This window comes from Dromiciops gliroides, chromosome 1 (genome assembly GCF_019393635.1).
Source record: "Dromiciops gliroides isolate mDroGli1 chromosome 1, mDroGli1.pri, whole genome shotgun sequence".
Taxonomy (NCBI): Eukaryota; Metazoa; Chordata; class Mammalia; order Microbiotheria; family Microbiotheriidae; genus Dromiciops; species Dromiciops gliroides.
The window spans coordinates 588,567,343-588,711,521 of NC_057861.1; the positions used below are offsets into that span (position 1 = coordinate 588,567,343).

General features: G+C 40.6%; 2 protein-coding genes across 4 annotated transcripts in view; one reads left to right on the forward strand and one right to left on the reverse strand.

The window, feature by feature from the left end:
* The first annotated feature begins 21,244 nt into the window (after window positions 1-21,244).
* Window positions 21,245-75,947, forward strand: EMP2 (epithelial membrane protein 2). 3 transcript variants are annotated; one of them, XM_043968712.1, is made up of 6 exons: window positions 21,245-21,381; window positions 62,256-62,456; window positions 65,694-65,820; window positions 68,820-68,913; window positions 72,606-72,752; window positions 75,601-75,947. In XM_043968712.1, the coding sequence occupies exons 3-6, from the start codon at window positions 65,743-65,745 to the stop codon at window positions 75,783-75,785; spliced, it is 504 nt and encodes a 167-aa protein (XP_043824647.1). In that variant the 5' UTR covers window positions 21,245-21,381; window positions 62,256-62,456; window positions 65,694-65,742; the 3' UTR covers window positions 75,786-75,947. The 3 variants fall into 3 exon arrangements, with proteins under 3 accessions (XP_043824647.1, XP_043824501.1, XP_043824568.1); XM_043968566.1 differs by lacking the exon at window positions 62,256-62,456; XM_043968633.1 differs by lacking the exons at window positions 21,245-21,381; window positions 62,256-62,456 and adding an exon at window positions 48,121-48,353.
* A 36,093-nt stretch (window positions 75,948-112,040) lies between these two features.
* The window catches only part of ATF7IP2 (activating transcription factor 7 interacting protein 2), a 108,106-nt gene continuing 75,967 nt past the window's right edge, over window positions 112,041-144,179 (reverse strand). The window contains exons 7-11 of the mRNA XM_043979560.1: window positions 142,923-142,996; window positions 139,817-139,878; window positions 123,110-123,185; window positions 119,479-119,564; window positions 112,041-113,717 (exon numbers count right to left, since the gene is read on the reverse strand). Coding sequence (XP_043835495.1) covers window positions 113,280-113,717; window positions 119,479-119,564; window positions 123,110-123,185; window positions 139,817-139,878; window positions 142,923-142,996 — 736 coding nt within the window. The 3' untranslated portion in view covers window positions 112,041-113,279. The remainder of the gene's footprint in view (window positions 113,718-119,478; window positions 119,565-123,109; window positions 123,186-139,816; window positions 139,879-142,922; window positions 142,997-144,179) is intronic.

Sequence of the window (144,179 nt, forward strand, 5' to 3'; positions counted from 1 at the left end):
TTCCTAACTGACAAAGAAACAGTTATTAAGCATGCACTATGTGCCAGGGGTAGCTAGTTGGCACAGTGGATAGAGTGTAAGACCTGCAGTCAGAAAGACCTGAGTTCAAATCTGACCTCAGGCTGTGTGAACCTAGGTAAATCACTTAACCCTGTTTTGCCTCAGTTTCCTCGTCTGTAAAAGGAGCTGGAGAAGGAAATGGCAGACCACTCCAATATCTTTGCCAAGAAAACCCCAAAAGGGGTCTTAAAGAGTTGGACATGTCTGAAACTATTGAACAACATGTGGCAGGCTTAACACTGAAGATATAAAGCTCACTTTCTAATTCAGCATCAAGCAGGTGTGTCAAAGTACCCTAAGCAGGTGAAGCTGCAGCCACTTATTACCTCATCTGCCCTATTCTCAGTCCCTCCAGGCACTCATCTCCCTTCCCCCTCTCATTTGTTGTTCGTTGTTCTTTGTCCTTCAAGAAAACAGAGCACCATCAAATCAGGAAGGTGATGTCAGGACTTGCAAGTAAATTGGATTGAAGTGAGGCAGGGCTATGCAAAGTCAATAGCCTCACTCTCTCCACTTGAGTCAAGTTGTTCCAGTGGCAAGATATTGATCTGGATGACTGGAGGTAGCCCCCAGTGCAGTTATAGACCTTTGCCTTTTTAAGCTAAAGTCTTTGCTTGAGGCAACACCCATTCAGTGATTAAGGCTAGGTAAGAAAAGAAGCAAAGAATGGTCTCTTTTACCTAGTCCAAAAAAAAATAAATCAATCTGGAAGTGGGAGATCCTCAGGGTTTCTGGCTAAAACAGAAACAATTGCTACTTATACTCACTCTGAACTAGTAGAGTCCAAACAATGACCAAGTGAGGCTTGGGCTGGTACCTATTGTTGGCAAATCAATGAAAGTCAGAGTGATTTGAGTTTAAGGATTGGTCCTTAAAAAAGAAAGCTAGGGCAGCTAGGTGGTGCAGTGGATAGAGCACCCGTCCTGGACCTGAGTTCAAATCCAGCCTCAGATACTTAACAATTACTAGCTGTGTGACCCTGGGCAAGTCACTTAACCCCAATTGCCTCACTAAAAAAAAAAAAAAGAAGAAGAAGAAGAAAGAAAGAAATCTAGCCTCTAAACTCCAAGATATCTTGTGGGGTTTCAGTGATCAAAATTTATATTCCTTTGGGCAGAGTACCCACAGGTAAGGATATAGTTCCCTATATGGATAGAGGGAGGGAAAGGAAGGGAGGGAGGAAAGAAGGGAGAGAGGGAGGGAAGAAGGAAGGAAGGAAGGAAAGAAGGAAGGAAGGGTCACAGGGGGAAAGGTACTTAGGTATTCATCATTAAAGAATTACACTCTCACCCACAGTCCAGTTAGAATTAAAATGTTTTTTATTTGGCATTAGGGTAGGTTACTGAGAGGGAAGTTGAAGACTTTGCCTCCAGGGGAGGAGAGCTTAGAAACATTCTCTTACCGGAATAGAGAGAAGGCAAAAGCTTTTTTTTTTTTTTTTCAAATGGGGTGCCCATTTGAAAACTGGAAAGTTTCCTTTTGAGGTGGGGTGGGGAAAATTTGGATGCTTTCCATATTCCTGAGTCAAGAAGGATTTTTTTTTTTTTGAAATGATGGTCCTGACCTTTGGGGCTCTCTCTGTCTCCTAGCTCTGGTCAATAGTAGCAATAGTCACAAGTAATTGACTTTCCTGCTATAGATCTTCATCACTGGGGGCAGCTAGGTGGTGCAGCGGATAAAGCACCGACCCTGGATTCAGGAGGGCCTAAGTTCAAATCCAACCTCAGACACTTGACACTTACTAACTGTGTGACCCTTGGCAAGTCACTTAACCCTCATTTCCCCAACAACAAAAAGATTTTTATTTCCCCTTACTTCTTAGGTGTGTCTGTCCTGATATCTAGTTGGTCTTTCTAAACTTTAATAGTTCCTTGATTCCTCCATATGTCTGTCTTGTTATCTGGTCATCTTTGGTTTTACTTGTCACAGGACAAACTTCTGATTTATCCTAAGCCCCAAGTCAGAAGGAAGAAAGGAAGGGAGGGAGGGAGGAAGGAAGGGTGGGAGGAAGGGAAGAAGGAAGGAAGGAAGGAAGGAAGGAAGGAAGGAAGGAAGGAAGGAAGGAAGGAAGGAAGGAAGGAAGGAAGGAAGGAAGGAAGGAAGGAAGGAAGGAAGGAAGGAAGGAAGGAAGGAAGGAAGGAAGGAAGGAAGGAAGGAAGGAAGGAAGGAAGGAAGGAAGGAAGGAGCTCTGTTGCTTAACTGGAATTAGTCAGTTGGGTCCCCATTGGGGCAGCCACTACTACTCACAGATCATTGTTTGTCCTTCATTGTCGAAGTGGACCATGACCCAGACTTCCTACAGACCTCTAGCTACTCAAATTCCCTAGACTTTTCTTATCTTCATCCCTAGTCAAAAGTTACCTGCCCTGTGTCCCACTCCTGCAAGTAATTTAAGGCTTCTGAAGCTAATCTGATAAACTAAAATTCTGAGATACTACACTGCCTAAGCCAGCTTCTAGCTATGCCGTATCTCATTTGATTTGTAGCAATTGGCTTCCTCTTCTGACAGGGCCAGTAGGAGAGTTTTTTGGTGGCTGGGACTCGTTAAGGGGAACGACAGCAGTGACTTCTCTATCCTTTAAAATCTCTGGAGTAAAAAAAAAAAAATCTCTGGAGTAGGGTCTGCCTACCCCACCATCCTTTAGACCTATTTCAAAAGCATAAGGAGCACAGTAGATGAGAAAATGTTTTACAGAAGCAAAGAGTAGTTAAATCCAAAGGAGGCTGATTATTAGTGCACTAAGTAGTGCTACCAGTAGGATAAACACCAGTTCAAGGAGTTGGCTTAGAAAACTCCTAAACCAAGGGCTCTGTGCTTGAACTTCAGAGAAATCAGATTCCTAATATGCCAAGTAACAATTACTGTTTACTCAGGACCACTGTGCTTTTGAAAAGGCAAATGGGGTGCTCCCTTCTTCGAAAAGCTAACCCTTGCCTTCTCAGCCTCCTCACCACAGCAGCATGCCAATTCTTCCCTAATAAATATGGAATCACAGGCCCCAGGTTTGAATCCTCACTTACTCTCTGTATAACCCACTGGAAGTCATTTCATCTCTTTAGGCCTCCATTTTCACATCTGTAAAATGAAGAGATTATACTAGATGGCCCTAAAGGTTTCTTCCTGTTCAGAATTTAAGATCCTGATTAGTCCATCTCTGATCTCAAATTGCTTTGCCTCACTTTCTGTGATCCTCAAAGACAGCAATGAGACCAGACAAGTTCCAGATGCACATTAGAGGAGTCCTAAAAAGCCTCCCTCCCAATGGGGCATAATTGCCCATTTGGTCTCCTGCCTTAATCCTAATACACCATGCTCATGTGGTTTATGAGAGAACACTACTACTACTACTATTACTACTGGTAGTAGTAGTAGTAGTAGTAGTAGTAGTAGGAATACTGCTACTACCACCACCCAACACCTTCTCTGATGCTGCTGCTGCTACTACTGCTACGATTACTATAACCACCACCACCACCACTACTAGTTTACATATACAGCCCCTTGAGGTTTACATCATCTTTATATACATTATCTCATTTGATCATCAAAATAATAATTCAAGGTAAGTATTAAAATTATTATCTCCATAAGGAAACTGAGGCTCAGAAAGGTTAAATGAAGTGTGTAAGATCACTCAGCTAGTAAACAGCAGAACCTTTATTGCATTTGAGCTCAGATGTTCTAGCTCCCAATTTGGTACAGTTATCCCTTCCACATGCAGTGGGTTAGGGACACAGTACCCCCCTCAATTTTGAAAATCTGAGAAAGAATCTTTTGCCTTTCCCTTTATACCAGGGAAGAAGTCTGAATTTTTTCTTTTTCTTTTATGGGGTGTTTACAGCATTAGTTTCTAAATGTTTTCTGTGTTGTCTGCTGGCCTTTGCGTGTCATCTGTGTCTTTCACCAAACTCCCCCCAAATTCCCGTTTAATCTCTTATGCTGACCTGCACCATATTAAAACTATGATGGGGAAAGTGACAATGTAGAAGGGATAACTATAGTCTTTCTTATATGCCACAGAGACTACTACCTACCAGAATATATTTGTTTGAAACTCCCTCCTTTCCCTATGTCTACATTGTCACAAAATCTTGCTATTTCTTCCTTCATATGATCCAATTTATCTTGTATATATATTTTTGGTACATAGTTCTTTACATGTTGTCTCCCCCATTACACTGTAAACTTCTTGAGAGCAGGGATTATTTTGCCTTTCTTGGTATGTCCAGTGCTTAGCAGAGTAACCTAACACCTAGAAGGTATTTAATAAATGCTTGTTTCCTTGTTGACTTTCGGACATCACCCATTGATCCCTTCTTCTTTATTCCCACTGCTAGAAGCCCAACTCCATTTCAAAGATAAGATATTTAAATATTTGGCAAACCATAAAGAGTTAAATGCTTGCAATCACCATTATCATCATCATATTTACTCTCACTGTAGTTTTATAGCTGGTCTCTCCACCTATAGACTCTCCACCAATCCACATAACAGTGACAAACTGACCTTCCTTCTAGACAATTTTCACTGTGTGCTAAGTGCTGTGAATACAAAGAAAAAGTAAAACCCGCCCCCGCCCTCAAGAAGTTTCTATTCTAATGAGGGAATCAGTATGTGTACATAGGTCTATACAAGATACATACAGAATAGATGAAAGCACCTATAGGGGAAAGCACCAGCATTTCACTTTTACAGGTGGAGAAACTAAGGCACAGAGAGATAAAATGACTTATCCAAGGGGCAGCTAGGTGGCACAGTGGATAGAGCACTGGCCCTGGAGTCAGGAGGACCTGAGTTCAAATCTGGCCTCAGACACTTAACACTTACTAGCTGTGTGACCCTGGGCAAGTCACTTAACCCCAATTGTCTGCCCCCCCCCAAAAAAAAGACTTGTCCAAAGTAACACATTTGTAAGTAGTATTTGGGATTAGAACCTGGGTCTTCTGACTCTACACACATTACATTTTCCACTACACCATGCTACCTATGTTTTTTTTTTTCTTCTTTGATACCTTACCTGTGATTTCACTGGTATAGAAAATTCCCAGTGAGGGGACTCCCTTGCGTCTGTGGAGTTCTTAGGGATGTGGTGAATTGTATGTGGTTAAGTGATTAACCTAGTGCCATACAACCAGTGTATGTCAAAGATGGGGCTTGATCAGTCTTTCCTGACGAGACACTAATCTGCTTCTATTCCTCATTCAGATGGGATTGTCATCATCTGGGTCATAGAGAAGTACTGGTCTTCCTATAAACTTTCCCCAAGCATCCTCGGAATTTAAAACCTTTTCTCTAGAGTCTTTTGTCTCTTTGGATCTGTTCTCAGGGACTAAGAACCATTTCAGAAAGTCAGAGAATCTCTGATATAGGTACTATTAATTACCCCATAGCAAATGAGCTCTTTTAATACAGATAAAAGTGACCTCTGCAATCCTGAGGATCACAGATTCAAGCACTGCTGTGAGGAAAACTATATACAATTCACCACATCCCTAAGAAATCCACGGACACAAGGAATCACCACTTCTTCCTCCTTACCTCAGCTACCTCCCTGTTAAGATCAGGAAGAGGGACGGCTAGGTAGTGAAGTGGATAGAGCACCGGCCCTGGATTCAGGAAGACCTGAGTTCAAATTCGGCCTCAGACCTTTGACACTTATTAGCTGTGTGACTCTGGGCAAGTCACTTAACCCCAATTGCCTCTCTCTCTCTCTCTCTCTCTCTCACACACACACACACAAAAGCAAAGGTCAGGAAGAGACCTTGATTTAGAGTCAGAAGATGTAGGTGCAAATCCAACTTTTGAGGCATAGAACCTGGATTGGAACCCTCGCTCTGCCAAACCTTGGGCAAGATATCAAAACTTTTCTGGACTTCAGTTTCTTCATCTGTGAAATGCTGCAGAGATCACACTGCTCTGTATGTATCCCCAAGGACAAAGAAAGAGAGGTCCCATACAACACTAACACTTATAACAGCATTTTTTGCCATAGTGAAAAACCGAAAACAAAGGGATGCCCATCTTTTGAGGAATGGATAAACAAGCTATGGAATGTGAATTAATGAAATATTATTGTACCATAAAAATGATGAGCATGAAGAATACAGAGAAGTTTGGGGAAAACTTATATGAACTGAAGCAAAATGAAATAAACAGAACTAGGAAAATAATATACACATCTATAACAATGTGAAGAACAAAACCCCCATACATCTGAACACTGTATATTGATCACACTTAGCTTTAAAGAAGGGATGAGAAGGGGCAGCTAGGTGGCGCAGTGGATAAAGCACCAGTCCTGTAGTCAGGAGTACCTGAGTTCAAATCTGACCTCAGACACTTAACACGTACTAACTGTGTGACCCTGGGCAAGTCACTTAACCCCAATTGCCTCACTTAAAAAAACAAACAAAGAAGGGATGAAAAAATATATCTCCTTTCATTTGCAGAGATGATGGACTATGGGTTCAGATCTTTGTATATACTGTTAAGCTCTGTTGATATGTGGGTTAGTTTTGGTGAATTGCTTTATTTTTTACTCTTTCTTGTTAATTCTTTGTTACAGGAGATGTCTCTCTGGGGAGGGGAGGTGGGGGAGGTACAGTTAGAAGGTAAATATAAATTAATACAATAAATATAAATTAATAAAAAACAGAAGATATCAATTTTTGAAGAGGTTGAACTATATGATCTCTAAACTCTATATATTGCCTATGTCCCCAACACAGATTATTTGTATCCCTTAGTCCCAGGTTGCTCCTGACTTATGCTCGACCCCTGTTAAAAATTCTCTTCTCCCTTCCCCACCTCAAAATGAAGTAATCCCTTCTCCTTTCCAATGGAATTCTCTTTCTTTCCTTCTTTTTTGTTTTGTTTTGGTTTTGCATGTCAATGAGGGTTAAGTGACTTGCCCAGGGTCACACAGCTTGTAAGGGTCAAGTGTCTGAGGCTGGATTTGAACTCAGGGTCTCCTGAATCCAGGGCCGGTGCTTTATCTACTGTGCCACCTAGCTGCCCCCACTTTCTTTCCTTCTTTAAAAAAAATTAAATTTATTTTATTTTTAATTTATGGGATAAAACAAGCATTTCTATAACACTATAATAAAGAGACTGCCTGAGTTCAAATCTGGCCCCCTGAGTTCAAATCCGGCCTCAGAAACTTGACCCTTACTAGCTGTGTGACCCTGAGCAAGTCACTTAACCCCCATTGCCCCGCAAAAAAAAAATGTTAAAATTTAAAAAGACTGTACATGAAAGTGCAAATCTATTATGTACAACTTGCTATTCCATTTAAATATATGATGTTATCATGTAAATTTTTTTCCTTTTTTTCTTTCCTCCCCCTTCCCCGGAGATGGCTGCCATCAGGCGCAAACACACACACACACATATATGTATATGTACACATGTAGATGTGTGAGCACATGTGTGTATATATGCACACGCATACTTATTATATACATATGTAGGCAGATCCCTTCACATGTCTTACAAATTGGGGCCTGGCATGGACACAGGGAATAAAATAGGGAGATGACTTTCTTGAACAGTTCATTAGGGGGAGAGAATTGGAGCTGTTTCTAAAGACTGACGTGTCTGTCCTCCCTAAGAAAAGTCACAATCCAAGAAAACCAACATGACCTCAAGCAGCCCTCAGTCCAGAGACCCCAGCCTCCTCACTGTCTTCAGGCCTGGACCACACCACGAGTCAGCGAGACAAAAGATGCTTCCTCGGAAGCTTTCTGCTCCATGATGCCATGTCCTTTCTTTTTGTGTCTGATTGGTTGATTGTGTCTGCTTCATACATGTCTTGTACATACCTATATGTATACATGTTTTTCCCTTCCTCCCTCCCTATTAGAATGTAAGCTTCTTGGGGAGGCTAGGTGGCATGGTGGATAGAGCACCGGCCCTGGAGTCAGGAGGACCTGAGTTCAAATCTGGCCTCAGACACTTGACACTTACTAGCTGTGTGACCCTGGGCAAGTCACTTAACCCCATTGCCCCGCAAAAAAAAAAAAAAAAAAAAAAAGAATGTAAGCTTCTTGAGGACAGAGACTGTTTTAATTCATCAGAGCTAACTAAAACACAAAATGAACTTAATAAATGCTTATAAGTTTGATGGATTGATGTACAAGAGAAGGAATAGGAGGGAGGAAGGAAGTATCTTAGTGTTGATTAAGCTAACCACTTTGTTTTATAGATAAGGAAAGTGAATTCCACAAAAGTGAAATGACCTTCGAGAAGTCACCAAAATGATTAGGGTTAGAATCAGAATTCCAATGAAGATCTTCTGACTCCCAGGCTGGAGTTCCTTTGTTTGTTTCTGGAGGAAGTTAGGGTTAAGTGACTTGCCCAGGGTCATACAGCTAGTAAGTGTCTGAGGTGAGATTTTAACTCAGGTCTTCCTGACTCCAGAGCCAGTGCTCTAACCACTTCATCACCTAGCTGCTGTTGGCTATAGTTCTTTTCTAAATACTGTTTTCCTCTTTCAGTTCTGGAAATAGACTCTATATATGTGTGTATATACACGCATATGCATATATATTATATGTAAACACACATACACACATATACATATATACATATACATACACACACACACACACATATATATATATAAATAATTTCTCCTTCAAAGTGAAGTTTATTTCATTTCATTGAGGACACACACAGATTGAGTTTCCTTTCCAGGAATAACAGGCCTAGATGTGTACAGGATTGCATAATTATCTCCCTTTCATTTGCCCTCTTTACCTATCTGATCCAAATCTCCAATTCTCCAGAATCAGCCCCCTCAGGTAGATGAAAACATCTGTGATATTGTCTTCAAAAGTTCCCTGTGAATGTGCCTCAGTCTTCTTATCTGCAAAGAGGGGTTAGTCATATTCGTATTACCTACTTAACAGGGTTATTGTCAAAACATGTTTTCTAAAATTTAAGGTGTTATAAAAATGTTCAATAATCAGTAGTAATAAAATTGAAAATCAACTCATCATAGTAGCTAGAGAATCAAGTGGTCTTGGAGCCAGGAGGACCTGAGTTCAAGTCCAACCCTTGACACCTGCTGGCTCTGTGATCCCAGGCAAGTCACTTAATGTCTCCATGTCAAAACAGTTGCTGATTTATATTGGTAGAAGGAATTTCTTCATCAGAAGGTCACTAAAACAATGAAATCGCAGGTCTAGACCTCAAACCCACATTGTTACTATGTATTTGTTGGAAAGCAGGGATAGCACTAACACAGTGCTTGGCACATAATAAGTGTTGTTTTTTAAAAATTAAAACAACATAATTATATTTTAGTATCATTCTTAACATTATATATATATACATACACATTTCGTTTAATGCATACACAATTCTAAATAATGACTTATGAGCCAGACGTTTATTGTTTTTTTCCAGTTCTTCATGGATGCCCATATAACGGTTCAGTTTCCTATTGTAATAGGTGTTTAATAAATGCTTGTTAGTTGATTGATAAAAAGACCCACAAGGCTTTTCCCATGAGCAGAATATTGACCAATTTATCTTATGCAAAGAGGGGAAGGGAAAGTAATAAATATTTTTATAGTACCCACTGTGTGCCAGGCAGTGCCCTGAGTGCCTCTTACAAATATTGTCTCATTTAACTTCACAACAACTCTTGGAGGAAGGTGTTATCATTAGTCCCATTTTGTAGATGAGTATTAAGTGACCTGTTCAAAGTCAGACATCGACAGCATCATCCCTCTATGAGCAATTGTGAATGACAACTACTATCAGCATTGCAATGATCCAAGACAATCCCAAAGGATGAAGCATACCATCCACCTCCAGAGAAAGAACTAATCTTGATGGAACACAGACTGAAGCATGCTATTTTGCTCTTTCTCTTTTTTTCTTACTTGAGTCTTTTTATGTAAAATGACTAATATGGCAATGTTTTACATAATTGCACATGTATAACCTATACTGATTGCTTGCAACCTTGGGGAGGGGGAGGGGAGGGAGGGAGGGAATGAGAGAGGGATAGAATTTGGAACTCAAAACTTTAAATAAATAAATAAACAAACAAACAAACAAATAAATAAATAGAAGGGGAAGGGACTAGATTCTAAAAAATGTTTTGGAACTGTGGGAATAATTGGAGAGAAAACTATTTATACACAACAAAGTCAGACATCTAGGAAGTTATTTGAATTCAGGCCTTCTTGACTCCAGGCCCAGTGCTCTCTATCCACCACAAGCAAAAAACTAATTTTCATCTTGGAATTTCCAAGGAATCTGTCCCTGAGGTAATGAGTTATGCAGCATATAAACTGAGGGGAAGATGAGATGAAGAACAAGAAAGTTTGTGTGGGAGATGGTGGAAGAAACAGAGAAGGAATACTCTTGGTAGATTAGGAATTGTGATGGTGGTGGTCCTATTGGCTATGGTGGAGGAGGGTAAAAAAGGTGCCCAGTTGAAAGAAGACCTGAGTCAAGGAACCTTGGGCTTTTATTCAGAGGGTATAAGGAAATGATGTCCTGAGGATAGGCTGAAGCCTGTGGGCTGCAAACGGTGGAGGCAGACAAAACCATCAAACATCAGAGGAATAAGAAAAATTCATGTTTTTCCCCAAGGGGCTGTCAAGGTAGCTATAGTGGCTTTGGCTGCTGGCATAGGAACAGAACAGAAGGAACAGAAGGTGAGAAGATAAGAAAGCAAAGAAAAAAAAGGATAAGGAAGGAAAGAGAAAAGAAGGAAGAAGAGAACAAGGAAGGAAAAAAGAAATAAGAAAAGAAAAGAAAAATCAGAATTAAAAAAACTTTAGGTTTGGAAGGGACATTAGAAACAACTCTATGTGTTGCCCTTCCCTTGTTAGAATGCAGTTATTCCTTCCACATCATGACTTTCCCCATCTCATAAGAAATCAAGTGGGAATTTTTGGGGAGTTCTGTGGAAGCCGCAGATGATACGCAAAGGCCAGCAGATAACACAGAAAAAGTTTAGAAGCTCAGAAATGCATAAAATAGATGTATAGTATCATATGATAGCAACATATTTTATCTTTTAATACCTTGATAATTTAGACTTCTCTGGTATGAAGGAAGGGCCAAAAGATTTAATATGGATTTTCCAGATCATGTCGGTTCTGCACCCCCAAACCCTGAGCTGCAGAAGGGATAACTGCTTGCATTTCTATCCCTAACATTTAGTGTAGGACCTAGTACACAGCAAGAACTTAATAAATGCTTTATCTATCAGCCGATCAATTGATGGATTTATCTAGGATATAACTTTTCATCAGACTTCCCCACCTTCCTAGCTATAGTTACTGATTTCCTCCCCTTCCTAAGCCTACAAAAAAGAGAGACCAGAAGAGCCGCCTAATCACCCCAGAGCACAGATACCTTCTTGAGGCATCTCCACCCCTCCATATCCACAGGCCACAGAGTATCTGAGGTCAGAGGCCCTGCCAGTGACCCTCAACTGAACCTTAGCAGGGCTAACACAGGAGAGGCGTCTCTAGAGAAAGGAAAGAAACTTCCATGCTTGACTCCCAAGCCCGCCCCACCTTGGCTCCCCATCTGGAAGACTCATTTACGATTTTTCCACCCAGACCCTTTCCAGAATACAGAAGCCTATTCCAGACAAGCTCTGCTGTGGCTTTCAATGACTGAGGCCTGTCTTGCACGGGGTCCAAGCCACAGGAATAAGGATATCACTGAAGTGAATGTCTGAATTTTATGGATAACTCCTTCCCCATATACTTTACTAGATTGGCTGTCCCTTTGGGCATTTGCACTGTTAATCATATTCATTTTTATGGGCCCCTGCCTGACTACACATCTGGATGTCTACACTGCTTTCAACTTCTATATCCCTCTCCTTCAATGAGAACAGGGAGCTGCTACTTTTATCATTGTATCCTCAGAGCCTTGAGAAGGACCCGGTACATTTCCTTCAGTCGTTATTCAGTCCTGTCTGACTCTTTGTGACCCCGTTTGGGGTTTTCTTGGCAAAGATACAGGAGTGGTTTGCCATTTCCTTCTCCAGCTTATTTTATAGAAAAGACAACTGAGGCAAATAGGATTATGACTTGCCCAGAGTCACACAGCAAGTAAGCGTCTGAGGCTGGATTTAAACTCAGTTCTTACTGTCTCTATGTCTGGCACGCTCTCCACTGTGCCACCTGGCTGGCATATAGTAGGTGTTTAATCAATGCTTGATTGGTAAATGACTTGTTATATGTCCAGCTATATTTTTCTCCCTTGTTCATCTGCAGGAATTCATTTCCATCTCATCTGTGCACTGTTTGAGAAGGAAGAAAGAAGTAGATACATGCTTAAAGCATCTGGATCAGTCCTTGGTCCTTTCACAAGTTTGAACTGAATAATAACATAAAGCTCTAGAAAAGATTTCAGAGGCCATTCAGTGCAGTTCTCCTCATTTTATAGATAAGAGGTTTAGTGGCTTGCCCCAGATCACACAAGTAGTAGGCATCAGAGACAGATTTGAACCTGGGTCTTCTGATTACAGAACAAGTGATCTTTCCACTGTGCATATTCCCCACCTTAGAAAGGCAACTAGGAGGAGACTCTTTTCTAGCCAATCTTAGCCCATGGAAGCTAGTTCATCATTCAATGTTTTCTGAACACTTTCCATTTTGGGGGGTTCTTAACCCTTTTTGTATCGTGACCCCTTTTGCCAGTCTGGTCAAGCCTGTGGATACTTCTCAGTATACTGTGTTAAATGCATAGCATTACAAAGGAAGCCAATTCCCCATTGAAATGCAATTACTAAAACTTTTCTTTTTTTAAGTACATGTATCCCAGGTTCTGTATAGGGAAATCTCTGTACTCTGTGAATAGAGTTCTTTGAATCTAGAATGTTCTCCCATTAAAAAAAAAAATCTGCCATTACTCTCATAAGCATGTTTCTTATAGGGGAGCAGGATGCTGAGTCTGCCACCAAATTACTCAACAGGAACAAAACAGACATCAGCTGAAACAGTGAGGATTTGTGTCAGATATAAGAAAGAACTGGGTGTCAGCATAAAGGTGGGGAGGTCTGATGAAAAGTTACATCCTAGATAACTCCATCAATTGATCGGCTGATAGATAAAGCATTTATTAAGTTCTTGCTGTGTACTAGGTCCTACGCTAAATGTTAGGGATTAGAAATGCAAGCGGTTGGGGCAGCTAGGTGGCACAGTGGATAGAGCACCGGCCCTGGAGTCAGGAGTACCTGAGTTCAAATCCGGCCTCAGACACTTAACATTTACTAGCTGTGTGACCCTGGGCAAGTCACTTAACCCCCATTGCCCCGCAAAAAAAAAAAAAAAAAAAGAAATGCAAGCGGTTATCCCTTCTGCACCTCAGGATCTGTGTCTGATGGAGGAGGTCTTTAAAATCCAGAGTTTCATCTTCCAGATGTTGTCTCCACAGAAGCAAGGACATGGAGAAGATTAACCTTTCTAGCAGCTATTTTCTGTGTAGGTTCACCTGTCTATGCAGCAATGATTGGATGTTTCCCACCAAAAAAGCCTGACTACAGCTCACATGGTATCTGTGGGTCTTTCCTGAAACTCTGCAGCAGGGGATATTTTGGGCAGGATGGAATTCACTTAAGTGTCTCCTCCCTTTCCCATTTCCTCAATGACTCATGCTCAAGGAGAGAGTATCCCGGACTCAGAAGAAGGTGTGTGTCACCCAGGTCACCCAGGTCCTACCCTTGGGGAGATGACTTAAATGGTGTAGACAGGAATGGACAGTTACATGAAGCCCACTATCCTTAACAAAAAATACAAAAATATGTTTAGATGAGTGACTTAAAGTATTATGGGCTTGTTACATGAATGAGATCGAGGAGTGTTAATCAAGGAAGACTCCCTAGAGGAAAGGGTATCTTTTCTTCTCTTTTCTCTTAAATGGAGTTCTGAAGGCAGAATTGGACTACATCTGGAAACTTCTTTCTTTACAACATCTTATACCTCGCCATGAACAAGTCTGGACTTAATAGTAAAACTTCTGAGAAATCATGTTGATGATGAAATAGGACACACTCTTCACTCCTTTTCTGCTAATCTTTGAGGGAAAATCCACATCTGGGACAGCTTTGAGATTGTTTACACAATGCCAAATCTCCTGATGAAAAGTAGAAAATTTAAACACCCAGATGCTTTGGATAAAAATAATAACAACCCCTCCTAGTCATATGGTGATTTGTGGTTCATAAAAGCCTTTCATATCCATTATCTTACCTGAGCCTCACAATAACCTGTAATATACAGGATAGAGATTATTATTTCCCTATTTGACAGATCAGCAAACTGAGCCTTTTAGCAATTAAGTGATTTGCCCAAGGACATGCGGCCTGTTATAAGTGGTGGTCAAGACTTATACCCCAACTTCAAGTCTAGTGTTCTTATTACCATCCCATGATGCATCCATACCTTACAACAGACTGCTGGATATTGGGTATCCCTTAATAATAATAGTTTATATCTATATAGTGCCTTAATACTTAAAAATTTTCTTTTTTCTTTATAAACTTAGCCATCAACACAAACATTTCAATATACCAAGACGAACAAAAAATGATTGTACATGAAACTGAATTTCTGTTATGTACAGTTAATTTTTTTAAATCATAAAAGTATTTTATTTTCTTGTTACATATAGAGATAGTTTTCAGCATTTGTTTTTACAAGATTTCTAGTTCCAAATTTTTCTACCTCCTTTCCCACCCACCCCTCTCCCCAAGACAACAAGCAATCTGATATAGCTTATATATGTACAATCACATTAAACATATTTCTGTATTGGTCATGCTGTGAAAGAAGAATCAGAATAAAAAGGAAAAACCTCAAAAGGGGAAAAAATAGAAATAGTATGGTTCAATCTGCATCTAGATACCATAGTTCTTTTTTTTTCTGGATTTGGAGAGCATTTTCCATCATGAGTCCTTTGGAACTATCTTGGACCATTGTATTTCTGAGAAGAGTCAAGTCTATCACAGCTGATCAATACACAATGTTATTGATACTGTGTACAATGTTCTCCCGGTTCTGCTCATCTCTCACTCAGCATCAGTTCATGTAAGTCCTTCCAGGTTTCTTACAGTTTACTTTAAAATAATATAGTTATCACTTCCATATCGAGAGGAAAATTCGAGTAAAATTTTTTGGTCCTCTCTTTGTACCAGAGAAGAAGTCTGAAGTTTTTCTTTTTCTTTAATGGGGTGTTTACAGTAGCTATTATAAATTTTGGGTTAAGTATTTGATCATAGGCTCTGTCATCTGCTGGCCTTTGAGTGTCCTCTGTAGCTTTTGCAAAAGTCCCCCAAGATTTCTATTTATGCCAACCATCGTTATATCCAAACCTCGATGGGGAAAGGTCGAGATGTGGAAGGAATATTGAATTTAACAAGGTAGTAATATTGCATTATTTGTGTTTCTTCAGGACTTCTTTTTGGTTTGTTTTCTTCTGTATATTTAAACATGTTTACTGATGCTTTTTTTACATCTTTATCATTACCCACTAGCTCATCTCCTTCCACTAGCTCATCTCCTTCCCAAAAAGAAGTCCTCCCTTGTTCTTATTACTTTTCCAAACACCTTCAACTCCATGATTTCAGCTGGCATAAATGAAAAAAACTTAAAGCACATCAAATATTCAAGGTATTATTATTCATAAGAGTAACTCACAGAATGTAGACCATCTGCTACAGGCAGGGACCTTTCTTTGCAGTCACCTTAGCTCATATTACAGTTGAGGAAACAGAGGTTCATAGACTCATTTGCCCAAAGTTGCATAGGTAAATGGTGGGCTTAGAATTCAAGCCCACTTCTTTTTTTGTTTTTGTTTTTGCGGGGCAATGGGGATTAAGTGACTTGCCCAGGGTCACACAGCTAGTAAGTTTCAAGTGTCTGAGGCCAGATTTGAACTCAGGTACTCCTGACTCCAGGGCCAGTGCTCTAGCCACTTCGCCACCTAGCTGCCCTATTGTCAACATTATTATCAGAGGAGTTACCAAGCAACCAGTTATTTACTTGGCTTAAATTTGGGGGGCTTTACATGTAGACAGTGTCCTCAAAGAAGGCCTGAAAGCCCAGGAGGGTGGAGAGTATTCTTCAAAGGGTTGTTGTTAAGCACAGAGTACAGTCACAATGATTTGAATCTCTTTGTAGTAAGATGGTCATTACTGTTAATGATATTATTCTTATTTTTGATATTAACAATGATTATTCTTATTTTTTATAGCAAGCCTGATGTGGCTATGATATACAATCAGAATGGAGAAGGAGGACGGAAAAATCAAGCCCTGGAATCTAGATACAGTACAATGGAAAGAATCCCTCTTTGGTACGGCACAGATTTGGATTCAGAGGGGCCTGCATTTCAAACCCAGATTTTTCACTTACTACCTATATGTTTGGCTAATTACTTGACCTCTCTGGGCCTCAGTTTCCTGATCTATAAAAATGAAGGAGTTGTATCAGATGACTTCTAATATCTCTTCCAGTTCTAACTCTCTGATCCTATAATCCACTGAAATGATCCCTAAGGGGAAATTGGAGAGGCCCAGATTTTAGGAACCATGCAGTTTAACATCAAATTCGAGTTTCCTCCCTTGGAAATAATTCTCACTCCTCCAATGTGTGGAGGTGTGTGTGTGGGGGGTGAGGGGAGTAACAGGGAGAGAACAATGTGGAAACTATCTCAAAGAGACCATTGGGATCTGGGTTTGCAGATTTTTCTTGGCCCCTCCAGACAGGACTAGCTGGGTTTTTTCCAAGTTTACACTTTTACAGCTGTGGTAGCATGCTGAGCAGTAGCTAGAAAGGGTGGGAGGAAGGGAGAATTTCAAACCTACACCCTATTCCTTGAATATTAAAAAAAATTATGAATGACTCGTTCTTTTACATCACCTTCATTTCTCCCCCCCCCACTCCCCAACCCCACTGCCATGACTCATTCTTTGAAACAAAGAATAAAAATGAAAGAGAAAAAAAAACAATTCAGCAAAACTAATATAATAACTACATCTGGTAACATATCCTGCATCTTTATTTAAACACAAGATTTTCCATGTTTCTCTCACCTGCTTAAGACATCCAGACAACTTACAAAAGGGGCCTGTTTTCTTAATTTTTGTGCTTGAGAACAGTTTGTTTTCAGGAGAGGTTAATTAAATGCCTAAACTCTGCCAGTGTCAGGGTGACCCATAAAGTAAAGGGGGAAGGGCAGTTTCATAGGATCACAGATTGAGATCTGGAAGGCATCTTAGAAGTCATCTAGTTCAAATGCATCATTGTAAAGATCAGGAAACTGAAGCTCTGGGAGATCAAGTGACCCTCCTAGAGTCATAGGACTGATAAGTGTCTGAGGCAGGATTTAATCCAATTCTTTATCCACTAGACCACATTGCCTCTTTTTAATATGTCTGGAGTGATGGGGAGCCTTTTTTTCCCCTCACCATGCTCTTCTTTTTAAGATGATCACCTAAAAGGTATGATGTCAGTGAAACCTGGGGAAACTTATATGAACTGATGCAGAGTGAAGTGAGCAGAACCAGAAGAGTGATCTAAACAACCACACTGTAATTGTAATTTTGAAAGACTTAAAGAACTCTGATCAATGCAAGGCTTCCATGATTCTAGAGGACTTATCATGAAACATATTATATAACCCTTGAAAAGAGACAGTGGACTCAGAGTGCAGATTGAGACATATTTTTTTTGGACTCGACCAGCATGAGAATTTGTTTTGCTGGATTATTCATATTTGTTACAAGGGTTTTGTTTTTCTTTTTTCAGTGGGGGAAGAAAAAATGAATTTAAAATTTCTTTTCAAAAAAGAACAATTGGGGGCGGCTAGGTGGCACAGTGGATAAAGCACCAGCCCTGGATTCAGGAGTTCCTGAGTTCAAATCCGGCCTCAGACACTTGACATTTACTAGCTGTGTGACCTTGGGCAAGTCACTTAACCCCCACTGCCCCGCCCCCCCCCAAAAGAACAATCTACCTTTCCTTCAGGAGAAAAAAAAGAAGAGGAGAGACATCTCCTTTATTGTTAGAATCATGCATTTTGGGAAGCTTGAAGTGATCTTAAAGATGAGGAAATGGAAAGGGGGAACTAACGACAGGGCTGGGAATGGAACCCAGTATTCTTAACTCCTATTTGAATTCCATGTTGCTTCTTTTCAACATCTGGATCCTTTGTCGTAGACAGTTTCTGAATGATTTGGAGAAATGTTTGCCTTTTAAGAATCCCTGGTGGGGTTGGTAATGTACATACCCACATACCAACCCCTTTCAGTCTCAGTAGCTGGGCTGGAAAGAGATCTGGGGCAATAGAGCCTATGATATATGTGGGAGAAATGAGATGGGGAACTCCATTGGGAGTATTTTAGTGAGAATATAATAACTGCTGCACTAGTTCAGCCCTGTGGCTTATATAGCCTAATGATCTAAATAGAGATGGTTGTTAGAATGGTTCTCAGGGGAAAAGGGGTCGTGAGTGGAAAAAGTTTAAGAAGCCCTGTCCTAGATGATTCCGTTTCTGGGTCCGTAGAACCTGTTTCAGTTCCCAATTCATCTCCGTAGGCCTTTCTATTTATTCCTTCAGGCTTCCTTCTCTTCTGCATACAGACCAGGGGTTGAACTCAGGCACATGGCAGAGAGCTGTGCTGGCACCTGATGTGCTCCTGATGGTAGACATGGTTGCAATCGATAATACTAATAGACACACATAATATATACCAACATGTATATGTACATGCATACACATACACACATGTATATATATACATACACACACACACTAGTACTATAAGGTAGCATATTGTGAAAAGACTATCAGACATGGAGCTAGAATACCTAGTTTGAAGTACCAGGTTTGCCATTTATTAGATATGTAATCTTGAGCAACTCAGTAAAAACCTGGGATTAGATGAGACAATTTCTGAGGTCCCTTCCTGCTGTAATATGCTATTATTTTGTCTTTTGAATATCTCCTACTTCCTTTTTATAGGCAGCTAGAAGACACAATGGCTAGATTGTTAGACTTAGGAACAGCAAGACATGAATTCAAATCCTGCTTCAGATGCTTTCAGGTGATCTAGTTTGCAAGAGTGCTTTACAAATATCATCTTGTTTCATCCTCCCAACAGCCTTGTGTGGTAGGTGCTATCATTATCCTCATTTTCGGATGAGGAAACTAAGACTGAGAAAAGGTCAATGACTTGTCCACAGCCACATGGTTAATAAATATGAGACTCAGTATTTGAACCCAAGTCTTCCTGACTCTAGGCACAGTTATTTGATATGTAGCTGTAGCTTTCAGGAGGAGCTAGGAATCAGAGAGGTTGATATTTCGTGCTTCCCACTCCATTTCTTTCTTTCCCACTGTCCGTGATCTAAGGGCCTTTTCTTTGGCCACTTTTGACATCGGAAGCAGCCTTTCCTTCATTTCTCCCCTTTCTCCCTCCATTCTCCTACCCCTTTAAATCTCAATTTTATCGTAATCATCTACATTAGGAAATCTTTGAACATCTGAGATACAGAAAGGTGTAACACTGTCCCAGTGGAGGAAAGAGAACATAGACCTCTCCCTACTCCCAAAGAGCTTAACAATAAAAGGTAGCATATATTTTAGGCCCAAAGTGCTTAAGGCTGCTAAGGTATCAAACAAACAATAAGGGCAGCGGGTGTTCAGAGGGGAAAGGTAGACAGTACTGTGGAGGAGGTGGGACCCTCATTCTCATCTCTGGAATAGCACTGGACTAAATATCAAAATACCCGATTTTGAGTGCCAGTTCTGCCACTAACTAGTTTAGACAAGTCACCTAAATATCTCTGGGCCCCAGTTTCCTCGTAGGTAAAATGAGAAGGTTGTACTAGACCAAAGCTTCTTAAACTATGGGTCTTGACCCCAATGTGGGGCTCGGGAAAAATTCAGAGTACAAATGTTTGATTTGTATACCTATTTTATATACCTATTTACCCAGGGTCGCGTAAAAATTTCTCAGGGGAAAAGGGGTCGCGAATGGGAAAAGTTTAAGAAGCCCTGTCCTAGACGATTCCGTTTCTGGGTCTGTAGAACCTGTTTCAGTTTCCAATTCCTCTCCGTAGGACCTTCTATTTATTCCTTCAGGCTTCCTTCTCTTCTGCATACAGACCAGGGGTTGAATGCAGGCACACGGCAGACAGCTGCGCTGGCGCCTGATGTGCCGCACATCTGGCCCTTGCTTGCAGCTGGGTTGCTTTCCCCGTCCTCCTTTCTCACATATTTCCACACTCCCCACCTCCTTGGTTTCCGGAGCTTAGTCTGTGCCCAAAGGCACTACTAGCAGACTCCTTTCTCAGCCCCGCTTTAAAAATATATTTATCAAAACAAAGATTGTCAAAGTTGGAAGGGAAATCTGGGAGATCCCCACTCCACGACCCCTTGATGTTATAAAGGAGAAAACTTAGGTCCAAAGAAATCAAGTGGCTTGAGAAATCTCACACAGCAAGTTAGTGGCAGAACCTGGGGGAGCTGTGCAAATTAAGCCCTGTCTTCCAATCCCATCCAGTCCCTCACCCCTATCAACTCCCAGAAGGGAAACTGAGGGAAGGGACAGGGCTTGGGGGTTGGGAGATGGAGACAGGGTCAGGGATCTGCTCCCGGGGTGACCCGAAGTTAAAAACAACGTTCTCCTTTTTTTTTTTTTTGCAAAGTTTTCCTTTCCTTTCCCTGCCCGCCTTAGACTCTCGCCTTCACACCACGGCGCCACCCCGTCCCCGCCCCCATCCCACCGTTGCCCAAAGAGAGACCCCAAGTTCTGCGAAGAAGCTAGGGGGCTGACGGGGTAAGAAAACCTCTTGGGGAGCTGATGGAGGACTGGGAACGAGCTCAGGGAAGCTCGCTGGCTATCCCCAGGGCACCCCGAACCTAGCCACCCCCACTACCGATCAGGTCCCCACTTTGACAAAGTTTCTGGGAATTCCAGGTGGGCCGGAGAGAAGAGAGGAGGGTCGTCGCGGGGTGGAGTGGGGTACTCCCGGCCCCTTGCCCATCTGCTCTCTTCCACACGTCCAGTTTCCCCGCTCTTGCCATCACGGCCCGGGGAGGCGGGATTGAGGACAGGAGGAGGGGAGGGGAGGGGAGAAGAGGGGTGGGGTTGGGTCGGATGGGGGAGGAGGTTCCTCACCACCCGAGGAGGAGGAGGAGGAGGAGGAGGTGGAGGAGGAGAAGTGAGGGAGAGAAGAGAGTCCCAACCCCAGAGCTTCAAAACAGCCCGGCGGCCTCGCCTCCAGCTCCAGCCCGTCCCGGCCCATCCCGCTGCCAGCCCCGCCGGCCCCTCCGTGAGTAGTGCCCCCGACGAGGGTGGAGAGAGGGGCGGCGCACTGAGGAAGGGGATTCGGGGGGCCGGGGGAGCCCAGAGGGAGAGAAGTGAGGGAGGGGAGAGGGGGTGCCTGGAGCCCCCTAGCCCAGCAGTTAGAGCGGCCACCTAAGCCTGGGGACCGAGTTGTCTAGGACTGGGGTCGGGGTGGGGGGACGGAACGTACGCAGCAGGCTAGGGCTCGACTCTTGCTGCGGATCCGCTTGTCTGCTCGCTGAGCTCCTGGAGCCAGTGCCCCTCGCCCCGTGCCTGTCACGTTTCCCCAGCTACGACTGGGACCTCTTCCATCCACCCCCTAACCCCCTCCTTCCCGGGGCGCCTTAGTCTACAGCGTCGATGTGGGCGGGAAAAGTTGGGGAATGGAAGAGCCGGGACAGCTCCCGTCGCCCTGCCGGCCCCGTTCCTCCGTGGATCACCCACATGTCGCGGACTTGCGGGCTGGAGGATCGGGTCCCCTTAGATGTATGCCCGCAGCGAGGGGTCAACTAGGTGGGCACCACCCCGACGGCCCGGCGCCCCGGTGCCTTTGGGTCTGACAGTGCTGCCCGAGCCCACCCTGGTCAGAATCGCGGCCCGGCAGCGCCCCCCAGCGGGGTGAAACCTAACAGTTGGGTCGGGGTGGGGGTGGGGGTGTTGGCGGGGTGCAGCCCTGACGCCCCCCTCATCCCTCCCCCTCCCCCCCGCTTGGAGTCTAGAAGGAAGGGGACTAGAAGGGAAAATAAAGAAAAATGGATGAATTAGTGTTTGAATTTTTGGGAAAGGACACCCCCTGAAATCGCCTTCTTCCTTCGTCCACCTTGGTACGGTCTAACTTACACTTACTTGTAAGTAGGTTGCACCAAGGTACTACCCAATAGACATTTATTACAGTTCATTAGCCGTCGGTTCTAACATCCTAGGGCAGTGGTACATTTATGTTCAGAGGGCCTGAAAGTTCTAAATTGGGTACAAAAAAGAGGGGGCGAAGAGAGTGGCCAAGCGAAGTTGGGCTTCCGGGACCAACAATCCCTTTCATACAGAAACGCATTCAGAGAAGGTTCTGCTTTGAGGATGACCGAAGTGAACCAAGTCCTGTTAGCAATTGCTTTCTCCCACAAGCAAAGCAGTGGAATCCTTAAAGTTGCAGGCAAATCTATCAAGCTATGCCCTCCCTCTCAGTTGTGTGGCTATGTGGAAGACTGGGGAAGGGAGACTCTACTTAGCACCTTTCCCGCTGGTGCTGAGGCAGAAAGCGCTGCCTGTGCCTTGGCTTTTAGCTCTACAAGGGGAATAACACTACCCTACTGCTGCCTTGACCTGTTAGGTGGGTAATATATTAAATGGGACTGACAGAGAGCAAGGGAAATCAGTTGTTTCTCTAGTCTTCCCACCCAACTTGGTCTGGATATTGAACTTTTGAGAGCCTCTTAGAAGCTCAGGCATGGTTGAGAGGTCTGGGGAGGGAGGGGAGAATATGGAATCCTGAGTGGTTGGGGGAAAGGGTGGGGTCAGGCTAGTCCTTTTCTCCAAGGCATTTGGCCTCTAGTTGAGAAGACAACATAGACCTTGGGAAGGGACAGAGAGCCCTGTTTTCTGGAAGGGTTGGGAGGGCTGAAGGTGTTGACAAGAGTCAGGGTGAGATTAAGGGCTTGCATCTGGGGAGGCTTTCCTGAGAGATATGGAGTATTATTGGATGTTCCTGGGGGACTTGTGGGACCAGGCAACTTTAAAAAAAAATTTTTTTTTAAAGCTATGGATGGTATAGGGCTCAGGAAGGCCAGTGAGTAGGAAGCCCCTGTGCAGTTTAGCTTATTCTCCTCTGCCTGCTGACAGCCCCACCCCACAGGGAAGGGTGGGAGGAGACCAGTCCCTGGTAGAGAAGATACCCAGGTTACAGAAGGAGAGAAGCCTGGGGTTTATTTGAAAACACTGGTAACGGCTTTTGTGTTGTAGTCACTAGAGACATTTTCTGGGGTGGAGTAAGAGAGAGACCAGAGGAAAAAGGACAGGCCAAGGAATGGAAATAGAATGTGAAGAGGTAAGGGCTTCAAGCAAATGCTGGTCCAGCCCAGGGAGGATGGGGCCCCTAACCTGTCCATCTCCTTCAGGTAATTTGCTCCATTTCTTAACCCTTCTCTGACTTGATCCTTTCCTGGAGGAAAGGTCTTACATCAACACAGTGGTTAATTGCTGGCTACAGAAAGCTTTTGCAGCACGTTGTACAAATTCAGGTTGCCTTCCTCTAGTATGTAATAATAACAGTAAATACCAACTAACATTTATATTAGAAGAAAATGTTTTACTTATTTCTCCCTCGTGTACCACAGGGAGAGTAGGCTGGTAAATGTTTAACAGTTGGGTCTATGGGATTAAAAAGTGTGCCTTGGGGCTAGGTGGCACAGTGGATGGATGGAGAACTGGCCCTGGAGTCAGGAGGACCTGAGTTCAAATCCGACTTCAGACACTTGACACTAGCTGTGTGACCCTTGGCAAGTCACTTATCCCCAACTGCCTCACCAAAAAAAAAAAAAAAAAGGTGTGCCTTTAAAAAGTTACATTTTTAACAGTTTTTTCTATCACTTCCTTAAGTAACAGAAAACAATATACAAAATCATAACTTAAATAGTAATTTGTAACCTTTGCTATAATTCTGAAGTGCAAATGCTTACACTGAAATTTAAACTGAATATCCCAAGTAAGTTTGAACTGACTTCAGTACACCTGAGTGTGTATGTGTGTATAGACACACACACATATATATGTATAAATTATATAGATGTACAAAAGAGATATATAGGAGCTATAGTCTAGTATAAAAACATATTCATATATGCATGTGTGCATGTATACACACACATATACAAGGTGGGCAAAAATCAAGAAGGGGGTCTGATGCTTTAATAACTTTTTGAAAATTATTTTTCTTTATTTTTGCCATTTAAAAGATTTGATTTTTCACACATAATGTAAATTCATTTCCTATATATACTGCATATGATGCTATGGTGCTGCAAATTAAAAACAAAAAATGAAGGAGTTATTAAATATTTGTAACTTTTGGCCCATCCTGGAAATCAATACAGATGTACATGAGAGAGATATAGGGGGTGTAGTCTAGTCAGAAAGACCTAGGTTCAGACTTTGCCTCTGATGAGTATTTTCTGTGTGACCCTAGACAAGTTATTTGACCTTTTGCTGGTCTAGGAAATTCTTTAAGATTGTAATTGGCAGGCCAAATTGTTGACCTGCCGTGGTAGAGGGTTCCCTATACTAAGAATTCTCCAAGTGTGGTCCAGGGATGCCTGGGAGTCCCTAAGATCCTTTCAGGTCCCTATAAGGTCAAAATATTTTCATAATAATAATGTCAAATATGGTAAACATCTATAGATATAACCCATGTGAACAAAGATCTTTGGGATATCCTCGATACAATTTAAGAATGTAAAGAGCTGTGGGCAGTTAGGTGGTGCAGTGGATAAAGCACCAGCCCTGGATTCAGGAGGACCTGAGTTCAAATCCAGCCTCAGACACTTGACACTTACTAGCTGTGTGACCCTGGGCAAGTCACTTAACCCTCATTGCCCTGCAAAACAAAACCAAAAAAAGAATGTAAAGAGCTTCTGAGACCAAAAAGTTTGAAAACCCTTGGCCTAGACCAGTGAAATCACAGGTCTGGACAAAAGCAAACCAAAAAACCCATATGTATACATGCTTAGATCCATATATTCACATATATGTACATACCTCTGAATACGAATTCTCAATTATCTTCTGGTGGATTATCTAATTTTTAGATCCCTCAGGGCCAGTTTTTCATCTTAGCCAGGCTCCCCCCACATCCTTAGACCTATCTTGGTCACTTCACTTCCATATACCCCATTGGTGTATAGAGAAGACTTCTCATTTTCATATTAAGTCATGACTAAGGAGAGAAGTTGGCCAGGACAAACTATATTAAATCCCGGTAGAAATGACTCAGATTTCTGGGTCCTTTGGGAATCTTGTTTTGAGAATCAATGGGGCAGTTCTTTACATCATCTTCCCCAACCTCAGCACCTGGATAATCAGATACATACATATATACACACAATACATATATATGTGTGTATAAACATATGTACACACATATGTATGTATGTATAATTTGTCTCTGTGTTTGCCAGCATACAGCTTGTGGGTGTGCCCATTATTTCCTCTCCCCTCCAATAGGCTATAAAGAGTCTAGTAGTAGTTTCAGGTTCAATTTGGGTGTAGGATTTCAGACTGACACTATTAGCCATAGTAGAGAATGACAGGACAGCAGCAGCAGCCTAGAAATACCCACTTAGTGGTGGGAAGTCAGGGATCTGGGGGTCAGAATGCAGGGATCTGAGGGGGTGGAAGTAGGGTTGAAGGCAGGTCTGTTGGCATGGATTTGGGAGTTCAGGATGCACATTTGGGGTTCTTAAACTTTTTTGTGTTGTGGAGTCTGGTGAAACCTATTGACCGCTTTTCAGAAATGTTAATGCATATTTTGTTGTTAACACATAATTTAATGTTGTTAAAAGCATAAAGTAAAATATACAAGGTTAGAAAGAAAACCAATTATATTGAAATAAAGGTGTAATTTTCCCCCGTCCGTGTTCATGGATTCCTGAAACCTAAGCACAGAAGATTTGGGGATCCATTTCTCTCCTACCCCTTATTTAAGAACACCTTTGGTTTAAAGGATAGTTGGGGACATAGGCATTGGCAATAGCCTCTGGAATGGAGCAACATGCATCTGGCAGCATTGAGGGAGCTGGAAGCCCATTTAAGGATGCGGTTCCAGTTCCTGCAAAGCAAGAGGGGAACAGGAGAGGGGAGCCCTGGGGCAGGGGGGCCGGGTGTGTGTGTGGTGGGGGGGGGCAACTGGCTCCCCTCAGGACTTATCTAAACACCATTCTGGAGCTGGGGCTGTGCAATTAGGTTGGATTGTGGAGGGAAATGTTAAATGCAGCTAGAGGAGGAGGAGGAGGAGGAGGAGGAGGAGGAGGAGGAGGAGGAGGAGGAGGAGGAGGAGGAGGCATCTGGCTCTCATTAGGAGCAAGTGAAGTGGGGAGGTGGGGGGGAGTCTAAAAATACGCCAGGCTGAGCTACCACCCAGGGAGTATTATGGTTGGTAATCTGATACCTGTGGGGTGGAGGGCATGAGTGTGGGTAAGCAAGGCATTGTTGTTGTTCCATTTTGGGGGGCCTTTCTGATTCCTCCTGTAGCTGGCTGCCTTTCTCTCTTTCACGGCTGACTCAAGGAGGGTAGAGAGAATCTCTTTGCCATTGGCATAACCACTTCTGATCCTTCTCCTAGCCTTCCAACTCTGCCTTCAACACTAGGGAACTAAGGAATTGGTGAGTGAGTCTCCAATGGGTTCTTCAAACCCCTCGTTTCTTTCAAGATTCAGGTCCAGTACTTTCTTTCTTTCTTTCTTTCTTTCTTTCTTTCTTTCTTTCTTTCTTTCTTTCTTTCTTTCTTTCTTTCTTTCTTTCTTTCTTTCTTTCTTTCTTCCTTTCAAGCAATGAGGGTTAAGTGACTTGCCCAAGGTCACACAGCTAACTACCTTCTCTCTGAAGCTTTTCCTGATTGCCTCATTTAGTTTGTATAGTGTAGTCAGTATACTTCACACACACACACACACACACACACAAATTATAATTATATTTCAATAGAATTGATTTTCTTTGTAATCCTGAATATTTTATTTTATGTGTTAGGTGGCACAGTGAACAGAGTGCTGGGCCTAGGGTAAGAAGGACTCGTCTTCCTGAGTTCAGACATTTACTAGCTTTGTGACCCTGGGCAAGTCACTTAATTCTGCCTCAGTTTTCTCATCTGTAAAATGAGCTGAAGAAGGAAATGGCAAACCCCTCCTCTATTTGTCAAGAACTGCCCCCCACCTCGCCCCTGCAACTCTGACCATAGTCATGAAGAGTTGGATATGACTGAAATGAGCCAACAACAACAAAGGACAATTCTGAGACTGTAGGTTTCACTAGACATAAACAAGGTTAAGGAGCCCTGGTGTATCAGAGTTATGTACTTGGAACCAGGAAAACATGTATATGAATCCTGCTTTTGGCACTAATTGTTACTTGGCAAGTCACTTAAGGCCTTTGAGCCTCAGTATTCTCATCTGTAGAATGAGGGGGTTGGGGGGACAGCCAGGTTGCACAGAGGATAAAGCACTGGCCCTGGATTCAGGAGGACCTGAGTTCAAATCCAGCTTCAGACACTTGACACTTACTAGCTGTGTGACCCTGGGCAAGTCACTTAACCCTCATTGCCCTACAAAAAAAAAATAAATAATGAGGGGGTTGGACGAGATGGCATCTAAGGTCCTTTCTAGCTCTAAACCTCTGATCATATTTTTGGTATTTTTTGTTTATAGCTAGATATGTATAGATTGTATTTCCCTATTAAATGTAAGCCTCTTGAAGGCAGGAACTGTTTCGATTTTGTCCTTGTGTTTCTCCTTACCCTGAATAAAGCTTGAAACATCCTAGATGCTAAGTAAATAGTCACTTGATTGATTGTTTGGGGACCCTCAGAAACCCTTGCTGTCTTTGATGTTTTGGGGTACAGTCTTCTCTTCTCCCCCTCCCTCCACTCCTGACTCAATTATGGAGAAATTGGGAGATGGGAAAGAGAATGACAAGCAGCTCAAGGCTGGGCAAACCAGAAATTTAGGGGCAGCAGGTGGGGGGAGAGGGAACTCCCCAATTAGGCAATGGGGACATGTGCCAGACAGAACCTAGGAGGAATGGAACATTGCCCTTGTTTGCCCTCTTCCAGGAGGGGATCCTGGGGATCAACAGCAATAGTATACACTGGGTGGTGATCATAAATAATTCATATTTCTATAGCACTCTTAAGAAATTCAAAATTCTTGCTCCACAGCAACTCTGTGAAGGAGCCTCCATTTTACAGATGAGAAAACTGAGGTCAACAGGCAGTTGAATGACTCGATTAAGGTTATTCTGGGAGTATCAGAGGCAAGAGTTGAAGCCGGGTCCTCTGAAAAGGCCTGTGCTCTTTCTACTGCACCACCCTGCCTTCCTCCTTCCTTAACTGTCAAGAGGAGGCAATCTTGGCTGGGATATTCTTTCCCCCTTTCCCATGCCAAGTCTTCCCTGGCTGGGGTTCCTGCAACTATCTGAGGAAGCTCTGTTTGGTTGGTCTTTCAGGGAAATGTGGGGGAGGCAGCTAATGGCAGAAAAGTTGAGATGATGTCAACTGTCTAGAAGCCTAGATGGCCCCAGAGTTTCAGTCCAGACTAGAAAGGAGAGGAGGGACCTTTGTCTTCCTTACCTGCTAGAGACATAGAATAGTCCTAGGTATCAAACTTCAGTCACCAAAGGATGGGAGTTTGCTGTGGAAAGAGTCCTGGATATAAATTCAGAGACACTGGGTTTGAATCCCGGCACTGACTCTTACCTTGAGCAGGTCATCTCAAGATGACTCACTGAGTCTCACTTTCCTCATCTGTGAATTGAGAGGGTTGGATAAGATTATCTCTAAGATCCCTTCCAACTCGAAATCTATGATTTTCTGATCATCTGATCTGTCCCCAGGGAGGTGAGTGTTAAGAGAAGACTAATCTGCTTTGTTCCCTGAGCAAAAGGGCAGGTGTCTGTATCACAAGCCCTTTAACTTAATTTCTCTCTCTTTTTTAAAAAAGCAAATGTGATATCTATTGCGCTTTAATAACAATTGATAAGTTGAAATGATCAAATCTTGTGTGCCTGTCCATTTGACATTAATATTCATTCATTCATTCATTCATTCATTCATTCATTCAAGAAACACTAAGAGCCTAAACATGTTAGATGGAGGTCTTTCCTCAAGGAGTCTGCAATCTAGGTTTGGGTAGATTTCTTTAAGAAAGAAACTTTTAAAGACCCATATTAATCAAGTGACCACGAACTTCTTGGTGAACAATCTTTTTGGAAAACAAGGCTGAAGATAAACTACTTGCAAAAATATAACACCAAAATCTTATGGTAGTGAGTGCTGGAGGGGACATATTTCATAGCCTTGAATGAGAGTGTGTATGTGTGTGTGTGTGAATGTATTTGTGAGCTAAATTTCTTGGATGGTTTTCTTGAAGAAAAGAACAATTTTTTTTGTATCCCTAACATGAGGTGAGAGGGGTCGACACTGTTGTTGTTCAGTCATTTTAGTTGTATTTGACTCTTTGTGACCCCATTTAGGGTTTCCTTGGTAAAGATATGGAAGTGGTTTGCCATTTCCTTCTCCAGCTCATTCTACAGATGAGGAAACTGAAGCAAACAGAGTTAAATGACTTGCTCAGGGTCATATAACTAATAGGTGTCTGAAGCAAGATTTGAACTCAGATCTTCCTGACTGCAGGCCTGATGCCACCTAGCTGCCCAGTAGAGGGGTCAATATGGAGCATATAAAATGGGTCTGATTCACAAATGTTTATCTTGAACCCTGTGAGTGGTTAAAAACCGCAACGGTTAGGGGGCAGGTAATCTTGGACGAGTCTGGCAAATAAAGCTGAATAGCATGTGGAAGAGCAGATAGATAAGCAGATCCCCCAGAAAGTGGAAATGGGCCAGTATTTCCTGTGTGAGCGCAAACCACAGTGGGGAGAGCCTGACCTGGTGAGGTTGGCTCTTGAAGACTCTGCTATCTGGTCTGAAGCCTCGGAAAGAAAGATTAGTTGAAGGGTTGGGAATAGCTTTGGATCTGCTTGAAAGTGAATTAGCTTCTCTACTTGGAAAGAAATTAATTGGACAAGAAGAGATGGCCTAAAGCTGTCACTAGAGGGACTTTGATGAGACACAAAGAACTTCCTGGTAGACAATTCTTAGCACTGATAAAATTGCTAAGAGCTATGGAATGTTTGCTGGAAGGTAAGGAGAGAGATTTGGGTAAGCAAATGAATCTGCTGCTGGCATGAATATGTGCATTCCTAATTTAAGTCAAAAGGATGTAGATTGGGGAAGAGCTAGGTAGCACTGTGATTAATTAGGGTGCCAGGTCCGGAATCAGGAAGATTCATTTTACTGAGTTTAAATCTGGCCTCAGACACTTTCTAGCTGCATGACCCTGGACAAGTCACTTAACCCTGTTTGCTTCAGTTTGTCTTCTCCAAAATGAGCTGGAGAAGGAAATGGCAAACCACTTTAGTATCTCTGCCAGGAAAACCCCAAATGGGGCATAAAGATTCTAACATGACTGAAAAACAACTATGTAGGAGATGACTTCTCAAAAGGACACCCAGAATGTAGGACTTTGGGAAGCTAAATCTTATTCTCATGCCTCTTGAGAACATTAAATTCCAATGACTGAGATTTAGAGGAAGTAGCTTTGTCTATGACTGAAACTAGGACAAAGTAAGGGATTTTCCCAGCCAGTGGGCTCCCACGTTGTGCTGATAAAGCCTGGGCTTGGTTTGGCTAGCAAGACCTAACTATTACAGAAGAAGCCTCTTGGACAGACTTTGACACCCTTTCCAATGCACCCCAGTCTGCATATGTCCCTATGGCCTGGAGGAGAAGAAGGGCCCACCCAGGCCAAGAATTCACTTAATGCTGGGGTTCTTAGCCTGGAGTTCATGAATTTGTTTTTCATTCAGTTTGATGACTGTACAGTTATCCCTTCCACATAGCAACTTTCCCCACTGAGGTTTTGATATATTGTGGGTCAGCATAAGAAATTAAACGGGAATTTTGGAAGAATTTTGTTAAAGCCACAGATGACAAATGAAGGTCAGCAGATGACACGGAAAAAGGTTAGAAACTTAGAAATTCATCAAATATATGTATAGTATCATATAATATTGACCCAAATTTTAAAATAAGGTACTGTAAACACCCCATAAAAGAAAAAGAAAAAGAAAAAGAAAAAGAAAAAGAAAAAGAAAAAGAAAAAAAGTCAGACTTCTCTGGTATAAAGGGAGGGCCAAAAAATTTTATACTGATTTTTCAGATGACGGGCACTGTGCCCCTCACCCACTCAATGTGGAAGGGATCTGTATTTCAATATAAGTAGTCTCCATTGTCCTATGCATTTAAAAAACTTTATATGGAGAAATCAGTCCATCAATTTCACTAGACTGCCCAATGGCTTCATTACATAACAAGAGTTAGAAAGCCCTGTCTTAGAAAAGTTAGATTCCTTTCATCCTCAGAGGTCTTGGGACCACCAAGTGGCATTAGAAGAACAGTCAGGTGAGAAGGGTGAAGACCCACAATGGCTACTGGGCAGCTTGTACTCGGCTGAGTGGGAAATACTGATATGAGATATCAGAGTAGTGGAAAGAACACTGGGTTTGTAGTTGGCAAACTTAGGTTAGATTCTGAGTTCTGTTATTTACCTTCATTTTAACTTTGGGAAAAACATTTGCTTCTCTTTATTATGACTATTAATTACCTATTATGGTCAGAAGATCATAGGCCTTAAGGCAAGGAGGTGGTGCAGGGGATAGAATGCAGGGCTTGGGGTCAGGAAGAACCGAGTTCAGGGGGCAGCTAGGTGGTGCAGTGGATAAAGCACTGGTCCTGGATTCAGGATGACCTGAGTTCAAATCCGGCCTCTGACACTTGATACTTACTAGCTGTGTGACCCTGGGCAAGTCACTTAACCCTCATTGCCCCCGCCCCCCCCCCAATTTTTTTAAAAGGAAGAACCGATGGGGCAGCTAGATGGCGCAGTGGATAGAACACTGGCTCTGGAGTCAGGAGTACCTGAGTTCAAATCCGGCCTCAGACACTTAACACTTACTTGCTGTGTGACCCTGGGCAAGTCACTTAACCCCAATTGCCTCACTTAAAAAAAAAAAAGGAAGAACCGAGTTCAAATCCTTCCTCAGAAACTTACTTTGCTATGTGACCCTGGGAAAGTCATTTTACCTCTTCAGCCTCAGTTTCCTCATCTGTAAAATGAGGTAATAATAACATCTATCTCAAAGGACAATTGTAAAGATCAAATGAGATAATCTATGTGAAGCACTTTGCAAACTTTAAAGGCCATTTAGTCCAACCCCATCATTTTAGAGATGAGGAAACAAGCCAGGTAATACGACTTGTCCAGGGTCAGGAAGGTAACAAGTAACAGAGGTGAGATTTGAGCTCAGGCCCTCTCCTTCCTAATCTAATGAGCTTGCCACTACCTCATACTGCTGCCCTTTGTCTGATACAGCACTTGGTTTGAAAAATGCTTTCCTGAAAACAATCCTGTAAATTAAAAGTGGTGTTATTGTTATCATCATTTTACCAGGGAGGAAAAATATTTTCAGGGATGATAGATGGCTTGCTCATGACCATATACCTGGTTAAGTAGTAGAGCTAGAACCTGAACCCAGGTCTTCTGGGCAATTGAGTGACATACTGAATAGAACACTAGGCTAGGAGTTGGGAAGACCTGAGTTCATATCTGGCCTCAAACAACTAACTGTGTGACTCTGTGCAAGTCACTTGATCTTGGCCTGCCTCAGTTTCCCCAACTCTATAATGGAGATAATAATAGTACCTAACTCAGAGTGTTGTTGTGAGGATCTGAGATATTTGTAAAGCACTTAGTATGGCATCTGGCACATAGTAAGTGCTTAATGTTTGTTTCCTGTTCTAAAGCTAAATAAGATGTAGGAAAGATATAGAACTCCAAAGACATCAGGTCCAAACCCCTTGCTTTTACAAATGAAGACACTGAAACAGAAGAAGTTAGGCACCTCTTAGCTGGGCTTTTAATTCAGGGTCTTTGACACAAAATTCACTTATTTTTCTAAGAGGCCTTGTTTGTCAAAAGTTAGTTGGGATAGAACATATATGCATATGAATACAGTGTAAATGAAAATATTAGTGCATTAGAGTACGGAGTACAGTGAGAATACTGCCAACTGGAGGGAACTTCATCCATCCTCAACTCCTGATCACTTAATGTCAGAGAATGTGCAGCTGTCCTGGGTGGCTTCATCTTAAGCTGGAGTGGCACTGCTTCTGTGTGGCCTCTTGTGCCAAGGTGCCAAATAGCAGGGAGATGGTGGGGGGGGGCTCTTGACACCATCTGTGACCTTCTAGACTCATGGTCAAGATTCTGGAAAAATCTGAAGACTAAGAACCTTTGAGGTTTGGCCCAATCTCTATCCCCAGTTCCTTCTTGAATCATTTCCGAATGGTCTGGAACTAAGCAGACAGTGGATATATCACAGACATATGCTGGGCATTTTAGGAAACTTCTAAGTACTTTAGAATGGTGAATAATAATGATAGTGATGATAATTGTAATAATATAATTTATATGCGGTTTTAAGGTTTGCAAAGCATTTTACATAAGTGATTTCAGTTGACCCTTACAACAGCCCTATGAGGTATTATTACCCTCATTTTACAAATGAGGAAACTGAGGGAGAAGAGAGGTTAGTTAAATTGCCTAGGGTCATACAGCTAGTAAGTATATGAGGCAGGATTTTAATTCAGGTCTTGTTTTAAATTCCAAATCTAGTAGCTCTAGCCACTAGGAGCTAAGCATGGTAGAGAAATTGACACCCAATTGATTAGCCTTCCCTAGAGGTAGAATTTCGGTGTGAGATTCTCCTGTCTTAGGTTGCTGCCTAGACTAAAGAGACCGGCCCTGGTATCTTCCTTCCCCATAATTCTCAAATACTAGACTAGAAGTTTTTGGGTCCAATGGATATGTGGTCAGAGCAAAAATTTCTCAAAAGAGGAATTGAAGACTGTTTTGAAATTGCAAACATCCATACAAAAATATATTCTGAATTATTAAGAAGGGCAGTGGGAAACCTATCCTACTCGATGCCCAGAATGGATCATTTTTAACATTCCCCTCTTCTATATGATTAAATTATTTTCAGTAATAATTATGAAATGAAACAAATAATAATATGACTAGAAAAGAAAGGTAAGCAGTGAAATGTCTTTGTTGAATTTTGCATGTATAATTATGCCAGTAGAAAACAAGAAAAGGAAAAAAGTAATGGACAAATTACATTAACATAATGCGGCAGGATGGTCCTCTTATTCCCCTACCCCAAGAAGGAGAAGCATATTTTTCTTACCCTATCTGCCCCAGGCTTGGGAATGCATTTTTTTTGGTAGGGGCAATGAGGGTTAAGTGACTTATCCAAGGTCACACAGCTAGTAAGTGTCAAGTGTCAAGTGTCTGAGGCTGGATTTGAACTCAGGTCCTCCTGAATCCAGGACTGGTGCTTTATCCACTGTGCCACCTAGCTGCCCCCTTGGTTTTTTCACTTGAGAAGGAAAGGTGGGAAGGTGGTTCCTTGTCCCAGCCTTTGACTTTCCTTGGGGGCTGCCCTCCCCAATATAACCCCTTATTCCCTGTACAGTTATGGACTGCTCCCACCACCCTGCCCTTGGTATATACCTGGATGAGAGAAATCCAAATGATTTTCACCTGACAACTGATTTATTGGCAAAGTTGACCAAAAAATGGAAACAATCCACATTGGAGGGGGCTTGTGGAAAGAAGGGCTTATTACTCTTCTGTTGGTGGAACTGTGAACTGGTCCAGTCATTTTGGAAAGCAATTTGGATTGATGCTGAAAGAGTGACAGCAAAGTCCATAACCTTTGACCCAGTGATTTCATAGCCAGACATCTACCCTCCTGTTATCTGAGATAGAAAGTCCTCACATGCACCAAAATACTTGCAGAAGCACATTTGTATTAGCAGGACACTTCATTGACTTTCTGTTGTCCCTAAAATAAAACACACACACACACACACACACACACACACACACACACACACACACTCCTCTCTTTGGCCCTTGAAGTCCTTCACCACCTGCCTACATTGATTCTGCATTACTGTCTTTCTTATTCCTCTCAGTTCTGACCAAATTGGCCACTTGTTTACACCCTCTTGGACCCTCTTCCTTTTGCCTCTGTCTTCAAATAACCCGTGCCCCATGTCTGAAATATGGTCCCTCCTTACATCTGTCTACTGGAACATCTTACTTCCTTTGAAGCTTAGCTCTAGTCCCTCCTCTTAAATGAAGCCTTTTCAGATGCCGTAGTTACAACTGACCTTCCTCCCCAAATTCTTTTGCATTTTATATCAATTCCTCTACCTATTATAGTTCCCCCTTCTCCACCGGTTGACAGCTGATTTAAATTCCTTGAGGATAGGAACCATCTTTTATTTATATTCCAAGCACCTAACACAAAGTAGGTGCCTAATAAATGCTTGTAAAATGAATGAACAAGAGCAGCAGATTGGCATAGGGTAGCATTCCAGTGGCTAAGGCTCTGTTCTTTTCAGTGGAGTCCCTGGGGAACACTTACCAAGTCAGTAGAATCAGTGTGTATAGACGAGAAAGGGCCAGAGGCAGCTGGGAGAAGGGTGGGGATTGAACTGGAAGAGATCAGAGAGAGTCTTGTGCTGGAGCAGCTGCCACCCATCCCTCAAACAGCTGGATCAGTCCCAAAGAGAAGTCAAAACTCTAGAAGAATGGACAGTGTCAGTTTTGCCTGGGGCCTCATTCCCGGAGGGCCAGGGATATTTTTCTTCTGGAACAAGGAGAAGGAATGTGGTATACTCAAGGACTTGTACTTGTCCTCAGCCTTGAGTTTTTTGTCCTCAGTGGAGCTATCATGTTGTTGCTTGGGACACTGGGTAAGAGAGGGGTGTAATGCCTTCCCTTCCTTAACTTTCCTTTAAAGTCAGCAAGAGAGAAGGTTGTGGTTCTATTCCAACAGTGCCAAGGAGCCTGGTAGAAGCCCATTGGGAGCCAATTTCACGTTACTAACAGTATAATTTGACAGCTACTGGAAAGCATCCCTTCTCCAAACACATTCCCCATGTTGGCCTGCCATGACCTGAATTTATTAGCACTGAATTCACTCTTGGGTTAGAGAATGACAGACTGTGAGTCAAGGGATCTAGGTTCTAGTCCTACTCTATTATTCACTAGCTGTGTGACCTTGGACAGTTTTGTCATTTGTAAAATAATAAGATTGGATTGGGTGACCTCCAAGGTCTCTGCCAGTTATAACATTCTATGGTTTTCTCAAGGGCTGATTTTCATTTAGCATTTGTTTTGTTTTTTTTTCCTGGCTCTTCTCACCCATGATGAAAGTGCAGTGACCACTCACAGATCAATCCCAATACTGATCGGCATGGAAACTTTAACCTGCTCCATTTTTCTTACCCAGGTTGGCTTATTGCTTCTTAGGCAGCTTAATACAGACAATCAGCTCATAGTCCTACTGCAGCAAAACCGTTTTTACAAACAGGCTAAAAAAGTTGAGGGTAGGGGGGCAGCTAGGTGGTGCAGTGGATAAAGCACTGGCCCTGGATTCAGGAGGATCTGAATTCAAATCCGGTGTCAGACACTTGACACTTACTAGCTGTGTGACCCTGGGCAAGTCACTTTGCCCCACAGAAAAAAAGGTTGAGGGTAACCATCAGGCCTCAAACCCAACAGTGAGTTAGGGAAATATCTACCCCTAGCATGTGAAAACTTCCCTCAGTGGAATGGGTAAATGAGAACAATTTGTTCCAATGACCATGAAGGTGGAAAAGCAGGTGCTAATGGAGTTTAGAGCTTGGTCAGACACGGAAGACACCAAAGCCAACCACTGCATCCCAGGCCATTGCTAGTCATCTTGACTTTTGTCTCGCCACTGTATTTTGAACTTTGTGCGACTCTGCCTCACTTCAATCCAACTCACCCAGGAATCAAGACATCACTAATCATGTCACTGGTCCTCTTTAAAAACAAAGGACAGACCATGAAGACTGTAGCTAAGAACTCTCTAACTCAAGCAATCCATCAGCTTCAGCCTCCCCAGCAGAAGGGACTGGAAAGGGGGAAGGGATGGGGGTGGGGGGTGTTACCACACCTGGCTCCAAGGCTGAATTTCAGTTGATTCAACACATTCAGTAAAGCAGGAAGGCATTGATGGATTTTCTGAGTTGGATTGGTGTTATGAATTGTGGAGGGACTTTGAATCAGGACTCTACCACTTAGTGTTTTTTTAAGCTTTGGATAAATCCCATAACCTCTTTGGGCCTCTGTTCCCTCATCTCTACATCAGTGGGGGTGGACCAGTTCAAGAATTCTTAACCTGTCTTGTTTCACGGACTACTTAGCAGCTTGGCAAAGTCTTTGGACCCCTCAGAGTAATACTTCTAAATAATTGAAGGAAATGCTAAATTTCAGTTAGAGGTTAGTGAAAATAAAGATGTAATTTTTTTTCCACCCAAGTTCATAGACTCTTTGAAATTTATCCTTGGACTCAAGTTAAGATGTCAGAGATGGTTCTTTAGATTGGTGGTGTAAAATTCAAGTAGAAACAGGAATCACTAGTCTGCACATAAGGATCATTGAGGGTCACATGTTGACTTAATTTTAAAATGGGACTTTATCTCTATCTTATTATACTATTATTGATTTTGTTAACTATTTCCCAATTATATTTCTATCTGCCTCAGCCACATTCAGGAGTGCTGGGGGCCTCATGTGACTTAAGGTCCCTTCCAGCTTTAAGTCCATGATCTGCTGACATCGCTATCATGTACAACTTGCCTCTGGGCACTTCCTAATTCTCAGGCAGCTTCCTGGTGGGCAGCTAGGTAGTTAGAGTGTCGGGCTTGGGGTCAGAAAGACTCATCTAGCTGTGTGACCCTGGACAAGTCACTTAACCATTTTTGTCTCAGTTTTCTCATCTGTAAAATGAGCTGGTGAAGGAGATAACAAACCACTCCAGCATCTTTGCCAAGAAAACCCCAGATGGGGTCATGAAGAGTCATCTGGATCTCTTAGGTCTACTCCTGCTCTTTCCCCACCCTGGGTACCTGTCTTTCCAGATACCCAGATCTTGAGGTTAGGATGGTTGGAGCTGCACATCTTGGGGTCTCTGATGCTCAGACTCCTATCAGGTGGGTGTTGATTTGGGTGACCCTCCTCCACCTGATTCTCATGGAGAAACACAACCCAGAAGACTCATCTCTGACTATTCTAGCCCTCATTCATTTCCTCTGCTGTACTTGTATGATACTCAGTCTGCCACGTAATAATATTCTACCTTATGTTGCTCTTTGGCTCAATTTCAGTCAACAGATTAAATATATATATATATTACCCATATTTTGAGTATCTTTTGTTTTTACATCATTATTTTTCAGTTACACCAACCTTATCCTTCCCCTGCCTCCTACACACAACACTTCTACCCCATCTTCACCATCACCCACTAAATGTAGTGTTGTATAGAAAGAAAATTGTATTTGGAGGCAGAAGACCTGGGTTAAAACTTCAGCTTTGGGGCAGCTAGGTGGCGCAGTGGATAAAGCACTGGCCCTGGATTCAAGAGGACCTGAGTTCAAATCCGGCCTCAGACACTTGACACTTACTAGCTGTGTGACCCTGGGTAAGTCACTTAACCCCCATTGCCCTGCCAAAAAAAAAAACAAAAACAAAACTTCAGCTTTGCACCGTTTATATGATCTTGGCCAAGTCACTTAACCTCTATGAGCCTCAGTTTCCTCATCTGTAAAATGAGGAGGTTGGACTAGATGACCTCTAAGCTCCCTTCTAGCTCTAGATCTTAATCTCTGTGGCCTTCCTTGCAAAGCTCGGGAAATGGTGAAGCAAAAGTAATTGACAGTGATCATGGCTGACAGCGTATGCCATTTTCTGCAGTCTCCATCTGCAATCTTTCTGCTATTAGGATGGGGAAGTCTCCATCTCTTCTCTAGGCCAAGATCGCTCATCACAATTACTCAGCATTTGGCTTCATTTTTCATGTTTCCAAAGACATTTATTGTATCTCCTCTGGGCAAAGTACTATGCTAGGGTCTAAGGGTGTGTGTGTGTGTGTATGTACGTCCACTGTCTTTGTTCTTAAACAGCTAACTGGAGATGGGAGTTGGGGGAAGGGTGAATATGGCATGAGAACAGATATGTATAATACAATGTAGAGAAAGTTCCAAAGTGTTCTAAGAAAATTTCAGGAGGTAGAGATTGATTAATCAAAGAAATACTTAATAAACATCTGTTGTGTACCAGTCAATGTGCTTGGTATGGCTTTCCACTGTGGAGATCATGTTTCCTATGTGTAAAACTTAATTTCCCCAACTCAATTATAAGATAAGATGCTAAAAATCATCAGACTGGGGTTAGCTAGGTGACGCAGTGGATAAAGCACCAGCCCTGGATTCAGGAGGACCTGAGTTTAAATTCAGCCTCAGATGCTTGCCACTTAATAGCTGTGTGACCCTGGCCGAGTCACTTAACCCTCATTGCCCTGCAAAAATAAAAAAAATAAAAAATCATCAGACTACCAAATTTTTTCTAGTATAATACAATGCCAGCACTGAAACTCAAAGTTCTAGAAGTAAAAGGAATCTCAGAGGTCCTCTAATACAACTCTGCCTTTTTACAGATGAGCAAACTGAGGATGTAGGCTTTTGAGCCATTTGCTCAAGCTTACATAGGAAATAAACATTATAGTTGGGAAATGAACCCAGTTTCTCTGATTCCAGAACCACTGATCTTTCCTGTGTACACTATGCCTTCTCTGCTATGCTTTAGAGTAGGGGTTCTTAACTTTGGGTTAAAGGGGGTCATGGCCCCCTTCTCAGAATAATATTTAAATGCATACAATAAAATGCATAGGATTACTAAGAAAATCAAGGCCAATCATATCAAAGTTTGAAAGAAAAAAAGCTAATTCATATACCCTGGGTTAAGAATTCCTACATTAGATTTTGGCTCTGAGTGGCTGCCCCATGGTAAGCCACCAGGATTTCCACTACAATTTTCCAAGCAGATGATACTGACTGTAATTATTCAAGCTCTCCAGCCCTCCCTGAACTCTGAGATACCAGCCCTTTACTGCTTGGAAGCAACTCAGATTCCTGGAATTTTAAATATTCCCCAAGAGGGGTAGGAGAAGGGTAGAGAGAGATGAGAGAGGGAAATGTCAGTGACTGTGTGAGTATGAGTGAGTGTTGTGTGTGTGTGTGTATGTATGTGTGTGTGTGTGTGTGTGTGTGTGTGAGAGAGAGAGAGAGACAGAGACAGAGACAGAGAGACAGAGAGAGAGGAGAGGAGAAAGAGAGAGAGAGAGAGAGAGAGAGAGAGAGAGAGAGAGAGAGAGAGAGAGAGAGAGAGAGAGAGAGAGAAGAGAAGACAGAGAGTGTGCTCTTCTTTCCCAACATATACTTCTACAGGATTTTCCCAGGCTTCTCACAGCTGCAAATATTCTTCATTGCTCCAGATGTGGCAGGCACAATGACTTTTTGGTGAAGTTCCAGAAAGGAAATAAAACATCCCAGAACTGGAAGGGACCAGTTCCTAAGAAGTCAACCAGTTCAGCCCCTCAATCATAAGCTCTTTGAGGGCAGGGTCTGTCTTCTACCTTTTTGTAGCATCTCTACTACGTAGGATACTGCTCTATACATGGGAGGCAATCAGTAAATGGTTGTTTGATCAATTGGCGCAGAATGAGGCCCGTCACCCAAGCATTCCATGCTCCTGAGGCTGGCTATGGAACTGAGGAGTTGGCTTAGCCTCCATCATTGGCCTATATCAGTTGGTATGGAATGGTTTCTTCCATTCTCTGTGAGTATCCAGAGGAGAATATTAGGCCCTGTCCTAATAAGAATGGAAGTGCCAGCCCCAAGTTCTCGGAGTAGCCCAAGCTTCTAGATACAGGACAGCCAAGTCCCTTTAGGGCTTCTTCATTCCCTCCTTCTCTCAGAAAGAAGACCATGGTCCCTGGGCAATGGTATCTAGCAGTACAGAATCAAAGAATGTTAGACATGGTAGGGGTCTTAGAGGTCATCTAATTCCATTATTTTCCTGAGGGGGAAACTGAGATCCAAAGACAGGAAGTAGTTCTATGGCAAGAATGCTGGACTTGGGGACAGCTAGGTGGCGCAGTGGATAGAGCACCTGGAGTCAGGAGGACCTGAGTTCAAATCCGGCCTCAGACACTTGACACTTACTAGCTGTGTGACCCTGGGCAAGTCACTTAACCCCAATTGCCTCACTAAAAAAAAAGAAGAATGCTGGACTTGGAGTTTTAGAACTTATATTTTAATTCTGCCTCTGCTGCTTACTAACTGTATAGGAAATATATTGTTCTCTGTCACACACTCTATGGCTAAACAGGTCTCACTTTTCCTCATTCATAATAACTCCATCTCCTGTCTGTCTTTTCATTCAAGCTACCCCTTGAAGTGCTTTTCATTCAAGCTCCCCACCTTTACATCTTAGAAACCTTAATTTCCTTCATCACCTTTTACTTCAGGATTTGGGGCCGATCCCCTCCATCTGGTAGTGCCTTCCCTACCCTCCAAAATTATGCTGTACATATTATCTATATATCTAGAATACAGTGATATGTGCATGTGTTGTCTCCTTTGATAGAATGTAAGCCCTTTGAGGACAAAATTGTTTCATTTTTGTATCCCCAACACATAGCACTGTTCCTGCCACAGAGTAGGTGACTAATAAATGCTCATTTATGCTCTGAATATTGAACTCAGCCTCCTAAAACATTTTCTCATCTTGGACTCCTTTTGTGTGATGATTATACTCGATGCCCACTACTTAACTCCACTAAAGCTGGTGTTTCCTCACAGCTCAGGCTGGTGCCAATCTTGGCCCCATGATCCTCTTAATCAGTTTCTGTGAGTATTTAGGCCCTCGTTGGCAAGTCACCACCTGCTTTCAAACTTCTCTGTTGCTAGTGACTGTGAAGGAGGGTGAGGAAAGAAGGGAAGGTCTTGTGGTCTTCTGGGGTAAGTTGTGGCCAAGTCCATTAGCAGATTTTCTAGGTGTTGTGCTATTGTCACTTTTGAGGAAAGAGAAGCTGTTAACCGGGGTGTGACTCATGTCTAAGGGATTATTTGAAAGCCACTAAGTGGTGCTCTCAGAATGATGGTGATTCAAAGGTATATGAATGGGGAACACCCCATATTTGACTCTGGCCTCACCCTTGGCAGTCAGAATCTCTCTGAACTCCTTACCTCTGCCCCTGACACAGAGGGTGAAGTACCTGGTTTCTTCTGGGGCTCCAGAGATGGGCTGGGGTGTGGATAGACTTAATTACTGGGAGATCCTCAGATGACAGCTGCTAGAACAATAGTAGAGAATACCCTTAATTGTCACTTTCAGTCTTGAAATCAGCTGGCAGTCATTAGCCAGTCGACAGTGGCTTTATGGGGCTGCCAGATGTCAGCCGGAAGGACTAGACTGAATTTGGAAGTTTTCCCTTTGGCAACTTCTTTCCTGCCCCAGGGTGGAGCTAAGAGGCATAAGAGGAATCTGGATATGGTCTTTCCTGCTTCAGTGTCCAATTGACAAGATACCGGAAAGCACATCTCACCTGATTCTGAGCTCCATTTGACTAGAAGTAACTTTCATTGTAGTAGAGACTTCAACAGATTGGGAAGAAGGTTCCCAGTGCAGAGCCTGGACACCCAAACAGAAGGGGACAATGGGATGACACTTTGTTCACAACAGAATTTAACCCACAGATTACAGAATTGAGTAGGGGAAGGGGCTTGAGGGGACTAGGTGGCAGAGTTGCAAGACCACTCACTGGACTTGGAGTCAGGAAGATCTGAGTTTGAATCAAATGTACTATATAAATGTTAGCTAGTCTTATTTCCCTTCCAGATAGGGGAAGCAATTACATAGGTGGCAAGTTGCAGAGCCAAGATTTGAACTTGTCTTTTGATTCTAAATAGTAATAATAGCTAGCATTTATACAGTATTTTAAGCTTTCAAAGCACTTTACAAATAATAGGGCAGTGGACAGAGTGCCAAGCTTGGAGTTAGGAAGACATCTTCTGAGTTTAAAACTGGGCCTCAGACACTTACTAGCTGTGTGACCCTAGGCAAATCACTTAGCTTCTGTTTGCCTCAGTTACTCATCTGTAAAATGAGCTGGGGGGGTAGCTAGGTGGCACAGTGGATAAAGCACCAGCCCTGGATTCAGGAGGACCTGAGTTCAATTCCAACCTCAGACACTTGACACTTACTAGCTGTGTGACCCTGGGCAAATCACTTAACCCTCATTTCCCTGTCCCCCCCCCAAAAAAAAATGAGCTGGAGAAGGATGTGGGAAATCACTAAGAATCTGAGGCCAGATTTGAACTTGGATCTATCCTGGCTCCTACTTTAGCACTCTTGCAATGGTCTTGGGTCTTTATGCCTTTCCACTACCCCTCACCCATCCCATTCTGTAATGTATTCCCTTTCCTCTAGATCTTTTGAAATTCCTTGCTTCCTTCAAAACATAGAAAGGGAAGTTTGGGAGGGAAGTAAGTTAACTTGGTCCCACCTCCTATGAGACCTTTCCTGACCTCCTCTCCTCCTGTTTATTAATGCTCTCTCCTTCTTGATGACATTGCTTTGTACCGGGACAGGAGTGGTAAAAGAGGGAAAATGTTCCTCCCTGGGAAGAGAGAACTCCCCAGAAAAAGACCAATCCAGAGGTGATGTGGAGCTACCTCTAACTGGCTAGCCTTTACAAATCATGAATTGATTATTGAGACTTTAGAAAGTATTAATAATGCAGAAAGTTGTTTGTTAAACATTTATCAGCACACCCATGAGACTTACCTTTTAGTAGCATATAAGCTTCTTAAGGGTAGAGTCTGTTTAGCATTTTTGTCTTTGTATCCCCAGTTGCAGGCATATTGTTGTTATTGAGTCGTTTCTGTCATGTCTGGCTTTCTGTGACCCCATTTGAAGCTTTCTTGGCAAAGATACTGGAGTGATTTGCCATTTCCTTCTCCAGACCATTTTACAGATGAATAACTGAGGCAAACAGGGTGAAGTGACTTGTCCAGGGTCACACAGCTAGTGTATCTGAGGCCAGATTTGAACTCATGTCCTCCTGACTCTAGACTCGGTGCTCTTTCCACTGTGCCACCTAGTTGCACCATATGTGGAAGGCATATAGTACATACTTAATGAATGTTTGCTTAATTGAATCAATTAGAGCATGGAACAAGGCCAGAAAACTTGTGGGTTTGGGAAGGAAGTATTGGGGGGTGGTGACTTTCTGGTTCTGACCAAGTCTGGAAACAGATACTACTCAGGCAGCATGTCCAAATTGGTTTGGTAAAAGTTGGTGGGTGGTGATTCAGAAGAGATAATGGGTTTCAGTTGGATCTGGAACTTGGCTGAGCACACTTGGGACAGCTTAGTTCTGTTCATTAGAAGCACAGTGCTAATGAGAGCACAAGCATTGATTTAACTCCTATGGAGGATTTCAGAGAAAGAGAAGTTGGCTCAGCAGCCACACTTATTCCACTATTGGTCACAAGGATGGCAAAGCGAGGGAGTGTGGATGCTCGGGTGTGGATCTCCTTCATTACTGGAAACAACTCAAAGGGATGTCCATGAGAATGAGACAGTTGCTTCTTGGAATAATAAAGTACGGCACAGGTTCCCTGTAGCTATCTGCAAATTCCTGCCTCAAGTTTGTCATTGAGGTGTTGGAAATCCATTCTTGGAATATAGTCCACTTGAAAAATTAAATCACATTCAATGCTTACATTGAAAAAAAAAAAACATCCAACTGGCTTTTTTTGTTTTTTTTTTTTTCTCTGTCTTCTCTGTTAGATAAACTGAAATCCTGTGAACATTGCTGGGATGTTGGTTTTGGAGGGTTCTGGGTGGGCCCAGACAGGAGGTAATTAGAAAGTAGAGAGGTTTAGCCAAACATAGGGCTGTTATCCTCTTGTCTGTCCCTGGAACTGTTGTCTCCTTCCTTTGCTGTGGCTAGGCTGTAGTGAGGCAGCCTGAGCCAGGGCCCCTTCCAGATGTCCCAACAAAGCCCTCGTTTGTGCTGTCTGGGGTTTTGAAGGGGAAAGGAGGGAGGCTGGAGCTGGAGAAAGCCGTGAAGCTGCTCAGAGGAGCCAGGTCTCAAGGATGCCTGGTGACGGTGACCGAGAAGGGAGAGGACCCTCAAAAGTTTTCGGGCTCATTAGCTTCGAGCTGAAAACCAGGAAGCAGACAGAGGCATAGTGTACTAGGAACACGGACCAGGAGAGTCTTTGGTTTGTTTGTTTTGCCTTTATAACCTCTCCTCTGAAGCACAGGGTAGGAGGAAGGCAGAGAATGGTGTGGACCCAATCAGGCAGCTGTTTCCCCACTCTCCCTGTAAATCATTTCATCAATTTCTCTTGTTCTGGGATAAGGGTTGATTTTCTTGCCAGATATCTTGTTCATTCACAAGGGACCAAGAATATACTAGAAATAGGTGGATTCCCCTTTCAGAGTCTCTCCCCCCCCCCCCCCGCCTCCACATTTTCCACTGGTTTCTGAGGGCAGGTCAGTGAGTCAGACCCAGAATTGTTTGTGCATTTCCTCACTCCTACAACTAGGAAAAGAAAGAGAGGGAATGGGATTTGGGTTCATTTTTTGGCAGGGGGAAGGGATCCTTCTGTTCTATTTCTGAAATGAAAATGACGCTGACTTGCCTTGTGTAGACTCAAGGACCCTCCCTTCCACCTTGCCTCTTGCCTTTTCTCTCCTTGCTTCTTATGCTCATCTGGTGTGGATGTAGGAAAGACAAGAAGAGATGGATAGGTAGAAAGATAGATAGATAGATAGATTAGATAGATAGATAGATAGATAGATAGATAGATAGATAGATAGATAGATAGATAGATTAGATAGATAGATGATAGATAGATAGATGATAGATAGATAGATAGATAGATAGATAGATAGATAGATAGATAGATAGATAGATAGATAGATAGATAGATTAGATAGATAGAAAGATGATAGACAGATAGATGATTATATTTCACTATCACTCACTTCCTTTGTTATCCTATGCAATATTTTTCCTCTGTGATCTTATGTATTAGGATGACAAATATTATTCTGAAAAGGGGAACCTGGGCTTCACCAGATTGCCAAAGGTGTCCCAAGACACACAAAAAAGATGAAGAACCCCTGCTATAGCAGGAAGGACAAGGAAAATAGACCTTTAAAGCCCTCAAACATTAAATAGACCCAAAGAATGTTGGAGATGTGTTGTGATCATCAAATTAGAGCTGAAAGAGAGTCTATGGGCCATCTAATCCAATTTCACTTTACAGTTGAGGAAACCAAGGTTCAACATGGTGAAGTGACTTTCCAAGAGTCACAGAGCTAGTAAGAGGCCTTGGCAGGGGCAGAAAGAAGCTGAGGCCAGATCTTCCCAGCTCCAATTCACTCCCCCTTGGGCATAAGCAACAATACAATCTCTTTTAAATTATAAGCCCCTTAAGGTTAGTTAGCCTGTCTTTATGCACCATCATGTTTCTGTTTTTTGTCATTTTGGTTTTTTGAGAAGGCAGTTGGGGTTAAGTGACTTGCTTAGGGTCACACAGCTTAGTAAGTATCTGAGGACTGATTTGAAATTCCAGGGCCGATGCTCTATCCACTTCGCTACCTCGATGCTCCCACCATCATGTTTTGCAAGGTATATCCAAGCATGGGGTTCTAGGACTATATGATGCAAAGTCTGGAGTCCGGGGGCCTAAATTTGAATCCCAACTCTGCTATTGTCTACCCACTGCACCTTGGGCAAATCATTTTCTCTCCCCGAGCTCTCCTTTTGTCAGCTTTAACATGAAAGGTTATACTAAATGATCTCTAAAGTCCCTTCCGTTTCAAAATCCTACAGTAGTGATGGGAATAGTGATGCAGTTAATGGAGAAGGAAGTAGTAGGCTAGGAAGTAGATGGTCTGGGCATCTGAAGAAAGCCATTCCAAGAAGGGTAAATCTCTTCATGTAGTAGTCACTATAGGGTCATGTGCTTGGAGATGTGGAGGGAAATCTCTTACCCAGCCTCCTAGCTTCTCCCTCTCCTCCCCATCATTCAGCCCAGGAAGCCCTCTTGAGGTGAGGATGCTTGGTTACAACTAGCAGAAGATGAAACCCAAGGCCTCTGGTCATACAATAAATGGTACAATGGGAGCTTCTTGAGGGGTAGGGGTGGTTTTTATTTGTTCTATCTATCATCTATCTGTCTGTCTATCATCTATCATCTATCTATCTATCCATCTGTATATCATCTATCTATCTATCTATCTATCTATCTATCTATCTATCTATCTATCTATCTATCTATCATCTATCTATCATCTATCCATCTGTCTATCATCTATCTATATATCTATCCATCTGTCGGTCTATCATCTATCTATCCATCCATCTGTCTGTCTATCATCTATCTATCTTCTTTTATTTGTTATTGCTTCCTTTGTGCCCTCAACATGTAGCACAGTGTAGAAGTGTAGTAGTCAGAATCACCATCTATTCTTTATGGTCCTGCCTTTCTGGTCCCGGTCCTTCCCCCCCCCCCCCGCCCCGCCTTGCCAGTTACAATGCCCTTTTATTATGTCCAGATGGGAGGGGGTGACTGAGGAGCAGAAAGTTTTGGCTTTTGTGTTCGTGGCTTTTAAGGGACCCCATTCTCCAAAGTGGCAGAAACGAGGACTTCCTGGAGTAACGGAGCTTCCCCTCTTCAACAGGAAACTCCAGGGGCATTGCTGACGCCTGGAGATCTGGGCAGAAGTCCAGATTCCAGACCAGGAGGCTGAGCTGACCTTCCCCCTTCCTGAATAAAAATATAGAAGCCACTGTGGTCCTTGGAGTGCTTGAGACTGTGGGAGTGGTCTGGAGCAGGGGTGGTGGGGAGGAGCAGATTCCATGAGACTCAGCCTGCACCGAAGTGGAATTACCAACAGCCGGCACCAGCTTTGCCCTCTCTCTCTCTGTTTCTCTCTCTCTGTCTCTCTGTCTCTGTCTCTCTCTCTGTGTCTCTCTTTCTCTCCTCCTCTGGATGAATTTCTATTGGCTTGTCCTCCCCCTTGGTTTGGGATCCAGGACCTTCTCACTTGTTGGAACAAATCTGCTGTTGTGGATTGACTGTGCCTGGCTTCTAGACAACTAAACACTCAAGGTCTGTATCGAAAGGTTCTGGGTCCATTGTTCTCCACTGTAATCAGCTCCGATATTAACTCCGAGCTTAAATTGTAGGAAGAGCTCCAGAGGGTGGGGATGGAAATTGGCTGGACAAAATGACCACACTAACAGCATGTGCTTCTTAGGCTGGGAAGCTGTTGTGGCTCTATAGCTCTTGTTTAATTGCAAGCAACATTGAGGGAAGGAGGGAGAGCATAATTGTCTGACTTCCTTTGGAGAATTTCAGAAGAGATCTGAGAAACCGGGAAGTGGTGATGAAATGGGTAGTGAGACCAATGGAGAAGAATCCATGAAAAAAAAAAAGTCATTAGGCCACATGCCTTATTCATTCACAAGGGAACAGCACCTTGACCTAGGTACCAGGGACCAAGAACAAACTAGAAATAGGTAGCCCCCCCCCCCCTCCTTCCGCAGATTCCCTGCCCCTCTTCCACTGGTTTCCAGGGGTGGGTCAGTGAGTCAGACTCAGAATTGTTTGTGCATTTTGCTACTCTTACACCTGAAAATGGAGTACAGTAGAAAAAACACACCTTATTTTGATAGAGACAGAGATATTATAGATATAGATATAAATGATATAGATATAGATATAGAATACCAAAACCCCAAACAAAACCAAAAAAAGTTGTTCCGAGCACATAATTAGACAAAGTCCTATCAGGGCATTTAAGGGAACATCTGGGCTATATCAGGTCTCTGTTTACTCACATTACCAGAAGACCCGCCTGGCTGGACTTTTCCAGGCAGGCCATTCCTCAGACTGGTAAGTTGATAGAGTTCCAAATGTCACTCAGCCACAGACATTCTGTTGAGTTCTCAGGCTTTCCACAGGCCTGCCTACACTTCCCAACAGCCACTCCCCCCACCCCCAGTCTTCCCTTGTCATTGTCACCTCCTTAGATTCTGATACTAAGAGAATGCTAGCAACTGCCTGCAGCAAGTCCATTCACTTCCTCTCCCTAGCTCCGGTCAGCCTCTCTCTCCCTGGGGACTTTAGTTTCCTCATCTATAAAATGAATGGGTCGTATTGGATGAGTTCTAAGCTCCAACTTTCTGTGTGGTTCTATAAATGTTATGTGAAATTTAGGGCTGGGAGCAAGGGGGATTGGGATGGGATTGCAATCTGATGAAGCTTCATCCCATTTCTTATAATATAATCAAAACAAAGAACTTTTTAGTCTTTTAGTTTCTGGATATCATTTTGAAGTGTGATAAATTGGAAATAATTCATATTTGTGGTTTCCAGAGTCAACATCTCATAGTAGATGGAGAGTTTGTCTTGGAGCCAAGGAGACCTTGGTTCTACTTTTTGTGTGACCCCAGGTATTTACTTTCTCAGTACTATGGTTAGCTCTTTAAGACTACAGATAAGATATACCCTCCCCACATTGTTGCCTACCTCTACAATTTTCTTTGTTCTGTCTTTGGGTGCATATTATAAATCCTCAGTAAAATATAAATTCCTTCATGGCAGAAAGTGTTCTGGTTTTGTCCATATTCCAGTGCCTTGTCCTTTGTGTAACATGTGCTCAAGAGATATCTATTATATTAGAGCAACTTGTGGCCCAAGTCACACAACTAATAAATAAGTATTGGAACTGGGACTCACAACTAAGTGTCCGGACTTATGTCTAGTCTACTTTGCCACACAGTTGTCTGCTCCTGGCCCACCACCTCCCTCTCCCTCACTGATGAAGAACACTGTTTCCAAAATTAAAAACCACTTTCAAAAGTTGGACAATAAAGAGCTTTAGGACTCTGGCAACAGATAACAAACAGAAGAAATGGTGAACATTTGTATAACACTTTACAGTTTATATAGTATACATGATCTCATTGGATTCTCACAATATCCCCTTTTTTTGAGGTGAAGCAAAAAGGTGTTATAGGGGCAGCTAGGTGGCACAGTGGATAGAGCACCGGCCCTGGAGTCAGGAGGACCTGAGTTCAAATTCGACCTCAGACCTTAACACTTACCAGCTGTGTGACCCTGGGCAAAGTCACTTAACCCCAATTGCCTCACTAAAAAAAAAAAAAAAAAAAGGTGTTATACCCAGGGGCAGGCAGCTAGGTGGCACAGTGGATAAAGCACTGACCCTGGATTCAGGAGGACTAGAGTTCAAATCCAGCCTCAGACACTTGATACTTACTAGCTGTGTGACTCTGGGGAAGTCACTTAATCCTCATTGCCCTGAAAAAAAAAAAGTTATGCCCATTCTACAGATGAGGATGACTTCCAAAAATAATACAGTTAGTAAGTGGTGAGGTCAGGACTAACTGGAACTCATATCTTCTGACTCCTAGATGAATATTCCATGTGGCTTTGCAGGACATCTCATTTTAGAGTATAAACAAGGAAAAATTTAGATCTTCATCAGGTTCTATTTGAATCAAGTCATATCCCAGCTTCATCACTATGGTGATGTCTATGAGCCAGCATAGGTCCATCATGAAGAAATCATGCCGGTTTAATTTTCTTTTTCAGCAGGTAAATAGACCAAAGGATCAGACTTTAGACACACTTTATGTGGATTTTGGCAGAGTAACAGAAGGGATATAAGCATAAGTCAGTTTATCAGTTGGAGTAGCAGAAAGAATGGACAAAATGTGGAAGATGGGGTTATGTTTCCTTTTCAGTCTCACCACTTGTGTGCACTCATCCCTATCAATTTCACCTCACCATCCTCTCTCATATCTGTCCTCTCCTCTCTGTTGCTGCTGCCACCTTTCTAAATGAGGCCTTTATTGATTCAGCCCTAGACTGTTATAGTAGCCACTCTGATAGATTTTTCTCACTTCTCCAACTGGTAAACTGTTTTATATTTATATCCCTCCTTTGCTGAAAAACCTTCTTGTCTACAGAGCAAAATTCAGATGCCTATTACCTTTTCAGCCTTTTTTTTTTTCATATTACCACCCATGTACTCTACCTTCCAATCATATAAAATAGCTCACTTTTTTTTTGTGGGGCAATGTGTCTGAGGTAGAATTTGAACTCAGGTCCTCCTGAATCCAGGGCCGGTACTTTATCCACTGTGCCACCTAATAGCCCCCAAATAGCTCACTTTTTTCAAGTTGGCTTGACTTTCCCACCTCTGTACTGTTGATCACACTGTCCCCTGGCTTCTTATACCTTACTTCCTTCCCTCTATATATCCAGCAATCCAGTGACACTGGTCTTCTCCCTGTCCCACCCACATAACAGTATTGCCTGACTCTTGAATATTTTCATTGGTTATTCCCATACTCAGAAGTCTCTCTAGCTTCTCTCTCTCTCTCTCTCTCTCTCTCTCTCTCTCTCTCTCTCTCTCTCTCTCTCTCTCTCTCTCTCTCTCTTTCTCTCCTCTCTCTCCCTCCCTCTCTCTCTCTCTCTCTCTCTCTCTCTCTCTCTCTCTTTCTCTCTCTCTCTCCTCTCTCTTTCTCTCTCTCTCCCTATCCCTTCTTCCTGGGTTCTTTCATATCTTACCTAAAGTCCCACCTTCTACAAGAAACCTTTTCTAGTCTTCTTTAATCTTTGTGCTTCCCCCCTGAGATTATCTCCAATTTATCCTGTATATATCTAGTTTATAATACAGCTGTTTGCTGATTTTCTATACCCTTTCTGCCTCTCCATTAGACTTAATTGTTTAAGAACAGGAACTGTCCTTTGCCTTTCTTTGTATCCCCAGGAGTTAATGCAGTGCCCGGCACTTAGTAGGTGCTCAATAATTGCTTTCTATCCCCAAGTTTGTTGAATTCATGCTCATATATTAAAGCTGATTCAAACACCACATCCTTCTTGATGCCTTCCCTGATCCTGCTATTTAAAATGATTATCTTGGGGGCTGCTAGGTGGTGCAGTGAATAAAGCACTGGCCCTGGATTCAGGAGGACCTGAGTTCAAATCTGGCCTCAGACACTTGACACTTACTAGCTGTGTGACCCTAGGCAAGTCACTTAACCCTCACTGCCTCGCAAAACAAAACAAAAAAACAAACAAAAAATATTAAAATGATTATCTTCCTTAGCTCTCCCATAGCACTTTGTTTCACAAGTCTCTAATGCACTCATTGTGTAATATTCAATATTTATATCCACATCACTGACTAAACCAGAAGCTTCATGAGGGCAGAGACTTAAATTTTTGTATCCTTTTCAAATCATAACACAGGGTTCTCTCCACATAGTAGGCATGTAAATGTTTCTTCAATGAATGAATAAAAATTAGGTGATACTAGAGATAGGTAGATTCAGAACTGGTCGAAAACCTAGAACCAAAGATGGATGTCTAATGGATTGCTGTCAAAGTGGAAGAAAGTCTCTAGTAGAATGCCACAGGACTCATCCTTGGCATCCTTCTAGTCTACATTTTTATAATTGACTTGGATAAGTATATGTGGGAAGCAGCATAGTATAATGGATTGAGAGTTGGATTTTTAGTCAGGAAAATTGAGGTTTGAATCTCACCTCAGACGTTTGTGAGCTGTGTGACTCTGGGCAAGTCACTCAGCCTCTCTGGGCCTAGATAAGGAAGTGGAACTTGATGACCTGACCTCAAAGGTCCCTTTCAGCTCTAATTTTATGTTTCTATGATCCATGACTCTATAAATGGCTTGCATGCTGAATGGCATAAAACTGGGAGGAAGAGCTAACATGTTAGTTCTTATCAGTATTTGTGATGACCTTGACAGGCTAAAAGGATGGGCTGAATTTAATAAGATGAAATTTAATAGGGATATATATATATATAGGCCTAAACTTAGGTTTAAAAAAACTGCCCAAGAATAGAATTGAGGAGGTGTGGCCAGACAACATTTCATGTGAAGAAAAAAACAAACAAACAACTTCAGTGTTGTAGTGGATTGCAAACTCATGGTGAGTCAACGGAATGACATGGAAGCCAAAAACGGTTATTAGCGTCTTAGACTGCAATAGCAGAAATAGGGTTGAGAAGGAGCAAGGTCAACTCCTGTACCTTTCCTGGTCAAACTACTTCTTAATGTTGGCTTTAGATGAGGCTGCCATTTTTAGGAAGGGCATTAATAAGGAAGAATATAACCAATCAGAAGAAGGCATTTAGGAAAGGGAATGTTTACAAAACCATGGCATACAAGCCCAGAGAAGAGAAAACTTAGGGGATATACAATAGTTGTCTTAAAGCAGTGGTTTCAATCTCAAATTGAAACAGTTCTTATAGGCAGCATACTGACTTAGACAGCCATATATTAATATTATCCAGATTGTATTGTATTTTTGTTTATTTTGTTAAATATTTCTCAATTATGTTAATTAGGTTTAATTGCCCTGCTGCCACTTTCCAATGTATTCCTCAAAACAAAGAAGTACAATTAAGCAAAAAATTCAACATACTGGCCATATCTAACAACCTATGTGGTGGTCTGCTCCTGTAAGCTACTACCTCTTTTCCAAGAGGCGAAAGGGAGGCTTCACCATTAACTTTGTGATGTCATGATTGATTTGTATGCCAGCCCCTTAAATATTTAACAGAATCATTATTGTTAGAGTTGGAAAGGATCTTGGAGGAAAAGTCCAATGCTCTCCAAAACTTCTAAATTCTCTAAAAACAATTCAGGGTAGAGGATTACATTGATATAGGGTCTTGGAAACTTCCTCTACTGGTTCAGGTTGGAGCCTTCTCTATAACTTATGGTCTTGGAGAGTTTTCTAGAACACTGAGAAATCAAATGACTGGTCTAGGGTCACACAATCAATATGTGTCCAAAGTAGAACTTGAAAACCAGGTCTTCCTTCTCCAAAGTCAGATCTTTATGAAGTACTGACTTTCACCTATGACCAAAATGAGATAATATATGTAAAGTGCTTTGCAAGTTTTAAAGCACTACATAAATATTAATTGTCATCACCGCCACCATTACCACCACCATCATTCCATAGCCTCAGTCTCAGAACAGAAGAGGTTCACAAGGCAAGAAGACAGATATAAGATTGTGAGAGTAGGATGCTGGGAAGATGAAAGATAAAAGAAGGAATAACTTTTCCAAGCCCAAGTTTTAAGAAGAAAAGACTATTAGTGGCAAAAGTTTTTCAGATAAATACAAATTTGGCCAAACATGTGGTTGGGAACACCGATCTAGTCCCATTTCTTCACTATCAATAAATAAACCAAGACCTAGAAAGCTTGAATAACTTTTCTGGTTTCCCAGAGCTGGCTTGAACATTGATTATATTGCCTCTAATTTTTCTCCTCTCTAGGTTTCTCCATTTCTTGAAAGTATCCTTTGACTGTCTCAAATGCTATCACCATCCTGGTTGGTTCCCTTCTTCTGAACAATGTTCCCACTTTGTCAGTATCCTTCTTAGAATGTGGCACCTGGAATTCCGCACAATGCTTCAGATTCAGCCAGACAAGCAGTCTGGCTTCTAAACTTCCAATAAAATAGCCCAAGACTGTATTGATATGGGGGAGTTAGTAGCCACAGTACACTTTTATTGAGGTCCAGACAAAATAATAAATTTAAAGCTGGAAAGGACCTTTGAGGTTATCTAGAACAATCCCCCCCATTTTCAGATTAAGAAACTGAGGTCCAGAAAGTTCCATAGGCAGGAAATGCCAGGACCAGGTTTTGAACTCAGGATCTCTAACTACAAATTTAGTGAGGGCTTTTTATCACAGACCTTGCAAACCTCGATATCAAAAGATTTAAACTTGAACAAAATTGAAAAAGCAATTTAGTCTAATCTTTTACTTTTCCATAATAGGAAACTGAGATGAAATGATTTGCCCAAGGTCACACATGTAGTACATACTTGAAACTCAGATCTTCTGACTCCAAATTATGTTTTCTTTTTAAAGTTTTTTCCCCCTAACCCCTCCAGGACATTTTCAAATGAAATCCCATCTATCCCCAGAAAGAAGGGTCCAAATACATAAAAATATTTATAGTAGTCCTTTTCCTGGCAGCAAAAAACTGGAAACTAATTAGATGTCCATCAATGGGATAATGGCTAAACAAAATGTGGTATATTATGGTGTTAGAAGAAACAATGAATTTAGAAAAGCAGAGGAAGATGTATATGAACTGATACAATCAATATCAATCAATCAACAAGCATTTATTAAGCACCTACTATGTGTCAGGTACTACACTGAGTACTGAGAATAAAAGGAAAATCCCCAAATATTCCCTGACCTTGAGAAGCTCATATTATAATGGGGGAATAATATGAGCATAAATCAATGTATACAAGATACATGCAGAATAGATTGAAGGTAGTCCTATAGTCAGGAAGACCTGAGTTCAAACATGGCCTCAGGCACTGTATGACCCTGGGCAAGTCACTTAACCTTTGTTTGCCTTGGAGGCACCTAAATGGCTCAATGAATAGAGTACTGGCCTAGAGTCAGGAAGACCTGAGTTCAAGTATGACTGCAGATACTTATTAGCTGTGCGACTCTGGACAAGTCATTTAACCTTTTTTTTTTAACCTTAATCTACTGGAGAAGGAAATGGCAAACCACTTCAGTATCTTTGCCAAGAAAACCCCAAGGACAGCATTTGCATGAAATGATCTGCAGGGTTTTAATCTGAATGACTAAACAACTACAAAATCCAGCCAAAGCCTCCTGCAGAAGAAAGCACTCTAACTTAGTCTTATAAGGAAGCCGGGGATTCCTCTAAGAGGTGGATAAGAGAGCATTTCTGATAGAGGAGACAGCTAGAGCAAAGGTATGTAGGGGAGGGTTGAGCATTACGCATAAGGAACAGCAAATAGCAGAAGAGAATAGGCATTTATATAGTGCCTACTATGTGTCAGGAACTGTACTAAGTGCCTTTACAATTATCTCATTTGGTACTCATAACGATCCTCTGAGATCAGTGCTATTAGCCCTAGGTTACAGTTGAGGAAACTATGGCTGTGAGAGTTTAAATTGCCCAGGGTCACACAGTTAGATTCTTAGGCTGGATTTAGAACTCAGGTCTTCCTGACTATGAGGCTCATCACTCTATCTACTGTGCCACCAGCTGTCTTGATATGGCCAGTATGACTAGATTGTAAAGTATATGAATGGGACTCATATGTTTAAGACGACTGGAAAGATGAAAAGTGATGTGAGCATAACCAAGGAAATGGTGTACATAACTACTACTACAATGTCAACAGAAAGACAATTAAAAAAAAAGATGGAACTGAATTCTGTATAATTAAAATGACCGAGTCTGGAAAAGGGTTGAGTAAATGTACTCACTGTTGCAAAAGGTTAAGAATATTTTGTGTACTGTCAGCTATGCTTGATTAGTCATGTTGTTCAGTCGTTTCAGTCATGCCCAACTGTTTGTGACCCTGTTTTGGATTTTCTTGGCAAAGATACTGGAGTGATTTGCCATTTCCTTCTCCAACTCATTTTTTTGTTTTGTTTTGTTTTGTTTTTTGCAGGGCAATGGGGGTTAAGTGACTTGCCCAGGGTCACACAGCTAGTAAGTGTCAAGTGTCTGAGGCCAGATTTGAACTCAGGGACTCCTGAATCCAGGGCTGGTGCTTTATCCACTGCGCCACCTAGCCGCCCCCTTCTCCAACTCATTTTAAAGATGAGGAAACTGAGGCAAACAGGGTTAAATGACCTGTCCAGGATCATATAGGTACTAAGTGTCTGATCTTCTTAACTCTTTCCTTATAATAAAGAAAGTTGAGTGCCACACTTTTGGATTGTGGTGCTGGAGAAGACTTTTGAGAGTCTCTTGGACAAATCAGTCAAATATTTAAAGAGCTTAATTCTGACTATCCATTGGAAAGGAAAGTCAAATACTGGGGGCAGCTAGGTGGCACAGTGGATAAAGCACTGGCCCTGGATTCAGGAGGACCTGAGTTCAAATTCGGTCTCAGACACTTACTAGCTGTGTGACCCTGGGCAAGTCACTTAACACTCATTGCCCTGCAAAAATTAAATTAAAAAAAAAAAAAGGAAATTCAAATACTGAAGCTGAAGCTTAAATACTTTAGCCACATAATGAGAAGATAGGACTTATTGAAAAAGGCCCTGATGTTGGAAAATATTGAAAGGAAAAGGGAATGGCAGAGGATGAAATAGATAGATAGTGTCATGGAAACAATGAACAGACTTTTAGCGAGGGGCAGCTAGGTGGTGCAGTGGATAGAGCACCGGCCCTGGAGTCAGGAGTACCTGAGTTCCAATCTGGCTTCAGTCACTTAACACTTACTAGCTGTGTGACCCTGGGCAAGTCACTTAACCCCAATTGCCTCACTAAAATAAAAATTAAAAAAAAAGAGATAGTGGAGGAAAGAAGGGCCTGGCATACTATGATCCATGTGGTCGTGAAGAGTTGGAAAGGAGTGAACACAACAAAACTTCCTATCAGAAGGCCCAGTGCACTTTCCATTGCACTACCTAGCTGCCCCGATTAGTTATACTTAATTGCACTTTTTTTTTTTGGCATTCATTCTTCATCTCTGTTAAGAGAGACAACTTTCTGGATTGTAGAGGAGGATAGACTAGATTTAGAAATGACCGTGATATAATAACAAGAAAGAAACTAAACTTAAAAAGAAAAAAGAAAAGCTGCCCTCCTGTTGTACTGAGGGCAGGGCTTACATTTATTCCCATTATATCTCATCGTGTTAGATTGTCATAGTGGAGAAAGATTCAGCCTCAAAGCTAGGAAGACTCCAGGTTCAAGTCTTGCCTCTTATACACACACATCTGTGACCCTGAGCAAGTCCCTTAACTTTTCAATGCTCCAGGCAATTCTCTGTGATTTACTCTTTTACCCACTCATTCTTTTTTTGTTTTGTTTTGTTTTGTTTTTTGTTTTTGTTTATGTGGGGCAATGAGGGTTAAGTGACTTGCCCAGGGTCACACAGCTAGTTCAGTGTCAAGTGTCTGAGGCCAGATTTGAACTCGGGTCCTCCTGAATCCATTGCTCCACCTAGCTGCCCCCAGGCAACTCTGTAAAGTTATAAATTGAAGAGAAGATGCCAGCACGTCTTGGTAAAGGGAGTTTCCTCACCTGTGAGTTCCCTATACCGATGAAATTATAGGCCCAGTCCCTCTCCCTTAGATTGGATGCCCCATTCCATCCCATTGAAATCTTTTTGGGGATCCTCATCCTGCCATCTATTGTATTAGCCCTCTCTGCTAGTTTCATGCCTTCCAAAAACCTGACAAGCACACCCTCCCTTGTCATCGTCCAAGTCACTGATAAAAACATGTTAAATAGAACAGAACTAAAGCCAATTCATCGGAATGTTAGCAGAGAGCCCCTTGAGGAACTGACTTTCATTCATTAATTAAAACTAATTAAATCTTAATTCTCTCTGCTAGATGCCATCCTGAACATTGTTCTCCGTTCCCCCTTCCCCCCGCCACCCCCCCTGCCCCATGCCCATGACTAATTCTCTTACTGAGGCTGTGAGTGGAAGGTGGCGGTAATTGAGTGGGATTGGGTATGATTGAAAGCAATACACTCCAGTGATGTAGTTTTTTTTGTTTTTTTGTTTTTTTGCGGGGCAATGGGGGTTAAGTGACTTGCCCAGGGTCACACAGCTAGTAAGTGTCAAGTGTCAGAGGCCGGATTTGAACTCAGGTACTCCTGAATCCAGGGCCAGTGCTTTATCCACTGCGCCACCTAGCCGCCCCCCCAGTGATGTAGTTTTGCTGAGGAAACGATTTGATCTTCACCAAAAGCAAATGGAAACTCATGGCGTCATTTGGGACTTCTGGGGCTGAGATAAACCTAGAAAAGTCATCTGATACAGCCCCCTGTGTTCGGAATGGCAAATATCTGAAGCAGGTGGGACCCACCCATGGGCCTTAGGGCTGTATACAATTCTTTAGAAGTTTAGAAGTTCTTGGAGGGACCTTGAAATAAGTTTGGAGAAGAAAAGCCATGAATTAAGCAGATATATTACATTTGGGGATAAAAGGTAATATATTATTTTTATTCCTAATATATATTCCTAATACTATGTTAACTATACCTAATGTTGAGACCAATTGTACTGGCTCTGGGAGAGGAAAAAAGGATAAGCCTTTAGATAGTTCCTATTGTGTGCTATGCACTGGTAAGTACTTTATAAATATTATCTCATTTGATCCTCACAACCACCTTGAGAGATAGGGGCTATTATTATTTTCCTCTTACAGTTGAGGAAACTAAGGCAAAGAGCAGTTAAGTGACTTGTCACACAGCTAGTAAGTGTTTGAGGCTGGATTTGAACTCTGTTCTTCCTGATTATAGCTACTTCACCATATAGCTTCCTGTTTTCTGGAATCAGAGAACCTGAATTAAAATTCTACAATTAATGCTTATTTAATCTTTGTTGCCTTGGGCAAGTCACCTAACCTCTCTGGTTCTCAGTCCAGGGATCTGGACTGTTATCTCTGAGGTTCCTTCCAGCTCTAGGTCTAAGGCCTTATGATCCTATGGTCTTTGGAGAGGCTATATGGCATGGCAGAAGTGGTGGACTTTCTAATAACTAACTTTGTGATCTTGGGCAAAACTTTCTCCTTCTCCCTCAGTTTCTTCATCTGTAAAATGAGCTGGAGAAGGAAATGGCAAACCACTCCAGTATCTTTGCCAAGAAAACCCCACATGGAGTCACAAAGAGTCAGACTCTTTGTCTGAAATGACTGAACAACAACAACATATGTTATAATATGGTTTACTCATAGTGCATATACAAATAAGTAGATGCAAAATAAATACAAACAAAATATATGAAAGACTGTTTGAAGAAACAACACCAGCAGCCAGGGAAAGGGGCAAAGATAAATCCTGAACAGAATTTTTTTTTCTTTTTGAAGCAATGAGGGTTAAGTGACTTGCCCAGGGTCACACAGCTAGTAAGCTAATCAGGTGTCTGAGGTCAGATTTGAACTCAGGTCCTCCTGAATCCAGGGCTGGTGCTTTATCCACTGCTCCACCTAGCTGCCCCCTTGAGCAGAACTTTTGAAGGAAACTGGGGGTTCTAAGAGGTAGACATAAGGAGGGATCTAGGCATGGGGAATAACCTGCGTGAGGCATGGAGATGAGAGATGTATTTTGTGTGAGGACAAGAAGACCAGTTTGTTAGATTGATGGGTGTGTGAAGAGGACGAGTATTTAATAAGGTTATGGGTTGGAACCAGATTGTGAAGGGCTTCAAATGTCAAATAGATGAGTTGCCGTTGGATCCTAGAGATAACAGGGATCCAATCTAGACTTTGACTCCTCCATTCCTTCTGGTGATGAGCTGGCACACAGTCACTAGGCTGGTGCTCAAAGCTTCTTCAGCTGGATAGAGCCTTGTGAGAATTTGGGATTTGTTAAGGACCCAGGGTCACCTCCATGGCGGAATAAACCACTGAGGTATTGCTACATGGGATCAAGTTCCAAATAAGTGGTGCCAAAGAATCAGTGGCCTAGGAATTCAGAGGTAGGAGAGAACACTAAATTGTAGTGGATCGGGAATCCTTTATGGAGGAGGTGTGGTTTGCTCTTGGCTTTGAAGGATAGGTAGGGTTTGGACCAAGAAAGAGAAGCAGATGGGTGCTCCAGGCAGCGGGAACAGTGGGAAGAATGACAGGGATGTTGGAAATTGTATGCGGTATATTTGAGGGTGTTGAGGAAACCACTGTATAACTCAATTGGGAAGCTTTCCCCCCTTCCTCCCATGTGGTTTTATGTACAAAGGAATTAGCATGCCCTCTGAAGAGTCTTGGAAGCTAATACTATAACTGATTAAAGGAAAGATTTTTAACCATTCTGTGCAAAATAACTGGCCTACGAAGGGTGAGTTTCACAGGAAGGGGAGTAAATAACTAGAAAATTTGGCCATCAAGAAAATGCTCTCCTGACTGGAAAAAGACAGTAATGTGGCATAAAAAATGCAATATGTAATTCCATGATTTTTCTCCCTTTTCTCTGTTGGCCACAAGGAACAGAGAGCATTCAGTGTCTTGGAAGAGAGAGAAACCATAGTGGTATGACATAGTGGAAAGATGACTGGGCTATGAGTCAAAAGACCTGAGTTCTAATCTTGCTTTGCCACTTGAGAATTGTGTACCCTTGAACAAGTTAATTCATCTCTCTGGGCCCTGGTTTCTTAATTTGCAAAAGGAGTGGGTTGCCTTTAGATGAGCTTTAGGAACATTTCCAGCTCTATCATTCTAGAGAGTGAGGTTGATGACTTTTCACTTAGATTCAATTAATACACAAGTGAAGACATCACCCCATGATGTCACAAGTCCTCTTCAAAAATTAAGGAACAGCAACAACAATAATGACAACTCTATAATTCTATGAATCTCCATCAAACCAGAAGGGAATTCTCCCTCTTCTCATTCTTCCTCATTAAAAATGGTGCAAGGAGTTCAGGTCCCTCTGGGAGGGAGATACAAGCACAGATAAGGTTCTCATTAAGGTAATTAAAGAAAATAATTAAAAGGTTTTATGCCTAGCCAGAACAAAACCTAAGGTAGTGCAGGGACTACTAATAAGCACTATAGTCACCTTATAAGGTTTTTTACTTTTAAGGAAAGATTCACGATGAGTTCTACTTGGTTTTAAAGGAATCCATGTTAAATAGTAACCGAAAACATTTGGAGTTTAGTGGAAGAATGTATTTAACTTGTACTTAGGTATTTGTACTAAGAATGCACAAATGACCCTCTGAACTCATTCATTTAAAAGAAAATCGGGCAGCTAGGTGGCGCACTGGATAGAGCACAGGCCCTGGAGTCAGGAGTACCTGGGTTCAAATCCGGCCTCAGACACTTAACACTTACTAGCTGTGTGACCCTGGGCAAGTCACTTGACCCCAATTGCCTCACTAAAAAAAACCAAAACCAAAACCAAAAGAAAATCACCACCCTTTTATAGCTGCCCATCCTAAGTGATTCTTGTCTTTTTTCTTCCATAAGTTTGCTACAGAGAATCCACTTATGCTGGGGGCTTTCAAACATTAGTCAATCAACAAGCTTTTATGAAATACCTACTGAGTTACAAATACAAAAGAAGAAGGAAGGAATGAAGGAAGGAAGAATCTCTACTTTTAAGAAGCTTACATTCTATTTCTGCCAGCTTTGTGTGGATATTAATGGAATCCAGTGGAATGTCCCTTGGTAATACTGTTGCTACATGACCCATCTTTTTTTGATCGTGAATTTCCTGAATGACATCTTTTATGTTGTTTCTCTTTCATATTTCCTTGTCTGTTGCATTTGCAGCCTACCCATATCCAGCCATGCACCTTTTTGTTGCCCTCTTAGTGATACCCCATTTTTAATTATCTGGAGCCATCTAACAACACTGGGAGAATATAGGTATTAAAAAGTTGGGCTTTTGTTTTAGGGAGAAAAATTCAAAGAGCCTTGCATTTTCAAGTCCTTGTTTGCATTAAGATATTTGAATTTATTGGAAAATGATTTCATAATCTATCTTAATGTCATGGTATGTTTTGATAGGGTTATATTTATACATCTTAGAAATGCTATTATTTACTAGATACCTTCTCTTTCTTCATTATCCATATACCTGGAGCAAGTTTAAGTGGTTATTCTATGGTAACATGTCTCAAGACACCACCTGGTGACCACCACCCTGAGTGCAGGCATAGTTCTTAGGAGGAAATAACCTCGATAGGGCTTACAAATTCAAACACAAACTTTAAACCCTGGGTTCCCCACCTGTGGGGCATGTGCTTCCAAGGGTATGAAAAGTTTGTCAAGGGGCTGTAGGGAGTTTTTGATAAATAATAATCTTATCCTACTGCAATAGTATAAAAGTAGTAGTGTCAATGGACAAAAAATAGGATTGGAAAGAGAACAACTTTATGACAGAGCAGAGGCTGTCTATTTTTCTCTTATGTGTATTCCCAGGTATTAACATGGCATTTGGCACATATTAAACATTTAACTTTTTTTTATTCATTCATTGATTCATGATACTAAAAATGTTATGTACCAAATAAAGCTTTCTTTATAAAAACTAAATTCAAAAAATTTTATTTCTTATGGGTGTATGTATGGAAAACCCTAGAATTTATTTCCTTTCATGGTGAATAGAGCCAATCATGGAAGGTCTACTGAAAATCCAGGAAAAAGTTTAGAAAGAGGTTGAGGGCCCTGACCATAAAGTGATGTTAAAGGTTAGAGTACAGTCACAATCAATAGCGGTTGGAATGGAAGGTTTGTTTAGGGGGAAGGAAGGGGAAGGAATAAATGTTTATTAAGCACCTACTATGTGCCAGTCACTGTGCTGAGCAGTGGATCTCATTTGATCATCACAACCTATTGTTATCCCCATTTTATAGTTGAGGAAACTGAGGCAGACAGAGGTTAAGTGACTTGCCCATAGTCACATGGCTAGTAAGTGTCTCAGGTCTTCCTGCCTTCAGGCCCAGCACTCTTATCTACTGTACCTCTAAGGGTACGGTGGGAGGTAAAAAAGTCTGGTGGGGCCAGATTGTGAGGAGCTTTGAATGCTAGGCTAAGAAATTTCACATCAATTTCCTGTAGTCAGTAAAAGAGCCATTGAAGATTTCTGACCAAGGGATGATAGGATGAAGATGGTGCTGACACTGCTGAACCTAGCAGCATTATGTGGGGTGGAGTTAGTCACTTGACAGATTTCTTGCCTTTGGTTTCTCCTCTCCATCGGTATTCACGCCTTGCCAGGCAGACTGCCAGAAATGTAACACAATGACAGACAAATGAAAATTCAATCATATCTTCTGACACTTGGCACTGCGTCAGGTACATTATTGATGGGATTTTATCTAGTTATCTCTAACTGTTTGGGTTTGATACCCACACGCATTCAGTCTCGTGGAGGGATGTTGACATTTCAATATTTCACAGCTTGGGAGAAGGAGAAGAGAGCTCATTCCTTGAAAGATCATTTTCCTCATCACATAGACTAGGGTTTGCCTTCGTGTGGGGTGCTCGAGTTACCCTGGGCTCCTCACGCTGGCAGTGTGCCTTAGCAGATTCCTCATTTAAGAATTTGGCATTCAGCATGATGGCAGCTGACCCAAGAGCTTCTTTCATCAGGGCTAGCCCTACGTCTCGTTGGACGTGTTGCCTAGTAGCTTGTTCTAAAACTTCTTCTCAGGAAAGGACACTTTGTAATTTTGAAAGATGAGTTTGTTTCTATTAGCCAAATCACTGTGTCCTCCAAAGGAGGAATACACAGTAGGTCAGCTCATATGCAATAGAAGATTTTCCTATACTGACTATTGGTAGTTAGCTAACTGATGGTTAGTATACAGAGCATCTATGGAGGGCTGAGGGTGGGTGGGTAGCCTTGTTCTATTTCTTGATTAATGCCAGTATCCTTAACTCTGGAATTCTTTCATATGGAGATGTATCACAGGTCACCAGGGGAATTGAGTGAGAGAGCATGGGTGGATTGATTCAAACTATATGCCTAGGCTTAGAAAAGTAAACCAAGGCATACACCCATTCAGGAGATACAGCAGCAGCAGCCTGATCTCTCTTTGGACGGTGGCCTATTGTTCTTGTGGTGCTTGGAAAGCTAGAGTGAGGAATGACAATTTCTAAGATCATTTTTTTTAATGGACCTTCCTCCATTCCTCCATGATGAATAATTGGGAGATGGGCTTAATTATGAACAACTTTCTTGAGGGGGACCTGACCTGTGGAACTTCTAGCTTAGGGAATACAAAATATTTAAAATATAAAATATTAAGACAGGGGCAGCTAGGTGGCACAGTGGACAGAGCACCAGCCCTGGATTCAGGAGGACCTGAGTTCAAATCTGGCCTCAGACACTTGATACTTACTAGCTGTGTGACCCTGGGCAAGTTAATTAACCCTCATTGCCCTGTCCCACCCCCCCCCATATATATGTAAAGACATAGAAAATACTTTGGGCTGGTTGCCTACAATCCCTAAAATTTAGTATTCTAATTTTTTTGGGGGGGGAGGGTAGGGGAAATGAGGGTTAAGTGACTTGCCCAGGGCCACACAACTAGTAAGTGTCAAATGTTCTGGAGGCTGGATTTGAACTCGGGCCCTCCTGAATCCAGGGCCGGTGTTCTGTCTACTGTGCCACCTATCTGTCCCCTATTCTAAGTTTTAAAAGGTTTTCTTAATGCCTTTGTCTTTATATTAGAATGGTCTCTCGATAAACACATGCTGTATCACATCAAGCCCTCCCTTGTATTATACAAAAAACAGTTACACAAAACTAATAAATAAAGAGAAGGCATCTAATAGCATTTATAGTATTCTAGTCCTTGCTTCTCTGTGGAGAGAAGGGAGGAATGTGAAAGAATCCCATTTTTTTAAAAAGTGTGTTTATTTATGGACTTGGATTTGTTTGCTTTGTTTGAACAGTTTTGCCTAAATTTTGAAGGGGATCTCCTCCCCCACCCTTACTGTGAGAATGTTGGTGCTTCTGGCTTTCATCATTGTGTTTCACATCACCTCTGCAGCACTGCTGTTCATCGCCACCATCGACAATGTAAGTTCCATTCCTCTATTCTCACAGCTCAGAACTACAGTTGTAGAACCCCAGAATCACAGACTCATAGAATTTAGACTCAGAAAGGGTCTTAACAACCTTCCACTGAATAAGAAATCCCTTCTAAGTAGGTGTCCATTTACTTGCCCCAAGTCCCTCCTAGTTACAGGATAAGGATGGCAAGTCTTGGGGAAAGTCCTGCACGGAATGACAGTGACAATAATTTGTTTCCGGAATCTACCTCCTTGCTCCAGAGGCACCCCACTGTTCTGATGTTGTCTCCTTTTGACCAAAGCTTTTCCCTGGGGCATTCTGTCTCAGTCTGCCTTTCCCAGCAATGCTTCATTCATGAACTTTCCTTACTATCTTGGTCCAAATGAAAACCTGCCCAATTTAGCTAGTCACATTCAGGAAACTCAAGAAATAGAGATGCAGGCACAGTGGCCTTAAGTTGACTATCAGTGGTTTATATTGGATTATAGTATTGTTGTTGCTGAGTTGTTTCCAGTTATGTCCCAGTTCTTCATGATCCCATTTGGGGTTTTCTTGGCAAAGATACTAGAGTGGTTTTTCTATTTCCTTCTCTAGATCATTTTACAGATGAGAAAATGAAAGCAAACAGGGTTAAGTGACATGCCTAGGGTCACAGAGCTAGTAAGTGTCTGAAGCCAGATGCAAACTCTGGAAGATAGTCTTTTTGACTCCAGGCTCAGCCCTCTATCCACTGCACCACCTAGTTGGCCAATAATACTATGCCATACACTAATAAACACCCATATAAAAGGGGTGTAAAATGTGTATGCTTTCCATCTCCCTGGCCCTCCCACTTTGGTCTGATGAAAGAAAACCAAGGACACAAAAATAGTAAATGATTCCAGGAAATCAGCTCATCCAAGCAGCTGACTGGTTCTGGATGGCCCACAGAAGTTAGGAGCTTCTAGGATGGCATAGTGAGATAGATAAAGGAAGCTAGAGGTTTTTATGAATGTACCAATCTTTGAGTAAGTAGATAAGACTAAATATAGGGGTTGGTAGAATTTCTTTGGAGTCAACAACTGCCCTTATGGATAGTAATAAGGGGTGTATGGATGTTCAGTAAGGACTGGCATGGCTGGTGTGAGAGTTTGCTGAGACCTTCTCAGGGTTGCTCATCCACCTTTGGTGTTCACCTGGCATCCAACTCTTACCTGTGGCTCCAGGAAGCTGCAGAATGTGCAAGTGGCCACACCCCCATAAACTGTCTCAGTAGATGGGCCAAACCAAGTTGAAGGTAATCAACCCCAACCCTATCGGTGAATTGGGGGGGGGGTGTCTATCCCAAGTATGTGAAGACTTTCCCTGATGGAATGGATGGATGAAAACAATTTGTTCCAACAGTTATGAAGGCAGAGGAAGCAGGAGCTATAGAGTACTTCGAGTTTGGTTAGACATCAAAGTCACCAAGGTTATCTACTGCATCTGGGGCAAGCAGTCCTGACTTTTGTACTGCCACTGGACTTCAGTGACTCAAAGACAGAGTGAGGCTGATGAATTTGTTCAACCCTGCCTCACTTAAATCAAATTCATGAATGAATCAAGATATCACCCTGTGATATCATTGGTTTTCTTCAAAAATTAAAGACAAATAACAATAATAAATCATTCTGTCTTAATCTTCATGTTTCCTCTTCCCTGGGCAAAAGAGTCCTGATCTAGCCAGTCTGCATCCCCATTATGTTTCCCAGCCCTCAGGATAGGACCCCAACTTCCCTATGAGATGAATTTACATTTACATGTATTCCATAGTGGTGAGAAATTTTAGGCACGTTTCAAGTCTGGGGTACAACAACAGCTCACATTCATATATGATTGTATGGCACTTTCCTTAAAACAAACCTGTTAGGGTCAGCTAGGTGGTGCAGTGGATAGAGCACCGGCCCTGGAGTCAGGAGGACCTGAGTTCAAATGCAGCCTCAGACACTTGATATGTACTGGCTGTGTGACCCTGGGCAAGTCACTTAACCCCAATTGCCTCACCATAAAAACCAAAAAAAAACCCCAACAACAACAACAACAAAAAACCCCAACCAAAACAAAACAAAAACCTGTTAGCTGAGATAATGGTTTTGTTGTTCAGTCATGTCTGACTCTTCATGACCCCGTCTGGGGTTTTCTTGGCAAAGAAATTTAGAGTGGTTTGCCATTTCATTCCCCAGCTCATTTTACGTTGAGGAAACTGAAGCAACAAGGTTAAGTAAAACTTTCCCAGGGTCACACAGCTAATAAGAGTCTGAGGCAAGATTTGAACTCACAAAGAAGATGGGTCTTCCTGACACTAGGCCCAGAGCTCTATCCATTGCACCACCTAGCTGCCAATTAGGTGGGATAGGGCAACTAGTATCATTACCCCCATTTTGCAGATGAGGTAACTGAAGCTCTAAGAGATAGAAAGATCTTTCAAAAGCCTCAAACTGTACCAGATAGGCAACTGTCTCCTTGACTTGAAATAAAAAATATGACAAGTTCAGGTCTTGCTTCTATCATTTACTATGTGACCTTGGGCAAGTTATTTAACCTCTCTGAGCCTCTCTATAGTACCAGGAATTTCCATTTCTCAAGCCTCTTTCTCTTGACTCCCATAAAACTGGGGGGAGCTCTGTGTTTCTGTAGGCAAGGATTTTATCTTGATAGAATTAGCTATCCAGAGTGTTAGGGTTGGGGCCCCAAGGCCTCAGGATCCGTGAAAGCTCTGTGTTACTGAGTTCTTATCTGAACTATCCCTTTCTGATCTTAGAACAGTCCACTGGGACTCCTGACTCCTATTTTTGGGAACTGGGATAACAGTTGTTCAGGGAAAGAGAAAATCCATGAACAACATCCATGGAGGAGATGAGGAACAGCAACAGCAAAGGACAAAGGCCCTTGAGTTAAATTAGGGTGGCCCATGACCTCATTACCCAGGATGCCTATTACTGCATGAACCTTCTTCTGTATTTCTATATTTTTGTTGTGTATTACAGGCCTGGTGGGTAGGAGACGATTTTTTCACAGACATCTGGAGAGTATGTCACAACAACAACACCAACTGTACAAGCATTGATAACACCTTTGAAGGTGAGTATGATGCTGTTTCTTGTAATTATAATCACTGACAGTGAATAGCATTTAGAGTTTGGAAAACCCTTTGCATACATTATCTCATGTGGGCTTTACTCTGAGCTAACTTCTGCATTTTGCGTCACCCATTTCAAAGATGAAGAAACTGAGGTTCAATTGAGGTTAATTAATTTAACTCCCATTTCTGTGTCTTGGTGCTGGCCATTCCCTAAACCTGGAATTCTCTCTCTTCTCACCTCTACCACCTCAGAGAATCCCTTTCTTCATTTAAGACACAGCTCCAGTGCCATCATCCAGATATCTACAGCCTTACCTGAATCTCCCCCCAACTACCTTGTATTTAACCACTTTGCATCTATTCTTCTTATACTTTCTCTGTACATGTATAGATGTCTCCAATGTCTCCTCTTTGCAGGTAGGATTGCCTTATACATTGTATTTGTGTGACAAGCACCCAGCACAATGCTTAAAACATGATTGTTAATTGATCTGCTCATGGTTATATACCGACTGTGGCAGGTCAGTGGAGGGTAGGTGCGGCAGATCATTTATCCAATTTTATAGATGAGGAAACTGGGGCTTGGAAACATCAAGTGATTTGCCTGGTGACTAGAACAGCTAGCGTCAGAGGCAGGATTTAAACCCAGGTCTTCCTAATTCCAAGTCCAACACTCTATATGCTCTTCCACGCTGCCTCTGTGAGTTTTTGTCATTTAGTCATTTCAGTTATATCCAGCACTCTGTGACTCCATTTGGGGTTTTCTTGGCAAAGAAACGTGGGTGGTTTACCATTTCCTTCTGCAGCTCATTTTACAGATGAGGAAACAGAGGCAAACAGGGTTAAGTGACTTGCTCAGGGCATGTAGTGTCTGAAGCCAGATTTGAACTCACAAAGATGTTTTCCTGACTTCAGGCCTAGTTCTTTACCCACTTCGCCACCTAGCTTCCAGCTCTGTTAAGTACCTAATTAAAAAAAAAAATGCGGGGACAGCTAGGTGGCACAGTGGATAAAGCACAGGCCCTGGATTCAGGAGGACCTAAGTTAAAATCTGGCCTCAGACACTTGACACTTACTAGCTGTGTGACCCTGGGCAAGTCACTTAACCTTCATTGCCCTGCCCCCCTTCAAAAAAAATTGCGTGGGGGGTGATCAACATTGAAAAAAGCTACTGTGTTTTATTTTCAGTTGCTTGGCCTTCCTCTTCACCTCTGACATATTGGTCATTAGGCTAGCCTACCTCAGGAAACTCACATTGGAGCCGAGTGGAATAGGCCAGAGATGAGACCAAAGGTGGCATGAGGGAGAAGGTCTAGAAGGTACCTGAAGGTACTTCAGCAAAATTCATAGAGCTAGAACTCGAAGAGACCTCACAAGCCATCTCATGCAGCCCTCTCATTTTACATATGAGCAAACTGAGGCCCAGAGAGGTTAGGTGACTTGTCTAAGGTCACACAGGTAGCAAGCATTGGAGGCAAGATTTAAGCCCAAGTCCTTTGAATTTAGAGCCAGTTTTCTTTACTCCGTATCATACTCCTGCCTTTTTTGGAGTCCTTTCTATCCTCTATCACATCCCCCCACCCCAATTCATCCCTTGAGGAGGTCTTTGCCCTTTCTTTCTCTATACAAACTACTAAAAATAGCTGTGAGAAAGGAGGTACATATCAGTCATTTACCCCTTAGTATGAATGTTTCATCTTCCAAGGATATTTACATTTTAAATCTAATTGTAGACAGAAAACATCTGTACAAAGATTTGAGGTGGCAGGAAGCTGGTTGGGGGAAGGGCTTCAGGTGGCAGAAGGAAGGACCTCAAAGTGCTGAAATATCAGCCTCCTTGGCCTTCCATGTAAGGCCAACCCTAGAAGTAGCCACAATTCTCCTTGCTCCAAACTTCCTCAGAAAGACTGAATGGGAACCACTTAACACAGGGCATGGGGTATCTGCATCACTCCAGCACTTTACTTGGCTTTGTCTGGGTTCATTCCTCACCACCATGTCAAATTCCACCCTGTGGAAGGATCCTAAGCCCTTCCCATTTTGCTTTTTACACATTCCAAAGCAATTTTAATGAGTACAACATTAATTAATGAAATTGATTAATGAAAAACAACATTAATTAATTTCGTTAGGTTGAAGTACTTGGTGTAATCCAAATGAGAAACCTTGGTCTTTCTTCAGCCGTCAATTTCAAAACAATGTCTGATGATAGAGCCATGTTAGAAGAATCAGGTCTTCCTTATTTTATGTCCAGAGCGCCATCTATCATGCTACCTCATTGTCCCTGTCTAATTAGTCTGGCCTGATCTAAGTCCTTCATTTTACAGATAAAGAAACTGATGCCCACAAAAATGAAGTAATTGGCCCAAAGTCTGAGAACACAAGTGCTTAATAAATGTCACCTAGAGAGAGTTGAAATTTGAACTCAGGTCTTCTTACTCAAAGTCCCCCTATTTCTGAATTGTCCCTCCCTCCCTCATCAGCCTTTCTTGTGCATTACTTTATCTCTACCTGTTAAAATCCTCCCTTTCTTTCAAGGTGCTAGCTGTTCTATGAAGCCATCTATGTGACTCTGGGTGAGTCACAACCTCTTTCAGCCTGAATTTTCACATTTGAAAAATGGGAATAATAACAGCACCTACTTCACAGGGTTGTTAAGGATCAATGGAAGAGATAATATATGTAAAGTGCTTTATAAAACTTAAAGCACTATATAAACGCTGGCGATTATTGTCCTTGTTATTATATCAGGGGCTTTTACCCTTGGGTCCCTGAACTTTTAAAAAATATATTTTGTTGGGGCAGCTAGGCGGCGCAGCGGATAAAGCACCAGTCCTGGATTCAGGAGGACCTGAGTTTAAATCCAACCTCAGACATTTGACAAGTACTAGCTGTATGACCCTGGGCAAGTCACTTAACCCTCATTGCTCCACAAAAACAAACAAACAAATAAATTCTGAGAAGGGGCCATACACTACTCTAGACTGCCAAAGAGGTCCATGCACTAGTATGCTAGAGCCTGATAGAAACATCTTGTGAGCTGATTGTTAAATTTTCATTTATACCTCAGAAATGGCATTTACTACAAACCATTGTTTTGTTGATTACCTAGACTTAAGAAAGCGAATGGGGGCTGCTAGGTGGCGAAGTGGATAAATCACCGGCCCTGGATTCAGGAGAACCTGAGTTCAGATCCGACTTCAGACACTTGACATGTACTAGCTGTGTGACCCTGGGCAAGTCACTTAACCTCTATTGCCCCGCAAAAAAAAAAAAAAAAAAAAAAAAAAAGGGAAGTGAATGGAGAAAATGTAAATAGTGCACATTAGAATTAAAAGTATATCCTGAGGTACATTTTTCTTCCCAGAGAGCTGGTTGTTAAACACTTAACTAGTGTACCCCTAGATCCATGATGCACAACAAGATTGGACAAGATGATCTTTAAAGTCACCTCCTCCTCTAATGTTATGAACAAAGGCAGGGAGAATGGAGAGGGTGTAGCAAGAACAAATGATTTAGTTGTGAAAAGTCAATCTGAGCAAATGTGTTTCTAGGTAATTGATGAAGGTTTGATGTGTTATCCTTTCCAAGAACATTTACCCTTTAACCTTAAGGACAGCCTTACTTTGCAATTAAGCCACAGCCAGTTGAAGGAGAGCAAGTTGTGAGGTAATCTGTGTCTTCTTCCCAGGTTATCCAACTATCCAAGCTGTTCAAACCACCATGATCCTCTCCACCATCCTTTGCTGTGTAGCTCTCTTTATCTTTGTGCTCCAACTCTTCCGTCTGAAGCAAGGAGAGAGATTTGTCCTTACTTCAATTATCCAGCTACTGTCATGTAAGTAAAATGATGGGTCATGAGGGAAAGGCAGTCAGTATTTCCAGCCAAACAGTTCTATAAGTCATAAAGATGACAGGAAGGATGGGAGGTTGAAATTTATATCTGACTGTGAAATTGATCACCAACAGGGGACCATGGGTTCCAATGAACAATGGTTACTGGGGGCCTCACAGAATAGCTTAAACTTTCTAAACTTTGAACCATTCCAAAAATGCAATGTTTTCTGCCTTGTTTTCATTGAACTTTTTTTTTAATGCAACAATTTTTTATTAACTATCTGTTATGTAAAGGATATTTTGCTAGGTATTAGGGACACAAAGATGAAAAACAACATTCTCTGACCTCAAGGAGATTTATAGTCACAAAAGGGGAATAAGACAGGTCACAGATAAATATGATGCAAGGAGGAATGTGGTGAGAGTAAAGGAGGGGTCTAGAACTGAGGGATAATATTTAGTTGGAAAAGATCAAGGAAGGCTATATGGAGAAGGTGGCACCTGAGTTGGGTCTTGAAGGAAGAGAAAGATTTCAACATAGGGTTATGAAGAGCATATATTTCTAGCCTGACCTGCCCATTCTTGGAGCTAGATTTAATTAGATTTAATTAGAACAACTAGCTAAACCCTATACTAGGGGTAGACCTTATACCCTGGGGTTCATGCATCTTCAAGGGGTCCATAGGTAGATTTCAGGGGATAGATGAACTTGAATAGAAAAAATTATGGGGACAGCTAGGTGGTGTAGTGGGTAAAGCACCGGCCCTGGATTCAGGAGGACATGAGTTCAAATCCAGCCTCATACACTAGGCACTAGCTGTGTGACCCTGAGCAAGTCACTTAACCCTCATTGCCCCACAAAAAAGAAAAAGAAAAGGAAAAAAAAGAAAAAAATTGATCTTTGTTTTCACTAATCTCAAAATGAAATTGAGCAAGGGCAGCTAGATGGTGCAGTGGTAAAGCACCGGACCTGGATTCAGGAGTACCTGAGTTCAAATCCGGCCTCAGACACTTGACACTTACTAGCTGTGTGACCCTGGGCAAGTCACTTAACCCTCAATGCCCTGCAAAAAATAAAATAAAATAAAATGAAATTGAGCATTTCCTTCTTTTATTAATATCTAAATCAGTATTATTCTGAGAAGGAGTAGTCCTCCAAGACTGACAAAAAGGTCCATGATACAGAAAGGATTAAGAAACCCATTCCTATACCATGCAGCAACTTTTAGCTCCAAGGCAGAAAATGATCACATTTCTGTCTGGCATCAGCAGGTTGTCTTTAGCATAGATTCAGGAATCTTCTAAAAATGACCTAAGATGAAGAAGTTTTATGTTCCCTCCTGGTGATGTTTCCCTATCATTCTTTATGGACAATACACACACACAAACACACACATATATATGTATGTATATATGTGTGTGTATGTATGTGTATATATATATATATATATACACACACACATATCTATCTCTCTATATATATTCTAATAGGGAATATGACATGTGCAAAGATATGAATGATACAAAGTGAGAGTGTGGTGGGGCAAGGGAGAGATCACCCGCACCACAGATTTCAATCAGGACGGTCTGAGGAAATATGAGGAGGGAGAGAACAGTTTCATCTGGAAAGATCAGGAAAATCCACAATGGCAGAAATAGCATCTGAACTCAGTTCTGAAAGAAGAGAAGGATTTTGAAAGGCACAGGTGAAGAGGGAGTATATGAAAGGTATTGGGAGTGAGGACCAAGGGATAGTTTTCATGAATATATCAAGGCGAGAGATAATATTTCAGTTATGGGGAACATCTGGTAGCCCAGTTTGGCCAGAATGTAGAATGTATGGAGGAGAGTGAAATAAAATAAGATCAGAAAGACAGGTTGGTTTGAAAGATATCAGAAGTCTGATCAAAGCAGGAACCAATCACAATTGTTTTCAGAAGTTGGAAAGCGAAGCATCCATCCCACCTCTTGGTAGAAAGGTTGTGAACTGCAGAATGAGGTATATATTGTCAGGTATGGCTTGCTTAACTATTTCTTTACATAAGAGAAGGTTCTATTGGATGGGAAGGAGTCATTGGTAAATGATAGAAATGTAAAAAAAAAAAAAAGCACCATTTCTGTTTTTAAAAGAAGAGAAAGGGGCAGCTAGGTGGCACAGTGGATAAAGCACTGGCCCTGGATTCAGGACCTGAGTTCAAATCTGACTGCAGACACTTGACACTTACTAGCTGTGTGACCTTGGACAAGTCACTTAAGCCTCATTGCCCCACCTAAAAAAAAAGAAGAAGAAGAGGAGAGAAGGAAGGAAGGAAGGAAGGAAGGAAGGAAGGAAGGAAGGAAGGAAGGAAGGAAGGAAAGAAGGAAGGAAGGAGGGAAGGAAGGAAGGAAGGAAAGGAGGAAGGAAGGGAGGGAAGAAAGGAGGGAGGGAGGGAGGGAGGAAGGAAGGAAGGAAGGAAGGAAAGAAAGAAAGAAAGAAAGAAAGAAAGAAAGAAAGAAAGAAAGAAAGAAAGAAAGAAAGAAAGAAAGAAAGAAAGGAGGAAAGAAGGAAAGAAGGGAGGGAGGAAGGAAAGGAGGGAGGGAAGGTAGACCCATAGTATGAAGAACCCTGTATTCTGTCCTAGAAGCAATAGGGAGCTATTGAAGATAGGTTTATCTCTGTGCTTAGGACACTCCAATTTCTCTTGACAAAGCAGGAAAGCAAGCATCCTTGAATCTCCAGTGGTCATAGATCACCATGATAAAGCTATTCACAAATAAGGCTGGGGAATGGGATGGGTTCTTCATTTGTTTGTAGAGTATAAATTTCTTTCCTGGCAACTTATTTCCATCCTTGTTTTTCACCCTGGCAGGCCTGTGTGTCATGATTGCTGCGTCCATTTACACAAACCAGCACGAAGTATTACATGTCGACAAAGAGCATTACCAAGGCACTTCTGATGGGAAATATGGCTACTCCTTCATCTTGGCCTGGATTGCATTTGCCTTTACTCTGATCAGCGGCATAATGTACCTAATACTGAGAAAGCGTAAATAAAACTCTGGAGCTAACTTTCCATCACTATAGTAGAGAACCCAAATTCCAATAACCAATTTGTATATAATCTTTTTTTTTTTTTTTGGTTTTGTAGCAAAAGTATTGTTTATTTGAAAAGTGAAAAAAAAAAAGGAAAAAAAAAAAGTTCTGCATCCTTGGTATCTGATAGAAAGACTATGAAAAGGAACAGGCTGTATTCTGGAACACTTGGCCACCCAAAAGGTTGAGCAAGACAAAGCTAACAATCTGATGCCCTCAGCATGATGTTTCTTAACCTCACTGTGCCTGTGATCGGATGCAACCAGATACTAACAAACCCCTTTCCTTTCCTCATCTGGCAGGGCTCATATCATGGTATATATGACAAGTCAATGCTGTTTTCTCCTCTGCTGAGGAAGACTTGATATGGGTCATGGAGGTAGAAAGTAGAATCAGATGGGTAGGGGGGGAGGGGGAAGCAACTACAACAACAATGAAACCAAAGAATGAAGGCCAGATGACATCTTTAGCCCTCATAGTCATAGTAGAAATTTGCAAAAAGGCCAGTGTTGGTTGGTTTGTCTATTTTCTATATGTGTGTATGTGTGTGTGTGACTATGTCTCTTTGTGTGGGTGTCTGCTAACCACAAGGTTCAAGTTGGTCCTGTGGTGGCTTGTGAATTTGTATAGTAAAATGCAATGGCTCTTGCTGGGAAAACCACTTGCTTTGAAAACAGTCAGCCTTGATTTCTGCAGACCCTCAAGGGAGAATTCTCTCATCTTCATGCTAGTTGTGCAGAGCAGTTTCAAGAAGTTATCAACAACATTGTCACCTTAGCAAGTGGGGATGGGGGAGTGGAAAAGCCCTCAGGGTGAGAACCAGTGGACAACTTGGGCAAGTCCCATTGGTCAAAGCTGGATCAACCCTCAACCCTTGGCAGGCCTAACTCCAAATGTCATCTCAATATCTCAGCAGAGGTTTGCTTTCTCTTAACTTACTCAGTTTTTGGCTTGAACGGTTTCCTTTGGAAATTTTCAGGGTTCATTTGTCTCCCCCACCCCCGGTCCTCCAAAGGAACCAAAGTCTAGTTTGTTGTGGTTGTATGGGCCTCTTAAAAGGAGATATGGAGATGGAGCACACGTGGTCTTACCCCCTCTGCTGGTCATATATGAGAAGAGCAAGTGCTTCCCTGCCAGACTCCCTGGAAAGCCTTCCACAATGGCCAGCTGTGTTGTCTGAGCCCAAACCTCCATAGAGCCAAGGGTTTGAAGCTTCCCTCCCCTTCCCATCTCACCCCTTTCCTCTCCCCCAGCCCCAGGCTACTGATGAAGAGAGAAACAAAAATAACAAGATTGGTACATCCTTTTGGATCCCTGCCTGGCCTGCCCTATGGCAAACATCTTAAACAACTAAAATATTATCAGTGGACAATAAGAGGAAAGAAAGCAACAGGTTGCCCAAATCCAGTAGCTGGACCTCATCCCGTAAATAACATAGGGCCAGCTGTCCTTCAGTCTCCTCAGTGGATAGATCTAGAGAGTATGCGTATCTTCAAATGCTACTGCACTTATTTAGCTGAGCCTAAATATAGTTGCCTTTGACTCACTCCAATGGCATTTAGTGAGCCTCGTACTGTATCTGTTACACACACATAATACTTTGCATAATCTTCCATTGAAGATTAATGTTCTTAATAGCAGATGAGTAGGTTAGTAGCAGGGGCAGGGGGTGGGGGGGGAGGGGATTATTTAGTTTTGGGTTTTTTTTAAATGTTTATATATAAATAATGTTAGGTTTGTGGTGTGACTTAAAGACACCAGGAAATCCCCAAATGAGCCTAGGCCTTTACCTGTGTGGCAATTTCCTTTTTTTTTTTTTTTTAAAGAAGGTATGTATGTGTCTTGATTTGTACACATACATGTGTATGGATGTGTGTATGTGTGTCTGTGTGCATTTCTCTCTCAGGACTTGAGGGGAGGTGTTTTTCTAACCTCACCACATTCTGTCATTGGTCTGTTTTGTTACACCATGGATGTTATTTAAATGTAGCTTTTTGTATTTTCCATTTTGCTCAGTGTAATGGTGATCTATACACAGCCAGACCAACACAGAAGGAGGTGGGAAGAGAATAGCGTGGCTGTCCATCCATGTCAGATTTGGGCAGCAGTGGGGCCCTTTCTCACCTAAATTACTCAAATGAAGACCACAACGGAATCACAGGATGACTATCAGGGTGTAAAATCATAGTGGCCTTACCAACTGCCCAATCGTCCAATGGCAGGAGAATCACAGCTTTTGTAGTTTGAAGATTATTGTTTGTGGAGTGGTCTCATGTTAACTTAATGAAGGGATTCATGCAGGAAAATTAGGCCAATGGACTCACTAAGCTTTCTATCTTAGGGTTACAGATGGCATCTCTATAATAGTCAGGGAGTTGGAATCGTCTTTTTAGTGGAGTGTTAAACAGCTCAAATACAATCTGAAAATTATTGGGTGTGTTTAGCAATGTGGCAGTACACTATGGGTGCCCACATCCATCTTAGATGGCAAGTTCCTTGAGACAAGGAAACAAACTTTTCTCCTAAAATGCAATGAATGACATTTGTGAGGGTTAGAGAAAGATAACAGTATCAAAGTGAAGAATTTGACTCACCCGTGAAGTAAAGATAAAGGGAAAGAAAAAAAAAAGAGGAAATAAAATGTCCCACTGGGCAGGATTGGTAGTTGTTACTTGATACTAATTACCAAATTAATCTATCAACTCAAAGTGAAAACTAGTGCCAAACCCAAAGGATCTGTAAGTTTTGTCAGCTGTCCCAGCTTGAGAACTCCCTCCATCAATGCAGATCACAATCTGCCTGTGACTTGTAGAAAACCAGTAAGGAATTGGTTGAGACATACAAAGGTTAAGTGGCTTTTTTAGGGACATACAGTGTCCCAGGCAGAATTTGACTGCAGGTCCAGCATTCTAACCATGACTTCAGACTATCTCTTTAAAGTGAATATTAAGAACACTTCTATTATGATAAAAATCGAGTTTGAGAAAATATCGTTTGTTAATTGTATGACCTTTTTAGGAAGTACTGAAATTCCAATTTCTAGTGGTGACCTGATGGAGATCAACAGCTGATTTTGTTAATTTGCATTAAAGGCTACTGTGGGTTTTTGTTCTCACCCTCCTTTTAAATTAGCTTAATAAATTCCTAAATTATTGGCCAGAGTGGATAGATGTACACAGGTATTCAATAATGGAAAGATCCGAGATGCCTTGTAAACACCAACATACCCCCATGCTATAGGATTACTGCTACCCATAGGTAGACATACCCTGTTGAACAGAGAGAATTCCCATGATGTGAGTTTAAAACTCCCAATATTAGCTGAAGAAAGAGATTTTTGTCACCCAAGTTCCTGTTTGCTTATGTGCTTACACTAAACACACTGTAGTCTAGGTTTAAGCTGTTTAATAATTAAAACTGCCTGGATGGGGATCACTAAACTAATTCACAGTACTTAAAAAAGAACAAGTTGTAAAATTTTGTATATTGGGGGTGATGGTGATGGGCAAATGCTGGGGGGGGAAAGCATAGAGAATGAATTAGATGATTAGTGTCAGAACAAATGTGATTTTAGGATTAGCTAGGTTCTTTCTACTTAACGTGCCTTTAAAATATTCCATTTTCTATGTTTTATATAATCTGAAGCTGTACATGAAATAAAGTTTAAACAAAGTGGTCAAGAGCAAAAGACTAATATCTACCAGTGGTGAGAATGTCTTGGGGGAGGAGGGGCTGTTAAAAAGGTGGTGGTGGGGCAGCTAGGTGGTGCAGTGGATAAAGCATGGGCCATGGATTCAGGAGGACCTGAGTTCAAATCCAGCCTCAAACACTTGACAATTACTAGCTGTGTGACCCTAGGCAAGTCACCTAACCCCAATTGCCTCCCTAAAAATTAAAAAAAAAAGAAAAATCTAAAAAAAAAAGGTGGTGGTTGGGATAGTTGTTGTTCAGTTGTGTCTGACTCTTTGTGATCCCAATTGGAGTTTTCTTGGCAAAGATACTGGTGTGGTTTACCATTTTCTTCTCCAGCTCATTTTACAGATGAGGAAACTGAGGCACACAGGATCAAGTGACTTGTCCAGGGTCACATAGCTAATAAGTGTCTGAGACTGTATTTGAACACAGGAAAATGAGTTTTTCTGACTCCAAGCCCAGCACTCTATCCACTATAGTACCTAGCTGCCCATATTAATATTTAAGCCATAGCTATTTCTAGGGTCCTATTGGAATAAAATTCACATACATAACCTTGTAATAGAACATCATTGCCAGTTAGAAAGAGAAACACGGTAAAAAAAAATGGAGGATGGAAGGGAAATAGAAGAAATATACACAATGCTAAATAAAGTAAAATTGAGTTTATATGGTATTAGATTAACCAGAAATATCTAATAACTGGTACAATATAATCATATATTTTCCTTTAAATTGCCAAATTCAACCATTCAAGTTCAGCAAAAATTTAAACTAACAATTAAATTGCTTTCCATTCCACTCAAAGAGCTAGAGATGAGAGAGAGAAAAATGCAGGATGGGCCAAAAGTCATGAAGGGGTTTCAATATTTAATAACTTTTTTATTTTTTGTTTTCAATGTACAATAACGTAAAATCATATACAATATATGTGGGAAATGAACTTAAATTACGTGTGAAAAATCAAATCTTGTAAATGGAAAAAAAAGAAAAAATATATAAAAGCAATAAAAAATAAAAGAAAGAAAAAGTGATTTTCAAAAAATTATTAAAACATTGTGACTTTTGCCCTACCCTTTATATAATCACACTTGATTATATAAAGTATTTTTCTCCCTAAATACCAATTCTCCTGGCGAAGGATTTACCTGCTTTGTTTTCTTCTGTAACAAAGTTCATGCCTTCCTCCTGGGAGAAAAAAGACAGCTTGGCAGGGTGTTGAGAAAAAATAAAACTTGCATTTATCTGTTTCTGTAGTAACCATCTTAGATTCAACTGCACTCTGGTATGGACTGACTTCTTTAAAGAGACCACTTTAAGGTACTGCAGTGCACCATATGGGTAATTTAAGGAATTTTCAAGGATAATTTGGACTACATATTTGGGGGGGGGCAATGAGGGTTAAATCACTTGCCCAAGGTCACACAGCTAGTAAGTGTCAAGTGTCTGAAGTCAGATTTGAACTCAGGTTCTCCTGAATCCAGGGTTGGTGTTTTATCCACTGCGCCACCTAGCCGTCCCATTTTTTTTCTTTATACTGACTTTTGAACCTAACCCCATGTAACATACATATACATCTCTTCTAAGACTCCACTATGCTTTGACAATTTCATCCTGTTGTATGTGTAAGGATTGTGTGTGTCCATATAAGATATTTATTTATTTATTTTAATTTTTTTGTTTGTTTGTTTTTTAGTGAGGCAATTGGGGTTAAGTGACTTGCCCAGGGTCACACAGCTAGTAAGTGTTAAGTGTCTGAGGCCGGATTTGAACTCTGGTACTCCTGACTCCAGGGCCGGTGCTCTATCCACTATGCCATCTAGCTGCCCCCATATAAGATATTTATGATATGTACATGGGTTGTCTAAATGAGGCTTAAGGGAGACATTGCTAGATAGGATCTGAGGTCTAGACCATTCTTGATTTAGAATGAGAAGCCAGCATGAGAACTTGGGAGGAGGGGCAGGCAAGCCTTCCCAGGACATTGCCATACTGGTTGCTCATTCCCTCCAGTCTTCAAGAGGGGATTAGCAAGGGCAGCTAGGTGGCACAGTGGATAGAGCACCGACCGGCCCTGGAGTCAGGAGGACCTGAGTTCAAATCTGATCTCAGACACTTGATACTTACTAGCTGTGTGACCCTGGGCAAGTCACTTAACCCTCGTTGCCCTGCAAAAAAAAAGTATGGACTTTCAAGTAATTTTCTTTGGATAATTACAAGTTGCTTTCTATAATGGTTGGACCAATTCACAGCTCCACCAATAGTGTATTGATGTTCCCATATCCTTTTAACATTTATCCTTTTTAATTTTTATCATCTTTGCCAGCTTGATGGGTCTAAGTTGGAATCGAATTGTTTTGATTTGCACTTTTATTATTAATGATTTGGAGCAGTCTTTGTTGCCTTTTAATCAGCACTAATCACATGACTCCACTGGCTTATCAGACATGTGAATTAAGATGCTGAATGCTGCATTTTTGCTCTTTTTATAGAAGCATTAAATAAGCAGTACTTAATAACAAGGAGACAAAGTATAATTAAAAAAATAAACATCTACCAACCGCCTCTTAGATCCTGGAAATCTTCCAGATATATATACTATTAACTATAACTATTAAGATTTAGACTAGGAGTCTGTAACCTGGAGAATCTATAGATAGATTTTGTGGAAGGGGGGAGAGTGACATCTTTATTTTATATAATTGGTTTCCTTTGTAATTTTATGTATTTTATTTTATGCATTTTAAATACCTTATTCTGAGAAGGGCACCAAGTTGCCAAAAGGGTCTAAGACACATAAATGATTAAGAACCCCTGGTCTCAACCCAAGAGTTTTAGGATACATACAACTTGAGTCCTCCCTTCAGCAGACAGAGGAGTGTAACAACATAGCTATTATGAGATGTTTTACTCACACTTCCCATAGGGCTGGTATCTGCTATGGATGTAGAAACTCTAGGGTCAAGATCCATTGCTTGGGAGCCTGAAACTCAGGAAGCTTGGTGCTTCCCATCTTGGCTTGGGTAGCAACCCCAGATCTCCCCTGAGCCATCACAAGGAAGGATGCATGAAATTGGCATCCAGCTGGAGCCAGGAGTTTGCCACCATCATACATATCTACATGTTTTCCCCTCTAACTGTGACTACCATCCTTCACTGTTGTGTCATGCTACTTCCTCTTTCCATCCACCAGCCCACCAGAAAATGGTAGCTGCCATGTGAGGGGCAATATATACATATCCACATACATACAATATACATACATACATAAGTCTCAGCTAAGCCTTACCACCACCCATTGATATAAGTAGGTGTTTTGCTTTTTTTCCATTTTACAGAGGAAGAAACTTTGACTCCTATAGGTTAAATGACTTCCCCAAGGTCATATACAACTATTAAGTATGTAAAGTGGGATTCAAATCCCAGAGTTCCTGGTTCTAAATTCAGTTCCCCATCTGATGTACCATATTGCCTTTCTAAAGGAAAAGCACACATCAGCATATACTTATAGTCCTTCCTTGAGTGCATTGAAGCTTTGTGCATACCTGATAAGCTTCCATATTTGATTTGTTTCTTCATCTCCTAGTAAAGTAGCTTGGGGGCTATAAAAGATTTGGAAGTCATTGAGTCCTATCCCTTCATTGGACTGATTAGGAAACAGGCAGAAAGAGATTAAGTCATGGAAATATGTTTTGCATGACTACACATGTATAACCTATATCAAATTGCCTTCTCAATGTGGGGAGGGTGGGAGAGAATTTGGAACTCAAGATTTTAGAAAAATGAATGTCAAAAATTATTTTACACGTATTTGGGGGGAAAATAAAATATTAAAAATAATAACAAAAAGAGAAAAAGATTAAGTGACTTGCCCAGGATTATATAGCTAGTAAGCATCTGAGGAAGGATAAACTTTGGGCTTCTTGATTTTAAGTCTAGCTTGCTAAAGTTGGATACGTTGCCCTCCCCCCCGCAGCTGACCCACAACAGTTGCATTTTTGGTTGCCCCACTAAATACGACAACCTGACTCTTCCCAATGATCCATCCCAAGGTGCCACTTTAGCATTGGGGTTCTTCAACATTTGATTGGGAATAAATCTTTGGTTCCTGGAAATCTGCCTCCCTTCCCTCACCTAACCTCTCTGGGACTCATCTTCCTCCTCTATAAAATGGGGATAATGATACTTACATTACTTTGTGAGAACACTTTTTGAATTTTTTATCACACTATAAAAGTGTGAATCATTCTTCCACAGCAGGTACTAGATACACTGCCAGTACTAATGCCGACAGGTGACCTGCTACAGTAAAATATTACAGTCAATATCCCATTAACCCGTGACTTCCTGCCACCTAGTGGTAGGACACAAAATATCTACCCTTGACTGGTATGCCTGTTCATAGGATCACAGATTGAGAGCTGGAAGAAACTTTAGAAGCCTTTCATTTTACAGAAGAGGAAACTGAGGCTCAGACTTGGCCAAGTTCACATATTAAGGGTCAGAGACAAGATTAGAACACAGGTCATCTGACTCAAAAACTCTTTCCACTGTATGATACTGGTACTAACCCCTTCATCTCCAATTCCTGTCATTTCTACCTTCATAGCATATCTTGTATATGCTCACTTCTCTCCTCTGACACTAACGTCAACCTGGTGTGGGCCCTCATCACTACATGCTTAAACTATTACCGTAACCCTCTGGTTGGTCTCTCTCCTTCAAGTCTTCCCCACTCCATTCTATGGGGGCCATCACCAGTTGTCCTGACCTATGTCTTGCTACTGGACTCTGATGATTCTGGAGGAGAAAGTGAGGCTGATGACTTTGGGCAGTTCTCCCTCGCTTAAATCCAACTCACTTGCAAGTCAAGACTTCACCCTCCTGATATCATTGGTCCTCTTTGAGAGCAAAGGATGAGTAACAGCAACAATAACTGGTACCAATCACTTCAAGAGAATGATACATCTCTTAAAAATTTTTTTTACATAAAAGTATTTTTTTTATTTTCCAGTTACATGTAAGGATTGTTTTCAAAATTTGTTTTCGTAAGATTTTTAGTCCCCAATTTTTCTCTCATCCTTCCTTCCCTCCTCCCCAAGACAGAAAGCAATCTGATATAGGTTATATATATGCAATCACATTAAACATATTTCTGCATTAGTCATATTGTGAAAGAAGAATCAGAGCACAAGGGAAAAACCTCAAAAAGGAAGGGAAAAAAAAAACAGTCCAAAAGTAGAAAAGGTATGGTTCAATTTGCATTCATAATCCACAGTTTTTTTCTGGATGTGGAGAACATTTTCTATCTTGAGTTCTTTGAAATTGTTTTGGATCGTTGCACTGCTGAGAAGAGCCAAGTCTATCCCCATTGTTCATCACACAATGTTGCTGTTACTGTGTACAATGTTCTCCTGGTTCTGTTCCTCTCAGTCAGCATTAGTTCATGTAGGTCCTTCCAAGTTTCTTTTAAATTTTTTTTTTTTTGTGAGGCAATTGGGGTTAAGCGACTTGCCCAGGGTCACACAGCTAGCAAGTGTCAAGTGTCTGGAGGCCAAATTTGAACTCAGGTCTTCCTGAATCCAGGGCCAGTGCTCTATCCACTGCACCACCTAGCTGCCACTTCTTAAGTTTCTTTTAAAAAGGAAATAGCATTTTTTATAAATCTGTAGCATTAGGTATTGTTGAAAAGATTCTACAGGATCAAGTGTTTATTCTTATATTAGAAAATCCAACCTTGCCAATTATTTCTCCTGGGCCACTAAATTGCTGAGAATTTAAATTTTATTTTATTTTTAGGATTGGGTAAAAATCCATCTTGAATTCTAAAGGATATTGAGCCATTTGTAGAATTTGATCACCATTCTTTTAGTGGTATGACTAGGTTATCAGGTTGAGGTTATAACTTACTCACTGACTTACAGAAAAGTCAGCTATGAAGCTGACCCTGAAATTAATCAGATAAACCCTGGATTATGTGATGAATGGAAGTAGCCATTTTGGGTTGGTTGAGGAGGCATGTGTGGCACACAGGGAAGCTCAGTCTGACCCTAGCCTGTCTTTCTACATTTCTTTCCTACTGTTCCACTCCACCTCTCAGCCCACTAAAATTCACACCATCCCCTAAAGACAAATTGCATGGTCTCAATTTCTCAGCCCCTCCACTCTGCCTCAAATGACCTCTTTTATATTTCTGCATGAGCCCCACTTAATTATTCAATACTAAGAACCCAGTTGCTAAGGAGAAAGAGGTTGTGAAGAAAAGGACCAGGTACTTTGGAAAACTGGTAGTGAACTTTTTACTCTGTTTTCTGAGCCCCAGATATGATATGAAGCATCTTCTTTAGATCTTGGAATTGTTATGGGCCTACCACCCCAGAAGTTTTCTGGGGTACATCAAAGAGCCTTCTCCTTAAGAAACTAAACCAAAGGACAGACATACCTAAAGAGATAAGTGGCACTGGATCAGAACTGAGCTAGCTCCAGGACTACCACCCTTCATTCCAGTCTCCCTCACCCCTGGGGAGATAAGATTAGGTGTAGCTGCTGCCTTTGTGTCCTGAGGAGAGAGATGGCTTGAGAGATCCGCAGCCACCCCTCACCCAACTCCTCCAGCCACCACCAGTGGGGGATGGTCCTCCCTGAATAAGGGAACTTTTCACAGTTAGATGATCACCCCCATCAGTACCTGCCTGTCTCCTGCTTGCGGAGGTATCTCAGAGCCAAGCCTCTGTGCTATGCCTTCTCCCCATGAGAAGTCCAAGGATTTCTCTCTTGGTTTCTCTCCCCTATCCCCTAAATAAACTATTTTTTAATTTTAATTGGATTTGTGTGCAAGAGAGTGTAATTCTTTAAAGAGGAATTCCTAAGAACCCCTACCCCTATTCCAAACCCCTATCTCAAACCCCCCACCTATTTTCCCATAACAGGATCTTTTGATGACAAAAACAACCTTTCCCAGAATTTATCTATATCTGGATGCCACTAGCTGGACATTTTATCGCAGCCTCTGGAATCTTCATCATCTTGCAAGATCACTTCAACTCTATAACTCAGCCCTCCCTGCCTCTACAGCCCTTTCTTCCCTCAGGGTGCCCAGGGCAGCCAGCTCATTTTTCCCACCTGGCTGAACTATTTTGCACTTCATCACACCCCAGCTGGGATATGCTACCCTCTTCCCTCATTGAGGGCAGGTAACATCTTTTGCCTTACTTTGTATCCTCATCCCTTAGCATTGTGCCTGGTACATAGACACTTAATTACTGATTGACTTACTGGCTGAATTCAGGAATTTTTACCTATTCGTGAGGTATTCTTTCTTGATCAAGTCACAATATAAGATTATAACATCATCGATTTAGAGCTGTAAGGGACCATAGGGATTGTTACGGGGGAAATTAATTGATGGGGGTTTGGGATAGGGGTTCTTAGGAATTCCTCTTTAAAGAATTACACCAGGGGGCAGCTAGGTGGCACAGTGGATAGAGCCCCGGATTCAGGAGGACCTGAGTTCAAATTTGACCTCAGACACTTGACATGTACTATGTGACCCTGGGCAAGTCACTTAACTCTCATTGCCCTGCCAAAGGGAAAAAAAAAAAGAATTACACCCTTTTGCACACAAATCCAACGAGAATAAAATTGTTACGGGCCCAGAGCACCCCAGAAGTTCTCTGGGGTACATCAAAGAACCTTCTCCTTGAGAAACTAATCCAAAGGACAGACAAACCTAAAGAGATAAGTGGAACCAGATCACTCTGGGACCCCCACTCTTCATTCTAGTTTCCCTCACCCCTGGGGAGATAAGATTAGGTGTGGCTGCTGCCTTTGTGTCCTGAGGAGAGAGATGGCTTGAGAGATCTGCAGCCACCCTTCACCCAACTCCTCCAGCCACCACCAATGGAGAATGGTCCTCCCTCACTAAGGGAACTTTCCATAGTCAGATGATCACCCCCATCAGTACCTGCCTGTCTCCTGCTCAAGGAGATTGGTATCTCAGAGCCATGCTCTGTGCCATGCCTTTCTCCCCATGAGAAGTCCAAGGATTTCTCTCTTGGTTTGCCTTCCCCAGCCCCTAAATAAATTACTATCTTATTCTAATTGCTTTTGTGTGCAAGAGGGTGTAATTCTTTTTTTAATTTTTTTTTTTTTGCGGGGCAATGGGAGTTAAGTGACTTACCCAGGGTCACACAGCTAATGTCAAGTGTCTGAGGCCAGATTTGAACTCAGGTATTCCTGAATCTAGGGCCGGTGCTTTATCCACTGTGCCACCTAGCTGCCCTAAAAGTCTCTCTTTTTTTTTCTTCTTGTGGGGCAATGGATGTTAAGTGACTTGCCCAGGGTCACACAGCTAGTAAGTGTCAAGTGTCTGAGGCCGGATTTGAACTCAGGTACTCCTGAATCTAGGGCAGGTGCTTTATCCACTGCACCACCTAGCTGCTCCGCGTGTAATTCTTTAAAGAGGAATTCCTAAGGTCCCCAAACCCCTAACCCCTATCCTGAAACCCCTACCCCATTTTCCCCACATCATAACAATAGTTTATTTAGGTGCTAGAGAAAGGAAACCAAGAGAGAAGTTCTTGGACTTCTCATGCGGAGAAAGTATGGCATAGAGGCATGGCTCTCTGAGATACCTTTCTCCTCCAGGAGGAGACAGACAGTCCAATGGTCGTCCTATGAGGTGATTGTCTAACTGTGGAAAGTTCCCCTATTGGGAGAGGACCATCCCCTACTGGTGGTAGCTGGGGGAAGTTGGGTGAGGGGGCTCCGGACCTCTCAAGCCATCTCTCTCCCCCTCATGCCACAAAGGCAGCAGTCACACCTAATCTTACCTCCCTAAGGGGTGGGGGAGACTGGAATGAAGGGTGGTGGTCCAGCAGCTAACTCAGTCCCAATCCAGTACCACTTATCTCTCTCTCTCTCTCTCTCTCTCTCTCTCTCTCTCTCTCTCTCTCTCTCTCTCTCTCTCTCTTTTTTTGCAGGGCAATGGGGGTTAAGTGACTTGCCCAGTGTCACACAGCTAGTAAGTGTCAAGTGTCAAGTGTCTGAGGCCGGATTTGAACTCAGGTACTCCTGAATCCAGGGCCAGTGCTTTATCCACTGTGCCACCTAGCTGCTCCCCACTTATCTCTTTAGGTGTGTCTGCCCTTTGGTTTAGTTTCTCAAGGAGAAGGTTCTTTGATTTACTCTAGAAAACTTTTGAGGTACCCAGGGGCCCATAACAGGGATCAACCTATTTAATCTCTTTCCCTTTCTCTTGTCATGGGTAGTTCTTGGATGTCTCAATTAAAGAATTAAACTTGAACACCAAATAATTTAGATAAAAGTAGGATTCAGTTTGTTGGGGGTGGGGTAGAGGGGTGGGAGAGTGGGGGTGGGGGGAAGGTGGGGGTCCTTAGGTACTTCTTTGTACAGAATTACACTCTGGCACACAGTCCAATTAGAATTAAATTTTTTTTTTTAAAAATCTGGAGCTGTGGGGGGAAAGAGGGGGGAGTCCAAGACTTTGCCTCAAGGGGAGGAGAGTTTAGAAACATTCTGCTCTCAGAACAAAAGGCAAAAGCTTTTATAGAGGATAGATGGGGTGTCTACCTGGAAGTGGAAAGTTCTTTTTGGGGGTAGGGTAGGGAAAGCCTGGATGCTTGTCATATTCCTTGGAGTTGAGGGGGATTTTTTTGAAATGGCAGTCCTGACCTTTGGGGTCATCTTTATCTCCTAGTTCTGGTTAGGTAGTAACCACACCTGACTTTCCTGCTATAGTATTTTATTTCCCTTTACTTCTTAGGTGTGTCTCCTGATATCTAGTTGGTCAGTCTAAACTTTAATCATCCCTTGATTCCTAGCTATGTCTGTCCTATTATCTGGTCATATTTGGTTTTGCTTCTCACAGGAGAAACTTCTGATTTATCCTAAGCCCCATGTCAGATTTATTGCAATAGAGCAACTGAGTGGGAGTAGAGATCCTGTCTCAACCTCTCCAAAGTGAAGAAACTGCCAGCTTTTAGAGGGCAAAGTAAACAAAGAAAAGTCATGTAAAAGGTCTTCCCTACTTCTTGGGGCCCTCTTCTTGTGAGGTCTGGTGAATATCACAATGCTCAGAGGCTCTATCCTTGGGCTGGAGCTGATATCAAGATGTTCTGGAGCCTCTAACCACTGGAGGTTTGCACAATTCAGCTCTTTACAAGGGGAGAGGGTCCCTTCCCCTTTAAGTAATTGAGAACTTAAGCAAAACGATCAGGCCAGCCTGGCCAGCACAGTTTTCTCAATACCAGTATGCTATTTCTGATTCTGTCCCCCACCTCATCTCTCTCTCTCTCTCTCTCTCTCTCTCTCTCTCTCTCTCTCTCTCTCTCTCTCTGTCTCTCTCTCTGTCTCTCTCTCTCTGCAGATGAAGAACATGGGGACCAGAGGGGTTCAATGACTTGCCCAAAGTCACCAAGGTAACAAGTGACAGAGCCAAGATTAAACCTAGGTCCTCTAGATCCAAATAGAGCACTCATTCCACTATACCACTCTATCTTCTCATTTTCTTTATCTGTAATATGAGAGGGACAGTGAACTAAATGATCTTTTAGCTCCCTTTCTTAAGTAAATGCTTTTATCTTTATATAGACTTTAAAGCCACAGAGAAGTGTGTATTATGTCTAGTTGCTGTGGACAAACAAGAGCCTTATCCAGTTTACCATCAGTGGCTACCCTTTCCCAACCTCCTCCCCATGGTAAACTGAGGCAAATGCTCTCTTAAATGGGATTTAGATCTCTCCTCAAAGGGGAAGACTGGAGAATGCAAAGGCCAGTTCTCCAGAGAAGGCAAAAGCCAGTTCTCAAAATTTAAATCTCCTTCCTAAAAGGGAAGGAAAACCAGAGAAAGACAATGCCTATAAAATTAAAGAAAGGTTTTATTAAGCAGATAAGAAAATCTAGCAGAATTATGGGTGCTATCCAGTCTGTTGCTGAATAGGGCACCAGATTGCAAAGGTTTTTATAGTTTAAACAAAGGCAGGGCAGCTGGTGGCGCAGTGGATAAAGCACCAGCCCTGGATTCAGGAGGACCTGAGTTCAAATCCGACCTCAGACACTTGACACTTACTAGCTGTATGATCCTGAGCAAGTCACTTAATGCACATTGCCCTGAAAAAAAATGCTACCACTAAACTAAGGCAGTCAAGAAATCTGGAGGAATTATATGCAATGGAGATAAATTAGAGGCCTTCCCAATAAGATCAGGGGTGAAACAGGGATGTCCATTATCACCTCTATTATTTAATATTGTTCTAGAAATGTTAGCTTTAGCAATCAGAGAAGAGAAAGGAATTAAAGGAATTAGAATAGGCAAGGAGGAAACAAAACTATCCCTCTTTGCAGATGATATGATGGTATACTTAAGGAATCCTCGAGAATCAAGTCAAAAATTACTTGAAACAATTAACAACTTTAGCAAAGTAGCAGGATATAAAATAAATCCACATAAATCATCAGCATTTCTATACATGACCAACAAAGTCCAGCAGCAAGAGCTAGAAAGAGAAATTCCATTTAAAGTAACAGTAGATAATATAAAATACTTGGGAGTCTACTTGCCAAGACAAACCCAGGAATTCTATGAACACAACTACCAAACACTCTTCACACAAATCAAATCAGATCTAAATAATTGGAGAGATATCAATTGCTCATGGATAGGCAGAGCTAATATAGTAAAAATGACTACTGCCTAAATTAATTTACTTATTCAGTGCCATACCAATCAGACTACCTAAAAATTATTTTATACAGCTAGAAAAAATAATAACAAAATTCATCTGGAAAAACAAAAAATCAAGAATATCCAGGGAAATAATGAAAAAAAATTCACAGGAAGGTGGGTTAGCGGTACCAAACCTGGAGCTTTACTATAAAGCGGCAGTCATCAAAACTATCTGGTACTGGCTAAAAAATAGAGTGGTAGATCAATGGAATAGGCTAGGCTCAGGAAATGCAGTAGTAAATGACACTAGTAATGTAGTGTTTGATAAACCCAAAGACTCCAGCTTCTGGGATAGGAACTCAGTATTTGACAAAAACTGCTGGGAAAACTGGAAGATAGTATGGCAGAAATTAGGCATAGACCAACATCTTACACCTTATACTAAAATAAGGTCAAAATGGATACATGATTTAGACATAAGAGGTGATACCATAGGTAAATTAGGAGAGAAAGGAATAGTGTACCTATCAGATCTTTGGAAAGGAGAACAGTTTTTGACCAAACAAGAGATAGAGTATAGTATAAAATACAAAATGGATGATTTTGATTATATTAAATTAAAAAATTTTTGTACAAACAGAAGCAATGCATCCAAAATTGGAAGGGAGGCAGAAAGCTGGGAAACAATTTTTGAGGCCAGTGCTTCTGATAAAGGCCTCATCTCTAAAATATATAGGGAATTAAATCAAATTTATAAGAATCCAAGTCATTCCCCAATTGAGAAATGGTCAAAGGATATGAACAGGCAGTTTTCTGATGAAGAAACCAAAGCTATCTATTCCCATATGAAAAAATGCTCTAAATCTCTAATGATTAGAGAGATGCAAATTAAAACAACTCTGAGGTACCACCTGACACCTATCAGATTGGCTAAAATGACAAAAAAGGAAGATAATAAATGTTGGAGAGGCTGTGGGAAAATTGGAACACTAATGCATTGTTGGTGGAGCTGTGAGCTGATCCAACCATTCTGGAGAGCAATTTGGAATTATGCCCAAAGGGTGATAAAGCTGTGCATACCCTTTGACCCAGCAATCCCACTTTTAGGTCTTTTGCCCAAAGAAATCATGGAAGGGGGAAAGGGACCCACATGTACAAAAATATTTATAGCTGCTCTTTACGTGGTAGCAAGGAATTGGAAGTTGAGGGGGTGCCCATCAATTGGGGAATGGCTGGACAAGTTGTGGTATATGAATACAATGGAATACTATTGTGCTGTAAGAAATGATGAGCAGGAAGAGTTCAGAGAAACCTGGAGGGTCTTACGTGAGCTGATGATGAGTGAGATGAGCAGAACCAGAAGAACATTGTACACAGTATCATCAACATTGAGTGTTGACCTACTGTGATGGACTATATTCTTCTCACCAATGCAATGGTACAGAAGAGTTCCAGGGAACTCATTATAGAAGAGGATCTCCAAATCCAAGAAAAAAAAAGAAAGAAAGAACTGTGGAGTATAGATGCTGATTGAACCATATTATTTCTTTTGTTTTGGGTGCTGTTGTTTTTTTTTTTTTTTCTATTTTGAGGTTTTGCATCACTGCTCTGATTCTTTCTCTTGTAACAGGATTAATGCAGAAATAGGATTAATGTTATTATGTGTATATATATATATGTGTGTGTATATATCTGTATCTATATGTATATGTATAGATATAACCTATATCAGATATAGATATAACCTATATCAGATTACCTGCTGTCTAGGGGAGGGGGGAGGGAGGGGAGGGAGGGAGAAAAATCTGAAATTGTAAAGCATGTATAAACAAAAGTTGAGAACTATCTTTACATGTAACGGAAAAAATAAAATACCTCATACATTAAAAAAAACAAAAGAAATCTGGAGGAAAGGTGAGCTCAGAAAGACCCACTCCTAAAGGGAGGGGTGTGTGCAAGGAATTCCAGGAATGGAGTATGTGGTCTTTGATATACAATCAGAAGGTGTACAATTCAAGGCTTTATTATGCAGATTTCTTCAAAAAGAAAAGGATTGTTCCAAAGTGGTTAGAAGAGCTGAAGATAAGGTTCATACCGTGCAGTCAGATAAGTCTTTGATTGGTTTCAGAGTTACTGATTCCCTGCATGTCTAGCTGGGTTTATTCTGGAAATGCAAGTTGGGGAAGACAGTTGTTCTGGTTACCTGGATAATGGTTGGGGAGGGGGGGGGAGGGAGGAGGGGGAGGAGTTTCAAGCAAATCAGGGTACCCATTTTCACAACACTCTCAATCAATAATCTTAAACCAAATTGGTACTAATAAACACAATTTACTGAGAACTGACTGGTCCCCAAATACTCCCCATTCCCAGGCCAATGAATTCCCTGGGGCTAACCAATCTTTGTCAATTCCAGACTCTTGATTGTCTTATGGACCCCATCCTAAATATTCCCAAGCTTACTTCCTGGACTTTAGGTTATTATGTAAAAAGGTTCGTTTACATTAAATAGTTTCTGTCTACTTTTTCCCAGGGCAGTCTCATAGCTCCCTCTGTTCTGTTACCCTATATAAACCCAGTCCTCAGTCCCCATCTTTGGGTATTCCTAGCAATAGCTCCTCTGCCCTGATTAAAGACCTTATTTCTCCTATATTGATTGTTTCATTAATTTCTAGGTTAACACATGGGGGCTCTTTTTGGGATTTGAAGACTCCATGTGAAGCCAGCCACCGTTTTTGACCTCTGGATGCTCGGCGCCTGCAGGAATCTTTTGCATTCCAGTCTGCTCTCAAATTTGGAGGCCTGGTCTGGGTAAGGGTCTCTCAGATTCAGAACTTGTGTCCTTTTTTTTTTTTTTTTTTTTGGCGGGGTAATGGGGGTTAAGTGACTTGCCCAGGGTCATACAGCTAGTAAGTGTCAAGTGTCTGAGGCTGCATTTCAACTCAGGTACTCCTGAATCCAGGGCCGGTGCTTTATCCACTGCACCACCTAGCTGCCCTACTTTTGTCCTTTTTGCTTGAGTTCCTAAAAGCTCTTGATCAGGGGTCTGATTATGTCCAGGGATGACTTGGTAACTTGGGTCTGTTCTAACACATCTCCCAAAAGAGAGATGGCTGCAGTTTGTTTTATAGACCTTATGTGGCCACTCCGACATGTCCCAAAAGAGGACGGCTGCTGGGTTCTGTTTTCAAATCAAGTCCTAGGAAAATTAGCAGAATTCAAGCCTGATCCATAATACTGATGGCCACAGTGGGGTCTCCTTTTTGAGTTTACCTTTGATTCTGCCCACCCCCAAATTAAAAGCCCTGAGAGGGACTTTTTTGTGCCTTTTTTTTCTTTCGATGGCATTTAAAAAAACATTTTGCAGGGCAATGAGCATTAAGTGACTTGCCCAGGGTCACACAGCTAGTTAAGTGTCAAGTGTCTGAGGCTGGATTTGAACTCGGGTACTCCTGAATCCAGGGCCAGTGCTTTATCCACTGCACCACCTAGCTGCCCCCTTGATGGCATTTTTGAAGCAACTAAGCAAGAATCTGAATCTGAACCCTCTCCCTTTCCGGGGCGGGGGGGCCGAGGGGAAAGGAGGAGGAAAATAGGGTTTTTTTAATAGGATTTTTGGCCCTCAGGAAAAAGTCTAATTAAAAAGAGAGAGAGAGAGAGAGAGAGAGAGAGAGAGAGAGAGAGAGAGAGAGAGAGAGAGAGAGAGAGAGAGAAATTGACCAGACTCAAATTAATTGGTCTTTGAGGCTATGGAGGACTTAATTTGTGCATGCTAAATTATCTTAAAATTTTTTACCATTAGTTTACTATTTTTGTGCTTGTCCTTGTACAATGTTCTGCATGTGTTAAAACGTGTGTGTTTATGTCTTGCTATTCAAGCTAAGTCCCTTATTTTGCACTCAGTTAGCAATCCTCTCAGTCACTAAAAGCAGAATTATCAGAAAGGTAATTTACAGAGAGAGGCAGTTAGAGAGTGACTATAGCTTGATTTTATTTACCTCTTTTTAAGAAATTTGTTAAAACTTTAATTGTTAATTGATCTCCAATATTATTTTAAATCCAGGTTTTATGAACCCCCAAATTAAGGTTAATCAGGTTCTATTTAAATTTTGGGAACTATCTGGCTTCTCAGTCATCAGTGTTTATCACCATGTAAAAATGAGTTTATTGATAATAATGGTCTCATATTGAAATACTAGTAGATGGGCCTTTGATAAATGATAGTTTTACCGTTTGGAAATAGTTCCAGTGTAATTGAATTTATTTGTTTTATTTTAAGTGAAATGGCTTTTTTTTTTGGTGGGGCAATGAGGGTTAAGTCACTTGCCCAGAGTCACACAGCTAAGTGTGTGTCTGAGGCTGGATTTGAACTCAGGTCCTCCTGAATCTAGGGCCAGTGCTTTATCCACTGCGCCACCTAGCTGCCCCAAAAATGTTGTTTAATAAGATGTGTGGGTTTTTATTATTTTGAGATTTGCATTAAGACAAAGTGTTAAAATTTGAATCTGGAATCTTTGAATCTTTGAATCTGGGGCAGCTAAGTGCCGCAGTGGATTGAGCACCGGCCTTGGATTCAGGAGTACCTGAGTTCAAGTCTGGCCTCAGACACCTAACACTTACTAGCTGTGTGACCCTGGGCAAGTCACTTAACCCCAATTGCCTCACTAAAAAAAAAAACAACAAAAAAAACCAAAACAAAACAAAAAAAATTTGAATCTGGAAATTTGTTAATTGCATGATCTTAAAACAAGTTACTTTAGTTTAACCAATCCATAATGTGGATATTTAATAATTATTGAGTATTCCTTTGGGTTATAAATTATCATAGATTCTACTGTTAAAATAATATCAATTACTTGAAACTGTTTGTTTAGAAATGCAGTATTACTGTGAATTCACAAAGCAGTGATCACAAAGTCAGGAACATCTGGGTTCAAGTTTCCCCTCTGGTATACTCCCTAGGTATAATGAATATGTGACCCTGGGAAAAATCACTTGGTTTCTAGGTGTTAATAGTAAGAACGAATTTTAAAATTCTTAAAACTGGAGGTTTCCTTAATATGCCAGAGAAACTTGTTCCATTTAGCAGTGGTGCTATTTCATAGCTTTTCTCAATAAATTACTATTGTTACTCAATTGTTTCTTCAGTAAGTTACTATAAGTAACTCTCGGTTACTATTGAAATAATTACACATTAATAATAGTATGGTAGCTAAAAATAACTTAAAAAAAAAACTTTGTTAAACTTACACTATTTTCTTTCTACAAGCTTCACAGGTATTTCAAGTTTTCATCTCCCTAGAGCAATTCAAATATTATGATGGCTTTGTTCAATAACTTTTAATTGATAGATGCTTGAGTAAGTTTTATTTCAAAGTAGGATATTCAACTGGAGTTTGTTTTACTATCTGGTGTTTTTGTTAAAACATTTATGCTTTTTTAACCTTTTTTTCCTTCCGATAATATTCTATTTCATTGCCAGGATTACAAACTTTCATATCATTCATCTACTTTTTAAATGTTGTGCTAACTATAAATGGTATTTTTAGGCACACTGAATTTTCACACCAACTGTGACTTATCAGAGCCTACCATAATGAGGTATCGTTTCTTTTTTCTTCTTTCCTGAAAGGTATGACTCTTGTTACAATTAATTTCTAATGAAAATGTAAAAGATGCACTTCTCCACCTTCTAGGCTGTGATTTTCACCAGATTTACAGAACTATGATTTAGTTCTCTCCCCATAATGATATCCAGCTATCCCTCTTTCTGAAAAGCGCCCTACTTCCCCCCATCCCCTGACAACCCCCATCTTTATCTGCTTTTCAACACATCTGGAAGAAGTCCCATCCTGTTAACTCTTCTGATATTGGAAAGGTTCTTAGTACCTCTCCAATCCAGATTCCATTGGATCCTCTAAACCTCTTTCTTGAGTCTCACAGTATTTCCTTTCCAGAGGCCTCTCATTAAGGACTACCTATACTTTGGTCTTTTAGTTCCCTGTACTAGTCATAATTCTGATCCTTCCTGTTTGTGAGCTCCTGTGACTGCTTGTTCAAGACCTGAGCAGTGAATGTTCCTGAGATTCCTAGAACATCTATGGTCCCTAATTCCTATACTCTCCTGAATCTTATTCCCCATGTTTCCACTATTTTCACCTTTGATTTATGTAGTGCTTTTTTCAGTGGGTCCTTTTGGTATGAATTGCCAGTTTTTAATTTTTACTTTATTTTTACCTGGGAGGGCCTGCAGTACACTTGGGACTGTTCTGCCTCAGAGAACCCCTCCTAACTTTTCTTTTTTTGGGGGGCAGGGCAATGAGGGTTAAGTGACTTGCCCAGGGTCACACAGCTAGTGTCAAGTGTCCACCTGGCTGCCCCCCCCCCCCGTACTTTTCACAAATTATGAAAACAGACCTTGCTGACCTCAAGTTTCCTTCAGGCTCCACTGTCTCCAGTATGTACATGACTTACTCCTTTGCTCCCCGATCTCCAGTCTTTGAAATCTGATTCCGTTTTTCTCACCTCCTTCCTCAAATGCCATAAAGTATCGTTTTTAGGACATCTGATATTAGCCAATATTCTCTGTCTTGCAGTATTAGAGATCTCTCTACTATCCAAACCTAATGTAACTATCTCCAGGTGTAGAGCCCTCAACCCAGACACTTTTCTCCTTGACAAAGCATGAGAACTCTGACCACACTCAGGATCATGACTGTATTAAAATCATTGACTTTATTTTAACCCCCAAGAAGATTGCCAAAGAAACTGAGATAGAAAACCCAGATTATTCCTGGTATACTGATGGTTCCTGTCTCCAAAATGATGCTGAGTATGCAATCACTGACACAGAAGAGGTCATCGACTCCTTCTTTTGGCTTCCTCAGCATGACAGACCTAATTTGAAGTCTGAGCTTGTGAATGAGCAAAAGGAAAACTAGTGGATGTTTTTCCACCGATAGTAGGTATGTCACATGATTTCGGGATGTTATGGAAATATAAAGGGTTCCTGATATCCTCTGGCAGTCCCACACATCTAGAGATTGCTCGCCTCCCTTTTGTTAGTAGCTGTGACTGTTATTAAAATGCCAGGCCACTCCCATGAAGATTCTCCCCATGCCCGGGGTAATGCCCTTGCTGACTTGCATGCCAAGCAGGCTACTCAGAAAACCCCAATCCCTATGTCTTTAACATTTGCTGGACCTGGCCCCAAATTAACATTGACCCCAGCAGAGCTTGCTATAGTCCTAAACTAAGCAGTCTGTCAGGACTCCAGTGACTTAAAGAGTGAAGGTATTCCATAATAGGTCAACAGAAAGTGGTGGGGAGGATTGGGCATCCATTTGGCCCATAACAGAGAACAGAGTATAGTGGCAGTCTGGTAGGTCTGGGTCCAGTTAGGGATACTCTGGCCGTGAGGGGGACACTCTGACCATGGAGAAATATGGTTGATAAATTTTGGTGGGGTTAGTTAGAGAGTACTCTTTCCTTGGAAAAGCAAAGCAGTAAATTAACCAGATAATGGTTAGTCAAACAGAAAACAAAACAGACATGTCACAGACACCTAGAAAGCTGGGTACCTTGAAATTTATAGCATGAGCTTAGTTGGGAGCCAGTCATGTTTGCTATGTGATTAGGACCAGATAGTGACAATAATCTCAAGTTAGAAATGTGGAATTTTTATTATCCATGTAACCCACTCCCCAAAATAGCTAGCATTATCATTCCTCAAACAACTGTAACTTTTTAGCCCTAAGTCTCTCTCTCACCCCTACCCCCTTCTCTCCTCTATAAAACTATCACCTTCTCCTTTGTTCGAGGAGTTGAAGTTTACCAGCCATACCTCTATGTACTGACTGATTGAAGAATGCCATAAATCTGTTCCTCCCTAGGAGTTGAAGTTTAGATTTCTTCTCCCGGCCATACTTCTGTGTGCCAAATGATAGAAACTTTTACTTAAATTTTGATTAGATTGTGTAGGTGAGTAATTCTTTGAAAGAGGAATCTTTTCAGACCTAGTTTTGTGGTGACACAGTTTATCCTTTTTTTGCACCCTTCCAGTCTTAGCCTGTCTTGGAAGGGATAGGACGTGGTCTCTTGGAGGAGATCAAACCACCCTTATTTTACAAGAAGAAACAAGGGCAGAAGAGATTAGGGCTTCTCTAGGGGAGGGGCTCATCTTAAACTGGTTTCTGTTTATAGGAAATAAAAGAGGTCCAGGGTTAAATTGGTTAGCAAGCAAATGTCCTTAGGGAAGAAGGGGAAGAGCTATAAGTAATAACATCATTCCCTCTCAACTATGCCTTTAAGCCAATTTGGACTGGGAGAGACCTGAATTTTTAGCCAAACTGAGAAATGGGGCTTTGACAAAATGGGGAATAGAGTCTGTTACTTAGTAGAATCAATTATTAAATAATACAGCAGAATTCTAACTTCTGCAATGTGTATGTGTATTTTACACATACATGTGTACACACATATATAGATGCATGTATGTATATGGTTGTTTTGTAGGCTAATATGGCCAAAGAATTCATCACCTGGTGGCCATTCTGCTAGCTATGAAGCTTTTTTTTTTTTTTCCCACTTTGCTATGACTGCAGAGTGAAAACAGCATTGACTCTGGAGTGAGAAGACCCGGGTTCAAATTCTGTCTTTAGTGTTTATAACCTGTGTGACCATGTATTATTAAGAGTAATGTTCAGATTGGCTCCTACAAAATGATACTCCAACACCAGGTGAAGAAAATTAGATTTAATTAATATCATAGTACAGGAAAAGAGATATTATTTTTGCAGCAGCAATAAGGTAAGCAGCCTAACAATGTAACTATTAAAGCAAAAACGACCACTATGTAAATATTTAGAGGGAAATACATCACCAAATCGGGGAAGCACCAACTCCTGGGTCCATTTGGCTGGGGGTCCCGGTACAGCCTCCCAGAGTCCCAATCGGGAATATCCCAGGCAGAGCGTCCTCTCCATGGGTGAGACTCCAATGAGGCTGAGGCTTTACGCTAATTTATATAGGATTTTAAACAAAAGTGGCTTGAAGCCACCAACAGTGGCTTGTATGATGGGCTCATTTTATGACTGACACCAAGTGAGTTCGTGCAGGATCACTGCCTAAACATTAGTTTCTCAGGAGTACTCCTGAGGGGGAGCCAACCCTCCAGGACTACTCCTGGAATTGTTTATAGTCCCTAGGAATGGCTAGTTCCTGGGGCCCTTAGGCAGTTAATCAGTAAATTAAGCCTAGGAGGGATTTGGCCAGGATCCCAGCAGGGTATCCTCCTTCACATTCCCACTCTCTTTCAAAACAGGGGCAATTTCCCACGTAAAGCTATAGCTAGAGTTAGCAGAAAACATCTGGGAGTTCACAGAGGGGGCAAACACAGGCTTGTGAGCTAGGCCTATGCCTGGATGATCTTCTAATATTCTAATACTCATTTACTTTCAGACCATAGACAAGTCACTTAAATTCCCTGGGTCTGTTTCCTCATCATTAGAATGAAGGGATTAGTCTAGGTAGTTTATGTGGTCCTTTCCACAAGTTATATCTGGGACAGTCCTTGATGCCCTTGAAGTAGGAGGCAAAAAGGGGTTAATAGAAAAACCTAAGACCCAAGCTCCAATTCAGATATGAGCTCTAAAAGGGAGTCAGACCCAGTCAATGGATAATTTTAGATTAGGGAAACAAGTCAGGGCCTAGGTTCTCTTACCCACATAAATCACCATTCATAACAAGAACATAAAGAAGCATTAAGGTCATTACGGTTAAAAAAGACCTTAACTATAACAATGATACACAATGATACATTGACAGGGTATAGAAATTCTAATGAAAAATAAAGATATTTTGAAACTAGCCATGGGAAACAGAAAGAGACTTGTGCAGAAAAGCCCAAGTTTGTCCCCAGATTCACCTTATTACATGTAACCCCCAAAAACACCTCCATGGAAAAAGGTACCCACCTCAGGGTTTAGCTTAGGACCCCAGGAACTCCAAATTAGGATAGGCTCTCCCCTGTACCTCCCTAAGGTGGAGATTATTATAATGAGATTGATAACCACTATCTTTTCTTTCCCTATTCGAGAGACACCTTTCCACTTTCCTGGTTCTCTCCCTGTGTTCATTCACAGTATTGCAATAAAACTTGGGAAATTGAGTCACTGAGTCTTGTAATTCTTTTGGGATGACTCATGATCAATTTGACCCAAAATCCAGCCCACGTCACCCTTGCAGTATGATAGAACTGGCCAGACTTTGTACACTGCTGGTCTCAGTTTAGAGAATTTAGGTCAATTCTCTACCAGTATGAAGAATAAGGGCAAGATTTGGAAGATGATATACATGCATTTGGAGGGAAAGCAGCAATTTTGTTACAGACTAAAAAGTAGGACAATAGTCAAGACTCACCTCTAGTAACTCTCAGTCTTGCTCCAGAGATGATTTGCATCTAACAGGACTGGCAATTGCTAAAGAGTAGAAAAAGGTCAAATGGGATTTTCGAACCCTAAATTGAGTAACCCACTGGCTTTGGGGAGTGGCAGCTCAGGGAAAATCAAAGGATTTAACTTAAAACCAGATGTAAGCCTGAGGATTTCTTCGGGTAGGATGTTCAGCTATGCTGCTTGAAATCCCAGAATTAGGAATTAATCCCTCAGGCTGCCTACTAAAAGGGTTGAGACAGTCTTCTAGTAACAGAGGCCACATAGTAACTACAGTTTTGCAGAAGACCAGCAAATGGCAGCAGAGAGCCTGACAATGCAGTTTGATGACATCATCTGATGAGCAGTTATCATCACCACATTGCAGCAGCAATGTCTGAGAGGTGTCCTGTCTTGTGGATCAGTAAGTCAATATGCAGTTCTTATGCTTCCTATGTGCCAAGTACTGGAGATAGGAAGAAAAAGCACAAAATAGACCTTTCCCTCCAGGAGTGTCCATTCAAATGGGAGAGACAACATATAAATAATGACATACATACAAGATATATGCAGAGCGGATGAAACGCAATCTGAGAGGAGAAGGCATTTATAGCTGAGAACACCAGGAAAGGCTTCTTCAAGAAAGTGGGATTTGAGCTGAGTCTTGATGAAAGCCAGAGAAGCTAAGAGGTCTTAGAAGTAAGGGGGAAGAGCATTCCAGGCAAAGGGGTATTCAGTGTGAAACTGTAGACATGGGAGTGTCGTATTTGAGGAGCTGCAAGTGGGTCTGCAGCAATAGCTGGATTGTGGCGTTTGTAGAGGATGGGTAGGTAAGGTGCTAGAAGGCTAGAAATGTAGAAAAGGCCAGGTTACAAAGAATTTTAAATGCCAGAGGGCTTTATACTTGGTCTTAGGGGTGATAGAGGCTTGGGACTCAGCCCTAGGAACACAAGTTGGTCTAGCTATATGTGTACACTGTTTCATTCTCTCCCATTGGTTCCCAAGCCATGTTTTCCTTACATGTTATTATTCTCACCAGGAATATAAGAAGTCTGGGAGGCATATTACCTCAGTTCTTTTTTTCATTGTCATTTATTTTGCTATATTGGTTAATTCATTATATTTTGCTTTGAGTTAATGTGACTTCTGGTTGGGTTGGTAAAAAGAACATTAGTCAGTTTGAGTTCATTGACTATAATTCTGGGTGGAGGTTGATATACATTGGACTGAGACAGCTTTTTTGGAATGCGTGAATGGACATATGGGAGAGGCCTATATATACTCACACATATGTAACATGAAGTACTCAAAAAAAGTTATTCTCTAAATATCGCTGTTGTTCAGTTGTGTCCGACCCGTGACCCCATATAGTTTTTCTTGGCAAAGATACTGGAGTGGTTTGCTATTTCCTTCTCCTGCTCATTTTACAGATGAGGAAACTGAGGCAGAGTTAAGTAACTTGCCCAGGGTCACACAGCTAGTGAGTATTTGAGGCCAGATTTGAACTCAGGAAGATGAATCTTCCTGACTCTTGGCCTGACTCCATCTAGCTGCATGGAAGACATGGGAGACACTGGTCCAGTGTGGCATGTCCACATCAGAGAAGGTGATGTGCTCTAGGGGAAAGCAGAATTGCAGTAGCTCAAAAGAAATGAGATGTGTAAATTTAGACATCTCCCCTCCACATGTTCACATGGACTATTTGTGCCTGACCTGGGGTAGAGCCTTTTGAGCTCATACTGATCTGATCAGTCATAGGCAGACACACGGTACCTTGACCCCAACACATTGATGTCATTTTGGTCCTCTTTGAGAATAGACAACCACCAACCAAGGGTACTAATCCCTGAACCAAGCCCTGTGTTTTATCTTGCTCTCAAAAACTTTTTTTTTCCATCTCTTGTTCCCTTCCTGCTATTTTAATACTAGTGGAATGCTGACATTGACGGCTGTAGTATTTCAACTCAACACTTTATTGTGTTTTTGTTTTTTTGTTTTGTTTTGCGGGGCAATGAGGGTTAAGTGACTTGCCCAGGGTCACACAGTTAGTAAGTGTCCAGTGTCTGAGGTGTGGTAAAAAGTTTTTAATAGTCGGTTAGTGAATACAGAAAGACACCAGTTTTTGAAGGACCACCCTTTTTGGGAGGAGACTGCACGCCAGCCCGGCTGCTAAGCACTCCACTTCCGGGGTGCGAGCTTAAAAGGCAAGGAGAGAACAGAAGTGGGAGCTCTTTCCTGCTCTCCTGGTCCGATGACTGGCGCGACACACAGACAGACGCTGACTGGAGTTGGACGCGGCCTGGCTCGCCATTAGCAGCACGTGCCTGATGTGGCTCTCCCCACCAAAGGTGGTCTTGGGTTTTTGGTGAGTTTTATACGGAATATAGACAAAGCTTAGTCTTAAGACTATTTGTTTTGTATTTCTACTTTCCTATCCCTGTAATCAACATCACCTTGTAATTTCCAAACAATAAAAGCTCTAACTAGAGACCAGAGGCTTCTTCCATTTACTAGTCTGGGAGATAAATTAAGGGAAAGGTTAAAGAGGGGAGATTAATGCTCTAGTATCCAATTTTAAATCTCACAGAGGCCAGATGTGAACTGAAGTTCTCCTGATTCCAGGGCCAGTGCTTTATCCATTGCACCACCTAGCTGTCCCCTCAACCCAACACTTTAAATCTTGACAGCATGAAATAGTATCTCAACCATTTATTGTTGGACATCTGAATTATAATAAGGCCTTTCTCTTTGTCACACTGAGTACCACAAACTTTGCTATAGTGGTTAACAAATAGTAGGCTCTCAAAAATAATTTGAATGAACAAATGAATGAATAATATTGGCTATTAGGAGCTTGGGATGGTGCAGAGATAAGAGAACAAAATAATTGTGTGTAAGAGGCTGCAAGAAGATGATGCCTATAATTCTTTTTTTTTCTTTCTTTTGCTGGGCAATGGGGGTTAAGTGACTTGCCCAGGGTCACACAGCTAGTAAGTGTCAAGTGTCTGAGGCCAGATTTGAACTCAGGTACTCCTGAATCCAGGGCCAGTGCTTTATCCGCTGCGCCACCTAGCCACCCCCGACCTGTAATTCTACAGGTGAATTTAGGAACATTAGGAAGTCACTTCAGGACCAATGTTGGTCTTTGGTTTAAGGACATAGCTCTGGGTGTTGAGCACCATAACTTGAAAGGATTGCTGAGTGTACTTTGGGAGTGTTTGGTTTTGCAAGTGATTTCCTGTAGAATTTGTTAGTAATTGAATCAGTGAGGACCAAGGCAAATGCAGATCTTGGAAGCCCAGGTTGCATATTTTGACTAGATATGAGACAGAAGTGGAGGGAGGTGATCTGGTTGTTAGTCCTCTCCATGCCCCATACAGCATGTACCAGCAGGACACAAGGAGTAGTGGGATGTAAGATCAGATTCTGCCTCTTATAGCATAAATGAAGTGTGGAATTCTGTGCAACTCTTAGTTTGTATTTAGGAAGAGATTATTGACGGGCAAGGAGAAACTTACTGCCTGGAATTAGGGGGTTTTGTTGACACTGGTTTTTGTTTCATGCAGTTCAATACTCTGGCCACTCCTCTAACTGCCTGAATTTACCAAACCAAAAACTTCTCAAAAAACCCCCCAAAACCAAAGATATTACTTCCTACCCAAAGTCCATATGCTCATTCCCTTTGAAAATGGAAATATTTTCAGTATAATTTCAAAGAGGTGTTCCCTTGGGAAAATGTTGGTTTCGAGATATAAAACAAAAATCTTAATATTCATTTCAAGAATTGCTGATGGGGCAGCTAGGTGGTGCAGTGGATAGAACACCAGCCCTGCATTCAGGAGGACCTGAGTTCAAATGCGGCCTCAAACACTTGACACTTACTAGTTGTGTGACCCTGGGCAAGCCACTTTACCTTCATTGCCCTGCCCCCCTCTCTCCCTCCAAAAAGAATTGCTAATGGAATCCATCAATAAGCACTTATTAGCTCCTATAATATGACAGGCAACTTAACAAGCATATATACTTGCTAGGGGCGACTGCCCTCAAGGGGAGACAGTCTACTGGAGGAGACAACATGCGCATCCAGCATATATATGGGGGACATAGGAGATAATCTTGGAGGGAAGGCACTATCATTCAGGGAAACTGGGAAAGGCTCTTTGTACAAGGTGGGGTTTAAGGTAAGACTTATTGGCACTGGGAATATGTGCCAGGGCCTGTATGCTAGGAATTGGGTATACAAAGACAAAAATGAAAGTACCCGTGCTCCAGGAGCTTACATTTTATAGATGCTCTGTTCTCCCTCAAAAGAACCCATGTACAATGTTCAACCACCAGTTCCTTTCCTCTTCATTGAGAGTTCTTACTCCATTTAACAGCAGGAGCAGATCAGGTAAGCTAGAAGGAGATGGTGTTACTGCTTCCTACCAACTTTTCTATTCTACCTCCTGGGAATCAGAATGAAGATATGGGAAGGACAACAGAAGTTGCGACAGGAAACCATGGCAGAGAAACTCAAACGGCACTCAGGAATAAGAAAGAGCGGTTTATTAACGTGCAGGCCCAGAGGAGAGTGTCTCTCTCTTTTGTGAGGGCCAAAATTTGATATACGGAATGTTAATTGGGTGACTCGCCAAAATATTGGGGTCCTGGAAATATGAAGGACCTTTAGGTTCACCCTCCCCTCTGAACTGCCCTTTTAGATATTTTTCCCAGGTCAATAAGGAAGGAACCTTACAGCTTTAATTCACAGAAGGATCATTTTTATTACTTGGGAATTAAACAACAAAGGTGAAACTAATAAAAATCAAAGATAAGGAAATAGGAAAAAGAAATACAGATAAATACTCTTAACTCTAAACTTAGCCTATGCAATCCCCAGATAATTTCTAATTAAGCTAATTCAAAGGAGTTTTCTGTGTTCACTTACCAAAACCTGGAAAGTCTACAGTTGCTCACACCACCAAAAGGGCAGAAGTCAGAAGAAGAGCTAGCGTTCCGGAAGTGCCTCAGCCTCCCCTTAGGGAGTGTTCAATCTTCCTCCCCCAAAAGGGGAGGTCCTTCAAAAACTGCCTATGGAGAGTTCCCCTTCTGACCTCAGTAGCATATGTAACTTCAGGGTGGGCCAGGTATGGCCCCTCCCAAATGAGTCAGCTAAAACTCCAATAATTTTTTACCACAAATAATTTTTATCACATCCCCCCTGCTTTGTTTCTTCAGAAAACACATATGGTTTGCTCAATGAAACACTCTCAAAGAGTCTGGGGCCCAAATGAAGGCTCAGGTTGCAGCTATATACTCTTTGGTAAGGATATAGCTTGGTTTGATGGGTACATGTGTGATAAAATAATGGGATTTGGCAGATGCCCAGGGGTCCCACCTGATTGATTTAGTATTGTTTGAATTGGGTGAGAATGGGAAACTGACTAAGTACCTACTTAAGGGTGATTAGACGGCCCCGAGTGAAGCTGTCCTCAGAGGTGGCGCACTGACATCAGCAAGAGAGGAACTAGGAAGAAGCCTTTTTTTTGGTGAGGAATAGGCCAGTGGTGGCAGACGGAGAACAACAGGAGGGCCCCTTTTAGTCCTTGGGACACTGGCTTGGTGGTGAGAGATTTCACGTGGGCTGCTAGGAAAGGAAATTGGTTTTTTTCTCTCTGGCTATACCGAATTAGATCTAAACTAGGATTTCCATGCTTATAAGGAATCTGTTCTCAATAGCTCTCTCTCTCTTCATTAACTTATAATATATATTTAAAATAAATCCTTAAAAGCCTAAACTCTTGCTGAAATTATCAGTGATTTTAGCTAGATTCCCCCCCAAAACTGTAGGGGGGATTAGAATCCACATTTAGATTTTTAAACAACAGACATGAAGATAGGGGTACTGTGGTGAGCTGCTTCCTAACAGGAAGAAATAGACCAGTTTTGGATGGTTACAGAAAGACTAGAGATAAGGGGAAACAGGAAAAGGGGCATACAGAACAAAGCAGAGCTAACCAGGGCAAGAGGAAACAGGCCAACTGACAACAATTCTAAAGAAAAATGATTTTCCCATATTCAAGTCACACACAAATCCAAGTCAACATTATAGCAATGGGAGTCATCTGTGTGTTTAGGACAAATCACTTTGTTAATAGAACACTGAACTTGGGAGTCAGGAGGGACCCTGGTTCAAATCCTGCCTTTCACCTTATTAGTAGTGTGATCATGGGTAAGTCACTTTCTTTCTTTGAGTGTTTGTTCATCTGTTAAAATGGGAATCCTAGTATCTATCAGGAGCTACTTTCCAGATGGGTTGCAAGACAGATGAGATTGTTTAAGACACCTTGCAGAACTTAAAGTGTTATATAAATGTTTTCTATGGAGAAGCTTATAAGCCAAATTCTGCTCAAATGGTTCTTTAGATACTGTCTACTGTCTTCACTGGACAGTGTTATTATGTTGGTTTAATTAGTGGATGGTGTAATCTCATACTCCAAGTTGGGGTAACCGGAGATAGAGTACTGAGAGAAGAGAGACTAGGAAAACTGAGAAGCCCTCAGAGGAGAAAAAAATTGATCTGTTTTAGCTGAAATTACTTAGGATTCTTTTATTGATTTTTTTTTTTTGGGACAAAGAATCACAAGAGTAATTATGACTCTAAAGACCAAATTTAGTATGGGAAGAGTTAATTGGGTGGCTTGCCTTAATATTGGGTAAGAAAAGAAACAGACTCTTTCAAAAATAAAACAGATTTATTAATGGGAAAAAATTTACAACACTATCTGAATCACACAAGTGAGATTAATAGAACTAGAAACAATGTATATATCTCTGGGGTAAAAAGGCCCCAGGCACCCAAACCTGTCTCCAGTCCAGCTAGCTCCAAAGAGTTAGCTTTGCCTCAAAAACAAAACAAACTCACCAGACCCGAAATCTGCAGCTTTAATGAGAATCAGCTGTGCAGTCTCTTCTGTTTTTGTCTGAAGGTCAAATACCAGCAGCTCCTCTAAATGTCTGCTCCTTCCCTGTCTCCCTCAGAACATTCTCTAACTGCTTTTTTTTTTTTTAAGTGAGGCAATTGGGGTTAAGTGACTTGCCCAAGGTCACACAGCTAGTAAGTGTTAAGTGTCTGAGGCCGGATTTGAACTCAGGTACTCCTGAATCCAGGGCCGGTGCTCTATCTACTGCGCCACCTAGCCGCCCCTCTAACTGCCTTTTAAACTTTTTCTCACTCCCCCTAACCGAATCTCAACTGTATCTAACTGTATCTCTAACTGACTCTCTCACCAGAAGGGAAGGGGAGGTTCTTAGCCATGCTGAGTCTCCGATTGGCTCAGCACACCCACATGGGCTGTCTCCACTATAATCTAGCCAGACCCACGTGGGCATGGGAAAGCTATTAGAGGAAGGCATAGTTACATAGTTTCAATAAATGTTCCCTGTGGTCTGAGTTCTTCTTGTTTGTTCAATTATCTCTCAAAGTACACACCCATAGTCACATTTTTTTTAGTTTGACCATAAAAAGGCAACGATAGGGTTATGAAAACCCCAAATCACAATTAATTCCTTACACGACTAAACATGTGCCCTACCAAGGAAAGACAAGATATTCAATGATTTGGTTAATCAAATTGCTTCTATTTATTTCAATTAATAAATGAACTCTTAGTTCCTTGACTCCATTACTTAATAAAGAAGGGGAAACCTTTTTTCCATACTAGACATTGAAAATCACAAGTTTCCTGAGACATACAATAAAGGATATCAAGACCATTTAAACTACCTCAAACAAACTTACACAATGACGGATTAAAGGTCTGAAGGTAAAGAGTACTGAGATGAATTCAGCAGCTGCCAAAGCAGCTGGACACTAACTGTTCTAATTTTTGGTGAGGCTGCAATCAGTTCCCCCTAGGAAGCTGAAGTATGGCCCAAATTACAGCTTTCCTGCCACTATTTTATTTGGGCTTGGACTAGGATCTTCACTGCAGCCCCAGGCTAGACTTTTGTGATCAGGAATGTAGACAGCTTTTAAGGAGAATTCAGCCAATAAACTTTTTTAGTTGATGTAATCAGTGACCAAGTTTGTGTCACTATTGATATCACATTTCAGGGTATCAAGGGATTTAGTAATTCATGATAAACATCCTGACCAGTACAAACAGCATTTGGTCAAAATAAACAGACATGCTGATCACAAACATTTAAGTGATTGGTTCTCTCTCTCTCTCTTTTTTTTTTTAAACACAAACTTAGGTGCCTAGTACACACTGTATATTCAAGATAGTCATCCGTAAAAATACTCATAGAGACAGAACAAAACAGCCGCCAACAAGAGGTGTAGAGCAGTGGTATCACTTAAAACAGAAATGGGGACTACTAAACCGTACATAAGGGTCCCTGTGGACTGCATATTGACTTAGAAAACTATATCAGCATTATCTATGCTCTATTGCATTTTGTTGTTAAATATTTACCAATTATTTTTTGAGGGGGCAATGAGGGTTAAATGACTTGCCCAGGGTCACACAGCTAGTAAGTGTCAAGTGTCTGAGGCTGGATTTGAACTTGGGTCCTCCTGAATCCAGGGCTGGTGCTTTATCCACTTCGTCACCTAGCTGCCCCCTCCCAATTACATTTTAATCTGGTTCTGTTGTAGATAGTGGGCCTTGTTTTAGGCACCTCTGGTGTAGAGGATCATCTTGAATCTGAGAACAACCTTTGGCTTGTCTTTGTCACCTTCTTTGAAGACTTCTTTGGTAATTCCTAAACAAGCATCAAATCCTTGAGCACACAAAGACAGAGTGGCTTGGGCAATATTCACTCATCAACTCTATTTCAAAAGATATGAGAGTGCACCACTAGGTGGTGCAGTAGATAAAGCATAGGCCCTGGATTCAAGAGGATCTGAGTTCAAATCCAGCCTCAGACACTTGACAGTGTGACCCTGGGCAAGTCACTTAACCTTCATTACCCCAGAAAAAAGAATGATATTAAAGATGAGAGGGAGGAATTATGGATCAAGCTCCTATCAGGAGTGGAGAGATGAAGGGAACAAATACAGAAGGTGGACTTAGCAAGAGTGGCCACCTCTTCCTCAGAATGGAACAAAAGAATGATATCGTTGTTCAAGGAGTAACTTTGGATTACCATAGCTAGGAACAGTGCATACTCCAGAGACAAGACCTGTGAGGCTTGAGGAATAACTTGTATATCAGGGTTTGGACTGTTTGGTTTCCTCAGAAGTACTAAGTAGAAATTAGTTGTCTGTTTCAGGAGTATAACAGATCACTTCAGTTGAAAGAGGTTCAGGACAAGTGGCTCCCTCTTATGCTAGGAGTCTTCCCCAGAGAGTCTGCATCAACTGATCAAAGGGGCCTAGGTTGAAGTGGACAAACTTGCTCAAATTTCATCTTGGGATCATAGATTTTTCTACAAGGATCCTTGGAGGTCATTAAGCCCAACCATTTCATTTTACAGACGACTTACAGAGTCAAAAAAATAAAAGGACTGGGAGGAATCTTAGAGATCATCTAACCCAGTACTTGAGAACCAAAGATGTCAAATCATTTGCCTAAGGTCACCTGATACTTCAGTGGCAGAACCAGGATTTAGCCAAAGTCTCCCAACAATGTCTAATGCTCTTTATACAATAATGCCCCACTGTGCCCCCACCATAATAGTCTCCAGAGTTTGGCGACCCCGAAGGGACCTTAAGGACCCTCCCACCCTCCCTAGTTTGGCCATAAGCCGGCTAATTCGGTGGATTTTCCAAATACCCCCCCCCCCCCCCACGAACTTTGCCTCATTTGCCTAATCAGCCATATAAGGCTCTATCTAGAAAACCAGAAGCTTCTTCCATTTACTAGTCTGGGAGATAAATTAAGGGAAAAGTTAAGTAGGGGAGATTTATGATCTAATATCCAATTTTAAATCTCACAGTTTGGATCCGGATTTTTTGAATGCACTTGTGCCAGTCCATTCACCTCCCCAGAGTAATGAACCACTCTATCTAGAAAACCAGAAGCTTCTTCCATTTACTAGTCGGGACTCCTGGCAGCGCGGCACAGACAGTCTCCCTCTCTCCAAAGGTGGCCTTTTCGGTTTGGTGAGTTTTTATAAGGAATATAGACTAAGCCTAGATTTAAGACGATTTGTATTGTATTTCTATTTTCCTATCCTTCTAATCAACAACACCTTATATACAATAAAGGCCTGGGAGATAAATTAAGGGAAAAGTTAAGTAGGGGAGATTTATGATCTAATATCCAATTTTAAATCTCACAGTTTGGCAAACTTTTGCACCAGATGTCTCAACTCTGGAGTTAAAGGATAGAGAAAGTTTGGTTTTACTGTGTTCCCTTTATATTCTCAATTACCAAAGACAGTTCAGTCCAGTGCCAGACCTCTTACTAGGTCAGGTTTGTTTAGGATGCTGTAGGGGAGTTAGAAGCCAGAGATTCCCAGATCTCCTACTGCCTCCACCACCTTGGGCAAGTCACCTCTCATCACTTGGCCCGTTTCTCACCTATAACATGAGAAATTCTGAAATGTTTACCTAACATGTCTGTGAAGATGAATGGAAATATTGTATGTAAACTGCTTTTAACTACTCAGAGGCATAATAACATGAATTGTTTATATTTAAGTCCAGAATAGCCTTTTCCCAAGAGGCCTCATTCCCGGAAAGGCACAATTCACTTAACAAAGGTCTAGAAACAAATAATGGTAGGATATCTTTATTGGTGAACATAACTAAAGCCAGATGGCAAAATTTCCTTTAAGTAATGTTTGTTGAAAGAACTATAATTAATATATTTTATCCAAAATTTTCAGGGCAACCAAAGAACCCAAGATATTTCTTCTCAAATTCACTGATCTAAAGATTTCTGTGGCTCACAACCTTGATCTGTTAGGGTTGTGGTGGACCATTCTTTCAGCTGTATTTGGTTTGCTTATATTAAGCAAACTTGGCAGCAAGAAAATCAGAATAGAGGTGGCTTTAGGGTTACAGGAAAAAATATAGTCTAAGATTGAAAGCCAGGATCCAAACAATCCTAGAATTCTAATTCTGGAACCAAATTTAACAAGAAGCAAGAATTAGATTGGGTGTTCCAAACTTATAAAGGTGCATTATGTTTTGTGTATACAATGCAAAGTTTAATAATTTGTATTGTACCCAAATATAGACATTTACAAAAATCCCTCCTAATAATTTCCTGATATAATTATTAGCACAGCCAAAAAAGAAAAAGTTTAACACATATTCAGCTTATAAGACAAAAGTAGCACTCCATGTAACATAAATGCATTTTAAGAAAACTTTAATGGAAACGAATTGTAAGAAGTTCTATTTTAATTCTATGACTAAACATTTTTTTAACTAGTCAGCTCTCACATATATACATACCACCAAAAGCTATCAACAAGGAAAATGCATTATCTTTAGTATATACCTCACATATGTCATTTTCTCCTCTCAGAAGATGCACTGTTGAACATCAGTCACAGACTGAGCCCTTTACAAAGCACTGGAGAAGATAATTCCTGTATAGAGGTTCACAATTAGGAACTGGACGGTACTTTTAGGCCACCATTAGAATACTGATGTGTAAGGACAAACAATTTAGATGTGAAATGGCCTAGCTTCTTATGAAATATTTTTTAGGTACAAAGAACTTGTGATTCCTTAATATTATCTTCAGAGAATCCATGGACGTATTTTATATCACAAAAAGGTCCATATCTTCCATAAATATCTCTTGCGTGTAGAGTAAAATAATATATGCCAGAAGACAAGAACTGAGACAAAGTACAGGCCATTGGGAGAGGCAAAGCTTTAATTTCTCCTATTTTCTTCCAAGTTGTTTTGCTCTTGGTAATGGTGTTGTTGTGGCATACATAGAGGTGATAGCTTTCCACAGGGGCACACCTGGGATTAATATGAGAAGTGTTCCAAGTCAATGCTATGCCTTTTGGCTTAAGTACCCGCTTCAGTCTTAGCTCAAACTTCTGGGGAGGAAGAGTGTCACTGGAAACTATGAAAACAGGTTGTTGGGGTAGCTCTGGTAGTGAAGGAAGGTCCTCAAATGATTCCAGTACCTAAAAATATATAACAGGGTTAAGTTGTATTTGGTGGAGGAAAAGTAATATAAGAAACTTGTGAATAAATACATGAAATTTTAAAAATTCCATTTTCTTACTGAAATTCTGAAAATACTGAAAAAAAAAGTAAATATAAATATATTCCATGAGGGAGGTCTAAGGGGAAAATGGAAATTATTCATTGAACTCACTTGTAAGCTCATAGGGCACAGAACCCACTCCAACAGAAGCATCTGTCTTCTAGACATAACACTCCTTAATGGGCAGCCTTAGAAAGAATCATTTACCTACCAGAGGCAAGCAATGTTTATCACTGGGCAAGCAGAATTCTCATTTCATTTACAGTTACCAGTGAATAAGCAGCGATGGAGGGTTGGGTTGAATGGTATAAAATGTTTGCAATTCTGTATAAAATTGCTCTAATTATACAATGAACAGTTTGTTTCCTCCTTTACTATAAAGCTTTTCAATATAATACACCAAGCATCTCACTTGGCCATCGATACCCAAGCTATATTCACTCTCTGCCTGTTGGTGCAGACTTGTTCTTCCTCCTTCCTGATTACCACCCTATATATACTAGTCCTAAAATCTGGCTGTTTGAGAATCCAGGTCTCAGTCCTTGGGGAAGTTTTATCTTTTATCATTTATCTTTGGAGTTCCTGCCATAGTGCCCAACTTAGATGACTGAGTACAGACTAGACCATCTCAGTCCACTGTATCTACTGAATGGGACTAAACACAGGACCATGTTGCCATATCATATCCCATCTAGCGATCTACCTGGGACATCTTACCTGCTTATGGCCATGTAACCGACATCCACTTTCCAGCTTCCCAGAACAAAAACACTCCTCCCTTGCCACTACTCTCCTATATTGTCTTTCTTGATAAGGATGTGAGATATTTGAGGCAGGAAGCTATCTCTCTTTTTAAAAAAAATATTTAGTATTTTAATTTTCCCTGATTACAAGTAAAAACAATTTTAAACATAAATTTTGAGTTCCAAATTCTCTTCCTTTCTTTACTCCACCCCATTGAAAAAGGCAAGCAATCTGATATACATTTTACATGTGCAGTTAGGCATATCATATTTCCATATTAGTCATGTTGTGAAAGAAAAGAGACAAACACAAAAACAATCCACCCCAGGAATAATAAAGTTTAAAAAAATGCTTTCATGGACATTCAGCCTCCACCAGTTCCTTCAGAACTGTCTTCAGAAAATACCTAAGTCATTTACAGCTGATAATCATACATTACTACTGTTACTATGTCCAATGGTCTCCTGGTTCTGCTCAATTCACTTTGCTTCAGTTCATTTAAGTCTTTCTAGGTTTTTTCTGAAATTTGTTCATTTTTTATAGCACAATAGTATTCCATCAATCACATACAACTTGTTCAGCTATTTTCCAATTGATGGGTTATCCCCTCAATTCCCATTTTCTTGCCACCATAAAAGAGCTACTATAAATATTTTTTGCACTTATAAGTCCTTTTCCTTTTTCTTTTTTATCTCTTTGGGATATAGACCTAGTAGTGGTACATGGTTTTATAAATCTTTGGACATACTTCCAAATTGCTCTCCAAAATGGCTGAATCAGTTTACAACTCTACCAATCATGCTTTAGTTTTGAAATTTCCCCACATCCTCTCCAATATCTATTATTTTCCTTTTTCTGTTACATTAGCCAATTTGATAGGTGTGAAAACTTATTTTAATTTGCATTTCTCTAATCAATAGTGACTTAGAGCATCTTTTCATATGATATAGAGATCTTTGATTACTTCACCTGAAAACTTCATTTCCTTTGACTGTTTATCAATTGGGGTGTGGCTCTCATTTTATTTGACTCAGTTCTCTACATATTTGAGAAATGCTGTAAAATTTTTTCATAGTTCTGATTACTAACTATATTTCCCTCCCCTGTTTATTCTACTTTCTCTCCTTTTATCCTTGTCTATTCTCAAAAATGTTTTGTTTTTTACTACTGCCTTCCCAAAAATTTGACCTCCCTTCTATCAGCCTCTCCTCCCCTTTCCTACCTACTTTTCTATAGGGTAAGACAGATTTCTATATTCAACTGAGTGTGCATGTTACACCCTCTCTGAGCTGAATCTGATGAAAGTAAAGTTCAAACAATGCTCAATCTCCTCCCCTCCACTTTCCTTTACTGTAACAGGTCTTTTTTGTCTCTTTTATGTGAGATAAAAATTTATCCCATTCTAACCTCCCCTTCTCTCAGTGCATTCCTCTTTCTCCTTTTATTTTTTAGATGTTATTCCACCATCATATTCAACGATCTCTGTTTACACACACTCCTACTAACTGCCCTAATACTGAGAAAATTCTTAGGAGTTACAAGTAGCATCTTCCCATGGAGGAACAGAAATGCGTTAACCTTGTTGAATCCCTTATATTTCCTCTTTTCTGTTTACCTTTATGTACTTCTCTTGTATTTGAAAGTTAAATTTTCTATTCAGCTCTGGTCTTTTCATCAGGAATGATTTGAAAGTCCTCTTTTTCATTGAATGCCCATTCTCCCCCCACCCCAAGATTATACTTAATTTTGCCGGGTAGGTAATTTTTGGTTGTAATCCCTAGCTCTTTTGCCCTCCAGTCCTTCAACGCAGAAACTGCCATATTTGTGTTATCTGGACTGTGGCTTCAAAATATTTGAATTGCTTCTTTTTGGCTGCTTATATTATTTTCTCCTTGACCTGGGAACTGTGGAATTGAGTTATAATATTCCTGGGAGTTTTTGTTTCATTTTATTTTACTCTGATTCTAAAATATCAGGGCAGTTTTCCTTGATAATTTCTCTCTCTCTCTTTTTTTTTGGTGAGGCAATTGGGGTTATGTGACTTGCCCTGGGTCACAAAGCTAGTAAGTGTTGTGTCTGAGGTTGGATTTGAACTCAGGTCCTCCTGAATCCAGGCTGGTGCTCTATCCACTGTGCCACCTAGCTGCCCCCAATAATTTCTTCAAAGATCATGTCCAGGCTTTTTTTTTTCCCCAGGCTTTTTTTAATCATGGCTTTCAAGTAGTCCAATAATTCTTAAATTACCTCTTGTGGATCTATTTTTCAGGTCAGTTGTTTTTCCAATGAGGTATTTCACATTTTCTTCTACTTTTTCATTCTTTTGATTGTTTTATTGCTTCTTTTTTTTGTTTGTTTGTTTTTGTTTTTTGTGGGGCAATGAGGGTTAAGTGACTTGCCCAGGGTCACACAGATAATAACGTGTCAAGTGTCTGAGGCTGGATTTGATCTCAGGTCCTCCTGAATCCAAGGCCAGTGCTTTATCCACTGTGCCACATAGCTGCCTCCTGTTTGATTGCTTCTTGATGTCTCATGGAGTCATTAGCTTACCAATTGCCCAATTCTAATTTTAGGAATTATTGTCTTCAGTGAATTTTTGTATATCTTTTTCCATTTGGCCAAGTCTGCTTTTTAAGGTGTTCTCTTCATTGCTTTATTTTTTGTGCAGCTTTACATTATCTTCAGTATTTTTTGGTGCCTCCTTTACTAAGCTGTTATCTCTTTTTTCATGATTTTCTTGCATCACTCTCATTTCTTTTCCCATTTTTTTCTCTCCCACTCTTATCTGATTTTTAAAATCCATTTGGAGTTCTTCCATGGCTTGAGATCAATTTGCATTTTACTTTGAAGCTTTGGGTGTAGCAGTTTTGATTTTGTTGTATTCTGAATTTGTTTTGATTTTCCCTGTCATCATAGCAACTTTATATAGTTAGGATTATTTTTTGTTTGCTCATTTTCCCTGACTATTTCTTTACTTTTAACTCTATGCTAAAGTAGGGCTCTGTTCCTGAGGCAGATGGGTCATTATCCCAACTTCAGGTTTTTAGTGCAGCTGTTTTCAGAGATAATTCTGAGGACTTGTAACTTTTTGATTCTTCCAAGGTGGTATGATAGAGGAGGTCTATTTACTACTCTCCTGGTCTATGAGAGACCACAAGCACTCTTTTCTGCCGTGGAACTGTGACTAGGGTCAAAGCTTACCTGAGGAAACAAGTTCTGATGTTCTAGTGCTCCTTGTCCTGGGACGGCAATCTAGATCTGCATATGGACAATGCAACAGAGTCCTGTGCCTACTGCCAGCAAAGGGCCCCCTGTAATCTCCTTGTGATCATCATGTGACCCCCTTACCACCTGGGGGGGGTGATACTATTAGTAAATCATGGAATATTAGTAAAATATTATTAGTAAAAATCATGGAATATTAGTAAAGCATGAAATAATTTACCTGCCAGATCTATGGATAATTGAAGAATATTTGACCAAAGAAAAGATAGAGAGCATTACAGGATATAAAATGGATAATTTTGATTACATTACATTAAAAAGTTTTTACACAAAATCAATGCAGCTAATTCACCAATTAGAAGGAAAGCAGAAAACTGTGAATTTTTTTTTTACCAGTTTCTCTAGAGAACTGAGTCAAATTTATAAGAAAACAAGTCATTCCCCAATTAATGAATGGTCAAAGGATATAAACAAGCAGTTTATAGATGAAAAAATCAAAGCTATCTATAATCATATAAAAATGCTCTAATCACTACTAACTAGAGAAATGCAAATTAAAACAATCCTGAGGTGCCACCTAACACCTATCAGAGTGACTAATATGACAGAAAAGTGAAAACGACAATTGTTGGATGGGGTGCAAGAAAATTGGGACAGTAATGCATTTTTGGTGGAATTGTGAACTGATCCAACCATTCTGGAAATTAATTCTCTACTCAATTAGAAACAACGGGAGTCCCTTTGACTTTGTACTTTCTTCTCAGCCCTCATATCCAAGCAGCTACCAAATTATGCTTATCTACCACTGCAATTTTTCTCATGTCTATTCTATCTTCCTCATTCGCAGCATTCCAGTAAAGGTCCTAAGCAATGTTCTAGACTACCACAGTGGCCTTTTAATAAGTAATCTATTTTCTGCCCCCTATGTTCCATGACAGAAGAATCTTCCTTACATATAGAGCTAAAATATCCTTCTTTACTCAAAGATTTAAGATTTGTGGCTTCTTATTCCTTACAGAGATAATATTCAAAATTCTTTAACTGGTATCACAAACCTTCCACATCTGATACCCATCTATCTTCCTGTTTTATTTTATTCTTTTCTACACACTCCATATTCCAACCAAATTCCTGATTCCAAATTCTTGCCTTTGCTTTTGACTCTACTTTTGCTCATTTTCAAGCTTGATGCCTAGAATGTCCTCTCATCCCCTTCATTCCTGTTGCATCTCTATCATCCTTTAAAACCAACTCAAATGTTACTTTCTCTAAAAGCCTTTCCTGATTCCTAAATATGAGTTTTCCTTTCTCTCAATGTTTTGTAAATCTCTGGCATTATAATATGATACTGTAATTATTTATGTTTTATCCTTTTAGATTTTTAAAACTCTATTAGGGCAGGGTCTGTGTCTTATCTAAACTCTGTATCTTGCTCAGTGACTTGCACAGTGTTTAGTATACTAATAAATGACAGATGAACCAAAAAATGGTTCCTGTGACAGTTCTTAAATTTTACAAGATGTTCCCAGTGTTTAGCTATTCTTTCTTAATTTTCTTTGTGGTAACCATTCATACTTAGTCTATATATCAAGATCTTGCACCTTCTGAATTAGATTTTATATTTTAAAATTATTCTTGTTTCTTTAATAGTGAAGCATGAAAAAAGATATATATCAAGTTTCTGTAATGATCAGATAATCTTTAACAGGTACCTGTGTTGAATCTTGTTCCACTAGGTTCTTCTCCTTCAAGTTTTCACTTATTGCCACAGGCAATTCCAGAACTTCCACTGAAGTTGCTGAAAATCATAGTTTCAGTGATATAATCAGATTTGTAGTAATTACCAACATAACAGTCTCTATGAAGGCAAGGCTTCTATTGTAATAAATCTTTCAAGGAAGCTAAGTTGTATGTGAAAATTCAAGAATAAATAAAGCAGAAAAAAAGTAAACATTGTTCAAGATACGTTTCCTTTGGAAGAATTTTCCTTTAGCATGTTTAAATTTTTCCCATTAAAGTAGTCCTAGTATTTTCAGTGAGTTTTTGTTAACTACCCAGGACTGTGCTAGATTCATTACGGATGATGACATCAAAATCTGGGACCTCAAAAACTTCCAATAACATATGGGAAAAAAGGAGCTGGAAGCCCAAAATGAAAAATGGAATAAAATTATTTTACAGCCCTGATTTTCTCAGAAGCAAAGCTTTGTAGAGTAGGATGTGTGAATAGTTATATGGCAGAGAACTGTGAGGTGTATGGGCACCTTCTTTGGTAAGAAGATTGGCATTACCACATAGGGTCTTGTTGGGGAGTAAAATGGCTGAATGGATAAGCTGGAGCCAGTTATCAAAATCCATGAATGGAAGGAGTTTGAATATACTACAATAATCAAGCAACTGTAATTTCTTATGCAGAGGTATTAAATGATGAAGGGGGACTTTTAATAAAATTAATCTGGCAACAATATACAAACAAGGTAGATTAAAGGCCAGAAGACCAGATACAAAATAATATTCTGCACTTATCCCCCAAATATTTAATTTATTTGGAACTCTGGAGTAGAGCGAGCAAGGAGCTTACACGGGAGACGCCAAATTCTTCCTCTGTTTCCTCTATACCAACTTCTATCCCCCCCTTTCCCACCCATCCCTTTTCAGAGAAACCTATACCTTTTTCAAATTCTAACAATAACCATTTCTCTCCACATTTCTCCAATCCCTACTCATGCTTTTCTTTTGCATGCCTGGAGACAATGACCCAGCCTCCTCCAGAAGTCTTTGCCCCCCTGGCAGCAGGAGAAGGGGGAGCCCGAGCCTGTTTCTCTGGCTAGAACGCCAAATACCCCTGGGGTCCCCAGCCATTTGGCTAAACTGAATGCCTGGGGCGGGGGGGGGGGCAATGGTCCCTCCCCCTCCCCTGGCGCCACCTCCCGCTCCTCCCATTGCCATGCCTCTTGATTCTCCCACCAGGGCAGTCACGAGATCTAATCCAGTCCTGAGCCTGAGCATGCACTGGCTCTTCTACCTGCATTTCCAGCTTCTGCTCAGTTATCAAAGCAACCAGCCACCGCCCCCAGGCTCTAGCCAGCAGCTCCAGCCACTGCCCCACAACCCCCAGCCCAGGCAAGCTGTAATTCTGAAACTGTCTGTTCTAAATCTTCCACTATTTCCTATACACCAACCTTAGAAGAAAACCCTTTAAATTCCAGAAATGCTCATTTCATTCATAATCATTTCATTAATCTGCTTTTGCCTTTAGTTAATAGCCTTATAAAGCATTTGTATTATGAAAGGACCAAGAGAGAAAAAAGGGGTTAAAGAAAAACAAGAGAACTTAGCCCGAATAAAGATGTACAAGACAATAATCATCATATTTCAAAAACCTGTTTCTACTGTCATAGATGGGGGCATATTTTGCAGAAATGCAGAATTAGACAAGAAGATATTAATATGAGATTTGGGGATTTTAAATATCGAAATAAAAAATGTTCTAGATTCACTCAGAGAAATATTGTCAGTTTAAATGTTACATAAAGGTAATTGTATACTTAGTTTAAAAAAAGAAGGAACATTTGCAAAAGCTTTTCATATTCATATAATCAAATTCATACTTTGTAATACTGTCATTAATATTAAGTTCATATTCATGTAGAATTCTCTAGTTTTCACAGTATGTTTTACATTGTTTCTTAAAATTACTAGGCTACTGAATTTCATTGTGTTTTATTCTTCCATGTGTATTTTGTTCTATTCATCTATCTCTATTTTTGAACCAAGATTTCATAATACAATATTAATTCTGGAAGTATTATTCTCCCATATTCCAAATTGTTTGTTATTCCAATTGATTATTTGATCAAATTTTATAAAGTATTGCCTTGGTAAATTGATTGTCATGGCAAGTGTAAATTAATTCTAGAAGTATTACTATTTTTACTAAGCTTAAAATATATATATATATAAGGGATTCATGGGCAGCTCACATTGATTCTCAAGGTGATGTGATTTTACTTAATGCATCAATAGAAATTATGTAATAATGAATAATGTCAGTCATTTAAATTTATCATCTACTACATGTGATTGAAATTATATAGTTGTAGTTATTATTTGGAATTATTGTATATTACATATTATATCCTGAGTCATAAAGCAAATTCACATTTTTTGCTGTCATCATCATCCTCAGTTGTTAAATCCATATGAGCCTTAGATTATGGGAATTTAACCATTTGAGATATTAATTGCCTTTATTTTGAGTTATCAGATCAGAGCAGCCAAGATGCCAACCATTCATGAGAGGAATACATACAAGAGCGGGTACTGAATTGTCACAGGACGGGTGACACAAACGAAGTCCAGATACAACACTGCCTTGGGAAAGGCCAAGAGAATGGCCATTGGCAAGAGCTGAGGTTGGATTCTCTTGGTGTAATTTCCAACCTGACCCCCCGCCCCCGCCCCCCCCCCCCCGGCCCCAAACACACACACATAGCACAGGATGGCCAGGCTATGCCATGTCATTCTATACCTGGTTTTGATTCCCCTTCCTATATGCCTGATGCCATGGACATCTCAATCCCATGAATCTGATTAAGTCTAACTCAGTTTCTCCTCCACACATTGCACTGGCTATCTGTAGAGCCATGAGGCTTGGCAACGTTCATTTCCTTTACTTCTCTATTCTTTTATGGCAACCCCATAATTATCTCAGGTGTCATGATAAACACAATGTTGAATTTGGCCTTAATAGCCACACACAGTGGAATCCATACCCTTGATTTTGGAATAGCACTTGGTTGTACCGTACTTAGGTACTTCTATACTGTTTTGTGCTATAGTTACTTGTGAATGTATCTTATTCCCTCTACTTCACTTGAGCATCTTTTTTTTTTTTTGGTGAGGCAACTGGGGTTAAGTGACTTGCCCAGGGTCAGTGTGTCAAGTGTCTGAGGCCGAATTTGAACTCAGGTCTTCCTGAATCCAGGGCTGGTGCTTTATCCACTGTGCCACCTAGCTGCCCCCTCACTTGAGCATCTTTGAGGGAAAGGACTATCATGACTCATCTTTGTATCCTTAGCACCTAAAACAGTGTAGTGTCTCCAAAAAGGTACAAAATAAATAATTTAAAGAATTGAATTAAATTTTTTTCCCCTGTATAGTCCTTTGACAATACCAGTTTATTCAACAGAGGAAGTATCTATGTCAATATTTATTAGCTTCTTATAAATATAACAGCTATGTAAGACAGCTAAATTGCCATGTTAAAGGCATCTTAAAGAGTCAACCCTCTTATTCATATATATGTATGTGTGTGTAAAATAAATAAAATTAATTCCTTACCTATTTTACAATTTAAGTTGTCTTCTTCTGTCAGGTCAATCACCATATTGTCAAGTTTTATTCTTTCCCATGAAGCCTGAAAAGGATTAATTATACAATAAAGCTTTGTCTGCTGCATATCAGGAAATAAACAACTGTCTAACAAAATTTCTATCATACCACTTAGTCCTCATCCCTACTATCTGCTTACCAGGTACTGAATTAGGCCCAGCTCTGCTGACCACTGCTCTTGTTGGTCGAAAATGAATTATAGGCTAAGAAAGTTTCAAGAAAAGAATTTATTGTCATTCAGCAGAAGAGAGACCTGAAAGAGGTGGCCAACTCCCCCAAGCTTTTATGGATTACACATTATGTAGGTTCTGAGCTCATTATAGGAAAGGCAGGGGAATGAAGCTTATTGGACCCTACATGTTGTCAAAAAGGTACTCTCCAAATAAGATGCACATTCTCTATGTAGAAGCAAGGCTTTCTTTTGCTGCACAGGGTGAGGGTATTAAAATAAATTCCCCTGTCTCCTCCCTGCCCACATCAACGACAGGAAGAGAAGTGGTTGAGTGGGGAAAATAAAATCTTTGCATCAAATTTTGCAGACAAGGATTCAAACACATGTATGTATGTGTTTGTGTGCATATATGTTTATGTACATATAAAACACACATACACCCCCCCAAAAGACATTCTCCAATAAATAAGTGGTCAAAAAATATAAGCAAATAGTTCTTGAAAGAACTGTAAACTATGAACTGACCATATGAAGGAATGTTCCAAAACACTGATCAGATAAATGAAAATCAAAATAACCCTAAGGTTTTATCTCACAATCAGCAAATTGACAAAGATGACAAAATAAGGAAACAGTCAATGCAAGAGGAGTTATGGGAAGTTAGGTACATCAATGTATTTTTGGTGGAGCTGTAAATCAGTAAAACCATTTTTAAAAACAACCTAGAATTATGCAAATAAAATAACTAGAAAAGTCCACCACCCTTTGACTCAGAGATTCAACTATGAGGCATAGACCTCTTCAAGGTCATCGTCAAGAAGAAAATCCTCATATATGCCAAAATATTTAGCACTTTTTGTGGTAGCAAAGAACTCAAAACAAAGTAAATACTGATCTATTGGGGAATGACTAATTGAAAACTAAGTAGATGCCCATCAACTGGGGAATGGCTAAACAAAATGTTGCATGTGAATATAATGGAATACTACTGAATTATTAAGAAATGATGAACATGATTAACAGATAATTGAAAATCATAGATTTAAATAAACTGAAAAGGCAGAGCCAACAAAATAATATACACAATGACTACAACAATGTAAATTGAAAGAACTACTACAAAACAATCAAAAGGGAATGTTACAAAAAACAAGCATGACCCCAAAGAAGAGATCTGATAAGATATTACCACCTCACTCCATGGTAGATCTGGGAAGTTTATAGGTATGTTACATTATACTTTTTACATGTTATTGATCAATTTTTCCCTTCTTTTTTCTAAAAAAATTTCTTTGTTATATTAGATGACTGTGATACAGTGGGAAAAGGACTACTGAGAGAAATTTTGGTGTAATTAAGAATAAAGGCATCAATAAAATTTATTTTGAAGAAACTGAATACGGTGAAATCGTAATGATCAAGTATGACTGACTACTATTCAAGACAATCAGTATCTGGGACTTGCATTCTCTGTCTTCAATCTTGACCACTTAAGACTAGTAGTGTCAAACTGACATAGAAACAGGTGCCACTAAACTGTACTGATTTGGAAAACTATATATTAACATTATCTATGCTTTATTTTGTTTTTATTTTGTTAAATATTTCCCAATTACATTTTAATCTGATTGGGGTTGCACCTGGGGGCTCAGGGCTGCATATCTGACAACTCTGTTTTAGACAACTTAAGAACGGAACTACTATAAACAGAATCATAAGATCTAAGGGTTTTAAAGGGCCCTCAGAGGTCATCTAGTTTATTCTCTTAGTGACGGTACCAATTAAATTGTGATTATGATTTGTTACATGTTTAATTTGTGACTATGGCCCTTCACATAATGTTTATAAGGATATATTTGTTATTTAGCATTTTTGTAATTCTTAAGAACCATACTTATAACTTGAAGTCAGAGAAACAGATGGGATATGGACTGATGTTTTCATTAATAGAAACTCTAAGTGAGAAAATTCTTTCTACAAATTCAGATTGATACTTTTTCAACTTAGAATCTTAAAGATTTTCCTAGAACATGAAGAGATTAAATGACTTGCCAAGAGTAACATATCAAGTACGTGTGACAAGCAGGACTTGAATCCTGCTTCAAGGTTAGCTCTCTATCCATGATTCCATACTACCTGACTTGATATTGCTTACTAGAAAATGTATACATAAATATAAACATTTATACATTGTAGTATTTTACAAGGGGAATCTAGGTGGCATAATAGAGTGCCAGGCCTGAAGTCAGAAGACTTATCTCTCTGAGTTCAAATGTGGGCTCAGACACTTACTAGCTGATTCTGGGCAAGTCACCTAACCCTGTTTGGTTCAGTTCTTCATCTGTAAAATGATCTGGAAAAGGAAATGGCAAACTTCAGTATCTTTGTCAAGAAAATCCCAAACGGGGTCACAAAGAGACAACTAAAAAACAACTGAACGACAACAACAAAAAGTTTACTAGACTTAAAAGTCAGAAAGACCTGTGTTCAAACCCTGCCTCAAACACTAACTAGCTATGTGATTATGCAAATCACTGAAATTTTCTGTGCCTCAGTTTCTTCAAATGTTAAAAAAAAGGGAGGGGGGGCAGTTCTTAGCTCTAAATCTATGATCAAAGAAACAAAGGCCACTGAAATGAAAAGAACTTTAAAGATACTCTTGTAGCTGTCCTTGGGAGAACAAATCATTTGACCAACTCAACTGAGAAGGACTACACTCTATTTTTATGTGCTAGCTGGCCCCATTCCACTTTGCAAAGGTGTGATTTGTCAACAGCTACAGCTATGGCATTTACTAGGTTTTACCTCTGTTAAGTGCCTAACTTTATCTACATTTGGGAGGATGTAGAAAATGGTCTTCCAAAGGCAACAAACAAATGAAACAGTTGTGCCATCTACACAATCTGAAGCCCCCTCTACTTTTCAGCATTTCATAAATTATGTTTTCTAGGACTTATTCAAATTAGAGCTGTATGTGTATATTTACACAGACTAGTGCTCCCTAATTACCACCAGTTCATAAACCAACTTTGGTCCCACCACAAATTTTTAACTAGTTTATAGCACCTTTACCAAAGATTTTTTTTTTTTGTGGGGCAATGGGGGTTAAGTGACTTGCCCAGGGTCACACAGCTAGTAAGTGTCAAGTATCTGAGGCCGGATTTGAACTCAGGTACTCCTGAATCCAGGGCGCCACCTAGCTGCCCCCCTACCAAAGATGTTTTTTAACTATCACCACTGATGCAAATCATAAAACTGTGAGTCTTACAGAGTTGCCAGGAGGCCCTTGAGAGGGTGACTTATCCATTGCCAAACAGCTAATATATTGTAACGATAGGAATGATGCCACCTGCTGGAGACTTAGTGTAGGAAAGCTCTAACATGAGGAGAGGGCCTCTGAGGGCAGGACCATGCAGTTTTTCTTAGGCGTCATGAAGTGACATTGGCTTGTGGGAGGAAGAAGGGGGAGGTTGGCGCTCTGACTCCCTCTCTTTCCTGAGGACTCGTGGAGAAGGGGGCTAGAAATGCGCTCTGCCTTTAATAGATAGATGAATCTAGGCCTTTCTCTCTCTCTTTACCAAATTCTTATTCTCTTTAATAAATGCTTAAAAGTCTAACTCTTTCTAAAGCTTATAATTTATTGGTGACCACTCATTAGATATTTTAGACAGTATAGCTAGAATTTTATCCCTAACAATGTGTTAGAGGCTGTAATGATTGGAATGATGCCACCTACTGGAGACTTGCTGTGGGAAAGCTCCACCATGAGGAAAATGCCTCAGAGGCATTGTGGCTTTTCCTTGGTGTCAGGAAATGACGTTTGCTCATGGGTGCTGTCTATCAAGGCTACCAGCCAATCAACTTGAGGAGCCTCCTATTTTCTGGGAGGAGACAGGAAGGAGGAGAGGGAGCCTACGCGGAGAACTCTGGGGCTTTTTGGGTTCCTGACTGGATGGTGGTGGCAGCAGAGGACTTCACAGGAAATTTGAGGAAAGATAGGAATGCCAGGCTGTTGGAATTCTGTTCTCAATCTTTTTCTTTCTATTTTCCAATAAACCCTTAAAAACCTAAACTCGTTTTATCAGTGATTTTAGTCAGTTTCCCCCAAAACTGGGGGAACAGATTAGAATCCACATTTAGAATCTTAAATTACACAGTTTAGCTGACCATGAAGAGGAAAACCAAACGTTCATCTTCTGATCTTCTGATTGGGTAAGATTTCCCCTCCCCTGTCCCCTTAAATTGGAAAGAACTACCAAGTATAGGCTGTTTTAAATTTCAAATGGATCTTTTAAACATCCTAAGTACCCCTTTTCTAGCTTTACCTTCACTAATCAGAGATGTTGGCCAGTTTCAATTTGAATATATTTTTATTACTCTTTTTGGTTTTGTGGGGCTTTGTGGTGTGGCATGGAGAATTTGGCATGCACTAGATAATATTAGAATAAAGATGATTCCCCGGGATTCCCTGTTAGGAAAGCTGAAACAATATTGTCTCCAGGAGAAAGAGCAGATATAGTAGCTGCAGCAAACAGCCTGGAAGCCACGGGAAAGGTTGATATTGGGTGGCCTATTCAAGACCCTGACTGGGACCCCAATAACCCTAAGCATTTTGACATGTTGAAAGATGCAAGGGAAACATTGCTGAAGGCAATGGAATCCTGTATTAGAAAGACTGATAACTGGCAAAAATTTATAGATACAGTTCAGGGACCTGATGAGAGACCTAATAGATTCTATGACAGGCTGTGTAAGTATGCCAGGCAATATGCTAGACTAGACCCATTAGACAGTAGAGATGCCCATATTATCTGCTCTCATTTTGTAAACCAGTCCTTACCAGAAATTCGGAAATATTTTAAAAAGCAATGTCCTGGGTGGAATAGTTTGAGTCCTGACAGACTTAAAGAAATAGCAACATATATTTACGAAGGAAATGAGAGAGAAGAAATGAACAGACAGGACATTTTAGCTCCAGTACAGGAAACAACAGGGCAGAGAAACTGGAAAATTGAAAATCGTTATCAACCCCCTAAATTTTGCGAGTACTACAAAAATCAAGGACACTTCTTGAGGGAACGTAGAACTAGAAAACAAGACCTTAAGAGAACAATGACCGAGAGCCTTGAGGAATTCTTTGGGGGAAATTGAAATAATTTTGGAAACTTTTATCAGAAAGGAAACAACCAGGGTAATTACAGGCCTTATTACAGGCAAAATCAAAATGGATATAAATCTTTTCAGGGGGATACAAAGAGACAGTATCAGAATAACCGTAGACCCTATCAGGGAGGAACAGAAGGACAGAACCAGAATCAGGGTAACCGTGGACTCCCTCAAAGGGGGGCACAGGATTAACAAGAGGAAGGGGAGGAATGGAACATAGATAATGAAAGCAACATATTCCCAGATCCGGATTTTTTGAATGCACTTGTGCCAGTCCATTCACCTCCCCAGAGTAATGAACCTCATGTGACCCTCAAAGTAGGGGACACGTATTATGACTGTTTGCTAGACACAGGAGCTTCTAAATCAGTTTTAGTAAGCAAACCAGATGCTGGGTGTAGACCTGTAGGATTTTTGAATGTAGTAGGAGTCTCAGGAAAGAGCCAGAGAGTGGCAAAATTGAATCCTTGCATGGTATCTATGGGGCCCTTAACAGTGGAACATTTGTTCTTACTCATGCCTGATGCCCCTGTAAATTTATTAGGTCGTGATCTCCTTTGCAAGCTTAGAGCAACCATATCTTGTGCTCCAGATGGGGCTATCTCCCTACAATTGCCAGAGGATACTGTTCATTAATTACCAATTTTACTTACAGAAGCTCAAGGAACAGTAGGGGAAGTATCCAAAATTCCCTCTGACATTCCTGAGTCTTTATGGGCCTCATCCCCTAATGAGGTGGGGCTCCTTAAGTCTGCCAGGCCTGTTACCTTTAAAGTTAAGGGGGGACCACCCCCCTCCATTCCACAGTATCCATTGTCTAGGGAAGCAATAGAAGGGATCACCCCTATAATTGAGGCTTTGAAAAGCCAGGGTATTATTATTCTATGTCATCACTCTCCATGCAATACTCCCATTTTGCCAGTCAAAAAACCCAAGCCTGGGCCAGATGGTAAACCTGTTTATCGTTTTGTGCAAGATCTTAGAGCAATTAATAATTATGTTATCCCTAGACATGCTATAGTGGCTTCCCCTTCTACCATAATTTCTTCCATTCCCTATGAATCTACATGTTTCACAGTGGTAGACCTCTGCCCGGCTTTTTTCTCCATACCAGTACATGAGGACTTCCAATATTTATTTTCTTTACCTGGAAAAATAGACAGTGGACCTGGACTAGACTCCCACAGGGATTTGTAGACAGTCCCACATTATTTTCCCAAATTTTACAGCAGGATCTGGCCTCCATTACCTTTAAAGGCTCCACACTAGTACAATTGTTGATGACTTACTTTTAGCCTCCCCTAAAGCTGAAATTTGTCAAGAAGATAGCCGTCACTTACTACTAGAACTGCACAAGAGAGGCCACAAAGTGTCCAAGTCAAAGGTACAATGGTGTTTGCCCCAGGTGGAATATTTAGGATTTATTCTGGCTGCTGGAACTCGCTCTGTCTCTTCTAAGCGAGTCCAGGCCATTCAATAACTTTCTGCCCCCTCTACTAAGAAGCAATTAAGAGCCATTCTGGGAGCAGCTGGGTACTGTAGACAATGGAGACCCTCTTTTGGTGAAATTACTAAACCTCTCATAGCTCTTACAAAAAGTTCTGTTCCAGACATTTTACAGTTGGATCCCCAGCATCTCTCAGCCATAAAAGAATTAAAACGGGCCTTGTTATCAGCACCTGCCCTAGGACTACCAGATTATAGTAAGCCTTTCACTCTCTGTGCATGAACAAAGGGGGGTGGCTTCTGGAGTTCTGACTCAATCACTGGGGCCTAACCAACACCCTATAGCCTACTATTCAACGCAGCTGGACCCTGTAGTGGCTGGAGCGCCACCTTGCCTTAGAGCAGTGGTGGCCACAGCCCTTTTGATAAAAAAAGCCTCTGATTTGGTCCTAGGTAACCCTCTAATGGTGCAATGCCCTCACGAAGTGGAGGCTCTCTTATGTCACAGGACACAAGCCTTTTCAGATCAAAGGCTGGCTAAGTATGAAATAACCCTGTTAGGTAATGAGAATATCACTTTAAAACACTGCACAGTTCTTAATCCAGCAACACTACTCCCTAACTTACCATTCTCAGGGGAACCGTTGCATGACTGTGCTTCTTTAGTTGATATGGCTGAAAAACCCCGTGATGATCTTTTTGATACACCTTTAGAAAATCCTGATCTTGTCCTCTATACAGATGGTTCCTCATTTATGAGAGAAGGAACCCGTTTTACTGGAGCTGCTGTAGTTTCTGATTATGACACCCTCTGGGCAGCTTCTCTGCCTTCCCATTTTAGTGCACAGGCTGCTGAACTTGTGGCTCTTACACAGGCCTGTAATATAACCAAAGATAAGAGTGCCACCATTTTTACTGACTCGAAATATGGCTTTGGCATATGCCACTTTATTGGTATGATTTGGCATCAATGAGGCTTCCTAACATCCTCGGGCAAGGCTATTGCCAGTGGGGACCTTATCAAGGACCTCTTAGATGCCCTGAAACTGCCTTCTTCCCTAGCCGTTGTACATTGCCCTGCCCACACAGGGAATAGTGATCCTGTTTCAAAGGGAAATGCACGAGCCGATTCTGCAGCCAAGCTTGCTGCATTAGAAGCTCCTGAACATGTATTTAACCTTTCACCTTCTGAGGATATTCCTTCCAACCTAACCTATGATGATTCTGAAGTAGAAAAGTGGAAAAAGAAATTTAAGGCAAAACAGATCAACGGTGTCTGGGTGTCTCCGGAAGGTAAGCCATTTCTTTCCCGGAAATTCTACCACCAGGTATGCCTCTCTGTTCACAGAAAAGGCCATTTTGGTACACAAGGCATTGTAGACTCTATTAAGAGAACCTGGATAGCACCAGGTGTGACTAATACAGCATCTCGAATCTGCTCGGGCTGCTCCACATGTCAGTCTTATAATCAGTATGCTTTTAAGGCCAAAGCTTATGGAGGGCGTCCTCTAGCATATACACCTTTTGAACACTTACAAATTGACTATATTATGATGCCAAAAGCAGGACATTATAAATTTTGCCTTGTTATAGTTGATCAGCTCACTCGGTGGGTGGAGGCATTTCCCAGCCCCCTGAGCCACAGCTACCTTTGTTGCCAAAATTCTTCTTAAAAGAGATAGTACCTCGTTTTGGCCCACCAGCCCGCATCGATTCTGACAAAGGCACACATTTTACTGATTCGATTTTATCCCAAATCTACTCTTTCTTGGGAGTGACTCCAAAATTCCACACGCCCTACCATCCACAAAGTTCAGGCCAAGTTGAACGTATGAATAAAGAGCTTAAGAGTATGATTAGCAAATTATATACTGAAACCCATTTGAAATGGCCTGATGTTCTACTATTGGCATTATTCTATCTACGAAGTAGACCAAGAGGAGAACTTCATATATCTCCTTATGAAATGCTTTTTGGTCACCCTCCTATCCAAGCTAAAACTTTTTCCCCAGTTTATACATCACTGGTGGGAGGTGATACTTCTGTTGCCTCCTATATACAGGAATTACAGACCAGGCTACGTGAACTCCATGAGGCAGGAGCTGTGGTCCAGGCAGGCCCATTAGACTTTTCATTGCATAACTTCAACCCAGGAGATAAAATATATGTAAAGAATTTTCAGAGAACCAGTGGAACCCAACCTGCCTGGGAAGGACCTTTTCAGGTATTATTGACAACTCCTACTGCCATTAAAATTGGTGAAAAAGACTCATGGATTCATTGCTCTCATGTAAAGCCTGCACCATTCATAGGTGAAGAGATTTCAGATAGACCTGAGGTAGATGCTAAAGAGCTAAAAACCCTAACGATAGCAATTGTTAAAGAGCAAAGAGAGTTCAGAGGAAATAGGCAGTTCCCATTTGATAATCCCACTGATCAGTTAAATGCTTTGGGACTCAGTCTTCATAAAGTATCAGGAGATGGAAATTGCCTTTTTAGGGCTTTAGCAGACCAGCTAGAAGGTCACTGTAGAAATCATCTCAGACACAGACAAGAAGCTGCTTCTTATATGATTATCCATAGACAAGAGTTTGAGTCTTTTAGAGTAAATGACTCCCCTTTTGAAGAATATGTTGATGAATTAAAGAAATTTGGAAAGTGCCGAGGAAATGATACAATTGTAGCGTTTGCTAAGCAGCATCAGCTGAATGTGGTAGTTCATCAGTTAAATCAGCCCTTATTGAAAATCAGTGGCACAGACAAAACTGATGCTAGAGAACTCCACATTTTCTACCATAAAGAACATTATGACAGCATTAGAAAGATCAATGACAATTCAGAAACCCCTGCCACTTTGGCTTGCAGAGAATTGGGGAACCAGTTAAAACAATGTGGCATACCCCAAACTCTAGCAGCTTAAATACCTTAAAATTTAACAAGCATTTCCTTCCACAGGCAAAAGCACTGAAGCACATGGCCTAGTTTTCTGGTCCACCTCAATTTCCCCCACCCTATACCTATTTTTTTTAATCCTTTTTGTGTTTGTTTTGTTTTCTTTTGACTTTTGAAAGGCACTGAAAAGACCTGGAATTCACCACACCTTTAAGTTCTTTAAGAGCACAAAAGGGTACTTAGCGAATCTTTTGCTTTTTATTTTTGGTTTTGCTTTTTTTTTTTTTACTTTTGTTTCTTTTGCTTTTCTTTAACACTAAATTTTGTAAACTAAGTGACTTTTCAAAGACATTTTAAGTATATGCTGTGGGTGAGGCTATCGGGCCTCAGAAGCTATCAGAATTCTTTTTTTTACCCTCTCTTTTTGAGAGAACCATGAGTTCTAATGAGTTTTTTTTTCTTTCTCTCCTTTCTCTTTTATGTTGTTCTGTTTAACTAAAAAAGACCAGGAAGGGTTATTGAACCCTATTGCTTGATACCTCACTGAAAACAATGAATATTGAACCTTGCCAATTGAAGTCTTATTTCTTTTTGATAAATTAATCACCACTTTAAGTATCTGCTACTGTTATACTAGAGAATTCATGTATAAGATGATGTGGTTTACTTGTTAAAAGAAGATTATGTAATAATGTCTAAAAGAAGATTATGTAATAATGTCTAATATAATCAGCTATTTACATTCATTTATTATTTATATGTCATTATACTCTGGGTATGGTTTGGAATTATTGTATATATCACTAATATATTCTGTTATGCAGCATAGCATGCATTTTTACCATCATACTGTCTTTGGTGAAATTAATGAGATTTCGGAAGTATGGAAACTTATCATTTCAGAGACTAACTTGCTGTGAACTCTGATGCAGGCCCTGGAGAGAATATATGTGCAACAAAAGAAGAGACAGGTATACGTAAGTCCATGGTTTGCTTATGATGGTGACTATGTAGAGCACAATTACTAGGCACAGTCCAGTATTCATCCTCTCTCCCTCCTAATTTAACCTAATTTAACTGAACTTATTTATCTTTTTTATCTCACTCAGTTGAACTCACCTGTGGCCTAGCACACTCACTGGCTGTCTCGGAACCATGAGATATGGTATGATAACCTTTCCATAACATTTTCAGGTGTCATGAACACATACTAAATTTGACTCTGATCCAGACACATGGTAGTAAAAAGTGTTATCGATTGCATAACTACCTCAACCCTTTATTAAAAGTCTAAGGATATAAAGGAGGGAATGTAATGGAATTTATTAATTTGATCATTGACAATGCTATGCTAAGGTTTAGTAAAAATATAGCAATTCAAACAGTTAAAGAAGATAATCCAGCTTTCCAGACCAGAGTCGAGAATCCAGTTTTCCAGACCAGAATCCAGCTTCCTCCTGATGACATCTTACCACTTCAAGAAGACAAGAGAAATCAGAGACTCTATATGAACTGTTTTGTTTTGTTAGTTTTTACTATCTCCTTTCTGTTATAATATACATCATCTGTAACATGTACCCTCTGCAGAGGCCCTCCCTTTGCAAGACTAATGTCAAAGCGTCGGTTCATGAGGACAAAAAAAATAAATCGCCCCTCTGGACAAAACTTTCCTCTCTTCCTTTTCTATATTGTTGTTCACATATTATTAGTTAGCAATAGTTATTATATTCTTTTTACTGTTCCGTCAAGGAAACATTTTGTTTCTTGAGGAACAAAAGGAGGGACTGTAATAATTGGAATGATGCCACCTACTGGAGACTTGCTGTGGGAAAGCTCCACCATGAGGAAATGCCTCAGAGATATTGTGGCTTTTCCTTGGCGTCAGGAAATGACGTTTGCTCATGGGTGCTGTCTATCAAGGCTACCAGCCAATCAACTTGAGGAGCCTCCTATTTTTTGGGAGGAGACAGGAAGGAGGAGAGGGAGCCTGCGCGGAGAGCTCTTGGGCTTTTTGGGTTCCTGACTGGATGGTGGTGGCGGCAGAGGACTTCACAAGAAATTTGAGGAAAGATAGGAATGCCAGGCTGTTGGAATTCCTTTTCTTTCTATTTTCCAATAAACCCTTAAAAACCTAAACTTGTTTTATCAGTGATTTTAGTCAGTTTCCCCCAAAACTGGGGGAACAGATTAGAATCCACATTTACAATCTTAAATTACACAAGGCAGAACTTGATCCTAGGTCTTTTGGACTCCAAATATAGCCCTCAATTCACTAAGGTGTGTGACCATGGACAAGTCACATCCCTCTTTATGGAGACACTTAAGTTTGGTTTATATACTAGTGGCTAGGTTTTTCACACCCAACAACAAAAACAAAGTGAAGAGATAGGACTTACAAAACTACACAAGATTTTAGAAGAAGAAAGAGTAAGCAGTACCTATACGATTAAAAAGTATTCAATTCCCTTTCTTGGAATTCCTAGCTCTTTTCAAAGCTCAGCTCAAGTACCACCCCTCCTATAAGAGGCAATTAGTAAGGAAAAGGAAAAATAAACACAGTATATGACAAGAGACATCCTAAAAAAAGGCACAAACCATATTTAAAGAAATTAAGAAAGAACTGTCAATGCTAAGAAAAACCATGAGAGTCTGAAGTAAAAAGAAAGATTCAAATGAAGAAATTAAACTGGAGATTAAAGAATCAAAAGATACATAAAATGAACAAGAATAAAAGTGAATAAAATTACTTACTTGGGGAAAAAAATAGTAAACCAAAAAAATTCATAGAAGCAATTAACTATGTAGGAAACAGCTCAACATAGGGCTCACAAGTCACTGAATTATCCATACCACTAAAAACCAGATCCAAGCCAAAGACCTGAAAGAGTTATCATAACACAGGGAATCTCAAGATTAAAAACATTTCAGAGAACTCACAAAAATAAAAGAACATAGACATTGTATTTCTTGGAATTATCAAAGAAAATTTCCCAGAAGAAGTAAAATCTGAGAAAATATGAATCCACAAAATATTAAGAGGGGAAAACACAACACTATTAGAAAAATTTTGGGGGAGAAGATGAACTCAGGTGTTCTGAGTTTTAGAGAAGCATCTCAGACAAAGCAGCTTGTAAACCATGGGGTTGTTTAAATGGAGATCCTCAATTTGTTCTCTACTACTTTTTTTTTGTATTCTGCTACCTAATGACAACAGTAGAATGAGCAACACTGACTCCATTAAAAATGCATTTTTTTAATCAGAAAAAAAATATGCCTTCTCTCCCACTCACATTGAAAAAGAAAAGCAAAATCCCTGTTATAAACACGTATGTATATAAAAAACAACCAAGAAATGCAGTTGACATGTCCAAAAAATGTCTAATTCTGTACTCATCCATGGCCTCTCTCTAAGGAGGTGGGCAGCATCTGTCCTCTGGAATTGGTCATTATGTTAATCAGTGTCTAAATTATTCAGTTATCTTTATAATACTATTATAAATAAAATTTGTTGTCCTGGTTCTGTTCACTTCATTCTGTATTAATTCATACCAATCTTCTCACGTTTTTCTGAAACTCCTCTTATCATTTCTTATAGCACAATAGTTTTTTATCACACGGTTATACCCGAATTTATTTAGTCATTCCTCATTTGATAGGCACCCTCCGCCGACCCTGTTTCCAATTCTTTTTCTTTTTTTCTTTTTTAAATTTAGTGACGCAATTGGGGTTAAGTGACTTGCCCAGGGTCACACAGCTAGTAAGTGTTAAGTATCTGAGGTTGGATTTGAACTCAGGTCCTCCTGACTCCAGGACCGGTGCTCTCTATCCACTTCGTCACCTAGCTGCCTCTCCAATTCTTTTTCACTTAAAAGAAGCTATGAAAATGATACTCTTACTCAATTAAATCAGCAATTACTCAGTTCATTGTGATTTAATGGGCATCAGTGATTGTATTAATGAGTTAAGCAGCATATGATTAAGTTTAAGTTAGTTCTAATAGTTAATACTGTTAAGGTAAGAGTGCCATGTATTGACACCATCCATGTATCGATTATCCTGTTTAAATGATTTTGTAGTTTTTTATATAGGCCTATATTAATTTATGTTAGAACTAGAGATAGAGACCTGCTGTACTGCTGCCCCTACCCTGACCCTGCTGTCCCTCTACTGATGTTCTTGTTGGTTACTGTGTTACAGAAAACCACTTTCCTATGTTACAACTATCTGGCACATAGAAAACAGTGGAGAGTCTCAGAATCTTGTTGCCTAGCTACTGATTAAACAGTGTAAAGTGCCAGAATCTCATTGCCTGGTCACTAAATAAACAAGCAAGAGACTGGGGAACATTCCCTTGACCAAATATGAGAGTTCCTTCCTATGGCCAAACATGGAGTTCCACTTCCTACTCTTGACCAATCATGCAACTTCTCCCCTTTTTTGGAACTGACCAGTTGAAGAGTCGTACCATCTCATTCTATTCTCAGTAAGCTCTGAAACTGTACAACTATCCCCTCAAAACTAAGAAAGGTCCTTGACTGGAGAGGTGAGTCTTGGATCCAATTTCTTAGTGCACCATGTTTTTTCCAATTGATTGAAACTCCTTGGAGTTTTCCTGCCTCAGTATCCTTTTGTTGCAGATTGGAATTTTGGGGGCACACAATTCATGTAACCATTTGTTACCTTCTATCAACACATCTGCTAACACTGGAAACAAAGTCTCATTATGCCTTTAAATCTTGTCTCAACAGAATTTAAAAAAGGTAGACTGAAGTCCAGCGTTCTGAGCTTTATGAGTTTATTAGCTGGGTGTGAACCTGTTAACAAAACGGATCAAATGACCACCTCAGTTTGGCCAAAGACCCAGAAGAGGAGATACAGCTCCTTTTTATAAACAGAACTAAGAACAGAACCATGTAGGTGAGAAAACAATGTGATTGATTACAGAGATGACAGCAACATATGGGTGGAGATAACAAGACATCAAAGAAAGCTGGCTAGCTTATGGCTGGGCTAGCAACCACCCCTCTCTGTCATTAAGGAATGCTTGATTGATTTATGAGCTGTCTGCATCCTGAGGCCATTGTTAGCGGACCAGAGATAACAGACTCCAGGCTCCTAGGAGGGTTTGTTAGGGAGATAACTTAATTGTATAAATCCAGGGAAGGTTGGATAACAGATCTTGGGGAAATATATCAGGTCAACTTGTAAGCCAGTATATAAAACAAAAAGATGTCCTGAAATTTTCCCAGAAGCTAAAGGTATGGGAGATAACAAATCTTTCTCCTTTAATTACAGTGACTTAAGGACAGGCTGAATTTTAAACTGGCTTCTAAGGGAAAGCTTAGCTAAATGACATAGAAAAGTAACTTAGGTAGATACAGAATCAATTACAATATGAAATCAATGCAGCATAGGGTCAATCACAAAGCAGAATTAATTTGAATGAGTACCTTATTTGCCTCTTATATGTATATAGGTGTTCCCAGAGTCGAACTCTATAATTGAGCAACTGGCTGCCAAGCTGGCATTTTATTACTGTTTACCATGAAGGAAGAATAATGCCATTCTAGAAATACTGTGACTAAGAATTTCCATTTTGACTGTAATGTGTGGACAAGGCCCTTCACCTAACTTAAACAACCCAGGTTTGAAACCTGAGGCTTTTCTGCTCTTTTGTACTATTCCTATTATCACAAGATATGGGGGAGGGGCTGTAATTTCTAGTAATGGTCCTTTCAAATATGGGGACCTGACTCACCTCGGTGGTGAGTCAAGTTTCATTCACATGCCACAGGATGCTGCTGGTAGGTGGGGAGGCTATATTGAGAAGGGGAGGACTACTATCAGCAGGCAGTTTATTAGAGCACTAATACATTTTTTTCCCCTTTCATTTTGGCTACTCACTTTATTTGACCTCCAGTCTCTTTTGGATCTGCTGGTAGATGAAATACTCTCAGGAAGTTAACTCCCTCCTGGCTGAGAAATTCCCCAATATTCCCCAACAGGAGTACTTTTTCATCAGGTTCTTCCTGTACTAGGCTGAATACTAGGGCCATTCAGTTAAGAGTTTTCCCATCAACCTTCCTCCATCATTCATCATTGCTCATAAATCCCATGTGGAAATGGTCTTTCATCCTGCCCATTTCTATGAATGCTCTCAAACCATGAAATTCAGAGATATATGGTGATAAAAATTCTAAATTCACATGGGCAATGGGGTTCTAAACTATTTTTCTGTTTCACTTTTCTCTGTCACAAGAGGTTTGGATTTGGTCCAGTACTGCTGACAAATACACTTAGCTTAGCCTTCACACACCTCTCCCTTCCCTGCAATTTAGTATTTTGGGAAGAAACTCTAGTTTGTCTCTTTGTACCCACTTAGAAATACCTCCATGCAGTTTTATCCATGCGTCCCACTCTCAGTGGCCAGAAGACCTAGCTGTCTTCTCCAACCTTGCCCACAGATGCTATAACATTATACTGGTTTGCCAGTCTTGTTAACCAACATGGCCTACTGTAAATTTCCACATAAGATATGGTATTCCCTGCTTGACCTAAAGCTGTATTGACAGTTCCTATAAGAATATAATTTTAATGATCCAAAATAGTTTGTTTTAGTTTTAGATGATTTGGAAAACACTACAATTTAACATTTCAGGGTTTTGTGGCCAATGTTAAGTGATGAATGTGGAAAAAAATATAATAAGATACTACATTTATCTTGACATAAGAAAGCACAAACTGTTAAACTAGATTTTAGAATACATAATGCCTTCTTAATTGGAGGTTATATTGCAGACTGGATAGGCATTAAGTTTATTGTCATCAACCTTACAAACCCATCAAACTATATATTAATATCAAAATTCTATAGTATTTGTTTTCAGCTGATTACACATATGTATATATATATATATATATATATATATCTCTATCTAGAGATAGATATAGATACATATGGAAAATTTATTATCATTTACCTTAGATATAGTTTCAGAAACAAGTGAATCATTTGAATTCGCCAGTGTCATTTTGTCAATATCTGAAAGGAAAACAACATACTGTTAAACGGTCAACATTTGGACAAACTGACATTAGAATAATAAAACAAAGTCATGGACTTTCTACATAAAAGGTTACAAACATTGCAGCCTGCTCCCAATTCATAACAATAAAATTTAATACAGGTTACCCTACTCAAAGTAGTTTTGATCCACTCAAATTCTTTTAGTCCTAAAATAGTCTAACAAAAAACAGGTATAGAATTTGAGGAAGATTAAACTTGTAGACGAGCTGAAAATTATTTCTCTTTATATGAAGAATTCAGCAATATTCATCTTCTCCAACTACCCAATTTCTAGACAGTCCCCATTTTTGATCAACTCTTCTATGAGATGGGCAATTACTGAATCGTCCATATATTTTCTGTCTAAACACAAAGAATGGAACAAGTCTGGATTATATGGTAGATTTTTTAAAAAGTTACTGGAATAAACTATGCTACATATGCTATACACATGCTACAAAAGAAGACAGCCATCAGCCAGAAGTTTTACTTCTTGGTACATGTAATCCTTAAGAAGTTTGCATAATGATGAGAAAAAGTTATTCCTGTGGTACTCTCTCACACATTTTATGTAATATTGATGCAATTCACTGAGGAATTTAGTGACGTGAACAAGCCCAAACTCCCCTTTAAAGCCAATAAATTTATCATCAGGTTATATACAGAGATAGATAGATAGATAGATAGATAGATAGATAGATAGATAGATAGATAGATAGATATGTAATGCTACTATTTTTGGATGAATGCTGATTTTAAATACTTGAATTTATAAAGTTCCTTAGGTAATTCCTCTTAATCTTAATGAGTCTATTAGAAGAAATCCTATAAATGGTATATCTTACTAATCTCTCACAAAGAATTTTGAGTCGGACTGTTTTCTGAAACCAAGAGGGATATAACCTGAACTATGAATATCTAGGAGTGAAAGCTATCTCCTTGTAGCTGAATAGGAAATGTCTAGATTCATGTGCACAAGTGAACTCACCCAAAATAAGACTTTTTGAATTGAACTGTGCTTCGCCCCTTATAGAAGATTAAAGAAAAAGTAACTTCACTTCTTCAATCAAATATATTCATACGGAGGCAAGACTGAGTATCACATACACAGTTATCAGAGTAAGAAAATACTTAGTACTTAAATAATAAATAATACTTAGTACTTAAATAATAATAAAGTACTTAGGATATGGTTTTCAACCTTGGGGTTTTTTCTCTTTAAAGGTACTTGAAAAACTTGAAAGCACTCATCAAAACCGAATCCTATTACTGATGGAGGGTGGACTGTGTGAAATGGTTTCTATCTTATCTTATCTAAGGACCAGGTAGAAAGAACAAACTCTTAAAATCTTTTTATTTGTGGAAACTAGAAACACAATTTTACAGCTACAGGCATGTGAGACTAGCAGCAATTTATATAATTAAAAGTTTTTGAAACCAGTGAGACAAATGTTCTTAATAACTCATAAATAAATAAATAATTCATTAAATACATTCGACTAAGGCTTTTTAAATATTAAAAATACAGAAATAGGAAGATTTTGGTTGAGAAATGTTGTACCAGTCTTAAGATTAATATTAGTGGCTAAAAAGTTTATATTGACAACCTGTAGTTTAGATAAATTATTTTGTAAAAGGCTTCTTTAACACTGGGGGAGGAATGGAGAAAGGGATCTATTGGGAAGAGAAATTGACTTTATTTTATTTTTTTTTGGTGAGGCAATTGGGGTTAAGTGACTTGCCCAGGGTCACACAGCTAGTAAGTGTCAAGTGTCTGAGGCTGGATTTGAACTCAGGTTGTCCTGAATTCAGGGCCAGTGCTCTATCCACTGCACCACCTAGCTGCTCTGAGAGATTGATTTTTAAAAAGTAAAACGAGTTACACATGGTAACATTAAAAAAAGTTGGCAAAAAGAACATAAAAAAATTCACAGGCTAAGAATAGGCTACAACATGTTCAAAGCAAAATTTTCTTACTTCTGGAAATGATGAATAGTTAATTTAAAATAAAAAGAGTATAGGTATTTGATGGGTCATAAATCTGACATCATGAATATTTGAGGAGAAAAGATGAAAAGTTTTAACGAAGATTTCTACAATAGCAATCACCCAGAATATGTGCACATAAGTAGGCTTTAAGAGTCTACAAAGTTCTCTAAAATTTCCAATGATCATTAACAGTTTCATGCCAAATCTAAAAGCAATATTCTGGAAATATGCAGTTTGGTGATATGAGCAGGGTTTGGTAACTAATTAGATAAAATATACCACTAGCTCAAAGATATATGTTTGTTTATACAAATGGAGGGGTACACTTAAATTCCAAGCTCCCTAGTTGGATGGAGGAGTTCACTTAGAGTTTAGTTTGAAGGTGCCAGAGGCTGCTTTGACTCTGCTTTGATAATGATTAAAAAAAAAAAATGGACTCCTTTTTGTATTCTTGCAAAATTTAAAACCAAGTTTCTTTACTTCTATTTAAAGGCAAATGTTTCTCAGTAGTATAGCTAGGTTAAAAAAATACTAAAATAAAAAAGGAGGGCAGCTAGGTGGCAAGATGAATAAAGTACCAGACTTGGATTCAGGAGGTCCTGAGTTCAAATCTGATCTCAGACACTTGACACTTAATAGCTGTGTAACCTTGGGCAAGTCCCTTAACCCTTACTGCCCACAAGAAAAAAAAATACTAAAAAAAGTAGTATAGCTTTAAAGTAGCAAAAAGAAAAAAGGTATAACACAAAACATGGCGAAAAGCCATGAGACTTTAAACTGATTGAACACAAGGGCATTAAATAAGGGATTTCTATACTATATTCAGGTTATCACTTTTGATCAGTAAGCATTTAGATAAATGCAGATCAAGCTGTACAACTTAAACTGTTAACATGGTCCTTTACGTGAGTAATGTTTATCATCTGAGCTTGAACATTAGTAACAGCACTATTTAATAAATAAAGATGAAGGTTTTAACTTTTTTATAACCATATAAGTCTAAAATTAAAGAACTGTCTAGTTCAGAATACCTGTGGTGCTTGTTAGTGGAACTTTCATCAAATGACCATTTTCTTCAGAAATCAGCATAACATCAGCATTATTACTAAAATGGTAAAAAAGAAAAAAAAAAACAAAAACTGAACAAGGAATTTCAAGCATCACCATGAAATAATTAACATTTTTCTAACTTAACTTTTCTTAGTCTGCTTTATTTGATGTTTGAAAAAATATAATGGGCAAAGAAAAAAATTCCATGAAATACCATGATTTCCAAGTCAAGTATGTGAGAAAAAGTGGCTTTGAAAGAAAACTCAGTAATTCTTAACCTTGGTTTTGCAACAATAGCTTCAGTTATTCCTTTTCTTTCTTTCTTTCTTTCTTTCTTTCTTTCTTTCTTTCTTTCTTTCTTTCTTTCTTTCTTTCTTTCTTTCTTTTCTTTCTTTCTTTCTTTCTTTTTTTTAGTGAGGCAATGAGGGTTAAGTGACTTGCCTAGCGCCACACAGCTAGTGTCAAGTGTCTGAGGCCAGATTTGAACTCAGGTACTCTTGACTCCAGGGCTGGTGCTCTATCCACTGTGCCACCTAGCTGCCCAGCTTTAGTTATTTCAAAGGTTTATCATAAAATTCTTAAAAATAATCTAAAATGTGCATGAGTTCAAAATATCAAAACATGGCACAAATATAAATTTATCCCTTCTACTGTCACTCTCTTTTCTTCATTTCTTCTACCCCCTCCACCATCCAAGGTGGATATATATCACTATATCAGAGAGGGTATTTAGTCTTTGCTATTTTTTTTTTTAATTTAAAAAAATTCTTTTTTCCCCCTGTAGCTGTTAACTCCTAAGGAAGAAAAGTATTTTAATTACCACCTCTATGTAGATAATTCCCAAATCTATAATCTCCATCCCCAACTTTCCCCCAGAACTCCAGTCCCATATCACCAATTGCAGGCTGGATAGCTCTACCTAATTGTACCACTGGAAGTTAAAATCAACATATCCAAAACTTAACTCTTTCTTTCCCTAACATCCACCCTTTCTCCTAATTTCTCTACTTAAGTCATGGCACAACCATCCACCTAGTCACATGAGATAGAAGGATTACCCTCTCCCTCATGCCACACATTTAGTAATTTGTCAAATTACATCATTTCTACTTCATCAATAGCTATCATATCTTTCCTTAACTTTCCATTCCCACTGAAACTTACCCTCACACCTTTTTTTCACACCAACTATTGTAAATCCCTCTCCCCTAAGTTGTTCTTCTTGGCTTCAGCCTAGT

Coding starts and splice junctions, on each gene's coding strand:
- EMP2 (XM_043968712.1), top strand. CDS start 65,743: ATGTTGGTGCTTCTGGCTTTCATCATTGTGTTTCACATCACCTCTGCA. Junction 65,821..68,819: donor TCATCGCCACCATCGACAAT/GTAAGTTCCATT, acceptor TGTGTATTACAG/GCCTGGTGGGTAGGAGACGA. Junction 68,914..72,605: donor CATTGATAACACCTTTGAAG/GTGAGTATGATG, acceptor TCTTCTTCCCAG/GTTATCCAACTATCCAAGCT.